This window comes from Acipenser ruthenus, chromosome 12 (genome assembly GCF_902713425.1).
Source record: "Acipenser ruthenus chromosome 12, fAciRut3.2 maternal haplotype, whole genome shotgun sequence".
NCBI classification, from domain to species: Eukaryota; Metazoa; Chordata; class Actinopteri; order Acipenseriformes; family Acipenseridae; genus Acipenser; species Acipenser ruthenus.
Window position 1 is genome coordinate 34001919 of NC_081200.1, and position 144179 is coordinate 34146097.

A 144179-nucleotide genomic window follows, 5' to 3' on the forward strand; every position below is an offset into this window, starting at 1 on the left:
ACAAGAGCTCACAAAGCTGAAGCATTTGATACATTCATTCCAATTCTAGACACACAGCCAATGTTAATACTATCAATACATTAGTACAGTACTAAGATTATTAAATTGTTTCCAAAAATGTCCAACTTCCAGTCAACAGATGACAGCATCATCAGCTGTGTATAACACTAGCTGTGGAGGGGAATCTTTTGTTTCTCATTTACACACCACTGGAATGTCTCCTAAAACCACACTCATTTCAGTTAGATTCCTTTTCTCTCTGTATTAATCCCAGAAAGATCTTGGCAGTCTCCCCGATGAATAAAACAGCCCATTTAGACTTCCAAACGCCTCAGGACGTATAACTTCAACAATACTTTATGGTACATCCATATTGGGTATGTATAACATGTTAACTGCGTTTATAAAAATGTAAGAAAGCAGGCCAGCGCTAATCGAGGTGGAAAAGAAATTGACACATTCAGTGGCTGAAGTGACATCGGATTTCAGAGTCTTGATTTCATTACAGACACAAAAAAGGAGAAGAGAGTGCACCGCACATAAACACAGAGCACATGCGCAAGGTACAGAGTGACTTCCAAGATGTACAGCTTCTTGTGGCAAACAAAAAAAAAGGACTGTGTCTAGATTCACAGGGAAGCCAACCTTTGAAAACTAAGACTGCCTGTTTATGCACTTTACAAACAGAAGTTGCTTCTGGAGTGCTATTAGGTAGAATAACTTTGCAGTTGTAAAACAAAATGCATTTGGACCAAGTCACTTTGCATGTGTTTCATGAGTCGAACAGAGCTCTTCATATGTACTTTTAACACAAGTGGACAATAGAAATAATATAGCAGATATTGTATCCGGATGCATTTATGAAGCAAATGCTACCAGTAATCACGATAAATCACAGACACAGATAGTCCAAGGATGGATTCAGATACTGAAAGGATTCAAATTCAATACTGGAGCAACAGAACTCAACCACTGAGAATGATTGTAATCAACATAAAATATTAAGGGATAGGTAACAAAGATAAACAAAATGATACTCAAAGCTACTTAACTTATTAAAAAAGGCAAAAATGACAGATAATTACATTTAAAACTCTGCGATTGATAGTAATACATCTTCACTAATCCACATTCAGTTCCCCGTGGGCATTTATGAACCGTAGGGCCAATTATAATCCTTAAATAGCTCTTTATTTTTGACATGACTAGTTTCTCCAGCACATGTAAAATACAGTGCAGTCTTAGATCAGACAGTAAAATGTAGTGCTTTAAACACATTAGAACCTCCACTTGACGGCTGTGCATGCCAGCAGGGCAGCTGGAGTAACAAGCTGTCCCTGTGAGTGCCACAAACAGAAACCACACTGTGCAATTTGTGCTCCGGCCGCACTGGAGCTCCAAGGGAGGTGGGCGGTTGGGGCCTAGGGCGTGCGCCATGGGTGGTCTGGCTGGTGAATGTTTATGATCTAAGCCAACCTAATCTAACTGGCTTGTTTAAGGGAATTGAAAATGATTTACAAGAACTGCAGCAGCCAGGAATAGGAAATCATAGGAAAGAGAGGCAGAACTTTTAGTCTGTAGCGGTTTTCTGGAGCGCGTCTCTTTCTCCTGTTTTTTATTCTTCAGACAGACGGATGTTACTTAACATGGAGGCTCAGTCAAATACCAAAGAATTACAATTGCCACGAGGGTGGCATTCAAGCTGGGGTTCAGTGGATTTGTAAAGGGATATGATGTATTTCAAGAGATCTTTGACACACTTTTAAATCTGTAGTTTGTTATTGAAGGCACAGTTCCTACACTATATAATAATGTGCCACGGGATATTAATGTCAATACACAAGAGCTTGGTTTAACCTTTTGAAGACAGTATTTCCAGCTGCCTAGTTCCCATACACTTAGTCACTCCTGCCCATATGTTGGAAGTCTCCATCTAAATACTTAAGGTCCATACTTGCACAGATTATATGAACTTTGCTGTTTAAATTGCAGTTTAACACTGCTATTGTTTAAACATGACTGAGATATGCATGTATTGTTAGATGTTTGATTTTCATGACCTTGGTACACAAAGAGCCCTATTTTAATTAAGGCAAATATGTCCTTCCCAAATATATCAGAAGTTGTGCTGTCAGTTTGTGAAGTGTTACTGTATTCTGATAACGTGAGTTGAGTATTGTGAAAGGCGTATGCTTTGCCAGCAGTTTATATTTATTTTATTTAAGACGACACAACTTAAGGGACAGTAAATAGACTGCATCTATCAGCAGTGTGTCATACACAAAAATTCAATGAGAAACATTTGACTAATTTGCCCTAATGAGGAAAAATGTGAGTCAGAGCCTCTGTCCTTGGTGTGTGATGCATATTCTTGTAGATTGGATTTTTAGCATTTACACCAACTCTGCATCATGTGTGGCTCTCAAGTGCTCCCTTTTCTCTATAATTTGAATGCTGCTGCTTGGAAGAACCAGGAAGCCAAGGTGCGGACAAGCACCACATCAAGACAACCCATTAACCAGTTTTCAAGCATAAAACAAAAACCTGCTTCTGACAAACAAATTATCTGAAAGGATTCTTCCATCTTTAATCCATGTTAGAAACAAGTTTTCAGCCATAGCACTTTGTGTGCTTGTCAGGTCCTTGATCTGAAACTGAGAAGGCCAGAGTGCTTGTAAGGCACAGCATTTTTTTGTCAAATGCTAGAGCAACATTATGTGTGTGTTCTTTTTGATTATAGGCATGTCATGAGGTCCTCACTGTAAAACAGTCTTTGGCCAAGTGGTCTCAATGCACTGTTGAAACAAACAGGATAAATAAACAAAATTAAGGTCAGCCTAAACTGATGCGATTTGGATCTTCGCAAAAGATGTCAGTCAGGGTGGTCTCTGTGTTTGTCCTTCTCCTACATCATAAAAAAGTTACTTTGTTTGAAGAAAGGAAGTCTGCCTGGAATGACATTGGGGGGGGGGGGGGGGGGGGGTTATGTTTTCCCAAAGGCTGCCGAGGTTTACACATCATAAACATAAATACATAGACCGCTGAACAGCTTGTACCAAATCTCTGAAAACAATACATACATGTGTGTGTGTGTTTAAAAAAAAAAAAACACAGTTCCAGAATCTGGTTTTCTACAGTTTCCTCTCCTGGCAGTTACCAACAAGGCTCATCTCCTTTCCAGAGAAAACAAATCTGAGTTGCATTCCCAGAGTTCAATTTACTGTTACATTGGAGGCCTGTGGATTGAGGTTTAGGCTGTGCCTTTCAACCAGGGAGGTGGGTGGGTGCTTACGTAGATCGGTTGGGGGCTTAATTTACTGAAGCGAATTCGCAGGAACCGCTCTAAAGTTCAAGGCACACTAGTAACCACTGGCTAAAACAACATAACCTTCCCTTCCAAAATTTCAAACATATTAGTCCCTCAACCTTGCTCACCACATAAGGCCTGCTGCCAGAAGCTAAAAAACAGTACAGTGAAATCTCCAACTGCTTCCCTGTCCTCAAATCCCAGCCATGCTCCAAATAGTTCCCCCCCCCCCCCCCCCCCCCCATATACTATGTATGCAGGTTTGTGTGGACACCATAACTTGCTGTCTTTGATACATCTACTTAAATGGGCACAACTACTGCAATGTTTGGGAAGAAAATGGAGTGTCTATTTGTTCTCCATTCTATAGCATTGTACAATATTTACTACCATATGTGTTAAATGACTGTGAATATACTATAGGACAAGTTAAGATTTTTTCAGCACATATTGACAGTCAACTTTACTCTGAAGAGAACAAATCGAGATTTTAACTTCCTTAATAGAGTAAGTACAATCAGCACCAAAACCACAGACGACAATTGAAATGGCCTTTGTATACTTCTGCTTCCTTAGGTAAAGGTATTGTATTGATAATAAAGCAGGTAAATCATAGTATTTAAGCTACCATTTTTCCCAGCTGCTAAACATTAAGTTAGTCATGAAGCACGCCAGGCCCAAAACCAGCCTCTGTGCACTCCACTATCCCTGAACTATGTAGTACAAATGCATATGGTATGCCTGTCCTCCAGCTGAAATCTCATCAATACAACCAAAATAGTTTACTTGATTGCACTGTGTACAGTTCATGCCAGACGTTTTTATAACTGAAATACCATGTCTTGGCACTGTGCTTACTTTTTTACTGTATCCCCCCCCCCCCCCCCCCCCCAAAAAAAAAGTTAGACTGCTAAGTGCATTAAAAAAAAAACAAAAAAAACATGTGTTTTGTATCAGATACACTTTGCTGCAGACTGAATCCCTACTGTACTATTATTATTATGCATTAATACACTTTAAAGTGTTGTCTGAGTTATTTCCAAAACACTGTGTGGTGTATAACAACAAATAAATGTTGGTGGGTGGATATTAACTTGTGATATGGTTGGTAGAGAAATTAACAAAGTTTTCTTTAAAAAGAAGCCAGGTTCTCCATTTTATTTAACAGAAAACAATTTGGTGCATTTAAAAATCAATTTTTCAGATATGGGATAAGTTTACAATATATACTGCTGATCTTTCTTGATTACAACGAGTGTCTCTAGATTAAAAATCTAGCAAGCTAATATTTGTTAACAAGTGCTTACTACCTAGGCAACTGCCCAAACTTGTGCAAAACTAATACAATATGCAAAACTACAATTGGGGTAAAGGAAAAAAAGGCAATAGTGGCCGATCTGGGGAAAACAAGCAAACACAAAATCAACAACCATATTCCTTAATCTAATTCATAGCACACAGTTTTAAAAAGATTTAAAACATTTTCAAACAGTTAAAACACATGGCTTAACTGAGGTATCCTTCCAAACAAATCTTCCTCAATACAACAGGTGTTCTCAATTTATACAAATAATCTTAAGTATTGCATCAGTTTTCACGCATTGACCAGGGAACCATTGGTTAGATTTTCTGTTTCATTGGGGGTGCCATTCATCGGCGGTACCGAGCAACTTGCTGAAAGGCAGATCGTTTTTCATGAACTACATCGTGATAAACCAAGATCGTTTTTAGTATTGTGTTGGTTTGACTCAGTAATTCTAAATATAACAGTAATATTGCTAGACGCTTGTAATCATATCTAAAACCTGACATCGGAGTGCTGCTTCCTGCGTTTGGTTTGTTTGGGGAGAGTGTTACTAGTTTTGCGGCAGTCAGTGAGAAAAGAAGTTCATGACAGCTCGGCTTCTGCATTACCAGCAGTGTGTAGAAACAGGTAAAAATCCGTCCTGCCTATCTGTTTTTAATGTAGTAGATTAGTTATATAATTAGTCATTAATCATGAAAGATTATATTATCTTCACGCCGAAACTAATGCTTCTTACGACTACAATGCAGCCACTTGTTCTTGCCAGCACTGTCTCCTGATGTACAGGCTGCTTGTTTCATTTACAGTGACATTGTGTATATAAATTAAAGTGGCTTCAAAATTTGTTTTTACTGTGTACAATTTGCTTTTTATCAGGTAGAATACATAACACGAACTAAACATATGGAGTTGTGACAAATGACGTTGATGTATGATGAAACGTATTATTTATTAAATTATTAATATTATTTAAATCGACTCATTCCAATGTACCTCTCTTCCTGTAACGGTCTTCAAGACTCACTTACACCGAGACCCTAAATAACAAGGGAGTGCTAATATAGTCGCCTCAATTTCACTGTCTGTCTTGAATCACCAGGTTCAGTTTACAGTGAGACTGGTAATACCTACAGGCAGCAGCAATGGAAGATATTGCTAACTCATTGTTATAGGAGTTGCATACACAGCAGAAGAGGGATTATTTAGCCTTTTATTTTTTGGTTTTGTTTTAGCTCAGTGTAATGGAGTTGCAGGCAGTTGTAATGGCTGCTGGAGGGGGCTCCCGAATGATGGACCTCACTTACAGCATGCCTAAACCCCTGCTACCTGTGGGAAACAAACCCCTAATTTGGTACCCTCTGAACCTGCTGGAGAAAATCGGCTTTGAGGGTAAGAGCTTTATTTCAAGTTGCCAACTTTTTCAATTACAGGGTGAAACTTCGTGGGCAAGAGTTTAATGTGCCACAGTCTAAATAAATAAGTTTGGCCTCTATATCTTCAAAACCAGTTGCTCAAATCTGGTAATGCCTTGCATGGATATTTCATTTAAAAAAAAAAAGTTATTCCACACCATTGTATTAACACCCGAGTGGCAAGCAAGGCTATTGCCTGCAGAACGTGATGAAACAATGGATAAACATTTGTCATGAGACGAGATCAGGTTTGCCAACCTGTTGGACCCAGTTACAAAATGCCATTTCCTCTTTTTGGCCTCCATGTTACCTGTATTTGTAAACTTTAACAAGCTTTGAGAACAAAATGCTCCAAATATAGTTAGGCTGCATGGTGAATGTGTAACAGTGTTAAAAATAATAATGGCAAATTTCATCAAACCATCCGCTATAGCCAGCCACTAGAAAGCAAAAGAGAGCATTTTCAGTTAATTGCAAACCAGAAGACAAACTACACGAAGCAGAGGACCAGCACACTGTAAACCAGATTATGGATAATGTGCTACAGTTATTTAAATGCAGTGAACAGTATCAAAAAAACAAATGCCAATTAATAATAAGGTGCCGAAATTAGTACCGTTCTTCAACAAAGCAGTCAAAGCACAGCGAGCTTGGGAGACATCGTCCAGCTTGCAATGCTTTTCCTACAGATTGTCAGTGGAAATATGCTGGACAGCCTGGAAATGGAATTGATGGAGTACCAAGTGACTAACTTGAGGGATCTTCGATGGAATCTGGCGGCTGATGAATAGTGGCACAATATTGCGCTTTTGTCGACACCCAGTGGACAGCCACGCTTTCCTACACTTGCCAAGTTCGCCGCGGATATGTTGGCTTTGCCACAGAGTACAGCAGACATGGAACAACATTTTTCCAAATGAACCTGGTAAAAACAGACATAAGAAATCAACTGTCTACAGACGTGTTGGATGGAATTCTGACAGTTAAGACTACCTTTAAAAAAAACACCAGCTTCCAACCAAAGTAAATGATCCAGTCTGCAAACGTGTTCATGTATGACCGTAGGAAGTAAAAATAAAGACCTAAAGAAATGTGAATACATACAAATACACTTTCTAACAGTATTTTATTACTTCGGATTTTTTTTTTTTTTTATACTGACAAAAAAAAAAAGTGTCAGTAAAAAAAAAAAAGTCAACTTCTGGTCTTCATGTCAGTAAAAACAAAAATGCAAACTTGGCAACCCTGATGAGATGTTATTCTTCTTGCTGTGGAATGAATATAGTAGGTTGTGGAGTCTTGAACAGGCTCCATCAGGTTGGTGTGGTGAAACTGCTATATCTCCTGTACAGCTTCTCTATGTGAATACATACTTTGATCTGGTGGTGGGCTCATCCATGATTACTGATGGCAGATCACTTTAATGGGTAACCACACGGTTGACAAATTTCCTTTCCTGGCCATTGCACATCGGATTTGTTCCATCGTATTAAATCAGATTTGTTTATTTTGAAGCACACTTTTTATACACAGAAGTGAACAACAATATGACGTATGGAGTTTTTATATGAATATAGTTTTAGCGGTGAGTGAAATCACCTACTTTTGCTGTGGACCGTTTAAACTTCTGAATTGGTAGCTAGTAGAGAAGCTCATGACTTGAATGCTATACAAAATGAACTATTACAAAAAATATGGATACATAGGTATCAGCTTGATGTCAGTGTCTGTATAAATTTGTACACTGGAATATATTCAATATTTATTTCCTTTTCCATATACAAAATATTTTTTTTATAAAACTGAAATATTACTCTTATACCACTTTCACGCACAAATGCCGTGACTGAGCCGTCTCAGAGACATTTAAAATTACCTATTCACACAGCACAAAATTGCGCAATCTACACTGGTATAATACTGTCATAATCCTTTCACACAGCCAAAAGGGATCATGCAAGTACAACTTTCAAACCAGTCAGTCAACAGATCATTTTCATGGCAAGGGAAACAAAACAAAAAACAAATAAAGCAGAACATGAGTAAGTTTCTTTAAAATATTATATATATATATATATATATATATATATATATATATTATATATATATATATATATACACACTGTATATCACTCTTTCAGGTTCTTTTTCAGCACGATTGACTGACTCGCACCCAGGGATTTTCATTTTCACAGTGCGTTTGCGCCCTTTATTTGAAATACCAAACAGAAATAAAAACTACCTAACTAAACGTTTTCATTTAGTACTAAGTAACATCAGACAGCTAAGCCATTTACTGATAACAAAACTTTACAAGCACAGACAAAAAAACAGGTTTACACACTACCTTTTAAACCACACAGGTCTCTTCACACTAACAGCCTCTTTCCTTCTCACAGACTGGAGACTGCCTAGAACAAACTTTTTTTTTTGTCCTGCTTTAATACTTGCCTATTAATTCCAGGCAGGTGATACTAATTAAATTAAATATATCAATTAGAATAAATAATTTCACTTGTGGCTTTGCAATCACAGCCACACACACACATTTCTCTGGCATGGACAGACATTAACCCTAACCCTGCCAACCACGCATACATTTTTTTCCAGGCAGGGATCTGCCCTTCCACAATATATATAGGCAGCACAGTTCTATCTATCTATCTATCTATCTATCTATCTATCTGTCTGCCTATCTATCTATCTATCTATCTATCTATCTATCTGTCTGCCTATCTATCTATCTATCTATAATGTGTGTGTGTTTGAGTGAGAGAGTGTGTATACTGTATCTACTCTGCACAGGAGCGTTGTGCAACTAACTAGTAACTATAACCTATACAATTCCTAACAATTCCTTAACTTCTTCCAGTCTCCAATTACTACCTTGTTATTGATCAGCCTCGCAAGGTGGTTCAGAGATGGCATAAAATACGACGGCTCTGTGACAGTATAGGCAATTCACACAGACCAAAATGTAGCATCAGTGCCGGTTCTGAGCCGTCATAACTCGTCTGTGTGAAAGGGGTATTATAGAGGGCTTTTCTGATTGGTTACAAAGATTAGCAATTTAAACGTTTAAGTTCCCAACATTTATTCTTTAATATCTTACCAATGAGGTGTCAATAGAACACAATTTAATATCATTAGTAACTAACAGAATGTGTTTGTTCAGGATATAGCAAGAGAAATGTTCTATACAGGTATGCAAAAACTCCAGCTGATATATGACCATGGTCTCTGTCACACCCACTATAACTCCGGCGTCTGCTTAAGACGTGTGTTACTGTGAAATAGGACGCCTCGTTTATTAAGTTGCATGGCTTGAACCTGTCCGTATTGAACCTGCTGCCTGTATTTTACAAGATGATTATGCTTTTTAGTTATTTAAAAAGAATGTCTCGTAAAAGAACATATGATTTCGCTGACCTTCCACAAATAGAGAATATGGCGAACCATATTGACCGGATGCTTTTCATCTACAGCCAAGCAAAAAGTCACAAGAACCACTTATCTAAATGTGATGAAACTTGGTCAGCACATTCTTTAGCTCAAGTATTAGAGAGCATCAGAATATAAAGAAACTTTTGATCAGGGGGTGGGGTATTCAACTGACATACTTGTTTTGACTTGCACTTAAAAGGTTAATTGCAATTGTTTTTATTTTTATTTTTCTGCTGGCAGACATCCTCTGTAGGAAGGGGGGAAGGTAGCGAGACTAAGGGACTGTAAATCAAACTGAATTGAGATACCATAACACAACTCTTAAGTGTGCTCCATCTGTCCTGAGACAGAGTTTTGATCAAATCAGGTTTGCGTTGCTAATAAATCAGGGGGTATATTGGGAGATAAATCGTGAAGATGTTTATATATTTATACAGTGCTGTTACTGTCTCCATGAGCAAACCCCCCTCCCACAGAGCAGTTTGACTGAACTGGGCTGTCCCTTTGCCTCCCCAGTGTTAAGTTTCACGTACAGCTCAGAGTGTCTGTAAACTATAGTTAACTGCTTCACCATGTGAGCAGAGTGTACATCAATATACATTGTAATCTTATACGTTTGTGTATCTGTCATTCACGCACACACTCTGCTAGGCAACCTTTTCAGCCACTTTTTGGGGAAACTAATGAAACAGTTTGCTGTAGGTTAGCTGGTGTACATGGGCTTTAGTCAGCAAGTGGTATAATTTTCAGTTCACAAAAGGTCAAGCACTTACACTGCTCACCACAAACTGGGACAAACATGATATTGTCATCTTGGAATATCCATTCAGAATTCAGGCAGGTATTCAAATATTCGTTCATTTGTAGAAACATAATCAAAGTCATTATATGTACAGTAATGCTGTATTCAAGCAGAAAATAGGATCCCAGCATAAAATAAAACCAAAACCTTAATCACTGTATATAACATTTCCCTTTCACATTGGGCCAGTGTTGGAAAGCGTAAGGCATTTCTGAGTGATGTGCCTGCTTCTATTTCCCCAGATTCTGACTCCCTTCCCAAATCTGAAGCAGCACCTGTGACTTGGTAGAAATTACTATTTGGCAGTTTGGGTAGCATGCTTATCCTAATGTGGACTGTTTACTTCTTGCTGTCAAAAACTTTTTAATAGAGGGTCCAGAGCAGCTGTGTTGATCCTCTGTTTGTTTTTTTGTTATATAGATATTAATCTCACACATTAGACAGAGCTATTTTTTCACTTGCCATTTTAGAAACATGTTTGGATAGGAATAGGGACATGGGATACTTGCTATATGGATGAAAATGCCAGGATCAAAGCCAAGCTCCAGAGGGGTTGTTTGAGTGTAAAAATAAACAGAAACATAACAGTGTATTGTTGTCGAAAGCTACCGTTCCACTTATTTAGCTAATTCCCTTGGAATCACTTGGTTTACTGTTTGCTCTCTATTTTTATTCTGCACTCAGAGGTGATTGTCATTACGACAAAGGAGGTTCATAAGCAGATGAACATAGACACCAAGATGAAGTTGGAAATGGTCTGTATACAAGAGGACGCAGACATGGGCACAGCCAACGCCCTGCGGCACATCCAGCAGAAAATCAAGGTGGGCGTCTTCATTTTTACATTTACCGATTATGGTTTGCTTGTAGACGAACACGGTATTTTCATAATTTAAATATTCGTTTGGATATTCGTTCGTTTTTCAAAAATTAATAGAAGCCATTATATTGCTCTGAACGCAGACAGAGACAGCAAGACCTTACAATATGTAACACGTAAAAATAGAAAAATATCCCAGGAGTAAAGAATAAGTTGTGTAGGACTTACTTTACCCCAGTGAATTAACTACAAAACAAAAGATGCCAAATAGCAGTTCAAGTTAAATTCAATTTTTTTCTTTTGTTCATTCCTTGCCATTGCCATTTCTTCACAGTAAACAGTGGCCATCGACACGTTTTCATAAAGTAATAATTTACTTGTGCCTTTTTGTAGATGAACAAGCAAACGAAATCTGAAATTTAACCCTAAACACTTCAAATAAAATAAACGTGGAAATGGCATTATAAAGTGAAGGGGAAAAAACTCACCATTTTGGTTCTCATTTATTACATTCCACATAACAAAGTTGCAACAAACTATATATACAGTAATATATACAGTCTATATAAAAATCACTACACAACATTTTCAGGAATTTGGGTACTGTTCAAGCGAAGAATTTCAGAATGACATGCTTGCCTTTTTTCTGTCCCATGAGATTCTGGCTCACTTTAAAGCAGCACAACGCATTTTTGTCCCAGATGGCTTTCCATAGAGATCACTATGCGTGCGTGTGCATAATCTGGTTTGTTTACTTTTTGCTGTCTAAAACTTTTAAATAGAGGCTCAAGAGCTGCTGAGTTGATTCTGTGTTTTTATGTATATTACTCTCACATGTCACACGAAACTGTCGTGCAAATTCTGGTGAGACGGTAAAGTGCAAGGTATTTTTGTCATTTGTAGCGAATACAAACATCTGATTTTTGTATGCGAATGCATGTCAAAAATATTCGTTCTGATATTTGTCCCAGCACTATTTATTTATTTACTGACGAAAAAACATAGGCTTCTTTTATTTTGCACTGAGAAATGCCTATTGTTTTGTGATAAATTGAAACTTTATGTAAACACTGAATAGTATTTAGTTTCAATTATTTTGTGATGCAATAACTGCAGAATTGCATGTAAATTAAAAAATATACCTAGTCACAAAAATAATACAATAACCAGATTCCCCATCCACTGGACCCCCTCTGATTTAAAAAATAAATAAATACTGCTTTTTAGTTGCAACCATTGACAAAAACAGCTCAGTGGAGCAAAAGAGGATTGGATCAATGATGGGCATCAGAAGGGTTTATGATATACACCGAGTCTTGCCACTTCAGGTTTGAATGATGCAGGGATTTTGCCAGATGGAAACTGGAGTGATTTATAGATTAACAATGCAACTCTATGAAGTCTGTGAGTTAAGCAGTTAAAAAAAAAAAAAAGCAGAGTTAAGATCTCTAAAGTCCACAAACACGCAGTAGTCATGGTCAGCACTTTTCTGTAATGGCTTCACAGACTGTCTCTGTTCAGAGTATTTTACATGAGGGCACTGAATGGGCCATAGAAAAGGGGCGCCCCGGGTTTAACCCGGTCGCTGTGTGGAAAGAGTGAGGTCAGCAGGGCTATTGAAGAAGCAGATCCTGTGTGCTGCTGAGAGATCACTGATCTGTGCATTCCTGGCTGGCTGAATGAATCGCCTCATTTCACCTGTTGAAAACCCAGCTCCCTCTCTGCTCTCTAAACATATGATGTCAGAACGCTCAGTGCTGTCCAACAGGCAGGTCACTGAATCCTCACTGGAGTTAGCCAGGCCTGGAGCACATGTGTTTGAGAGAATATTATACTGTATCTGGCTACCAGTGTAGCATCTTACCATGTCTTAAGCTGAGGGGACACTAGTCTACATGTTGCTAGAAAAATGTAGGAAGGGATACTTTTTTTTGTAGAAAGTGACGTGCAAGCTACAAGTTTCAGGCAACTTTTTTGCAAGCAACTGTATCAATGGATTGTTGATTTTGTAGAAGCAACATTACATCATAGAATAAATCAGCCAATGAAAGTGATGCAAAAAGTCATGTGACTAGCTGCTTCGCTGGCGAAAAAAACTGGCAGAGAAAATGAATGTAGAGCCGGTGTGAGGGAGATATTTTTTTCATTTTTTGTGCTCTTTTATAGGCAAGTAAATAAGTGTTAATCGTTCCATTCCTGGTAGTTAATGACCAATTTAGTTCGTCGACCAAGGGGACTTTTTTGACCCGAAAAAAGAAACAAGGACCAGGGGTCACAAATGGAGATTAGATAAAGGGGCATTCACAACAGAAAATAGGAGGCACTTTTTCTCACAGAGAATTGTGACGGTCTGGAACCAACTCCCCAGTAATGTTGTTGAAGCTGACACCCTGGGATCCTTCAAGAAGCTGCGTGATGAGATTCTGGGATCAATAAGCTACTAACAACCAAACGAGCAAGATGGGCTGAATGGCCTCCTCTCATTTGTAAACTTTCTTATGTTCTTAATTTGTCAGTCAATGCCACGAGATGTAGTGGAGTGGCATTAAAGTCGACAAAATTATGAATATTATATTCCTTGAAAAAAAAAAATGATGTACTATTATGAACCATTTTAAACATAATGTTGTGTTGGCATTATAGTCTAAAATTAGAAATTGGACAAAAAAAGCCGGTTTGGTGCCGACACTGAAGCATTAGAACGTTCATGTTGAACTGCAGCAGTGTGTTATATTTAAATTCCCAAGTTGAGTTTTCAGTTTCATTTTGTCTCAAATAAAGGCTTTCATTTGATACAACTTAATACTAATGGATAAAGTGAGTCCTACTGCAGACACAAGTTGCAAATATTGTTACACAGTTACCGATATCTGATTTGTAGAAGAAAAACAAAATCCTCACCTGGCATAATTAGGAATTCTGTTCAAAATAATATAATTAAAAATAAATAAATAAATAAATAAACTGTAACAATAATCACATTTCAACTTCTCTCTTTGCAATTAGTTTTATTTATATAAATAAAATAGAAAAACATTCAAGTAAATCATTCAAGCCAAAAATAACACATTCAGAACACAAATTATGAGGGTAATGGTAAATATTAGTCTACTAATACAATCCTATATATACATATTTAAGAATACAGTTTATTTCATTATATTGAAAAAAAAAATGCTGGTAAATTACGTGGACACTAATAAACACCAATAAACTTTGATAGGAAATACCATCTATATATTGTCTTCTCTGTGTTGTCCATCAACATTCTATCTACAATTTCTACATACTGTAGAATAGTGTCCCCTAAAATCTGAAGCAACAATGTAGAAGCAACAGATTTCGTTCTGCATGTAGACTAGTGTCCTCTGGCTTTAGGAGTGTCAGAGTGTTTTATGTTGCATGAAAACATTCGATTAGAGTTCTAATATAGAGTATATTTGTATACCCCTACTTTACCCCTTACAATCCATTCTTTGCCAAATTTCCCAATAGCTGGTCCCAGCTTGTATTCCAGGTACATATTTGTCTGTTTAAAAATACAGGGTTTAGCCCTGAGATTAAATATGTAAATTTTTCTGAGCAGTACCTACCCATGACAAACTGCAATGTGAAGACAGATGAGCCCTGGAAACAAATAATATAATTTCACATGGTTGTTACATTCATTGTTCAGTGCATTGTGGGATGACGAAACAGCGACCCCTGTAATCTGTCCGGGCGCCTATGGGTGTGCCTGTAAGCTGCCCAGATCTGCATTGTCCTCCGACGCTGTAGCTTTGAGGTGGCTGCATGATGAGTTTGCAGTGTGAAAAGAAGCGGTCGGCTGATGGCACATGCTTCGGAGGACAGCTTGTGTTCGTCTTCGCCGCTCCCGAGTCAGCGCGGGGGTGGTAGCGATGAGCTGAGCCTAAAAGTAATTGGATGTTCTAAATTGGGAGAAAATACAAAAAATAATTGGCGACTACTAAATAAAAAAATTTAAAAAGCCCTAAGATTTTGAATGGGCTGCACCCCTGTCAGATTAAACTAAGAGGTATACAGTAAGGTTAATATTAAAGTTCCTCATTTGATTGTGTTCTGTACAGTATATCATAGCTTCATGTGTTCTTCAATAGCCATCTTCAACAACAGTAGATGAAATTTGAGTTTCCTGGTTAGCTTGCTCACAGACTACAGTACTGCAGAGAGGTACACCCTGCCAAAGACCATAAGATACAGTCTTACAGCTCTAGAGACTCTGGATTGTACAGTAATTGCAATTGCCCCCCCCCCCCCCCCCCCCCCCAACAAACAAGCTTTTTTATTTTGCTGACTACTTTGGCTTGCCTCTACTCACAGATTCTTTATAGTTAAATATCTAGCAAGCTGGGGTATCTTGCACTGTGTCCAACTGTGTTTATTTATGTTTGATAGATCACTTATAGTCAAACAAATGCTTTAACATGTCTCAGACTGTCTCGAGCCTATTGAAGGATCCCGTAATGTAATCTCTTGATCTCCCATAGTCCTGGTGGGTCGTTGGTTCACTTTCAGCCCAAGGCAGCAGTAGGCTAATGGCACTAATTGTAACCTTTGCTGTCTCACTCGGAAAGGCCAACATCCTCTCTCCCTCTCACAGGGTGGTCTCACCAGGCAGGTTTGGGGGGCAGCTAGTATATGTGTGTGGGCTTTTTTTTTATATACATCTTCAGAAGTTGAAAAACTACAAAGTGAGAGTCTGGCTGTTTCAGGATCTTTGTTTTGTTTTTTCAAAGATTGCAGTTGTGAAGTTGTGTCCAAAATAGTAAATAGAGACTTCAGTTTTCAGTGTTTTATATTTATCAATTAACTAAATGCAAAGTGAGTGAACAGAAGAAAAATCTAAATCAAATCCATATTTGGTGTGACCACCCTTTGCCTTCAAAACAGCATCAATTCTTCTAGGTACACTTGCACAAAGTCAGGGATTTTGTAGGCATATAGTCAGGTGTATGATTAAACAATTATACCAAACAGGTGCTAATGATCATCAATTCAATATGTAGGTTGAAACACAATCATTAACTGAAACAGAAACAGCTGTGTAGGAGGAATAAAACTGGGTGAGGAACACCCAAACTCAGCTAACAAGGTGAGGTTGCTGAAGACAGTTTACTGTCAAAAGTCATACACCTTGGCAAGACTGAACACAGCAACAAGACACAAGGTAGTTATACTGCATCAGCAAGGTCTCTCCCAGGCAGAAATTTCAAGGCAGACAGGGGTTTCCAGATGTGCTGTCCAAGCTCTTTTGAAGAAGCACAAAGAAACGGGCAACGTTGAGGACCGTAGACGCAGTGGTCGGCCAAGGAAACTTACTGCAGCAGATGAAAGACACATCATGCTTACTTCCCTTCGCAATCGGAAGATGTCCAGCAGTGCCATCAGCTCAGAATTGGCAGAAAACAGTGGGACCCTGGTACACCCATGTACTGTCCGGAGAAGTCTGGTCAGAAGTGGCCTTCATGGAAGACTTGCGGTCAAAAAGCCATACCTCCGACGTGCAAACAAGGCCAAGCGACTCAACTATGCACGAAAACACAGGAACTCGGGTGCAGAAAAATGGCAGCAGGTGCTCTGGACTGATGAGTCAAAATTTGAAATATTTGGCTGTAGCAGAAGGCAGTTTGTTCGCCGAAGGGCTGGAGAGCGGTACACGAATGAGTGTCTGCAGGCAACAGTGAAGCATGGTGGAGGTTCCTTGCAAGTTTGGGGTTGCATTTCTGCAAATTTGGTCAGAATTAATGGTCTCCTCAATGCTGAGAAGTACAGGCAGATACTTATCCATCATGCAATACCATCAGGGAGGCATCTGATTGGCCCCAAATTTATTCTGCAGCATGACAACGACCCCAAACATACAGCGAAAGTCATTCAGAAGTATCTTCAGCGTAAAGAACAAGAAGGAGTCCTGGAAGTGATGGTATGGCCCCCACAGAGCCCTGATCTCAACATCATCGAGTCTGTCTGGGATTACATGAAGAGAGAGAAACAACTGAGGCTGCCTAAATCCACAGAAGAACTGTGGTTAGTTCTCCAAGATGTTTGGGCCAACCTACCTGCCGAGTTCCTTCAAAAACTGTGTGCAAGTGTACCTAGAAGAATTTATGCTGTTTTGAAGGCAAAGGGTGGTCACACCAAATATTGATTTGATGTGCATTTTGTTAATTGATAAATATAAACTATTAACATGTCTATTTTTGAAAGCATTCTTACTTTACAGCATTTTTTCACACCTGCGTAAAACTTTTGCACAGTACTGTATATATATATATATATATATATTGATGAGGTAGAATTAGGAGGCCTTGGAGATTTGTTGATTTTGGTGTAGTTTGTTTTTCTGTATAGACAACTGTGATAAAATCAGGTTAAGACATTATTCAATTTCGCAAACATATTATAAAAGTAGAAGTGGAAGGTTAAACTCTTAACAATAATGTTTGAAGCCCCTTATTTGTATCTCGATCTCTCGAGTCCATTGGCATGATGTGTTGGTCACCCCAGCCTTTCCCAAGCCGCGCTGGCTGTGTGTCACATCACTGCATGCCTTGTTGGAGAGGCCCGGAGTGAAGCAGTCTTTATAGAGCGAGACTGTTTAACGGGCCCCTCTACTGCGCTGGTATGTTTATTTATTCATCAGGGCTAGATGGGCAGAGCAGATGGTAACCAGACATTTAAAACAGAAACAATAGTAAATGCAATGTAATGTATTGCCATATTCCCTCCTACTTCCTGGGACTCTCATAGCTCTACTATTTTCTTATCCATGTGAGCACTTGAGGCTTTAAATAATATTATAAAACTATATATTTTTTCTATTAAAATGTGTGTTTTTAGCCATTTCTAAACCATTATAAAAATGTAAGAACAATTAAGCAAAGGTACTACTTAGAGGTTCATTCTGATGTTGCAAGAATAATATATGTTTTTAGTTTTTTGTTATAAAAATGAAAGTTGTGTGTACTGTGCAGCATTTGTTTAATTGGTGTCAGTTTGCACAGCAGATTAGGCGGTCTGCCCCTGATCAAACGCTTATTTATGTTTGTTTGATTGATCACTTGTAGTTAAATTAATGTTGATCATGTCTTTAGAGCATCCTGACGTGTTCTTTTAATCACATGTGTTAATCGCGTGTGTTAACTTGCTCTGGTACAGAGCTGGTTGAAGCAACAGAATTGTGCATCTCTGTTGTATGGGTTATCAAACAGGAGTTTGGCGAAGCTGAACTGGTCAATTCAAAACTTGGGCATAACTTCATGAAGCCATACTATCTGTATAGGAGCATTTAGTTTCTTCCAAATACTCCAAAACTAATAGACATTATAACAAGGATTTATGATGGTAGTCTTAAAAATGACTGTAGACATTAGCTACAGCTCAATCCTCCTCTACACTAAAAAGTAAAAAAAAAAAAAATTCCAAATAGAGGAGGGTGGTTAGTGGCAATCGGTTTTATTTTTTCATGTGATAGATATTTTATGTAAACCTCAGTTTAATTCTTCAAAACAAAATTATATTATTATTTATTAAGTCTTCCCATATGTATTCAATCTGTGTGGCCAGAAACAGCTGCTTTTTGTAACTGATGAGTACACAGAGTGCTGTCAAAAAGCAACTGCTTATTTGTTTGTTTATTTGTTTAATGATTTTATACAGGGTTACATTTCAAGCATTCATTAGCACTCACTGACTAAAGAGGCCCTTATCTAACAACTGGGGAAGGAGGAAGACTTGAGGACATTGACATTGCTGAAAAACTAATATTTACAGCTGTAGTAAAAACAAGAAATTAAATCCTCTCTTGTTGCACTAAAAAGGGGGTAATGTTTTGTTTTTTTTAACAGGATGATTAATCCTGATGATATAATACTGTACCACCGGGCAGACAGAAAAATTCTATGGTGTAATTAAAAATTCAGACAACAGAAATTCTCAAAATCATTTTTATGCTTCGGTGGAAAAAACAAATTAATCTCCCAATACCCTTCATAGGGCATCATAGTAATTACCTCCTTAAACTGGCCATAATTGGTCCTTCCTCTTGGTTGGAAGTTTTTTCCCCCCCACCACAGCAACAGATCTCTTTGATTTATGTTTTTTTTCTGTTTTTCTCTGCAGACAGATATTTTAGTTGTTAGCTGCGACCTGATCACAGATGTCGCCTTACACGAAGTAGTTGACTTGTTCCGTGCCCACGATGCCACACTGTCAATGCTGATGAGTAAAACACATGAATTCACAGAGACCGTTCCTGGGCAAAAAGGAAAGAAAAAGACAGGTGAGTGATAACTGCTGTACTTGCTTGAGGTTTGCATGCTTGGTATTAGAAGCTGGCATGATCACTACTCTTATCTACACAACAGAGTGACCAACTCCATCTCCTTTGCAGTTAGCGCTCAGGTGGTCTGACTGATATCATGGTTTTAAGATGTTTGGGTAATGAGATTGTAAAGGAATACGTGGAAGATCTTTTCAGAAGAGTAACAAACTGTTTTATTTATTTATTTTTTGGCCACTAGGGTATGATAGACACCAGTTGCCCTGATAGGGGTTGAACATTACTGTTGAATCTCCCCCTCTTTGCCACAGGGGAACAAAGGGATTTTGTTGGGGTTGACAGCTCAGGAAAGAGACTGCTGTTTATGGCCAACGAGGCAGATTTGGACGAGGAACTTGTCATCAAGAAATCCATCATGCGCAAGTAAGCGTTTCTCTTTGTGGATCCTACTTTATTATTTGATTTATTTAAAAATAAATACACAGCTTCACTAACAGACTTATAAAAACAGTGACCCTTTTATTCACACAGTTTAACAACTTACGCAGAGTAGGTAAAAAATGATTTCTTATTATTGTTTTTTATTACGGTAAAGGTTTATTAACAAAACCGATCAAATATTTCTCTATTAGTATTTTTTTGAGTAAAAAAATAAATAAAATACATGTAATCCTGTTTGAATTGCAATATACACCTGACATTGCTTTGTGTGGGATTGCTAATAAAAACATATTGGATCCATCCCAGTCTGCCATGGGACCCCAAAATGATTCCAGCAAGTGTAGAATTTGCTTCTGCTTTGGCAGGAGCAGGCTATTTTTCTCTGGCTGTCTGCTGTTCGTAATATTCTGCTGCATGTTTTTTAAATTGAAATAGCTTTATTATTGAAGCGTTTTATTGTGAGGCTTCCGTTTTCTTTGGATAGACCCATGTCCTGCTGTGCCCAAACTGGAGCAGCTCTATCTGATACATAGTCACAAGAGATTGTAGGCATGAAAAGATTGTAGGCATTAAAAATACACTTTGCACCTTAATTCAGTTTCTGCAAGCAGTTTGGTGTCTTCCATTGTACATGTGGTGTCTGGATTACTGTTTATAGTCAGACAGCATAGTTTGATTGCAAGGAGAATAAGTTTAAATGGATTCCTATTGGTTTATAGTTCCTATTGAGTTACCATGTTTGGATAACTTGATGACACAAGATTGAGATACACAATGGTTCCTCCAAAACATTACACAAATGCACCATTCAAAACATATATGATTATATCCCAGTAATACCCACTGCACAGGAATTTATTTAAGCACCCTGCCTTACGCTGAGGCCTCAACTTCTCTTTTGGGGTTTGATCTATGGTCAAGGGGTACCTCAATATGGTCGTCCCTGCACAGGCATTACATAATGGATAATTGGCATTGAATTTATTTAAGCACCCTGCCTTACGCTGAGGCCTCAACTTCTCTTTTGGGGTTTGATCTATGATCAAGGGGTACCTCAATATGGTCGCCCCTGCACAGGCATTACGTAATGGATAATTGGCATTGAATTTATTTAAGCACCCTGCCTTACGCTGAGGCCTCAAGGGGTACCTCAATATGGTCGCCCCTTCTTCCCAAGCAGGTGAATAGTGAAATAAAAATATAGTAATCCCACCCTTACAAAAGCCTTGCGTTGTGTTGTCTGCTGCCTCCTGCTGTACAAGCTGTCTGCTGCCGGTCCGGAAGTGGCTGTTTGAGCTGTCATCGCTTGTGCAGAGCAAGGGCCCTGTGTGTCGTCTCTTGGCACTCGTAAATACTTCAGGGAACCAGACAGTAAATCGTGGCTTTAAGTAAGCAGACCATGGCAGTTGTGATTGCATGGACCTCTGCATGGTTCAAACACACACAGTTCAGCCACATACACACAATTCCTACCCCGTCATCCGTGCCATGGGTATCTGGCCTTTCTGTATGTCCAAATTTGGTGAAAACCAGTTTAATTTCATGTTTACGATGGTGGAAGCTGCAATAATAAGTAAATAAAACACATGGGGGGCTCCTGAGTGGCACATCCAGTAAAGGTGCTCCGCTTGGAGTGGAGGATGCACCCTATAGCCTGGAGATTGCGGGGTTTTTTTTCTTATTAAAAAAATTAAATAAAACACATGCATATTGTTTTTATATAAGATTCTCTTGCTACTTCAAAAAGTCTTTTGGCTATGTACAGTAGGTGGGTTACTTCCTGCCAATTGTTTAATGAGATTAAACCAGGTTTTGGTACACTGACTTAGGAAAGCAGAAGGAACTCAGTGATTTTACAATGGGGCATCATACAGCAGTTGGTGCAATCTGCTCTTTCCTCAACATAGTGGCTGTACTGGCCAACATGTCCTTCAAAACAGTCTTCTTGATCTCCCAGTATAGTATAAAATAATAATTATAAAATGAAGAACACAGTGAAAATCTGGATACTATAAAATAATTTACTCCCTGAAGAGGTAAATTCATGGGCCAAAGATGTGTAATTATGTAATAAGGGAATCGATTAGTTTGCTCAGATTCCCTTTTGCTGCACTTGTTATTGTTTCATTTATAGTTTGCGTCTGTAGTCTTGCTCTGAACATTCGTACACATTTACCAGAACATAGGGCTCATTTCGAAAATGATTAATGCCATAGCAAGATATAAATTAAAACAATATATATATATATATAGATATATATATATATATATAGATATATATATATATATATATATATATATAGATATATATATATATAGATATACATATATACTAAATAACAAGTTGGCCTCTTACTCCAATCCCTTATGTTTTGTTTTTTTTTCAATTCTGGTTGCAGTAAAAAATAGTTACACAGATAGAGCAGGTGACAGGTGTGTGAAACCATATTGCTAACAGGATCTGTACCCCTGCGTCAAGTGCTGTCTTGTTACTGTGCAGACAGAGATCTGTCCGTAGCATGTTGGACACGGATTTGAATCAAAACTGGTACTGGCAGAGGACAGGCCTAGATCTGTTCAAGATTTATTTCCTAGGAGCTTAGTCACTGGTAGGCGGTTTGTGATCCTCCTGGTGATTCTGTTTGCCGTTTCCACATGTTTGCAATCGCGCGTCTTGGCTGCGGCCATGCTACACATGTCATTTTAGTTGACCATTTAATTGATTTTACAGCTTGAAAGCTCCTGCAGATTTCTCTCTTGTGGTATCTTGCAATACTCTAGAGTTGAATTTTTGGCAGCGTTTAAAAAGTTTTATTGTTTAATTCTTTCTAGTTGTTTTTTGTTTTTCATTTACATCTCCCTTCATGTAGAAATAAGAAATAATGCAGTAGTGGTCATGCTGCACTCAGTGTATCTCTTAGACTGTTTAGAGTGTTTAGAGTGTTTCAGCGTATCTCTTAGACTGAACATGTTTTCTAATAGATCACTTTAAAAGCACTTCTTCATAGATTCTTGGGTTAAACTTGTAAGGCTGTAAGTCAAGTAGGCAAACATTTTGGCTAGTGCCTTCATTACACTGATTTCACTTTTGTCCGTGATCTCAAATAGTTATATATGACATAATTAGGGCTTCTGATTTTCAGTTTTAACCGATAAAACAAACACACAAAAAATGAGATTGGTGCATGTTCAATAAACACAGAAAAAGCACTGGAAATGGTTACTCAATTCATGTTGACTTGACCCCCTTCCCTGTGAAAAAAATAAATAAAATACCTACAAAAAAAAACACTTTCCCACCTCCCTTTTGGGCAATGTCCCTCCTTCCAGACTTGTATCTCGCATTGATTCATTCTGAATATTTTAAACCCACCCCAACTACTGAGTGGCAGCAAATTCCTACATTTGTATTGGAGGATTGTAACACGCTTGCAAGATTTAAAATGAGATTACAAGAAACTTGTGAGATTTAAAGCTGTATTACAGTTCGATATGGAGTATTTACATGCTTGTGGAATTTAAAACGGAATTGCAAATTGTAGAGAAATGCAAAAAAATGCCTAAACACACCAAAAACCCCAGAAGAATATGACCATGACCATAAGGATTTAGTTGTGGAAGACAAAGAAGGAAGGAAGATACAACTGATGTGTGCAAGCACTATTGAGTTATTATACATATTGTGATGCAAAAAAATTAAAGTAACAGAAAACAATAATATCATATAGTATATAAAAAAATGAAAACCCTGAAAAAAAAGATTTACATATAACTCGACAATAGCTAAAAATAAGCACCGAAAAATAAAATTAATAAAATCCAAAAAACAGGAGCCCCAGACCCAGGAGTCTGTAACCCTGGTCCTGGAGAGCTACCGGGTCTTCTGGTTTTTGTTTAAAACCAAGCTCTGTTACTTAATTGCACCAATTAGTGGCTTAATTAATCAAGATTAACAGGTGTTCTAGATCTTTACCCATTGATGATGTAAAGACACCTAGAAAACCTGCAGGATTGGGGCTCTCCAGGACCAGGGTTGGAGACCCCTGCCCTAGACATAACACACTTGCACTATATTATCATATATAATTTAATTGTTATTCTGACAAACATTTAGCAATGTGTTGGAGGGGATATAAACTCAATGAGTGTGCAAGGTCTAATTGCGTTTGGTTATGGAATATTAGCACTCAAAAACTAGTGGTATTCAACATCTGAAAGAGCCAATAAGCCATACAACCGTATTGAATACGCTCCCCCCTCTCCAAAGTCTATAGTAACCATCCTTCCCGTCTCAAATATCTCCACTTTATTTAAACAACTTTGGATACAAAGGCCTTCGTTTTTCTGCAGTCCTGTAGATGTCTATTCTAAGTGTTTCACTGTGCTAATGTTGACACAGGCTCTTTCCATGACAGACCTGGAGTTGTCTTTGTCCCCATTGTGAGAGTAATAGAAAAGTGCATTATGTCTGTTAAACCCCTTTAAGATTGACCAAAAACAGTGTCCTGTCTGTGATTTAGGAAGTTGAGGGGGTGAGGGTGTGGAGGGGTTAGTAGGGTGGTTAGTCACCAAACAATTCAAGGACGGCCTCGAAAAAAAGAAATATGCAAAATGATGTCTTTTGATTCACTTTAGAGACACTGTAATGCTCTGTAAAGCAATCTTCTCATAACTACTGTATTCCTTTGAATTTAAGTTCCCCTTGAATTTAAGACGCAGCCCAAATTTACCACCCTCAATTTGAGGAAAAAATAAAACATCAAATAAATATGCATTTACAAAGATACAACTTCAATTACGCTGTTGTATCGTACGATAGTGATGTTGTAGATTAAGCACAGAGCTTGTTTATTGTGCTGTGCACTGTGTAATACTTAAGATGGCATCTCTGTCATGCTCATACACATACCACCACTCACGGCATCCCACATCTTGGCAAAAGAGAGCATGACACAACACTCCATGGCATCAGGCAACATGTAACTCAGCAACCACAACAGCATTGAACTGTGGTATTGCTTGGCCTGTCGAAAAATACAGGGGTCTGATCAGCATTTCTAATCTGTCCAAGCTGGTACTGTTTGTTAGAAATGCTGAAATTGTAAACATTTCTCTTGGAATCCTTAGGAAGCTTGGTTTGTCTTTTCTCAGCAGTCTGTCACGTTGCTGCTTGTGTATTCGGGCAGACGCCTTTGTTGTCTTTCCTTGGCAGTCAGTCATGTTGCTGTTTGTGTACTCGGATAGTCACATCTTTTGTTGGCGATTTTAATACACGCATCACTATACTGTACCCGAATTTAAGATGCAGGCTATTTTTGAGAAGCAAGAAATGGTTAAAAAATTCGAAGGCATACGGTAAATAACTTTGTGAAAATATTATAAAAGAGTAGCAATGATAAAGATAAACATGTAAATGTGTTTATTCTTTATTGTCCAATTTATTATATTCAGCACAGTACACATTAAAAAAAAACACCTGAGAATTTATAGTTTATGTTTGAAATTGAATGTACTTTATTGTGTAGCATCTGTGCTGTCTACTAAATCCTTTGTGCCAAACCCCAGTGTTTGAACATTATTTCAAGAGGGTTTGTTCTGCTGCTTGACTCTGCATTTTTTATTTATCACAAGCAAAAAAAAAATGCCAGCTGAAGAAACCAGCACATTTTGCCAACATGAAGTACATGGAACATAGTAACATAGAGTTAAATAAAGAGTTAAAAGGTGTTTCTTCTTTGTGTTTTCCATGTGAAGGACAGTCAATAAAAAGCACCTGTTGGTGCAGGTCTGGAGGAGGCAGCCCTTAAAAAAAATTACAGCCTTCCGTTGCAGGCCCCCCCCAATATAGCCTGTTTTATCAGTGGGAGTTCTGTTCAGCAGGGCACAGGTGGTGGGGAAATTCACATAAATCACTGTGTCATACATTGTTTGTCACAATATGCTCTTCTACCAGGCAGAAATGCACTCTTTAAAGATTCAGTGAACCTTTTTTCTCAACTGACCGTGGTTCACTTACTGTATATTACTAGGTAGAGCCATTTATCTCTTGTTTGTGCTAGTACATTTTTTTAGATTGGGAGTTCCCCAATACCATATTTTGGTTTATTGATTTAATAATAATAATAATAATAATAATAATAATAATAATAATAATACAGACGCTCCCCGGGTTACGCAAGACCCGACTTATGCAAATTCGACCTTACGCAAAGTTCCATAAGGCATAATTAAAATTTTCGAGTTGCGGAAAATATTGCCTAGCGTACGGAAATGCAAATTAGTGTGGTGTGCGGAGGAATACAGCAGTAGCGTCTCCTACAAGGGAAGGCTTTGCGCTCTCCCAGCCTCTCAGTCTCGTGTTCTTATTGTTTCCGATCGGATACTCGTGGCACCGTGTTATTTCAGTGTTACTGTATTTCTGTTATTTCACCCTGTTATTTCATTCAAATCATGACTGGAAAGCGACCAAGTGATAGCAAGAGTGCAGGACCAGTTCGTAAGCGAAAGAAGATTGATATACGTATCCGATATATATTGATATATACGTTTCCGACTTACGTAAAATTCGGGTTACACAAGGCTTTCCAGAACGGAACGATTGCGTAAGTCAGGGAGCGGCTGTATATCAATTATACAAAGTTAATATTTACTGCTTATTTATTTTCTTATAATAAATGATGTGGGATATGTAACTAACATTTATAGTTAAAACCCAATACCTACAGTATAAAGTAAACCGATACCAGCTTCAGATGGTGGTGGCTGGACCTAAAGCAGCCTGCCAAGATTTGTCTTTCTAGCTGGGAGCTGCTGAGAAAGCAGGTTAAATCTGTATTTGTATCCTCAAAGAAAATAATACAGTAAGTGTGGAAGAATTTAGAGCATATGGAAACATGCAAATGGTTCTACATAGAACATATCTAATGTGTGTTGCATATAAACATCATCCGCTATGTACAAAACAAAGTTAGTCATGTCCACTAAAACTGGAAAACATTTTGATTACGTACTGAAAGAGAAAAGTATAATGTTACAAACACTTTAAAAACTTACCACAAATATGGACCATCTCATTCAATGACCTGTGTACTGAACATAATACAACTGCCATTTCTTATTTATTTGCCATTTGAATCAACCCGTTCGTTCATTGCACAGAAGGTTTTGATAAAAAAAAAAGCAGAGCATGTTTTAGTTATAAAGTGATTCCAGTTATTTCATAGTACTTAGAGCACTCCTGAAATGCGCCTGTTGTAACTGTTTAAGACCTTGTTGTTCTGACGGGAGCATATGTTTCTAACCCTAATAAAACCAGGCCTGTCAAACAGGCCACCGGCATTTCTGCCCATCCGTGGGTCTGGATGTCTCCAGTAGATTTGTTTTCTAGATTAGATAAATCCTACAGGGCTCATATTTAAAGCTGAAGAGTACACATTTGTCAAGGTAATGAAGCTGACTGTCTTTGTTAGGTTTGTAACATTGCCTCCCTACCATATTCAGGGTAAAATAAAGGTTGTACAGTACAGTACCGTGCTGTAGAGCTCTGAACATCGGTGTGCTGGTGTTTGTGTTGTGGACCGTGCCCATCCCATGCTGATCGGAGACTTCATTTATTGATTCCCCTTGTGAAGCAAAGAACTTTCCACTGTACAGCCACACATAGTCGCAGTGATTGAACTAAAACTTAAGTTAAAACCCCTCGTCTAACTGCATTGCAGCCTAGCTCTGTTTGACCATGATTTTATTTGCTTGCTTATTTATTTATTTATTTAGTCAAATATAACCTCTGTTATGCTCTTCAGTTTCAATTTTATAAAGTAAGGATTGTGAAGCTACTGGAGGATTTATAACAGCTTTACTTTTCAGATTTTCAGAACATGATATACCTGTACTTAAACTTATTTTTCCCCCACCCAGCCCAAAAATGATGAAGAAAGACACTGAATTGAATATCGGGGGCTGGGGCTAGTGCAGAGTGTGCAGCAGCAGCATGGCATTGTGAAGGGGGTCAGAGGTTCCGGGCATTCTTCATGCCTGTTTGTGAGTGTGTGCGAGATGTACAGATACCACATGTTAGACATGTGGTACTCATCAATGGAGGATGTGACTGGGTGACGCAAAGCAGACAGGAATGCACAGTGAACACCCTCAACTGGGAATTTCTTTCACCATGGGTGGCTTAATGATGCACAGTCCTCTCTTCCATCCAAATACACCCAATAAAAACTGACAGGGACCCTGATGCTAAAAATTAGATGAGAACCACTGCTGTGTTTATCATTACATAATTTGGCTTGGCGGGGGTTACGTGCTGGGGCTGTGTATTAGTCTCTTTGTTGAGGTCGTTTATTACTTGGTTTTACTTTATTAGTATAAATATTATTTTCTTTATATATATATAAACTTGGTGCCAAGTTTGCTGTACAGGTATAAAATAACTGAAAAAGCGCAGCAGGCGTGCTTTGGCTGAAATTATTTGTCAACCATACTATTGCCTAAACATACTATTGCCTATTAAATCTGTTTGCCTTTATTTAGATGAAAACTTTTCAATTCCAATTTGCTGTATCCTTGAAAAAAGGATACACAACTTGAGTGATTTGTAGAGGACACTAATGAGAGAAATTGGATTTGGGTCCTGTTCTCTCGGGGGACATGTTGGGTTGGAAGCACCCCTGTTGGGCTAAAACTCCTTAAACTGATGGATTAAGAATAGATCCCAGCATCTCCTCCCAGCATGGTGTTTTAATAACCATCTGGTGAGTCACTGCTGGGAGCTGAAGTCCAGGTTTAAGAAAACGAGCTGCTCACCAACAGCAGCTGAAGCTCCAGGCCTCAGTTTGTGCTGCCTTCTCTGGTGGTCTCAGGAGGCAACGCCTGATCTCTTAATGGTGGAACAGAGTAAACACATTGAGAAGCTCTCAATGTGTGCACAATCTTCTGTCTGTCTCGCAAATATATTCAATTGTTCTGTATTTCATCAGCAAAGAGAACTTTTGTCTTTATTCCAAGACTGCTCTGGCAGAATACAGCAATATTCAGCAACAAAATGGTGGGTTATTTGAAAAGCAATATTTAGCTATTAAGTCACTGTAGCTAAATTGACCTTGAACTTATGGATACAGTTCTAATGCCTTTATCACATTTTTCTACTTGATTTTCTTATGTTTTAACTCAGAGTTTGTGCTTTATTTAAACATCCCATCTTCGCTCTTTTGAATTACAGGATTGCATTATATTTTATAATATTTACACTCTGATCTACTAGTATACCTGCTATATAATTTACTTGTATTTGGTTTTATTATATCCTGATGTAACTATCACTGACACTGTTATCTGCTCCGTTATTGAATCATATTTTGTCATACTTGTACTTGCTAGAACCAAAGTCATTGTATTTTTATCTTGCTCCTAATTGTATTATTACTTGTACTGTGATTCTTGAAATGTATTTTTGTTTACGACTGTAAGTCGCCCTGGATAATGGCGTCTGCTAAGAAATAAATAATAATAATAATAATAATAATTAATCGCTACATTTTTTAAAAAGCAGACATTGTGGTGGTGGTGTTGTTCACTGACCAAATGAAAGCCAGTTGATATGAGTGAACTTACTGCTGTTTGACAGTTTCCTTTTTCTTCATTGCTGTTGAACACAACTTTTGCAATATCTCTGAGTGGTCTTAATGACCAGCGATTTAGGATTTTTCTATCCACGTTCTAAAGGAAGTTACCCCAGCAGAACCTCTTGAGATCTGGCGCCTTGTTCTGAAGAGAGGCCTGAGAGATCAGACACCATGGCACACTGCAGATGCACATTGGACATGAAAAATCACAAATAAAGCAACTGCTCCTCCAGGCAATACAAAGTGGTTAACATGAACACTTAGGATCAGTGGAGGAGTCCAACATAAAAAATACTTATGTTGAAAGTCCTTGAGGTTAGTGGAGCCCACATCAAAAAAACTGAATTAGATCTTTTAAACCTTTGCTGAAATGTCATTTTAAACTGTGTTTAATGATTGCAGTTGATTTTTAATTACACTGAAGTCCCAGCTCTTGTGTCTTTTTAGTTATTTAAATCCTGAGGAGTTAAAAAAGGCTGACACATTCAAACATCCATTTAAAATGAACAACCTATAAAAAATATATATATACTTCAAATATATTTTAAAACCTTTACGTAAAAAAAGAATGTGTCAATATATTGTCCTAAACATGTATAGTCAAACAGAAGTCTTAAAAAAGAAATGCTGGAAATACTTTTGGCCCCCTGACATTGTCATAACTCATTATGAGACCACAGTGCATTAGTAGATTGAATTTGTCCTCAAAGAGAAACTAGATATTGAGGGGGATTACCATTGATGTCTTTGTACACAAAGTTCTGAAGATGATAAAGCTTTCAATCACTTCAATTAAAAGTCACCCCTCAATGACAACACTAGGAATTCACAGGTGCCACTCAGTGTTTGCTTATTTGGAGTGCAGCACCTGCTTTGGAGAACAGAAAGTAAATTACACAAACATAAAGTTCATTAAAAAACAAAATCTTCAGTGTTGAACAGATCACATACACCACAGTTTATAAAAGGAAACGCAACACCCCAACTGGGCCGTGACTCTCAGACAGGCTGTGGTCAGATGTCAGTTAGTTCAAAGATCAGAGTGCAGATTAATCATTGCAGGTGTAGGTGTCGACCCCTTTTGGGTCCATCTGGGCTAAGTTGGGTTAATTATGCTGAACCCCACCCCAGCAGCTGTGAGGGGTCTTCAGAGGGAGCGTCTCCGAACATTATTAAGGCGCCTTGCAGTGATGTTTGGCTAGTTGTGTGAGCAGGAGCTTTGTGAGCGTTGCTATGGCAGCTGTTGGGGGGGAAAGTGGGCCTTGCACGGTTAGTAGTGAACAATGGACTGATACAACAACATCACAATTACTTTATTTGGTGCTTTTCTAACAAAGTCACCATAAAGTACAGGATAAATAATGAAATGCTAGAAATACATTTAAATTAAAACATAGGATAAATAGAAAAAATAAGGATAAAACACCAAACCTGTTTAATATTACTAACTTCTGTTGGCCAAAAACCTGACAATATTGTGTCCTAGCTTTGGTCATTAACTATTTTGTTGTTCTTATTTTCAGACATCCTAGAATGCATATCAAAACTGGCCTTGTTGACGCCCATCTCTACTGCCTGAAGAAATCTGTGGTTGACTTTTTAGCAGACAACAAGTGAGTCCAAGTAGAAATATTCTACTGTACCATTGACTAGTTTCCTGGCGTTCCTGAAGACTAACCCATCATAACGCCCTTGATCTAATATCAGAACAATATTTTCCTGGCCAGAACCTGTGCACACTGAGTGTAAACAGGTAGCCACTCTTGAACGGGTTACATGGAGGCCTCTGCCAGGTTAACATTGAAGGCTGTCACAGCCTAACCTTTCTGTTTCTGTTTTCTAAGTAAAGCTGAAGTTTTTGTTTATATTTATATTTGATATTATGCCATTCCTACTAAAATAGGGAGGAGCCAAAGCACTCTGTTTACTCTCAAATGGCATCTTTAAAAAAATTCACTATAGAAAAATCTAAATTGACTAGGAATGACTTAACAACACCTTAGAAACAGCAAGAGGAAGCCCCAGACTGCTGAGAGTGCCTTTGCTTATCTTTACATTTAGATTTGCTGTATGCAGGATACCGGAGCAGTGTTGGTAAAAGACCCCAGTTACTCATTGGCAATGACAAAAGCAATTTTTGTTGTTGTTGTACCTCAGGCCTATTAACATATGCCTGTCCCTGCATTCTTTAAATGACATTGGAGTTCTGTGGACTTGCTCTGAATGTGAAACGGGCTAGTAATTGCTTCCACCATTCCCTCTACCTCCCACCCCTTTCTCCTGTCCCTTTGTGCTTGTTAAACTCGCGTTGTGGGAAATCCCAAACAGCCTCTTTAAGTGCCGTTGAAAATAAGCGCAGGTGGCATTAACTTGGGAGCGCATTAGCGCCATTCATAGCCCCTTTTTTTCCTTTTTCCAAGTAGGAATTTTCACTTGGTGTACATAAATACTTTCTGGAGCCGTTTGTTCCCTTCGCTTCCCAGTGCTTTGACATGTTCATTCAGAGGCCTCCTGATATAAATATCATTTTCTTTAATCCTCTCCCCCACTCGTGGGTCTAAAGCTTTTTTTTTTTTAATATATAAAGTGCGTTGACTTTTTTTGGTCAAGATTTTCTCTCTCTCTCTCTCTCTCTCTCTCTCTCTCTCGCTCTCTCTCTCTCTCTCAGCTGCTCCACTGTGGAGCATTTAAGAACAAAATGGACAGAGTAGCTGTTGTTTCTTTCTTGGTATTCACATGGAAATTCTAATCTCCCTGAAAAGAAGCTAAGAAGAAGAAGAGAGAGGGGAGAGAAAATAAAATCAGAGGGCTTTAACAAGACCCTGCAGGCTTACATGGAATTTTAAAAACATTATTTGCCCTGATCCTTTTTAACTTGATAGGGAACCATGAACTTGTATATACAGCGGATCAAAATTAACTTTTTTTTTTTTTTTTTAATCCTTACTCTTGTGATCGTTGTACAGGCTTGTAAAATTCTACATGGATATTAGCCATATCTGCAACAAGTGATTATCCTTCACATACACACACTCCCCCCTTTTGGACCCCAACTACTCCCAGTCACTTTTGTTTCAGTCCAAACTCCTGAGTGTAACAATATGTTTAATGAAAACAAAAACAAAACTGTGATTTGACCCAATTTGACAGTTACACATATTGCACTAATCAGGCTAAATTGGAAGAAATGATGATACATGACCTGCACAGAAAAGGGGTTTCCCCCCCAGGGTTCCAAGACATTGTTTCTCTGAGATAATATCAGTTCGGAATTGAGCCTTTTGTATGCCACCCTCCACCCCCTTTTTTTTCTTTTAGACATCTTAATTAAGTGTCAACTAACAGGGACAGGACACGCACAGAGATTTCTTTATTAGATTTTTAATATTGATTCATCTTTAGCTTTTCACTAAGTTGTAATATTTTATTTATTTTGTATGGGGGATGGGGGGGGGGGCAACAAAATGCTACATCTTTTGGAAGTTATTTCTCAGCTGCTCGAGTTTAAGTCAAAGGAGAATGTACATTACTAAGATTTAGTTTTTTGCAACACTGTTTGCTTGTGGCAAGTAACCAGATTTAGGTTATTGCTTGTCTAAAATGGTTTTAGGTTAAGAAATAGATTGAGAAAGCAGTTTAAAAAACTAGAATAGAAATGTTCTTTCCTCACAGATCCATCACCTCCATCCGAGGGGAACTGATTCCATATTTGGTTCGGAAGCAGTTCTCTGCGTCCACAAATTCCCAGAAGACAAAAGATGACTCAGAAAAGAACCAGAAAAAAACAGATCTGAAAACTCCAGGTTAGAGCTTCTGAAACACGAAAAAGTGCTTTGGACTTGCCTTTTTTTAAGGTCCTAGTTTGAAAATATATATATATATATATATATATAATTTTAAGTGACATATCCATATAATTTTAAGTTCGACTTCAGATAAATCAGTCACTTAGAAACTTTATAATCACCCTGTATTTCACATTGTGTTTTTCTGCTTTGAGTAGATATCCACATTTCCTCCAAAGACGAGGACCTGCTCGATCTTGCCCGGGAGAAGTCCTGCTGGAACGACCACCGGGGAGACATGAGTGACGCGTACCACGGTGGCAAGCTACGCTGCTACGTGCACATCATGGAAGACAGCATGTGTTACCGTGTCAATACCCTTGCTGCCTACATTGAGGCCAACCGCCTGGTGAGTGAGCAGACAGCACAGGTAATATAGGGGCATGTTGCACAAAAGGAAGTTCATGTATGTATGGATTTGTTTATTTTTTAAAATAGTGTTGAAACTTCTTTTTACTAATTATTCAAAAAAAAAAAACTTTTTTTTTTTTTTGCCGTTTACTAATACTCCAAACGGTAAAGGCAGGAGTTCTGGTTAACCTGGTGAGGACTATATTTAGTGAGTTTTTTATTTGTATTTTTTTTATCACATTTTGTAAGAACGTATATGGTATTGAATCCGCTCTCCATATAGATCATCACAGAAGGAAGAGCCCAGTGTGGTGGCAGCAAAACCCTCATTTCTAATTACTACATTAATTTTCTTTTCTCATTCCACTAGGCTCCCAAGGTCTTCTCTGAGGAGTTTCCAATCCACCCCACGGCGGAAATCTCTGAACAAAGTATGGTGAGTCAAGGTCTCTGTTTGCAGGAGCAAAAACCTCTGAAGATGCAAGTGTGGTGTCTTTTTTCTTGACAGTTTTCTTCTACTTGATTTCAGAAAGTGATATTTCACAGAGCTGTTCCTTGGTAAAAACATCACTTGCAAGTTTGTAAATACGTCACACATTATTACCAGCATCTTGAGATCTACTTTTGTGATGAAAGTTGTTATGGGCATGTCCTTAAGGGTTTCCATTCCCATCCGTTTTATATCTGGGATATAACAGTTCTCAACTACACTCAACTACAGCTGAAGGTATCTCCAGGACTAAGATGGATGATTGATAATGATTTAAAAATGTAACAGTTTGGCAAAACCAGACAGAACCTTAACAAATCCGTTGGGTGTTTTTTTGTTTGCTTCTCTGCAGGTTGGTGCTGATAGTATCATCGGTGCTGCCTGTCATGTGTCTGAGAAATCTTCCATCAAGCGTTCGACCATCGGAGCCTCCTCCTGTATCAAGGAGAAGGTTAAGATCACTAATTCCATCATAATGAATGGGGTTACCATCGAGGAAGGGTGAGTCAGCTGCAGGATGCGACTTCTCCTCTTTATTTAAAATTCTACCACACCACATTTCCTACAAATTAATGACAGAGCATGTTAAGTGGGTTTAATGAACCAGTGTTCACAATAAGAAGATTCCTGATGAGGAAGGATGCACTCGCCAAGAGTCAGAGGTGAAGTGATTAAACTATGCACCTTTCCATAACAGAGTATTATGCTGTGAACAAAACAATCTCACCCATTTTGGGCATGATTTAGTGAAAGATCCATACCAAGGAAATAAATGGGATAACTGTGGCTCCAGACTATTAGTAGCAAGTCTGCGATACCTGAATTCAGATGCCAGGCTTAAAGATAGAGGATGTGACCTCCTGGTGTGGGACCCAGCCTTCTGTTACACCCAGGTACTGAAAAGCAACCTTGACAAAAGTGGCTACCACTGCTTTTAGAATGGTAGTTTTCACTCATTTTGGAGTAAGCCATTTTCATTTGCCTGCATTAAAAAACCACCGCGCCGATGGACAGACATGGCTGAGTAGATGGGGAGGCAGCAGACAGCTGAAAGCTGTTATCAGGGAGGCAATTTAGAGAGCTGTGGACATGCTGAAAGATCTTGATTGCCCAGGTGACAGACAAACAGAGACAGGGAGCCGATTCCAAAAACAAAAAAGCACGGCCAAGCTTCCTCACATCTCAAACTGGGACGAGGCTACACATTTAAAAACATATCTATATATATATATATATATATATATATATATATATATATATATATATATATATATATATATATATTTGGGATGCACTGAATCCAGGATTCAGTTTCGGATTCTGGCCAAATACCTACTTTTTGAGCAGGGTTCGGATTCGGCTGAATATTTAGGATTCGGTGAACTGAATCCGACTCCTATATCCACCCAGATGCACAGCCATTTAAATACATCCCTCCAATGCGTGCAGTTCTTCTTTAAATAAAAGACACGAATCCGGTATTGAACGTAACTGTTGTTTAATAACAAGAACACGTTTGATGAACTCTGTCGCAGCTGCTGAATGCAGACATACCCCTGTGGCTCCAGAATCTCGGGACACTTTAAGACAAGTCAGGTTTTTCAACTCCCCTCTCTAAACTGCAATGTATTCGACATGTAAAGTGAGTGTGAACTGCTTGAGCAGTTTAGTAAATGTATTTAATTGTTTCATTGTGGTGGCGATTCTATCCGGAGAGCCTCGTAACAACGATTAATCATATCACTTGATTTTTTTTTTTTTATACAGTAAACAATATCTATTAAAATAGTGCAACACCATTATTATAGATAACATTGCACTCACCTGCACTCTTTCATTTAACCTTGTAGCAGCAGGTAAAGTTTATATTTGTTTAATATTTCTTGCTTCACACAGTCCCATCCAGTCAGAGACTCAGAAAGCCAATCAGCTGCTGTATAGGTGTGATTGATGGAAACAATCCTTGCAGGCAGCTGTGTGCTTTTGGTAACAATTAAGTAAAACAATTCAATTAATTTAGCGACAGTTCTCACAATTCACACTCACTTTACTGAATACATTGCAGTCTAGAGAGGTGAGTTACAAAACCTGACCTGCCTTAAAGTGTCTTCTAGAAAATAGTGGGTTATGGCAAAGATGCAACTCTCCTTTCTTGTAAAGGTAAAGTAAATGGTTCTGTATTTTGACGTTTCTGTTATGGGGGAGGGGTCTAGCTGTAAATTGTGTACGTTTCAAGATTGTGCATGTCCCTTGTTAGTAGCTGCCAGTCTGTTTTTCATTCGACAGTTTCCTTCAGTTTTCTTTACAGTTTTTGTAGATTCGGTATTCGGTTTGGTATTCAGCCAAATCTTTTGAGATGGATTCGATATTCGGCCAAATCCCCAAAACTTGGATTCGGTGCATCCCTAATATATGTGTGTGTGTGTGTGTGTGTAATATATATATATATATATATATATATATATATATATATATATATACACATATATAAGGCTGTGGCCCAGGGTTTATAAAGACTAAGAAAAAGGGCGACCTGTTGACTAAAGAAATATTAGTGTTAAGGATCAGCAGGCAGTGTTGTCTAAAGGATAGGCTTAGAATGGTGAGCCAAGAGAATCTGGTTTCACAAAACCAGCGTCTGCCTCTAACGTAATGTGCGACCCCTGAACCTTCCCTCGATGGGTGAGGAACACAATACCTAAATTAGGTCGTTGCAGCATCTAATATCATATCCTCATTTAATTCATAACCACAACTCTAATTATGACTTGTGACCACGCCAGAATCAACCTACACTGACGGCCCTACAATACTACCCATAACGTTGCCTTTTAGTGCCGCACTTGGCAGATGTGAAACTGCATGCAGCTGGGAGCTCTAGGGGTGGGGACTGCTTTTGTTGTTAAGAATGTGTTTGATCTGTGCAGTCAACCCGAACAGAAGCCTGCACCAATAGATGGGTCGATTGACAAATAGAGACAGATACATTTGAAAAATAGATTGCTTGCTCCCACTAAGCATGTTTTAAACAATTATGAAAAAAACAATCACTATGCTATCTAAGGTGCCTGAAGGAAATAGATGCAAAAATACAACAGCAAATTGTAAAAAGAAAAAAAAATTGAATTTGTCTGTTTTTCAATGCTTAGCAATGCTGTAAAGTGCTGCATCTGCATCAGATCTTCAAAAGGAACTAGGTTAGGTCTATTCCATGCTTAAAATATTAACAGGGAAATGGGTTAGCAGTCAGCATTTTGTCTACAAACTTTTAAAAAACAGCATCGAAAAAAGAGTGAGCCTGGTTACACATGGTGGTGTATGTGTGTGTGCGTGTGCGTGCGTGCGTGTGTGCGTGCGTGCGTGTGTGCCTGACTGTGAGTGTAAGTGCATTAACAAAAAAAAAGAAAAAGCTCTTCTTTTACAAAATAAAAAATGCATGTGGGATTAACAAATCCTTAACATGCAGGAGGGAGGGGGCCATGGTGTGGAGGAGCACAGTGTCAGTAATTAGTGGTATTTCACTGCAGCTTCTTAGGTGGTCTTTCTGTTTGAGGCTTGAATCCTTGTAATCTCCCATAGCTACCCCCCCCCCCCCCCCGTAGTACCTGAATAGATTGCCCTTGTGCCTTTGCCAACATAAACCTGCTTCTGTTAACTACAGGACTTAGCATGCAGAAACTTCTAGGAGCTCCCACACAAGCTCCTACAGTGTTTCTACTAGCTAGGGTGTGGTGATGATAGAAACAGAGTGCTACAGCATTGCAGTTAACCACTAGGATTGCCTCTACCAGTTTTCTTGGCTAACCCTGTAATTTGAAATGGTTTCCTATGAATTGCAGCATGTATGTAAAACTGTCTGTTAGAAAGGTCCAGTTATGTTTGTATTGATTGTTCTGTTAGCAACCTTCATACCATTTGTATGTTTTATAGCCCCTTCATTTTATTTTATTTTTTTACTGATACAGAAAATAAATAGTGTTTTACATTCGTTTTTAATTTTGTGTTGTTTTTTGTGTCATTTAAAAATCATTAAACCATTAAAATGACTGCTTTTGATAGAAATGCAGGCAAGTTGTAAATTGAAAATGGGACTTGAAATTGCCTTTTCAAATTTTGGCTGGTATTTAATTGTGGTGTTGACCAATTTATTTATTGTATGATTTCAAGTGGAATTTATATATATATATATATAGATATAGATATAGATATAGATATATATATATATGCTAATTATTTCTTTACAAAAACAAGGTCATGCAAAAAAAAAGATCAGGCTTTAACTGTGCAATTAATGGAACTTGAAAGAAACTCTTAAGTTCATAGTAAACATGTTCATGCATCAAAAAGTTGGCTCAAGTATTGGTGTAAACATTAAGCTCTGCAAATAGTTTTATGGAGCCAAGGAGATCTCAGGAAAATATTATTCTTTAAGTACTGTAAACAGACATTGGAATAGCGAAATGTGGTAAGAGCTTGTATAGTGACTGAGCAGAAATGTACATATAGAGATTCTACCAGGGGGTCACAGCATACAGAAACTTGAACCTCATTAGAGAATCTAGGTTTTGACTGGGTATGTAAATATGAGTTTATATACAGTTGATCCTGTGTTTTGTAGAACTAATGTGCAAGCAAGAAGAGAGGCTTGCCCAATAATATGTATGTACATTTGTATAAACTGTTTGCATCATATTAAAAGATATATATATATATATATATATATATATATATATATATATATATATATATATATATATATATATATATATATATAAATATAATTTATTTAATTTTTCACAGTATTGCTTTCCAACCTTTATAGTTATGTTAACGATCTTCCAAACCACTTTATGAAATACAGAAGTTACCATTATCATGCAAACACATATCAAATTGATAACATATAACAAATTTAGATTAGGAAAACAATGCAATGCAGGTAGTGAATCTCATAAGTAGTTAAATATACAATAAAAAAATCTAAGTTTTCTAAGTTAAAATCTGGTTTTACTTGTTTCTTAAACTCGGTGGCATTGAATTGAGATATGGACAATGTGAGCAAAGCGCAAGTTCACCTTGTCTCTTGTGGCTTCCACAGGTGCAATATTCAGGGCAGTGTGATCTGTAACCAGGCTGTCATTAACAGAGGGGCTGACATCAAGTACTGCCTGGTGGGTAGTGGACAGTGCATTGAAGCTGAAGGTGAGTACTTACTGACTTAGGTTGTGATCCAAAACTTTCCTGGGATACGGTGGAAAATATAGTCATACTAAAAATAGATCATTCAGGACTTTATAGTTTGTAGTAAAGATCCTCAAAGGTAGGAAAGAATTTAAAAAACAAAAAGCCTGACCCTGGTGGTAGTTCTTGTTTTCAATCACTTACCCTTATTTATTAATGATTAGCTAAAACATTGTACTGATTTTACAGCACACACTAAGAGCTGTTTCAGTGAACTCATATTGATAGTCATGGTTCTAATACGAAGGTTCTGGTGAAGTGTAAATTCATTTTACATACAAGAAGACAGGAGAATATGTTCCATACACAATCACGCTGCATTAGCCAATGGTATAGAAACAGCAAATGTTCTACACAAGTTTAGACATGTATTTTTTTTTTTTGTATAAGATTTCTGATAATATATCGTTCTTTGCAAGATCTTAAAACAGCTTATTAAGAATAAAGCCCTTGTCTATAATTGAGTCAATGTAAACCTTTTTTTTTCGTTCTGCCTGGGGAGTTGTACAGGGTGGTGTTGTTTGTGTGTGTGTGTGTACAGGGTGGTTGTTGAATTCATGGTGGTCCTGGCCTGGGCTCTAACCTTTCGATCACTAACACTGTCAGAGGCTCCACTAATCTGTCCAGGGGCAGCTCTGCTTAATTGACTAAACAACAGGGAGTTGCTTTACAATGGGCCCACTTATAAACTGCAACATCCCCTTTCTGCTGAGTGTCGCAGGATGCCCTGGTGAAGCTGGATCTTATCAGCTGCACAAAGCCTTGGAGGCAGCGGTAAACTGAAAAGATGTCAGGAACCTCAATTTACAAACCTGTCTTGCTTAGGTCCAAAACTGACTGCGCTGGACCTGATATTTTTCAGGTTGCTCAAAAAATTCTGATAATCAGGTAGAATAATCAAGGTTGAATTGATGATCCTTGAAATATGTATGATACACTTTATAAGATTATGTTTTTTTAAAAAAAGTTCTAATGATGTAGGGTTTTGAATGATCATGTGGCAGCCGGATGTATTTCCCTCCACAAATGGTATTAGTTTTCATGTTGGTTACTTTGATAGACGTTACACAAAGCGCATTGTGAAAGCTGGATGCAGTTAACCATTCTCTTATGACTTAAATAAAAAACAAGAAAAAAATTGGAAATCCTTTATCTTTGAAGTTTGAAGTTCTGCTAATTTAGAAAATGTCATTCGTTCTGACAAAAAAATAATAATTTACTGTGCAGCATTAACAAAAGCCTGTTTTTATAAGTCTGCATGCATAATCTGTTCGGCTTTATTATATGTATTTATTTATTTATTTTTATCTAAATACATGTAGACAGATAAGCGTGTCAACTTACATAGACCTGCATACACTGTAACCATCCTGTAAAGGATAGCTGGGTAGATAAACAGTGAGCTAACATTGGTAAACACATTAAATATCTATGTTAAAAAATGAGAGCAAGATCAGAGCGTTTATAAAAAAATAAAATAAAAGACCACCCTGTGAGGGAAGAAAACCAGACTTTAAAGACAGGTGGCCTTAATCTGCAGGTGCCGCTACATTAAGTCAAGTGTACTCCATTGAAAAGCACTCTGTAGGAGCTGGGTCTGTGAAGAGATGGTCTGTTCTTCTGTGTTTTATGCTGAGATGAAAAACAAGCATTGTTTAGATTCTGTTGCACTAAAATGTGTCTATAAGGACCATTGGTAATATATATATATATATATATATATATATATATATATATATATATATATATATATATATATATATTTTTTTTTTTTTTTTTTCTTAGTATTGATGGCCAGTGTTCATGTATTTACCTACATCCACTTACAGTAAAGCTTCTCTAACCCCGGTGCTTCTTAACACCAGCAGAACCCCATCGCCACTGCTTTTCAGAGGTCATGGATGTACTGGTTTAATAGTCCAGTATGGGACACCACCTTCTGAAAAGACACCACCATCCCTATCAGTATCCCTAAACCAGTTTAACTTCTCCTTACCTCCAACCATTTTCACATAGTGTCCAAAACCATGGAATGGTATTGGAAGCATTCCGTTTCCAAAAGGATTGTGCATGTCACTCAACCTCCTTATGCGTCGGTCCCATCCAAGCTGTTAAACTGGTGGTCTCAAAGATTATAACTATTTGTAACATTTGTTACTCATTTGAAAATGTTGAACAATGCCTTGTATGTTTCATGCATTTTTGCACAATTTAATTTATCATGGCTCATTTTCGTAATATGATATTCTTACAAGTCTCTTGAGCCTCACTTAATTGGTCTTAATGAACAACACTGAGTACATGGATTTGAAGTGCTTAACCTGCTTACCCTTCATACCTGAAAACCTTATTCCCTCTGAGTTACCTTTGGGGCCCAATACAGAAATCTATCAAATCTGTAACACATTTATTTAGTCACTAATTACAGTTTTTGTAAGTGCAGTAATGCTGTCTAATGTTTTGGGGCTGGTGAATGCTGTTCGAATAGACAACAGTATTTTGTTAATTTTATTTGTTTACATGAATCTGGAGACTATAATTGTAACTCTGTAATATGATCATTTCATCATACTGTACAATACTGAAGAAGAAATATGGTCTTTGGATGTATTCGCGATTTTAAAAAGTGTTGTGTTTTTGTTTTTTCTTCTAATTTCCTGTTAGTTTTACTCGGTTTCAGTCCAGAGAATGTTTGCGTCCTGGTTGGCAATAGTGAGCAGACTCACTCTCATGTTTCCTACTGCAACTTCCAAATATCAGTCCAAATGTCAGAGAACCTAGAAATTAAAATAGAATTTTGAGCATAATAAACCTAGTAAGACTTTAAGACTTTTACAGTATTTCACTCATTATTATTTTTATATTCCAGCTGAAAGGAACAATGAAGTGATAGTGGGCATTGACCAACTGATGGAGATCTAGAGATGCTGAAACTACCGTTGTTCAGATCCAGCACTGGACACTTAACTCAACATGGACATACAGACCAAGCAAAAACACAGCATCCCAACCTCTGTTCTGTTGTGAACCACACAAACAGCTATGTCTTTTTTATATTGTGGAACTTCCCAATAAAAGAGGAATGTTTATTTATCTGAGGAATGGGTTTTTTTGGTTCTTTTTTGTACTTTGGCCAGTATCATGGATTTGCAGACTTTATTTGCCTTATATTTGTAAATTCTGGTCTCATACACAGATGTTATAATTGAGGTACAGTAGAAATAGAGACATTTGTCAGGCTGCCTGTTGTTAGCCTACACCGATGCAGCCTGTCAACCTTACAGAGTCTGTTGCCGTGTGAAACGCAGGGCTACAATGGGGTTAATTTTATTTATTCTTCAAGTACACAAAACACAGGGACCACCCAGCATGTGCCTGACAAGAAACAACATTCCCTCCCACTTTCACATAATGCAAGAGAAGTTGCTTAAAAAATATTTTGTTTATGGCATTGCTGCTCTGTTGCAACCCCAAAATTACAGGTCTGAAGATCTTAAGTCACGAAAGGGCTTATGGTTTTGTGATTTGAAGAACCAGCATGAAGACAACTTGGCCACATATTTATTTAATTTAGAATGCCTAAGTAGGTTATTAAGTGAATGGCTTTCCTGGGGAGGCATTTGTTTGAGGATTTTAGTTATTCTTGTCATTGTCTAAATCTTGAACTAATTACATGGTTGTTTTTTACATGCCACTGTTTATTAACAGTACAGTGACTACCAATATAGTATTACTTTAAATTTCTACTTATCTACTCACATGTGGATTGTTATGCAAAGTAAAATTATTGTGCAACATTTGTTCAGGATTCCATCATTCTTTAAGGTTATAAATGAGCAATTCCTCGAAAGGATTTTAAATTTAATGTGGTTGATAAGGGTGTCTGTAGACTGTTGCAATTATGAAATCTGCATTTGTAGTCTGTGAACACACAATTTTAGGGCACTGGTTACCAGAAATGCTATGTAGATTTTGTATAGCAGAGTTTCCTCTTGACCAATCTGGAAAAAAATCAATTGCAGCTACCCCCAGTGGGTAACTGGGAATGGTGACTTCCAATCAGATTACTAATGGTGATCGCATGATGACTTTCCCAGCTTGTCTGCAGTGATACAGCAAATGGTTGTGTCAAGTTCAATAGCAATCTGAACCCTTGCTGGTGAATTCCTTCTCATAGGTTGCTTCTTATTTTGGATGCTAAATAGTTAAGCTAGAAGTTAGAATGAATGCCATATTTTTTAAAAAAATGAATTAATTTAAACCATGATGAAATCAAAGATTTTTTTTGCTGGTTTATAATACTATTGGATAGTTATTGTTGACAGCTTGATTTAATATTTTGTTTTAGTTTTGCCAAAACATAGGGATTTATACAAAATACCCAGATTGTCACGTGCTGAATTGACCATGTGTGTGGAAGTGCTATTTAGTTGCCTCCTATTTGTGGTTGTCAACACAGCTCACTTGGCATATGTCATCGTTTGGGACATTTTACACGCCTTAAATAACTGGGACATAAAACTGCATGAATTTCCAAAGATCTGAGGTCCCTCTGTAATGTTGGCACCTGGAAGTGTGTCCATAATAACACCCTTTTCACATCTAGAAAGCTTGGCTTTCTTACTTATTATTTTCAGCAGATGTCTATACTATAGCAGATGTCTGTGTTTTCTTCTTCTGTGGATCTAATGGCATCTGCTAGATTATGTGAGCATCACATATCAGAAAATCTTTCTAGATAAGTTTTTAATGAAAGTGAAAACTACATAAAATACTGCGCTGTTTAAATGTTGGATTGGATTATGAAATTAGGTTTAGTATAAAGAAAAGACAAACATGAAATTATTTTCCAGTTATGTTCAAGGGGAAGGGGTGGGTGGTGGTGGGGTATCAATCGTGTTTCTTGGATTTATAGAAAGGACACTTTCTTTGTCCAGGCTAAACACAGGCAGATAAAAAGTTACTGCTGGAGAAGTTCTAGAAGAAGGGATTGCCCCCATGCATGGCCAATGAGGCTGCCTGGGGGGGGGGGGGCTGGGCTGGGCAGCTGGTAGGCCACCCATGTAGAGAAAAGAACCTGCATGTTTGCTGGTGACCCCTGGACATTAACAGAACACTTCCTCAATTTCTCTCCCGTGTTCTTGCAGCACAAACTAATTTCCTCTCTTTCACACAAGCCTTAAAGGCCCCCCAGCCTCCCCACCCCTCCCGGCTTGCATCTCAATGAAACATGAGCTTGCTTACTGCACCTTCACAAGGGCTGCTAATGACCAAAAGGATGTACACTCTGTAATAATGTACAGGAGATGAATATTTCTGACAGTTCTGTCCTGTACTGTATGTGTTTTCTTGAAACACCTTGAAATCCCAAATTGAAGGCAGGATGTCCATGCTTGAATGGAGTAATCCACATCCAGATCGTTAAAAAAAAAAAAGATCATTCCTTATACAAAACTGTTTGCTCCAATAGTATGTGGTTGATTCAATTTAGTATAAAGCTTCTTAACTGATTAGTAACAGTTGCAATGAGTTACTAATATGCTAATTAATTTAACACATAAGACATTGGTACAATATATCCCCTTACACCATTAATAGTGAAAAGACACAGTGGTTTTATAAACAGTTGAAGAGGTTCTTTTTAGGAGGAGCTTCCAACATTGTTGATTTGTGACATATTTTCCTAAGACCTAGAAACACGAAGTATACTTTTATGGGTGGCGTGCATGTGTAACAACTCACAGTGTATGTTTAATCCTGCTATGGGGGGTAATATAGCAATCAATCAATCAATCTTTATTTTATATAGCGCCTTTCATAGTGGACCACCATCACAAAGCGCTTAAGCAGGACATGCAGGCACAATTCCATATCAGATAATGTCAGAATTGTTTAGAAATGTTTCTTCAATGATGAAAAAAGCTGGAAAAAATAAGGGAAGAGAAAGTTACTGTATGAAAATTCCCTTTTCATTTTCAAATGTAATTCATGGTGTTTGCGAAAAGTCTGGATTGATACAATTAGAAATTGGGGTTCTCATTTCATCCAGAAGTACTAAAAAGAAAAATGAGAAAATCCTTACAACTAAAGGCTTTGTAAAGGCTGGGATTACTTTGTACATTGGATGGTACATATCCACAGTTAACAAACTCAATAAATGCACATGTAAACACATAACTAAATCTTTATTGTTAAGTATTTGCTTTATAGTTTGTGATTACTATTAGGGAACAGTCCAGAGATACATGCACTGCTTGAAGTATGGGCAGCAGTAAAACAAGCTACCTCACTTTCAAATGTACCACTATACCTCAAACCTGCCTGGGCAGGGCCACCCTTTTAGGGGGTGAGAGGGGAGTCTCTTTGTCTGGTCCCTTGACCTCTTTGAGAGGTGTCCTGCGAAGGTGCTCATTAATGACACTGATAGAGGTCTTGTGCCCCGTCTTTTGAAATGTATTTAGATCAGAACCAACCTTGGCTGTGTTTGCACCTTGAGACCTAGAGGAAAAACCTAACTGGTCCACATATGTGAGTAAGAGGTAGGTTGCAGAGAATTACAAGAACATTCCATCTCAGGGTTCTGTGCCATTATAAAGTCAATGAAAAAGTATTGTACTTATGAACTGTAAAATAGTTTTAATTGCATTTTTTTTTTTTTGAAGAGTATGTACATTTTTTTGCATGGGTCAGGCTGTACTTATTATAATCACAATCAATTTACTGTATTATAATTGGACACATCTCTATATGATAATATAATGGCATGTAGTGCTGTTTATGGGAAATTATAGTGTGGGTAGGCTTGGGGTTTATGATGCTCCTCTAAATAATTGGCCCTAATATACAGTAGAGGGCTTCTCTTAAGCATGGCCTTTGGAGCTCTTCTAATGACATTGTTTCATATCCTAAATAAGGCTGTAATGGCCAATGGGTGATAAAACATTGTTGCTCTTAGCAGACCAACACTGTCTGGAGTCAGCTTTAGTGTTATTAAGAGTCCTTAACATTCTGGGACAGATTTACTGATCCTTTGCTCCAGTGCAAATTTTGCACCATTTTTTTTTTATTTTAAAAAATGTTACATGGGTTAATTTCAGCAAAATCTAGACAAAGTAAAAATTACAGAGATAAAAAAAAAAAAAAAAAATGAAATAAGAAGTAATTTTATAAGAACTATGCCCTGTATTTTATATGGTAAAAAAAAAACAAGCAAACAACTTGATTTGTTGAATAAAAAATAAAAAAACTCCATATATTGGAAATTAGTTTTAATTTCCAATATATGGAGTTTTGCATGTTTAACTGATTGTATACTTGAATGTATACTATTTATTTGGTGTCTCTATTCCATACCACTTGTACAGTATGTCCAGTTTTAAGTGTTTACATATAAATGTACCCAAAATGTGTTGCTCAATAACATACCTGTGTTTATTAGGTGGCGTCTATGCAAAATATTTGTAATTATTATGAGCTTTCAAGAAGCGTGAAACAAGTTTAGTTAAAAAAAAAAAAAAAAAAACCAACAACAAAACTGTTCTTACTCATAAAGCCTCCCTGAAGACAAAAGTACTGATTTTGAATTGCCACCTGCTACCCCACGTCCAACAATACATACCTAAAAAGGGAACAAAGAGAGAGGCCTGAAAAATCTTTAGAGGCACCATTCATTACAGTGACAAAGGCGAAAAGAAATACATTATCATAATTAATCCTATCGCTGGCGGTGGGTGGCGGGTTGCCGCTCTAGGGCTGTCGGACGCTGACAATGCCTACATGTACACACGCTATTGTGTAACAAGGCAGTTTGGGGGTTAAGAATATTTTAAGCTTTGTAAACATCATTCACATAACAAAAACTCACTGTTAGTTGGAAGGGCAACTTTCTCTGTCTCCTTTTTTAATGTGAAAACAGAATGCTGAAGTCCATTGAAATTAAACTTCCTTCGTGTAGTTTTTTTTTTTTCTTTCCCCCATGTCTTTTCAGAGAACCGTAGCAATATTTTTCAGATGGCCGTATCGAGGTGATTTTCTGACAGGAACTGTATTTTACAGAAAATAATCCAGGGCGCGTGTTAAATAAAAAATAATAATAATAAAATAAATAAAAAATCTGGTAAGGATTTTGCAATAAAAAAATATAAAAAAAATACATATTTTAAACCTCTCACACTATCCAGTTTACATTTCCTGATATTAACAGATTTTATTACACGTTGCAGAGGATGTTGTAAGATTATTATTTTTTGCATGTTGACTTATATTACTAAATAAAGCTCTTTGGGGGGTTTAACTTTCACATATAGTAGGGCTTTCTGGGAGTTGTAGTTTTTTTTTCCACCTGCGTGAAGCACGTGAACTTTTTTTTAACCCGTTCAGCTGTAAGCAGTATTATTTCAGTGACGTTTTTAGACAATATTTAATAGTCGTAAAATGCAATGGGTGCACTACCCTACTTTTTAAAATTCAAATTATCAATATTATACTAAAGTGTGAGATCCTTTCCTGCTTCTTTTAAATGCAGGATGAAAATTAATTTAGCCTAGTCGTTTTAAATCAAATGTCTCAAATTTATATTTGTGCTACATTGGCCTTAATTTTTACTGCGTTTTTAAAAAATAAACCCCACCTGAGCTCTTGCCGGAGATGAGCAATGGTTGAGCTCCTTTTGCCCACACGTATTCATTGGGGCTGCAGCAGTTCATGTTAAGAGCTGTGTGATGGCAGATATCTGGACAGCGCATGGTCATCTCCTCAGTTTATTTATTCAAGGCCTACAGACCTCAGCTGAGACCTCCCTCAGTTTGTTAGGCTTAAAAGGGGCCTTGTCTACCACACAGGGCAATTCTTCACATTCCACATTAGCTCAAATTTCCATCTGCCTTTTTCTTCGTTAAATTAAACAAATTGAGTTTTTAGCGGATTAGCGGGTGCGCTGCTCCACACACCTTGCGTGCATTTGTACCATGGGAAAAGTATTATTACATGACCCGGCTGTATGAGAGCGTGTAATGGTTTATAGATAACACATTAAAAATACGGTAATAATATTTGTAATACAAAATTATGTGAAATAGAACATTTACCATTACTATCTATATTATCTTAGTGTAAAATGTATTCAGAATACATCAGTGTGATACTAATATGAGAAAGGTAATCGTGATGTAATACTTTGGAGACTATTTTTGTACTTATTATGCGTTCTGGCGACTGCACTGGGGCTTCTGAATTGAGAAGTTGACCACATCCTAAAGACTTACTGGTGGCACCCTGCATTTACATTTGGTATTGATTTGCATCTATATTTCCAACTGCTGGACAAATAGTCTGGACCAGTTATAAGGTGTGTTCCTGTTAGAAAATAAGTTCAAGGCAGAACAATAGCAATTTCTCCTCTTGAAAAAAATGTATTCTGGTAAATTTGCATTCACGTAGATATAGCTATGTTTGCATCCCATCCATCTCTTTCTTTGTTGATTAAAGAACTCTGTATGCTTAGCACTCACAGAATTTGTTCCTTGCAGCATTTAAAAAAAGTATTTGCAATATATGATGTTGTACTGTACTAATGTTCAATGCTTTAAATGTTTTCAAATATATTGGTATTTTGTTTTAAAAACTTTTACTATGATTTCAGATACATTCAATGCATGATATGTTAAGTATTCATCAAAATATATTCAGGAGACTACATCGGACATCGGAAATATACATTGGCATCATTATACTATATGCTGCGTTAAATATATCACAAAATATATTTCCTTATGTATTGTTTCCAATATATTCAATGCAGGATATTTTAAGTACATATTAAAATATATTAGGTCAAATACATTTAAAATATGTATGACCATCAATAGAAAATATACTGTATGAAAAACATCTGACAATATATTTTTCAAATATTTTCCCCTGGTATATTCAATGCAGGATATCTTAAGTACATATTAAAATATATGTGTTGCAATACTTTGCAACAATATATTACCATCAATATAAAATATACTCAAATAATATTTTCTTATATATTATTTTAAAATATTTTGCATTAAATATATATTGGAAATATATTTCAATACATATGCAATATATATATATATATATATATATATATATATATATATATATATATATATATATATATATATATATATATATATATATATATCAGTGGTTTTTATCACATTAGGAAGCAAAATTAACATTGTAAAGACAAACTTGATTAAAATAAATAAATAGAGTAGCCACTGGCGTCCCGTCCAGGGTGTAGTCTCGCCTTGCTCCCTGTGTATGCCGGGTTAGGCTCCGGCTCACCGCAACCTTGTAAAGGAGTAAGCTGTAAATGATAATGGATGGATGGATGGAATAGAGTAGCCTAACATTCTGGTTTCTAGTTTTGAAACAATCTGTAATACATTATTGCAACAAGAGTATTAAGAACTACAAAGGAGATTAATATCTGACTCAAAACACGTTTAAATGAAAAAAAATCTACCAGAGTTGGCTAGAGTACTGCTGTTAAAAACCAGGAAAAGAGGAACACAATCCATGCAGAGTGTAGAGGGTGCAGAAAACAGATCTATCAGTGGATGGTAGGTTAGAATAAAGACTGCACCACCCACTGGAAGAGTTTACAATTGAGGATTTAGACACGTCAATCAGCAACATTATTCCACCTCATGCCATTAAAACGAAATGCTAATAACATGCACATAGTTTAACTTCTCAAACCTAATAGGGGTCACTTCTCAAGGGACAGGTTTACCTGTGGGAGATGTTCAACACAGTGACTGGAAAAAAGCCACCAACGCAATCAGAGGTACTGAACTGTATGTCTAGATGTAACTCATCACTGTTACAATTAAATATACACTTCTAATTGAAAAGAACGTAATACTCAGAATAGGCGTAATACTGTACATTTTCAATTTAATTATTAATGAGTAATACCTGAATGCCTATTAAATCATGTAATATGCAGTATCAACAAATCAACAAAAAAATGTTGGTAATTTATAGTAATATACTAAAATATTACTACTCAGATAGGAACCTGGTATACAATATTTCAAAAAGATATTTTTGATGTTCCAAAAAAGTTCTATGAAAACTTTTGAAATCTTCCAAGCCGATCAATTCCATTTGGTGCTATTAAGTTACTAGAGGAAAATAACAAGGTTGTAAAACAGATTCTTTGGCATTTGTAAAATCTTCCCATTTACCTAACTAATTATATTACTGTACACCCCAAAATAGTAACCACAATTAATATGACATGCTTTAAAAGAAATTGAGTTAAAGCTGTTTAGAATAGGCATCTGTAATACAATAGTTTTTACAAAACAATTCATATTATGGGTGATACAAGCGCCAGTTCAACATGAACCTCTTTTGATACCTTAACATAGCATACAGTGGTACCAGATGTTGTAACTGAAGTATATTTTAATGAAGCACACAATGCTGCCACATGGCCAAATGCTGCAATTGCAGCTCCAATTTACAAGTCAGATAAACAGTTTATTCACACTCCTACAAATTACTATTATTATTATTATTATTATTATTATTATTATTATTATTATTATTATTATTATCATAGTGGTAGTAGTTTTGTAACATAAACAAGTTTAGTGAATCTGGCCCATAATTTCTCTTACAGGGTTTGCATATGATATCCACACTAATTTCCTCTACACTCACCCAGAAGCTTCTGACCCTGCTCCCACAAATTGGGTTAGAAAAGAGCCTGCCTTGCCTTAAACCTGTTTCTTCTGGGACCGCAGATATTTTGGGTCTCTATTTACTTTAATTGGGTGCCCTCTGGTGACATTTGGCTTTCAGGTGCAGAATGGGTACAGCCAAGAAATAAATCAGCCTGACTGTGAATGAGTTATAGATCATGTCCAGGATGATACAATGTGGTCCTAAAAACAGCCCCTAGCTTCAACCTCATTTTTGCAGGTGAGGGAGATCAAGAACAGAGATACTGTAGAAGTGGGCTCATATTTCTTTAGATTAGCTTCACACCTGGACAGGTATTAACCCCTGAAAACATTCAGGAAGCTTCATTCAATGTCTTTTAGATTCTGTATGTATGTGTGTATGTATATGGATGGATAGATGGATGGGTGGATGTAGAGCCACCATGGGTAGCTATGGTGAGAAGTAGAGTTTAGTCTATGCTAGGTCTGATAAAGAAGCACCTGCCAACCAAACACCATAACCTGCTGAGAGTAAACCACACTTGCAAAAGAGACATACAGCATTATTTGCATAACAAATTAATCAGTCATAGAAGTAATTAAAACCAGTTATTAAAAATGCTATCTAGATTGAAAAACAACTCGATAAAAAAAAACAACTGTTAATAAAGTTTGTTTTAAGTACTGTATTACACACAATAAAATCAGAAATGTTATACACATTCTAAACTGAAAAACTATAGGCTCGCTTAAAAGGGACTTTTTTTAGTTTCCTGAATCTGTGGCCTTGGGCGATCTGTCGAATCTCATACCCTGACACATGGGAACCAGTAGGAACTGAATTAGTACTGTACAGCAAAACGTAAAACAAGGCAAGCGTTACGTTGCATAGGCGTATGTTCTCTGTGACAATTAGACTTCAATAATTGCAAAATGTAAACAATCCCATCAAAAGGGTATTGGGGTCTATTTAATGCCTTGTTAATTTACTGGTAAAAGTCGATCCGCAAAATCATCACCTTTGGATACGTAAAGCGAGGCAACAAAAAAAACTGCCTGTTCGACGTTTTAATATAAAGGTTTTTTTTTTTACCGTACAAGACATGAACAACACTATAAACATATATAAACTATATTAACAACTACCTCAATAATAATGGTACCTGTATTTAAACCAAATGTAAACAAAAACATAGCTATGTTATTTTCCACAAAGACTAATTCATATAATACAACTGGCAAATTGTCCAAAATTCATGGTGTTCCTTTTATATATATTTATCGTGTTTGCTTCAAATGCTTTCAGATAAGCTTCTAGAAGAAAACGTTCGCTTCTCGCTAAAAACCAACCCATTTCAAATGCATGCCAAAACCTTTTTTTTTTCTCTTTTGTGTGTCTGATTTTTAGTTTAACGGGGGTTGTATCTGTTATATCACTATAGATGGTATGTCAGATTGCTTTTTATAAAGCGAGCTGAACCATTAGGAAATGTGCAGAGCAGGATTGCAATGTGCGGGATTTTATTGAAAGAGTTTTCCTCTCCCTCGCTCGCTCGCTCACTCACTCGATCGTCTCCCCCCCTACCCCCCCCCCCCCCCCCCCAGAAAAACTGATTTGAAGGATCTGCCTGGGTGGTCTCCCTCGCTCTCCACTTTGGCGAGCTGTTGCTTAGCAGCTAATAATAGGAGATGTTTGCAAAGTAATTTGCCTCTTCCTTGGCCAATGAGAACCAGAGCACTTTTCCATCAAACCTCCCTTTTCAGGATTTGCAAAGGGGCTCCCTTCTCCAAATGTTACTGCAACAGGATCAGAAGCAGACCTAGAGATCTGCATTAGTTTTTCCCAGGTTCTTAACTATATTTTACAAGCTATCTGGGCAAATGAAAACCAAAGGATCTATAAGGATTTGGGCACATAATGTTGGGATGGAGTTGCAAGACTTTGGCTCAAGGAAAGAGTAGAAGATTTTCTCCAAACGTTGAACCAGTGGATGCGCTTTTTCTTTTTCTTGGATTATTGTTGATTTTGTTGAATTTCGCTGCGATTCTTCTTCCTCGTTTTATTGTGAGCTTCGTTTTCTTGTTTGGACTATGGCCTCGGATCCCAGTATCCCAGGGGCCAGTATCTGTGGAGAATTACCCCCGAGTTATACGCGTTCTGCCCTGCCTGCAAACTCAGATCTGCTCCGGAGACCCAGTTATTGCCACGCTGCTTTCGCACTAAAACAGATTTCAAAGGTGACAAATCGAGTTTATTTACACATGCTTAAAAATGTAAACGAAAGTTTTGTACATAATAGCCCCAGAAAATTAACATTTTGTATAGGTAAGCTGTAAAATATGTTTTAAGGTATACATGTTTAAAAATGTTTGTGAGAAATCAAAGTTAATTTAAAGAAGTGTATTTGCCATTGTAAACCCATGCGTTTGTCTTTATCTAATGTCCCCAAACGCTTTAAACTAGCGTGTAGCGATGTAAATTTTAAAAATGTTAAGAAGTGTATTAAAGGATGTTGTGAAAAGTAACTGTTAAAGTGCTTTACCTTCAAAAGTGGTGCTAAAGACACATGCTGAATGAAAAGAGCGATATTTATTTTAAATAATCCTGATTTAACTTGAACTGTTTGTTCTGATTTCAGACAAAACAATTTGCTGTGTGGGTCGAACGTGGGTAATCTGAACTCGAAAGCTTTCTTTAAAATATAATATATTTTGTGGGTGGTTCTTTTGTAAATGACATGTTTGGTTTGCAAAATGAATCTATAGGCTGTTGTGTTTGTTTGAAGATGCGGTGGGTCCCCGAGAGGAATTCACTGATTAAGTCTTATCTGACAGACCTATCCATGAACTGTACGTGCGTTTGGAAAAGTGTCAGAATTAGCGGAATAATTAATTACTGGAATGCAGATGAAACGTGCACGGATACAATAACAAATAAGAGAAAAATACTTAAAATGTATTAAATGGACTGTGTTATGCGTTTACCAAAGTCCTGAATAGAAATGAGGCGTTGTGAATCCAATGCGAGACACACAGCTGAAGACAAGCATTCATGACAAAATACAAATTATGTATTTTTTCATAGGGAAGTGGGTATAATTGGCAGTTGTGGGTTTGTTTTTATGCCTGCTTAGTAGTCTACAGCGTGGAGCATTTACAGAAGATTTAGCACACCGCGGATAAATGCATTCCGGATGATCAAAGCCTTAAAGACTATGGATGGATGTAAGACATTAGAAGCGCACGAGGTCTCAGTTTTCTGATTCCAATAAACTGACGGGATATAATGACATTTGAATGTTAATAACATGTATTTCTCGAGCTATTGTTTGCCACCCAAGTCTTTCTGAGATCATACTGTGGGCATTTTGTAGAGTGGGCAGTGAGTGGAGGCTAGAATTGAATAGGAAAGAAACCTTTGACACTGAAAGAAACCTTTGACATTACCTTCAGACCGCTTTCCTATTCGCTACTTCTTCAAAGACTGTTTGCTCCTCCACCGTAAAATAAAACATATATATATAATACATTTGGCCAATTAGGAATGCACAGACAATCCCAAAAACAAGCACACACTTCTTGAAAATGATATGCTGGCAAATAATACTGTAATGTGCGGGCAGTAAATATATTAAAGTAAATATATTGATACCTGAGAGATGGGCTGAGTTTATTCTGAACCCCGAGTAATTTGTATCTATGTGTGTGTGTTCCTTTGTATTGCAGGGTAAGGCTGTGGGGCAGAAAGCCCCCCTGTGGATTCGGGCGCGGTTCCAGGCCCTGCTCTTCTCCCTGGGCTGTCAGATCCAGCGGCACTGTGGAAAGGTCCTCTTCATTGGACTTCTTGTATTCGGCGCTCTGGCGGTCGGATTGCGGGTTGCAGCAATTGAGACGGATATCGAGCAACTTTGGGTGGAAGGTCAGTAATAACAGTGCATAGTCTACTATTGGGTTTGCAGAGAAGAGACATGATCAGCTGCCAAACTGCAGCATGTACCTTTTGAAGAGTTGATTGTATGCTGTCTGTTTAAGGGGAATGTCAGCAATTTATCACGCTTGAGTAAATGAATAGGATCCACGTTGCGATATCACTGCATAACTTTGTGCCTATCTGTCTATTTGCAATCTTGCGATGTTTATATGCAGTGACATATTGTTGCTTTGTAGTTGATACTTTGTGTTTGCTGTTACAATATACCGACTGCTTTGGAAACAATATCAAGTTTATGCTTTGAACATCGCGGTGTGTTTTTTTAAAACTGCAAAATAAACAACAACACTGGAATAATACCATGTATGGACTTAAAACACGCGTACCAGCGGTAGGCTATGCTGTGTCTCGTTGAGGCGGTGTCTGAATTTGACTGATTTTTTTCCCGTTGTAAGTTCTCTCTTCGGCACTTAGGTTTCAGGTTCCGTATTTGTTTTTAGTTTTCTACGTTGCCTTTTCTTCCTCCAATAGTGGTTTGTGTTTCTGTCTTATCTTAGCACATTTGGGCCGTACGAAGATTTTTTAGATTTTTTTATTTGGTTTTCACACTCTCGAATTCTTTCTAAGCCCCCAGGCTTTAGCTCTGCTGCAGCAGATGGGCTGTGTGATCGTATAGACATCTTTCAGGCCCTGACCCTCCCCCAAGCTCCCTGTGTGGTCTTAAACTATTCTTGGATTCCATTCAAGAATAAAGCCCCGCCACCCCCAACCCCAAATAGCGATTGCCACGAAAGTTTACCCACCTGTTTCACACACACTTAGGGAGTCACGGCAGCTGTAAAATAAGAGGTTTTATCTGTATTTAAGTGGGTTTGTTGAAAACTGCAAAGTTATATACAACAGCTGCAATCTATCCTAAAATTTAATTAACCTGTTTTTTCACTTTCTATGCCTTAATTTGCTACGATTTGCCTTAATGCAAAACCAGATTTTTTTACTGTAAACGTACAGTATAGTAGATTGGAATACAAAGGTGAATAGGCGGGTAGCTTTTTGGATAAAACGTGTGTTTCTTAAAACTTAATGTAGTATAAAACATCTATAGAATAATCTTTTAGTAATACAGGTTTTTATCTTTGACAATGTTTGCGCTGTTTCAAGCTTCTGGAAGTAAACGTAAACTCGCCTGGTAAGATAAACTAATGTATTATGGCAAATGATTGCCGTAGAATGAAAAAATTCCAATAGCTTAAAAAGGAGAATGCTGTGCCTTTAAGAGGCTGTGCCTGGGTTGTTTCCCCCAATAGCCCATTGACAAAGCTACTCTAAGTTGAATGGAGAGTAAGTGGTTTAGTAACAACGAGAGGCTCTCTCTCTCTCTCTCTCTCTCTCTCTCTCTCTCTCTCTCTCTCTCTCTCTCTCTCTCAATTCAATTCAATTCAAATTGGCTTTATTGGCATGACAATAAAAATAATTGTGTTGCCAAAGCACATACATGGCATAACCAACTCAAATATACAGACAAAGAATTTTTCTTAATACTAACAGTATCCCTCCTCCCTCTATATTAATACAGTAAACAGAATCCCTCCCTTCCCCTCTATATCAAACAGTACCCCCTTCCCCCCTCTATATTAAACAGAATCCCCCCTCCCTCAATTATACAATACCCCCTCCCTCCCTCCCTCCCTCTTTCTATATTAAACAGAATCCCTCCCTCCCTCCCTCTCTCTTTTCCCTCTCTAGTGTGACGTGTTCACGGTCTGTCCCTCAGGCTATGACAGGTCTCCACGTATTGACCAGCCAGTCTGGCTGTGTGTTTGTCTTCCCCCAGCAGGATTGACAGCTTCTGGGTATCACACATTTTTGGGAATTCTGGGACTAAATCACAGAATTTGGGGAAGAAAATGTCCCTTATGTTTTTATATTTTTCACAGTGTGTCAGGAAGTGAATCTCTGTCTCGACCTCTCCTGTCTCACAGTGACCACAGTGCCTGTTCTCCCTGGCCAGCCAGGTTTGCCTCTGTCGGCCTTTTTCAATGGCCAGGTTGTGGTCACTGAGCCGGTATTTGGTCAGGATCTGCCTCTGCTTTGTGTTTCTGACAGTTACTCTCTCTCTCTCACACACACACACACACACGCACGCACACACACACAAACAGGGACATATCCCAAAGGAAAAACAACTGCAGTGAAAGTGGTAAATTGGTCTGTTCAACTAAAGTTTTTAACAGCACTGTAACACCTATTTTAAAGTCAGTGCAAAGAATTTCCTGAGTGTTTAACATACTTTAAAATCTTACTGTGCTACATTTGTTGAAAACGACCAATATACACGCTAAGCTATATTTGGATTTCTGTAGTAGTTGTGCATGTGTGTGAGGATGTGGGACAGCAGTTCTTGATCACAACTTGAACAGATGCAAATGCAGCTGTGACTTTTGCATTTTTAAAGAGGACATATGGAACCAAAACGTTTGTAGTTATATGTTTGCTTGCTTCAACCGACTTTCCTAAAGCCTACTGTGCAGTTCTGAAGAACATTGGGCAGAGGTATTGAAGGGAGTACGTTTTAAACAGAACTGAGATGCTTATGAGCAAGTAAAAGGTTGTTTTTCCCAGTATAGTTTGATAGTACAGCAAAAGGGGTTCCCCTGGTCTGCTGTCCACTTTTTCCCCCTTTGGGGTGATGCCTGGGCTTGCACCCCACATGCCCTTGAAGAAAATGAATGCAAATGTACTGCCAAAAAATAGATGGGAGAGAGAAGAAAAAGAGAAATCACAGCTTATGTGAGTGAAAAGGCAGAGTACACAGATAATAGGGCCCTGAGTGCATTGTTAACAGGAAGACAAGGGAATAATAGAGGGGGTGTTCGGGGGGCGGGGGGTGCGGGGGGGACAGGACAGGACAATCCTGAGGGGTGCACATTTTAAATTTAGCCAGTTCTGAGATTTGTACGACTCACTCGTGTTCAATTTAAAAACTATTGAAATTGAAAATAACTTGAAATCATTTTTAAGGTGTATTGAAGGTGCATATGGGAATAATAACAATGCACTTTATTGTATAACTGCAGTTACAAAGCAGTTATTGTGATGTTAAATAACATGAAGAGACATTCTGTTTTCTGAAATTTAGGTATCTGAATTTTATTAGCTGGACTCAATGCTTTATCCTAGTGCAGCTTGAAGATTTAAATGCATGTTTGGTTTGTTGTTGTACGGTATGTATCTGAACTGTATGTCAGTGTGAAAATACTGTACTTCCTTCAGTCTAAGTGATCCATGAAAATATATGCATTTTTGTCATGTTTACAAAATGCCAATCAAAAGAATGTACTAATGCCCAGCTTTTCACATTCCAAGCTGTTGAATATAGAAATATATAATATCAAATAAAAAACAATGCTCATGCTTATCTTTTCTGACTGACTAGACATGACTGTTTGCACCCTTGGCCCTGGGTTTGATCAGAATGCTCAGCACTGCTATAGCCACACTGTTGACTTTTGAATTCTTTATTGGGACTATACTGCAGCTGTAGTTTTATGGATACGGTCCCACTAAGGCTAATAGTGCAAATTACAGTACATTTAAATGTAACTAATGGCTGGATCAATGTCAGCCATTAAATTAATGCATCTACCAAAAAAAGAAAAATGCATTTCAAGGTCTAAAGTCTGACAACAATCTTGTCAGTTTCAGTTTAAATCACATTCACTGCTGTTCAATGCAGAGGACTACATTAATAGTCTAAAGCTGTTGTTAAGGATGTGCGTGTATGTGGGTGTGTGAAATCCTATTACAAATTACAGTCAGTGGAATGCCCTGTTTATGATACCTCCCAAAATGGTTTATAATGAGAGTTGTGTGTAGTAAAAAAAGAAAGAAAGAAAACACCAGTGCCAGCGTGATTTGAAGGGTCCAGCTGGAGCACTGGAGACACCTTTTTAGAGTACTCAAATAAGCAAGGCTTTCGCAGGAAATTTCGAGTTGTTTGCGTTCAGAGCAGTTATCTAAATAAAAATGCAAGGTAAATGTAATAATTCATTAAAAAATACACAGTCTCCCAGTCCCGTGCTGGAACCAGAAAAAGAAAGCTCTATCAAACATTATCGGAGGTGAATTGCAAGCCACAGGGCCCCAGCTACATAAATAAACTGTAACTACTGAGCTGCAGACCTCACGAGTAGAAAGAATAAACAAGGCCAGAGTCAGCCTGGGTCAGCAGAAAATGTTTATTCCAACCCCCAACCCCCCCCACCACGACCACACTCCTGAAAGCACCTATAATTCTGTTTTTAAAAACACTTTGTTCATGAATGTAATGTTCAGGGTTGAATTGACAGCATTGTGGGACTAGAGTCTTCTGTTAATTCACAGTCTTAGCCAATGAGGATCAGTCCTGAACTCCATAACCTGTACTGGGCAGACTGAGCTATGGTGATACAAGCAGCATATTCTTGCTTGAACTGTGCTGATGCTGTGTGATGTTGGTATCTCCACTTACTTTGTTTACGTTGATCTATGTGAGGAAAACCGTGCAACTTAAGGGAATGATGGCGTTTGCTGGCTGGGTCTTTAGGGTCCATCACTAGCCACATGATCCCAAAAGCGAACCTGGATTTTAAACCTTTCCTGGAAATTCTTTCGCTTGATAATTACACTGCTTCAAATAAAGCGATACCAGTCTTTTTTTTTTCAAGGATCCTATTTCCACCATCAAAATAAAACGAAAAGAAAAAAAACATTTTTCTTGATGCTTGGAAAAAAAATGGTCCCTGGGCTCAATAAATTCATTTCTGGTCTGAATGAAGCCAGCAATGTGGAAAAATTTTGCTTTTCACAACGGGATGAATGTATGTTTCAACCACACATTAAGCCGTATTAGCAGGCAGTGGAGTGCTTAATGCGACCATTTTTCACAGCAGCCAACAGTGGGGATGATTAGCATAATTAGTACAGGCAAGCCTATACATATGGAAATGGCAAGTGCCTAAATGCCAACACCAGTGGAAATTTATGTCAACCCTGACAGGAGTCTCAGCACTGAATAGGTCCTACTCCTAACTGAATCTTTTCTCTTTTTTTATGGCACTTCCCTTAACCTTAACTAGTTTTAGAAATCTAGATTTAAGTTTATCTTAATTTAAGTTTCATTTTAGGTGAGTCTTCACAGTCTCTGAATGGTAGGCCTTACACACGCACAAAAATGAAAGACTTACTTAGGCTTCAAACCATGAAGTAGGCCTCAACAAACCCCCTTGGTAATTGAGTCTTCTCTCTCTCTCTCTCTCTCTCTCTCTCTCTCTCTCTCTCTCTCTCTCTCTCTCTCTCTCTCTCTCTCTCTCACTCTCAAAAACTCACACTCTCACACACACACTCAGACTTTCTATAGCTAAGGTATGAAGCCAAACCCCCCTTTTTGCATAGTTCTATTTGGGAGGGAAGGCTTGGTTCTTTGCTTTTGTTGTGAAAGTTTTCTTTATTTTTTCCTGTTTGTTGGGAAACATCTGAAAGACATTCAGGATGAATGACAAAAGCCCATATTCATTCTTTGGAGCCTAGGCTCTTTCTTTGCTGAGCTGAGGTGGAGCACCCATCTGCTACTAAATTCTAGGAAAAAGGGGGGTTTGGTTGTTTAGGAAGGGGGAGATTTATTTTTAAGAGGCTTTTTTGTGAAAAGAGACCACATTTTCACTGCTAGGTTTTTCAACATGTTCCAGAAAATGTTGCAAGTGAGATCTCAACACTTTAAGGCAAAACAAAGCAACAGAGGACAAGACATGTTTTGACAAGAGCTTGCTCCAAAGAACTGCATAGAACTGTTTTCCCAATACACCATCTCTTTCGATTTCACTGTGTATTTTGTGGGTAGGTGGGGTGGCTGCAACAGGTAGAAATGCCTCTTTCAGCACACCACTCACCAAGACTTCCTCCAAAACAGCATGGGTCCTTTCAATGGCTCCCTAATCCAGCTAATCTGGCCCACAACACTTTAAAGGTGGCCTACCCCATGTTGTGACAAACACTGCGCCAAGAAACTCAAATCACTTAGTTTAATTATATTATATTATATTGTGGCTTTACATTAATTCGGCATTTTACATTTTATGAAATATAATATGAATTTATGTTTTACTCTTAGTGACTTTGATAACCCTTGGCAGTATCTTGCTTACTGCAGTCCAGTATGGTTGAGTGATGTCACCCCACACTGCATTCTGTCTGCAGCAAGGATGTTGTGGTATTGTGCCATACCATTGGTGCACTAAGGTTGGGTTGCAGCGATAATGTAGAAAAGCCACTTTGATGCAGAGAAGATTTCCATTGCTGGGACTGATTAGCCAATATAGCCAGCCCTTAAATAATACTAACCCAAATGAACTGGACCATGGGTCCAAACTAATTAACAGTGGAGAAAAATAACAAGAAGGAAAAAGTAAACTTGCCACTAATTAACAGCCAATGATCTTGCAGTTTGAGAAATTTCTGTCAGAAAGTTGCGCTATTGTTTTAAATGGTACTGCTTTTGAAATTTGGGCAAACCTTGGAGACCTGGACAAGGACCATAATATCAGAACACTTTTATATGAGGTACACATTTCAGAACCTCTTAACAAAAAGAACCTTTTCATGACACTTTAAGAATAAAAGTTTGGAAAGCTGAACTGTAGCTCTCTGGACCAGAGACAGTGTTTAGGAGGGAGTGTGAGTGAGATTGGAGCTGACAGAGTCCAGCAGCGGAGCTGACACCACAGCGCAGGGGGCCCTAACTCTGTGGTTAATTACACATCACATTTTATACAGCTTGCAGCCCCTTCTTACTGGCCTGATACACTAGCCATCCCCCTTCTTTAAATCTCCAGTGTCACTATCATTGTGTCTTGCTTGTCTGTTGTTTTTACAAGTAATTACATTTTTATAGAGTATTTTATTCCTGGGTGATCTAGAGTATTTAATTCTGTGGAATACGTTGTTGTTTACGAGCCTGTATTTTCTGTTATCATATATATATATATATATATATATATATATATATACATATATATATATATATATATATATATATATATATATATATATATATATATATATATATATATATATATATATATACATATCTTGTAACAATTGTAAGTCGACCTGGATAAGGGCGTCTGCCAAGAAATAAATAATAATAATAATAATACACACAAAGCACAAAGATGTAAAACATAGTATGACATGGTGTGATGCATGCACACACCAGGGCGCAAAGATACAGCTGTACTCGACACACTAAAGAAAATGTCTCCCAACTTTAAAGTTCAACAGCGGTCACGTTCAACTTCTAGTTACAGCTTCCTACATGCAGCCCTCATTCACCCATGTCTGGTATTTTGCTGCCTTTGTAGCATTAACAAAATTATTCCTTGTGCCTGGTTTTCAGTGAGTTATATAGGGAACCTGACATATTTTCCTTCAAGTTATTTTTACTGTTTCGGTGCCTGTCCCTTTAAGTGGAAGGGCCTGTAACCACAGCTTGAGCAAGCGGCAGAGTTCCCATCTGGTGAGTGGCTGAGCAATTGCTGAGTGGCGGGGCCCTGGTCCCTGTCTGGGTGGTCCAGATGGGTGGAACGAGACACAAATAGCTATAATTTACTTCAGGAGCCCTATAATTACAGCGAGAGAGGTTGAAGCTGTGTTCCTACAGATGCCCTTTTGCATTAAATGTGAACACAATGCTCAAAAGGAGAGGAAATACATACAACCACTTGTATCATCAAACTAAATTATGCTTCTGTGAAACAGAACATTCTGTGAATTGTCTCTCTCCTCTTCCCAGCAGAGTCTCCTTTACTGTTTACTTACTTGTCTTTAAATCTGGTGTTTTTCAAAAAATAATCTGATACTGCTGTAGTTTTGTTACTAATTTTAAGCCCTGTTGTATGAGGAAAGTCAAGTTGGAAAGGGAAGCTTAGTTTCATAGGTATAGCTGCAGGGATGCTCCACTACTTGGCACTTGAGTATGTGACACAGTTCAATAACTGAGAAAGATTGCTCTTGACCATTCTATCACGACATAAAAACATGAAAAAAAAACAGTGTGGTACAGTAAATGTTGTAGCCCCTCTGAAGCGGATTGTGGTGTGTTTAATGTGCCCTTGGTGGCCCTGTGGATTCCCTGCCTTGTCTTTTCATGATGGTCCCTCTTAATTAGAGAGTTGGACTCTGAGGCTTCCTCTAGTGCTTTGTATCTGCACACCAGCATAGTGTGAGAAGGGTGCTGTGCTGGTAGAGTGACCATTTTCACATGATACACATCTGGTCAGGGCTGGTTTGCAGGATTTTTACTGTTGCTTGTTGCATTGGCCAAACTTTTGCCAGAAAGGCTCCTGCAAACCAAGTTGGCAAAGCGGGCAAAACAAGCAGGCATGCTAAAATGGTTGCCCTGTTTAAGTTTCTAAGCATCTTCAAATAAACTGGGCACAGTCATGCCGGCGTGCGTGCGGTTTGCATTGTTTCAGAGAAGCAGCAGAATATACCCTTCAGAACTCTTCCCAAGGCACGACAACCCAAACACAAGAATATATAACTTGTAATAATAAGGCTGTGAGACTGCCTGCTTGTGGTGCATCTCTCCCCCTCAGGCTCTGCTGTGGGTCCCTGGAGCCCAGCCAGAGTCTGTGGTTAGGATTGCAGAGCTGTGTAGGAAGTAGAAAAGAAAGGGGTGTTGGAAATTAGAAATTACCACATAGAACTTTGTCTATGTCAACCTTGCACATAATTATTACCCCCCATCCTATAATCCTGAAAATCCTTAAAACCCATTTAGAAATTCAACATCTGTGCACAAGCCGTCAAAAGATGTTTTCTTGTGGCTTACTTTCTAGATCTGTGATTTGTATTTCTTGCGAATTAAATTAAAAAAAAAAAACATAATAAAACTTCTTGACAGACCTATGTATGATTGAACTAGGATATCACTAATTTAACCCTTTAGATGCTGCAGACTGATCTCTCTGCTGCAGATTGACTGCATTGCATTTCAGTGCAGTTATAGTGCAGCTCAGTTTCAACTGAGTACAGTTAGCCCTGCTGTGTATTAACTAGCTTTGGTTTTCTCTGCAGCTGGCAGCCGTGTGAGTCGAGAGTTGAGGTACACCAAGGAGAAACAAGGAGAGGAGACTGTCTTCACGTCACAAATGCTGATTCAGACCTCTAAACGGGGAGGTACCAACATCCTTACCCAGGAAGCTTTGCTGCAGCACCTTGAGGCCGCACAAGCAGCCAGCAAAGTCCAGGTGTCTTTGTATGGAAAGTAAGTATTTAAGTTGTAAGGATGCAAATGTTTTATTTTATTTTTTCGTAGCCAAAATAAAGGGTTTTTATGTTTAACGTTTAACTTTGATTTTATAGGTCGTGGGATCTGAACAAAATCTGCTACAAATCGGGTGTCCCTGTCATCGAGAATGGAATGATTGAGAGGGTAAGTGTCCAAGGCCCGGCCTACTATCTGGGGATGCTGTCCAAAACAGACCAATACAACAGAAAGTGTTGCATCTGTTAGCATCAGAAATAATCGTGCTGTTGTTGTAAACGTTAACTTGTAAACACTAACCCTGCACTGTGTTGATTTTCTCCAGATGATCGACAAGCTCTTTCCCTGCATGATTGTGACTCCTCTGGACTGTTTCTGGGAGGGAGCCAAACTCCAGGGTGGCTCTGCCTACCTTCCGTAAGTAACTATTTCACTCAATGAGGTTCACTATGTGGACAGCAGCTTTAACCTGTACATGTTTTAGTTGCATAGCCCATTGCCTTAAATTCTTTTATTATCAGACATAATTTAAAATGTAGTTTTTTCCTGAAAAAGGGTGTATCATTTGAATTTAAATTGATAAAATTTGAGATTTGCAATCAAGTGAAATGTGTGGTGCTGCAGTCTCCCATCGTGGCCACACACACACACACACACACACACACACACACTGACATCACCCACTGACATCACCCTGCTGGGGTCTTGTCAGACAGAGTATAACCAGCTAATCTGGTGACCCTTTTTCTAGCCCTAAAGCTAGAAAGCTATCTATGGCTATCTGCTGAGGTCACCCAGCTGATAACCCATTTATTTCTAGCTGGTGGTCCTGCTTTCTGCTTTTCTTCACCTTGTTTTACAGACCTCTAACAAGTGAGCCACACTGTCTCAGTGCCTGCTTTACCTAGGTGCCTCAAGCCCAGCCTAAACTGGCTAAAAGCAGCTTGCCCCCCAATGCATACCTCCATCCTTTAACTACATACACCAGAAACAGGTTGTTGCTAATACTGGCAGAGGGATTCGAACCCCTGTCCCCTTGTTGTTGCTGTGGAAGGCAAGAGTAATTTGGTGGTCGACCGGAGGGGGGGGGGTCAAACAATGGTTAGCATTCTTTTAGTTTACGAGTCTGTGTCCATCAGTGAGGGGCCCTATAGGGGGGGCCTTGCTTTGTCAGCAACCGGTAACACCACTCTTTCTCATGTTAATCACCGTTGCTCAAAGCTGTAAGTTGCCCAACAAATAAAACAGGCATTATTCAAGCCACGGGCCTATAAAGAAAAAAAAAACTAGGAATAGAGTGGGGCTGGATGACCCCCTTCATATATAAGTGATATATATATTTTTTTTATGTATTAAGTAATTTCCGATTTCAGGTTACAGTTCCCATTGCTAGGTTGGAGACAAAAAAAAGTGATTCAGCCGCGGCTTGTCATTGATCATTGATTGAATGAATGAAGATTTAACCAAAACTTGGAAAAAGAGGGTGATCTTATCCGATATTGAATCTTAACAAGATGCACCTTATCAGGGTTCAAAGGAATGGCAAAAAGATGTGAAAAAAAAGTCAGGAAGAAAACATAAATCATTTTTTAGTTTGCTCAATTACGATTGAAAGAATAGCCCTATATGCTTTTGTTTATTTTGTTGCCATTTGTTTTCTCCTTCTCTGGTCACTTCTTTTTTCAGGGGTTGAGTGGGGAGGGGGGTTGCTGGAGTGAATGTCCTCTCCAGCTTCCGCTTCAGTTCAGCTGAGTTTTTTTTTCAGAGCAGAAAAGAGAGAGAGAGCAGAGAGAGAAAAAAAAACTTTAGAGAACAAAGAGCAGCAATCTATGGAAAAACAAAAGGGCCTGGGCCGGCTCACTCAAGCAAAAAATAGTAGATAAAGGAGCCTCTCTTTGCAGACAGGAGCGGGGCCGCTTGGTATGTGGGAATCAGAAAGAACCAGCTTTATTTGAAGCCACTCTTCATGAATTATTGGAGTGAGATTCTGCCCAGAGTTTGGACGCTTTTTTGTGTGTGTCCCTTTTTTTTCTCTACTCCCTTTTTTTTGGTGGGGGGCGGGGCTGCGGTCCTGTTAAAATACCCTTGTCATTCTTTCTTTTTATATATAAAAATGGCACCCTCTGTTTTATATCTCTTTAGCCATTATGGGACAAAAGGCTTTATGCTTCTTGAGCTGTTAAAAAAAAAAAAAAAAGTAGTTTCAAACATTAATAAAAGTGTTACAGGTTGTTTCAAAAAGTCTTGAGCATGCACTCTATTTTCCTCAATATTTATATAATCTAAAACTCCCTTTAAAAAAAAATCAGTAAATATTGGTAATTAGTACGAAATGCTGAATTGTATTTCCCTTGTTTAATAACATATATGTTCAGTTTTTGTTGCTGGTAAAATCAAAATAATGAAAGTAACAACTTGTATCATTGGATTGCTCAGTAGAGATGCAACACCTCATTCCCAGTGGGTTCCTGCCTCTTAGCAGTACTGCATGGGGGGCATTGAAAGGTCAAGTCAACTTACCCCACCAAAGGGGTCACACTGCAAGGTTGCAAGTTATTAAACTTTGCTTCAGAAACAGCTGAAAATCCAATAATACAATACAAATAAAATAAAAGCAACTACAGAGCCAAACCTTTGTGGCATGTTGTCTGTACGGTAAGCATCCTGGCTCCCTGGTCTCCATGGCATTATTAACACTTCTTTTTTTAACTCTTTTTTTTATTGAAAGTCAGTGAAATGAGCTGAAGGGGGCAGGAGATGGAAGGGGAGGGGGGTGGTTTGGAAGGGGGTGGGGTGGAGACAAATAAAAACACTCATTGTAAGTGTGAGAGAAAAACCTACAATAGGATATTTTACAGATGAAGAGATTAATGGTTTAACGTCCCCCCAGAAGAGAGCTGTAACTCACAGGGATGGAGGGAGGGAGATAGAAGGGGGAGGGAGAGAGAAGGGGAGACACCAAAGCTGCAGCCAGTTTTAGGAAAGACCGTGATAATGAGAGAGAGAGCAGCCCAGGTTGGCAATGCCATAATCGAACTATTTGCTGAGGATGGAGGGAGGGGTTCATTACCAACATAATTGAACCCCACCAACACGCATCTTAGAAACAACGCTTAAAATAAGAAACCTGAAACACTTTCTTTTTTTGGCATCTTTTCTTTCAGTTCAGACTATGTATGTACAGGTGTGTATTTTAAAGTCACGGCGGCCTATCCTTTGGTAGAATAGTAAACACATAACAAAACTAGCCTGATACATAAAATAGCAGTTTGCTAAATTCTATTTAATATTTATCTCTAGGGATTCCCATATTGGTTTACTGTAAGATAAAAGATATAAAAGTACATCAGCCACCTAACCCAATGCTTGTTTTTAATTTTTACTATTTGAATGCAATTTGATATTAAGGGAAGGAAATCTAATTTAAGACAAAATTCCTAGGCTAGTGACTGGAGTTGGTTTATCAGCGCCCTTCTGCAGAACACCAAGCACGGCTGGGTTTTTTCTGCCCAGCACCCCCCTCTTCACCCCCCAGTGTGGTATCAAGATGTTTGAGAGGCAAAGGTAATCGTCACGACTCGATGCACAATGCTGAGAAATAGGAGCGAGCAGCCTGCCGATAGGGCTTACCCTGCATTGTTGCCCCGTGTAACAGGATAATATACGCTACTTTACTCTGCATCTGGCACTGGCAATGAAGATTTAGAAAGGGTGACCAAAACAACCCTTCTTGGGGTGCTGGGGCTAACATTCATATATTTTGAGTCGCCGCTGTGCAGGTTAGTTTAGTCTAATAAGATCGAAAAGCAATTAAGATGGAAATACGTTGTTCCATTGTGGCACAGTAGGTTGAATGTATATGCATGAGGTTGGCAGTCTATAGGCCCTGGATTACATTGTGGGATGTTCGTTGTGCCATCTACAAGCCTAAATGAGAGCCTCAGTTCTGTCAGAAAAAAGTCCCTGACTGTTTTGTTTTGTTCTGCAGAGGGAAGCCAGATATCCAGTGGATGAACCTGGACCCAGTGCAGCTGATGGAGGAGCTGGGTCAGTTCACATCGCTCGAGGGCTTCCGTGAGATGCTAGAGAAGGCGCAGGTGGGCCACGCCTACATGAACCGGCCATGTCTGGACCCAACTGATCCCGACTGCCCCGACAGTGCACCAAACAAAGTGCTGCGTGAGGTGAGTGAGCATCTACCACCTTCGGGTGCATTGTAATGAAGGGACCTATTGAAGGGACCTATTGAAATTAAAATGATTATTTTTTTAATTCATTTTTAATACCCCCCCCCCCCCCCCTCCAGTGTCCTGACATTGTGCAGCAGCTGCGTGGCGGCTGTCACGGCTTCTCCAAGAACTTCATGCACTGGCAGGAGGAGCTGATACTGGGCGGCAGGGCCAAAGACTCCCAGAACACTCTGCTCAGGTGAGTTACAGGAAAATCCTCTAGCAGGCCTGGGAGAGCGGGCCTTTTGACTCTAAATAACCTCACACAGCTGAGGAATTCCTTGCATGAGGGAGGTTCAGTTTCAACCTCTGACCTCTGCATAGGATTGGCCAATTAAACATGATGGACAGCCACATAAAGCTTGGTCTTATTTGTCAGTAAAAGTAAGAGTTATGGGGAAGGCACACTATTTTAGCTATTATTTTTTTTTTATTTTTTTTTTTTTTTTTACAAAAACAAAATACTATTCATCATTTGAAAAAGGGAGGGATTTGAAAACACCATTTACAGAATATTTTAGTAGAGTCATGTAACCCGAGTGCTGGGCTTCTCTAAGTATTTTGAATTCTTGTTTTAATTTAAAACCACTGTGAAAAGGAATAGAGTGACAAAATTGGTTCTTTGCCCAGATCTTGACCCTGGCAAATCTCAGTGGAAGTGAAACAATCTCTTCCTACAGGCCATGAAAACTCACAAACATTCACTTTAAGATATGATTTATTATAATCTCATTCATCTTTTTTTTTTTTTTTGTAAACATATACCACCACAATTTTGTTCCATCTGTTTAGGCACATTAGTGTGTGAATTGAAGTACATATTAAAACAGGCATACATTAACATTGAACCTGTACTACAGCTTGCACATATTTATTTATGCTGTTGTGTCCCTGCAGTGCTGAAGCTCTCCAGACTATGTACCTCCTGATGAGCCCCAAGCAGCTTTATGAACACTTCAAGGATGACTACGACATCCATGACATTAACTGGAATGAGGAGAAGGCCACTGCCATTCTAGAGTCCTGGCAGAGGAAGTTTGTTGAGGTATAACTTTGTCCTTTCTTTCCCATAGCACCTATCTATCAGTCTTCAGTTTTAGAAGCATGTTTGTAAAGGTGCTTACTATTGTAGTATATCTCACTTATGAAAAAAGGCCATCGCTTTGGAAGTTCAAAATGAAAAGGGTCTGCATTCTGCAGCCTCTTTCAAGAAACGTGACCACGTCTTGTTTTTAATGAACAATGGACTATGATCAGATCCTGGAACTTTGAGAATGCAATGGATATTATATATAATATTAGTTTTGTGGAACTGTGGACTGATGAGAGAATCATGCTAACCCTGGAAGGACTAGTAAACAGTGAAGCAACAGTGGAAATGTGGGGGGATGCTGGAAGGTATGAGTTTGTCCTGAAATCATGGATTTATTTTGTGGCTTCCCAAATTTTGTTCAGGTCGGAGCGTAATCTTCTTTCTTTTGGAAACTAGATGGCAAGCTCTTTGTTTTTACAATGAACTGTACACTGACTTTACTAGGTTTCAATGGGATTGCACCATACATCCTGGTTCATCATTAAAAGGCCTCTAACAACACTAATTGCTGGTATTTGAACCAATTCACTGCATTTTAGCTGCAGTTTACCTGCTATGAAAAGGGGAGTCCCAGGGATAATGGAAGGCCTTGGAACTGTTTGTCTGCCTGAATTCCATCAATCCTCAACTGCCTTGTAAATAGAGTCAGCCGAGGAGGCCACTGACAGACTCAGAGTTATAGGAACAAGCTGTTTTTGTGATAACTGACACCCTGCGCTGACTGAAGGCTAGGAGGGGGAGACCTGCAGGGCTTGAGCCATGCCTGATCAGGAGGGAGAGAAGGAGGGTAGTGAAAGGGTAGGGGAAGGAAAGGGGAAGAGGGGGGTGTTGCAGAGAAAACAAAGTATATGCTTTTGCTTTCCCCCAAGGTTGCAGGCCATTCTGTGTGGTGATGAAGTGGCTCGGGAGACCACATGATCTCATTTGATCTCCTACCCTTGCAACCTTTGACATCTGTGGTCATTATTTTAAATTGTCAACCTTGGTTCACTGTGTATATTGTTTATCTAAAACACATACATTATTGTTTAAAAAACAATCTTTAATGACAGAATATTTTATTATATATCAAAACTTATTTTTGGATGAAACAGCATAAAGCACCTACACTGTGCTTTTGGTTACACAATGAAGTATCATGCTAAAGTGTAATATGTACTCTCTGTCTCTTCCAGGTGGCTCATCAAAGCATCCTCCAGAACTCCTCTCAGAGTATCCACGCCTTCTCTACCACCACCCTCAACGACATCATGAAATCCTTCTCCGATGTTAGTGTAATCCGTGTGGCGGGGGGTTACCTACTTATGGTAAGTGATTTTGCTGTTGAAGCCTAGCCAGCCATTATCAGATGTCTTATTTTGTAGTGCAGAGTACTTAAGCCTTTATAATAACTCCCCCCTCCTCTCTTGCAGTTGGCATATGCCTGTGTGACCATGCTGCGCTGGGACTGTGCCAAGTCCCAGGGGGCAGTGGGGCTTGCTGGTGTGCTGTTGGTAGCACTGTCTGTAGCGTCTGGTTTAGGGCTATGCTCTCTCCTAGGGATCTCCTTCAATGCGGCCACAACACAGGTAAGAGAAACCTTGACTATGGTAGGACTGTAAATGTGGGCCTTGCAGCCGTCAGGTGTACTGTGTTACATAGTATCCAGTATCTGATGCTCTTTCTTAACAACTTCTAGGTGCTTCCCTTCCTGGCTCTGGGGATCGGTGTGGACGACATGTTTCTGTTAGCCCATGCTTTCACTGAGACTGGCTACAACATCCCCTTTAAGGTGAGGGTCTTTATACTTCCTGATAAACATTTTATTCAAACCACCTTATACTGTTATATAGCGATGCTGGCCCATGACATACAGTAGCACAACTTTTTGTGTGTTTCATTATTTTCTACAGGAGAGAACTGGGGAGTGCCTCAGGCGCACTGGAACAAGCGTGGCTTTAACTTCCATCAATAACATGATTGCCTTCTTCATGGCTGCTCTTGTTCCCATTCCAGCCCTGAGAGCTTTCTCCTTGCAGGTAATTGTTTATTAATTTTAGTTATTAAAAAAATGGTTACATCACTAGGTATTAATCCAAAACAGCAGGATTCTTATTACAGCTAGTAGCGTCTGTATTTACCTTATTCAGTTCAGAGCAGGTGGGAGGGTATATATATATATATATATATATATATATATATATATCACCGAGCCTGTTCTCAGGTGTTTAGTAATGTAATATTGCTGTCATAACACGCTATTATTGTCCCCCACAGGCTGCCATAGTTGTGGTCTTTAACTTTGCTATGGTTCTGCTCATCTTCCCGGCCATCTTGAGTCTGGACCTCCACCGACGAGAGGACAAGAGGCTTGATATTCTCTGCTGCTTCTACAGGTAACCACTGACATGGTTAAGAAGAAATGTTTTGCAATAAACAACAACTGATTTGAATGTTATGAATTAAAACAAAAATCAATCCTAGCAAGTCATCTAACAGCTCTCGCTCTCTTCTCCTCTCTCCGTGCCAGCCCATGCTCTAACCGGGTGATCCAGATCCAGCCGCAGGAGTTTGCCGATGCCAACGATAACCACACCTACCCGGTCTCCACTTATAGTGGCCCCACCATCACCACCAGCACCCAGATCACCACCACGGTGCAGGCCTTCACGCAGTGCGACGCCTCGGGCCAGCACATCGTCACCATCCTGCCTCCCACGTCCCAGATCTCCACAAGCCCCCCCTCTGTGCTGGTGCCTCCCAACCCAGACCCCTACGGCTCGCAGCTCTTCACACCCTCCAGCTCCACCCGCAACCTCCTGGCCCACGTGGATGAGTCCAAAGGGGGGCGGGAGTGCGTGCCTCTGCCCTTCTTCCGGTGGAACCTGTCTGACTTTGCCCGTGACAAGTATGCTCCACTGCTGCTCAAACCAGAAAGCAAGGTGATTGTTGTTGTCCTGTTCATGAGCCTCCTGGGGCTGAGCCTCTACGGCACTACAATGGTTCATGATGGCCTCTACCTGACTGACATTGTCCCTCGTGACACCAAGGAGTATGACTTTATCTTGGCTCAGTTCCAGTACTTCTCCTTCTACAACATGTACTTGGTGACTATGGGCGGCTTTGACTACCCCCGCTACCAACGGCAGCTCCTACAGCTACACAACAGCTTCAAGTCTGTCAAATACGTGGTTCGTGACAACAACCAGCAACTTCCCCGGATGTGGCTGCATTACTTCCAGGACTGGCTCCAAGGTAATGCTCTTCGAATATGTTGTCCCAGTTTACAAAACTTGCAGATTCTTTTGAATAGGTATGAGTGAAGTTTGTGATTTGTAGTGTTATACAATAATCCATCTGCTTCTGAGGAGATAATATCTTATTTTAATGCCTGCACATACTAATCTATTCTAAAATGTTAATTTTTGTTGAGTTTTGAGAACAATTTGTATGTAAATATACTGTAAATGTACTATAGATTATTTCTTAACTTGATGTCATTCAGAATTCAACCCATTTTGTCCCGGCACAGCGTACCGCTCATGCACAAACCCTGTAGTCTGTTTGTGTGTGTTTGCCCTAGGGAAGGGGGTTGGAAGCATGGTCAAAGTCTAGAGCTGTGTGGTGGCCCCAGGGGGAGATGGGGGTTGGATGGAGGCTGCCACAGCCGTCTTTTAGCCCCTCACTCAGGTTACAAGAGGAGAGAAGTGAGAGGCAATGGAGGGCTGTTCCTTTGTGGAAAAGGGAATTGATAGCAAGGTGAATTAAGGCTAGGAGAGAGAGAGAGAGAGAGAGAGAGAGAGAGAGAGAGAGAGAGAGAGAGAGAGAGAGAGAGAGAGAGAGAGAGAGAGAGAGAGAGAGAGAAAGAGAGAGAGAGAGAGAGTGAGAAATAGAGAGAGTGAAGGAGACTAATTCCGTAAGCACTGGCTTACTCTGGCATGACTTATTCCGAGGAGATCCCTATAATTACGGAGTTGCTATGGAAATTGTTTACTATTTCAAACTATATAATTTAGTGGAGAAAAAAAAAAGTGGTTGGCTTTTTTCATCAGGCCCCACGCACACACAGGCATTCCCTGTCTTTAGAGGAGTTCTGGCTCACATACAATTGCATTCTAAAAATCAGTCTATAAGATTTTCAGACGTTTCTGTTCAAAAACCTTTTGGGTCAATGTATTAAAATATATATATATATATATATATATATATATATATATATATATATATATTACAAAGCCATCATTGAAATTGTTTATGTGGGGAAAACAAAACAAAACAAAACAAGGTACCATCCTGTCCTGTGGTTTCCCATTAACATATTATTGATCATGGCATTGGGACAGCTGCACGATCTGACCTTCCCCTTCTCTCGTAGGTCTGCAGGCAGCATTCGATGCTGACTGGGCAGCAGGCAGGATCACCCGTGATAACTACCGCAATGGCACAGAGGATGGTGTACTGGCATATAAACTGCTTGTCCAGACTGGCACTAAGAAGGAGCCATTCAACTACAGCCAGGTGTGTAAACCTTAACAGGGGAATGGCAGTGTCATTTCAGACATGCTGAAATCAACGTTGCCCCAGTTTTGTTTGATTTCCTGCGATTTTAACTGTGTGTTATTCTGTAATCACATAGCTGACCACTAGGCGACTGGTAGATGAGGAAGGCTTGATCAACCCTGATACATTTTACATCTACCTGACGGTGTGGGTCAGTAATGATCCTCTTGGTTACGCAGCCTCCCAGGCTAACTTTGACCCCCACCCTCCTGAGTGGATCCACGACAAATATGATACAACGGGGGAGAACCTGCGCAGTAAGTACCTATACTAATGTACTTTCTGCTTTTTTTTCTAAAAAAATAGGCAAAGCTTATGTAGACTGCCCTTTAACACTGTTTTTATTGCAGTGTGGAGCAGTAAAATTATTTTATTTTTATTTGTATTCTCTCTCTCTTTAGTTCCCATGGCTGAGCCACTGGAGTTTGCTCAGTTCCCATTCTATCTGAACGGTCTACGGGAGACCTCAGACTTCATTGAGGCCATCGAGAGTGTACGCTCCATCTGTGATGATTTCTCCAAGAAGGGCATCCTCAACTACCCTAACGGCTACCCCTTCCTGTTCTGGGAGCAGTACATTGGCCTGCGCCACTGGTTCCTGCTCGCCATCAGCGTGGTACTGGCCTGCACCTTCCTTGTGTGCGCCATCCTCCTGCTGAACCCCTGGACAGCCGGCATCATCGTAAGTCTGGAGCATTCATGTACAAAAGAATATGTACAGTTGACCCTGTCACTTTTAGTATGTTTTCTCATAAGCTGCACTTTGGGTGGGCTGATCTGTTTAGATGCTTATTAGGAAATGAAAGCATCTAGCATGCAGAAAGGCAGTGGAGTCTTTACTCCAAATTGTCTTTGTCAAAATTCGAGAGAGAACGATCGTCCCTCCCTCAACCTCAGCCTGCAAAATCCATCCATCAGGTCTTGAAAGATGCAGTGTCAAGGGAGCGGCTGGGAAAGATTTCACAGTGGCTGGTGTGGCCTCAGCTAGCCAGGGGAGGGTGAGCAATCCCTGAGAACACAGGCTCACATTTTCAGGAGTTTTTACAATATGAGAACTTAATGTATCAAGAGGTTTTGATTAATAACAATATCCTCCTTTCATTAAGCCCCTACCCACATTTTACTCAGTAATAATAATAATAATAATAATAATAATAATATTTTAAAAGCAAAATACTAATTAAATCAAACTAAAGTTAGCACTTTTGCTGCAACACTAGCTGCTTGCAGCATTTTTTTTTGGCCCTATGAAGCTTTCATAAAATGCTTTTTAAATGGTCTCATTTAAGCATGACCAATTAGGACCACTGGTGACATCAAATCTGTTGTAATACTGTAGTTGTTGTTAGGAAGATAGCGACAATTAAAAAAACTAGAAAATAAAATTAAACAAAAGTTTAAAAAATAAGGTAACTATAATTCAGTCAGAGGGAGCAGAACCTCACAGTTTGTGAGGTCTATTTGCCCTTATTCTGAAAGTGTCAGCCATTGCATGAAAGAGAAAGAAAGGGGGGTGTGGGGGGGGGGGGGGTTGTTTAGAAACCTGGGAGGCCCAGCTGTAATTCGATGCTGTGCAGATGATAGTGGAGTCCTGAATGTTTGGCCACTGTTAACTCACCTCTTCTGTGTGCAGGCCTGAGACAGCTTCACTCAGGCCTGTAGTGATTTCCATGTAAATAGGCCCTGAGAGGCAGAGATAAAGAACTGAAGGGAGGACTATAAACACAGTTCAGGGCCTGGCTTTCATTTCTGCTTTCTAGTTTTACAATTACTGATTCAGAGGCACCTCCCCTTCTCACACACACTACACATTAATGCCAACAGAGCTGTAACTCAGCCCCCCCCCCCCCCCCCCCCGGTCCCCCTTTTGATTTTAAGGTCATTGTAGTGAAGTAGTGACCACATTTGCCCCCCTGGACACTTTATAAAGTGTGAGGCAAGGCTACAGCAAAGATTCAGTTTGGGTTTTTCTGTTTAGTGTTATTTGATATAAGCTCCCTGTGGGTTTGGGTATATGCGTTTTGAAAAAGTTGATATGGGCTGTTTTGCAGATTGCTGATGTTTCACTACCAACTGTTATTACATGCGGCTGTTAAAAAAATATATATATGTAATTTTTGGCTTTCTTTGGATTAGTTAAGTCTAAGAAAATATGCTTTTGTTTTGTGAGTTTGTTAAACTTCTCTCTGCCTCCCCCAGGTGTTCATTCTGGCCATGATGACGGTTGAGCTCTTTGGAATCATGGGATTGATCGGTATTAAGCTGAGCGCCATCCCCGTTGTAATCCTGATCGCTTCTGTGGGGATCGGCGTGGAGTTCACCGTCCACGTAGCACTGGTACATTCACACTTCACTTACGTTTGTGTTATATAATTATATCCTCTCGTAAAGTGATACCAACATTTTTTATTTTCTTACATAGACAGTTTTGACAAGAAAACAGCAAAATGTACGCAATAAAACTAGTATAGACAACCACAAAACCACTATATATTATTGTAATTTATTGTGTGATGTCTCTCCAACCTTGCAGGGCTTTTTGACGGCTATCGGCAACAGGAATCTCCGCTCCACGGTGGCACTGGAACACATGTTTGCCCCTGTGGTAGATGGCGCCATCTCCACTCTTCTGGGCGTGCTGATGCTGGCTGGGTCCGAGTTTGACTTCATCATGAGGTAGGGCTCAGTCTTTTTGCTTTTAGCAAAGGAACAATCAAACACTGTTCATTCCTGTTTGTTTGTCTGATGTTCTGTTGCAAAGCAATTTGCAGTTGCTGGGTAAGCAGGCTGGCAGAAAGTGGAGGTGGGAACTGGATTTACCCACCTGTCCCTGCCACTCCATCTTCCCTCCCCTCCCCTCCACAATACTCGACAAATGGAGAGAACTTCAGCAGTTAACAGCAGCTGCTTGTAAACAAATAAACCCCTATAGGGAAGTGAGCCATACACATACTCCTTTTCACACACATTTGTTTATGCAGCTAGCAAAGTGAGTGCCTGAAACACCTTTTTCAGATATTCCTATCAGGATAATTTCAAACTTTCTGTATGAGTTGATTGTGCTCAGCCAAAAACCAAATGAAGATACGTTCCTAGTTAGAATGGAAAACATAAAAAAGCAAAATGAACACTTTAAAATGAAATGAGCTCAGCTGAGACAGACCACAACCTTGAGATCAACCTCAAGGTCGTGTCAAGCGTTCTCAGAGTGATTGAGTCAGGTTAGATGGTGAAGTGATAAGATTTTTTTTTTGAGAGAGAGAGAGAGAGAGAGAGAGAGAGAGAGAGAGAACATTACAAGTCAGGGCATTCAATCTGGGTGGTCCTGTTTAGACATGGAGAAAATAGTCCCTCTAGCAGGGGAATAGCATAAATACGTTGTTGTAAACATTTCCTCTCGGTGGCACATAGAATAAACAGCTGAACTCAGCGGCTCGACTCTGAGCAAACCCCCTCCCCTCCAACCTCCAGCTCCGAATGGAAAAGATTACAGTTTATATAAACAAAAGAATTCCTAACACTCAGCCTCCTTTGGAGGTCTGGCCCGGCCGGGGCCCACGGATGGTTTTGCTTTTTTCCCCCTTAAATAAATCACGCTCCATTTTCAGAATGTTGACTTAGTAAAATAAACAAGTCAATTTTTTTTTTTTTTTTTTTTTTACGCACTGGATAGTTACAGAAGACGGGCCTCTCTCTGTGTAAATAGAGGGAAGTGGATGTTGGCAATTTCAGAGCGACTGTTTCATCTTTTTTTTTTCTTCAACTGTGACAAAAAAAAGTTTATCAAAAAAGTATTTCATCATGTGGCAGTTAATTTTTTCAATTTCTTCTTTCAAACAAAAAAATCATAAGGATTTGGATTTTAATTAAGTAAGCTGAACCGTTAAGATGAACAAAGTGTTTTGACTTGTGTATGTATGCTTATAAATACAAAGAATAATCAGTGAAGCCAAAAGAAAAGCTGAAAGCTGTATGGTGGAATTTAGGACTGTATGGTTTTGTTAATGAGGCAGAGAGAGCGAGAGGAAGGAGTTGAAATGAATGAAGGAAAGAGAAGGGGGTGGTGGTCCATGTGGCTCCATCCCCGGCTACATTGCGTGACTTTCCCCTTCTCAGTGAATTCCAGCCTGGACCTCTCCTTCTTATCTTAGTGCTACCTTGTTAAATAAACAGTAGGGCCTGCTGAGGCTAACTGGGGTCTGGGGCTGAACATCAGAGCCTCTCACAAAGAGGCGGGACCACAGGCGAGAGACGGGGAGGTCCACTAAAACAAACTGCTGGTGTGCAGCTGGAATTGAGCTCAAGAGAAAAAAAAACCACTGGGATAATTATGAAGAAACTAAAATTTTACAAAAAAACATTTTTTAGAAAGCAACTGCCTTTACTGTAGGTCTGTGTTGCATTGCGTTCAGCACACTGGATTTGTATTGGATGGACCAGATAGCATTCAAGGCCATACAACATAGAGTTAAGCAAGAGCGAGGATGGTGAAGCTGCTGTTCGGGGGATAGAAAAATAATCACTTTATAGAAAAGAAAGCAAGGGCTTGAAAGATTTGTTGTGTATTTTAAAACGGTGTGAAAATAGAATAAAAAAAGTTGTCTCTAAGACTGGGTCTTTGCACAGAGGGGACTCTGTTCACAAGATTTTCAGAAAGCTGCTAATGGTGCGAGCGCCCCAAGATAAACCGGGTAAAGATGGTTAAACTCTCAATTGCACCTGGGTAAACAGATAGCCTCACCGTCTGAGGAGACAAAGTCAAACAAGCGAACAGGCGGCAGTTTCCATTACGTTGGCAGGGGGAAATCTTAGTACCAGATGTGTTCAACATGTAGCTTCCTTTCTTTAGTTTTTTTCGAACACCAAAAGGGTGTTGCTTGTGAGCTTGGGCGTGCTATGGACAGGGTTTAGATCAGTTACTCACAGGCTGGTGGCCCTGTGGAAACTTAGGTTAGGATCGCTTTTGTTGGTTTTGTGTCATACTCACAGAACACTCATATTATAAAACGAATGGCTGCAAATTAATATCAATTCCTCAGGAATATCGTGCACTGTATTTGTGTGTGGCTGTCAGTCAGCTCTTTCCTCTTACTGTCTGGACCACATGGAGTAGTAGGCAGCTGTCTCCTCTTCCACCTAAACATTTGAAAAGAACTCTCTAATTTTGGTTTGCCCCTTACACTGCTTAGCCCACACAGACACCACCAACCCAACTACCACCTTCAATATTATTGGCTTCACCCACTGGTGGAAAGTTAAGATTGATGTTTTGTAATTTTTACGTTTTTATCTTGAAGTTACCCAAGTTAGGGATAAAATACTGACCACAAATTGATTCCTGGTGCTTTGCTAAATGTTAAAGACCATCCACTTGGTTTTGAAGGTGTGCCTTCAGCATTGGAAATAAAACACTTAAACCAGTTCCATTGCCAGTGAGCTCCATTTCCTGTCAAGGCAGAGGTGTAATATTGCAGCCTATTAGCTGTCAGATTATTGATATGGGATTATTGTCAACGCCCCGGTGCTGGAAGATAAACAATCACTGCCTAATGGGTGACTGAGTCGGGCCAGGCCCTTTGGGATGGAGATTTCTATAAACAATGAGAAACACAGACCCTCTCTGGGAGACATGGGACACCACGTTTGTGCTACTGATCTGAGGAAGAACATTACTCATAATGTGAGGAGTATCAGTTGTAGTATAAAGAGCATTAAATCCAGGCTGTGAAATACAGTTAGTGTGCAGTGCAACTGCTGTTTAAAGGCATTCCCTTTAACTACATTGTACCTGCAGTTTCATCCTTGAACTTACATTGATGGAGATGAAGACGTTCACCCAGAATCAGCAAGTCTGCAGAAACTTTGCCTGCTGCTCTGTCAAATGGGATCAACATAGCTTTAGACAGATTTTCATTTTATTAAAAGTTGTCTTAAGTTAGCAGGGGCCAAAAAAGAGAAAGGTGTTGTTTCTTAATAGGCTGTGGTTAACACAGACAGAGGAGCGATGAATGTTTTTGGTGTGTAGTATCTGTACGCTAATGTAAACACACATTTTCGGGAAGTGGCGGTCCTGTGGTGATAGATGAGGGCTCCCTAAGGGAAATGAAATGCTGTGGATTTCTAGATGAGGAATATTTTCAGCTTGACACTGAGGCAAAGAAAGAAAGAAAGAAAGAAAGAAAGAAAGAAAGAAAGAAAGAAAAAAGAAAGAAAGAAGTTAAACATTTAACTGCAGGAAAAGATGTTAGATTAAGAATGTACAGGGCATCCAAACTACAGTAGCATTGTAGTAAGTGAAATGAAACTAAGGCTGCTGGACCATTCTGAAAAAAAAATAGAAAAAAATCTGCCCTCGGAAGTATGATAATGTAACTAATAATATAGTTTATTAAAAAAAAAAATATGAGCAATTACTAATCCTAATCGTTTTCTTTTTTCTACCCCCCAGGTATTTCTTTGCAGTTCTGACCATCTTAACTGTGTTGGGCCTTCTGAACGGACTAGTTCTGCTCCCTGTACTGCTATCGGTCATTGGTCCACCTGCTGAGATCACACCAGCAGACAATGGTAGCCGTTTACCCACGCCTTCCCCAGAGCCAATGCCCCCTCCGATGAACCACCATGGTCTCTACACAGGACGCTACCCTCCAGGCCGGCGCCACCACGCCTTCTCTGAGTCGTCGGACTCCGAATACTACTCTGAGACAACCACCACGTCGGGCCTTGGGGACGAGGAGTACCAGTACTGTGACCGAAGTGCATATATCATCCCTTCTGCCAACGCACCTCCCTCCCACATCCTTCTGGAGGCCAGCAAGAACCCCAGCTTCCCCAAACTCACGGTATGCAGCAGAGAGCTCTCTGTCTTTCTCTATCACTCTCTCTGTCTCCCACTGTCAGGTTTAAAAATAATTTTGTATACTACAGTACATCTTTCTAAACAACAGTTTCTCAAGGTACTTTACAAATAATCAACACTCCATTTGCAATAAAACAGGGCTATAGAATAATCCTACACCTACATGTTCTGCAGATACTTCATTGTTTCAGGTCATTAAAGCTTCTCTCTACACCTTTTCTGCAGATTGTAAAGCCGTACAAAGAGGGTCAGGACGTCCCTGCCAAAAAGGAAACCTTAAACACACCGGGACAGCCCACTGTGAACTCTGTCAGCTCTCAGATAGCAAGGCAGGACAACAAGCAGGACTTTCAGCAGGACCAAGGGCCAAGGAGGCAACATTTGCCTAGTGATAGACCCCAAGGGCCAGGGAGGACTAATTACTCTGGTCCCAGGCCTCAATACAGCAGCAGACCCCACTACCCTAGGACTACGTTGCCTGCGTATGGCGCAGCAACCAGGGTACCGGGGTCTAATAACGCTGTTACCACGGTGACTGCCACCGCCTCGGTGACAGTCGCTGTGCACCCCAGTGTGCCGGGGTCATTCAGGGGTTACACACATGAGGGCTTTGAGGACTGTGAATCAGACTGCTTCGAGGAAACACTTCCACCTTCTTACACGGCCTCTGAGAAAAGAACTGACTCCTCCAAGACAGAGACCTCGGAGCTCCAGGACCTTGATTGTGAAAGAACGAGCAGAGGCGCCTCAACTAGGCACTAGGTCAGTACAAAAACTGAAAGAACCCTTTAGTTTAAGAGATATAGTAGCAGAAGCAATGGAAACATACAGATACAAATGTGTTACTGCTGTTTTACAAATTAAATAGAACATGAAATAGTGCTACAGTGTGAATCAGAATACACAAGTCTATACATTTGCTTGAATAAGACTTAAGGTCTTCAGAATGTTGTTCAGCAGGATCAACCAATAGCAGAGAAGGGCAGTCTGACAACAGTTTGTATATACTTGCTTTTTATTTGATTTTGTCTAACTATTTTTTTTTCATATGTTTTACAGGTGTCCCACTTAAACTGGCAGTCAAAGACAGCTAGACCACCTTGTCTGAAATGCATCTCTTGACTGCTCAAGGGACTATGTGGTCCTCAACCCTGCTGTATGAACTGTAAATAGATCTCAGACAAACAAGAGAATTTATTTTAAAATATTAAAAGTTCTTGTTTTTAAAAATATATATATATTTTAATACTAAAAAAGAGGGAAAAAGCTATTTAAAAGAGTACTGTATAACGTGTGTATTCTATTATGTAAAAAATGTCAGATATTGTATAAGGAGGTAGGAGCTGTCCTCCTGTTTATAATAAAGAGATGTATTTTATGTAAAAAAAAAATAATAAGAAAAGTTAATTGGTATAATGACAATAGTTTATTGACAAATAAATGGTCAGTGTTTGTTGTTTGCTGCTACTCTGGAAAAAAAATGCAATTTCATTTGCCTTGAAAATATGCAGTATCCCCCTTTTTTTAAAGAAAAAGAAATAGATGATTTAACTTTAATGGTCATGAAATGTTGTGACAGAGCGATGATGCTGTTTCATTCCATGTTCTCTTTTTTGTTTCTTCTCTGTACAATGCAAGGTCCGCACCCTGCAAACCTTGTTTGCATTGTATGTTTCCAAACCAGCATGAACACTAAACTTAGCATTATTCATGGACCAGGGTACATCAGGTGGCGTATGTTGGGTGACTTGGTTAGTTTATCATTTACATACAGTACATTCATACTGGTAAGTCTTTAAAATAATGCCTGTATACATATGAATTCAAATGGAATATCTGTTATTCCTAACATACAGTACATTAACAAATTATAAAGTAAACAAATTATATTCCATTTTATGTCAACTGAATTTGTGCCCCCCCTCCCCCATTTATTTAATCGTGAATAGTGAGAAAAAGAAACACATTTTGAACTAACAGTGAGGTCAGGATAACAGAACTCGTCCATGCTGCCACAATCATTGTAGAGTGCAGGTTACTTTTTATTAAAGGACTCTATTGTTTTTAATCCTAGCTTTGTTTTATTTTACTTAGAAATGTTGAGTAGCACAAAAAAAAAGACATTTTGAGGCAGCGCGGTCAGTCCCCTTGGCTTCTGTAAAGTTTTGAGTGTTTGAGGGGGCTGGTAAAGGTGTCTAAATTCAACCTGTTTTGATTTTTTTAAATATATTGAATATCGGCGCTCAAAATGATTCAAAACATTGCTATAAGATTAGGAGACTGAAAGCAGCTAGAAATTGTCTTTTTTACTTTTTTTTTTTTTTTTGCTCCTTGCCTCTCTTAATGACTGTTGTAGATCTGCTATAGACTGTGTCTTTGTATTACTTGAATAAGCTGTCAGTTAAAGAATTTTAAAGTGTGTCTTGTGTAAGCTGTACATTGGGTAAGGTCTGTATTTTGTCAGCTACAGGTGTAATATTTTGTATACCCTTATCTTTTGACAGATGCAATGTTCATCTGGAAATGTTTGCTTTTTAAAAAGGGAATTTGAACTCTTAAAGAGAGGGGTCTTGTTAACACTCGAGGTCTTATTTACAAAGCATTTGTGCAGCTTGTAAATGTACTGTAGCTTCTATGCATTGACAACTGTGCAGATGTTTGAATGGGGAGCTTTTATAGATATTGCTAAGAAGATTCCCTTTCATTTCAGCTACAATGGGGCAAGGGTGCTCTCCATATTAAAAGACAGTTTAGACCTCATTGCAAGACAGTTTTTAAATTGTATTTCTACCTTTATTTTAATTTTACTTTGTCGATAATAAGGAATAATTCAGTATTGGTCACATCACTGCCAATTTTAAATGCAGGGAAAATGTGTATAATTTAAATGGCAGCTTCTGTTCTTTTTGTATACAGTGTGAAACAGTGAGTAAAAAAATGTAGCTACTGTAGATTCTGGAAGAGAAAGAACAACAGAAAATGATATCCACTCCTTAATCATCAGAAATGTAATTATTTGTGGGAGAGGGAATTGGAGGCTGCAGTGGGTTGTAGTTTTTTTTCATGTTTGTTATGCCATATAAATTATTTATATAAAATTTTTATTTTTGTAGTTTGTACAGAAGTTAGCCATCTGACTGAAGTTTTATTTTTAAAGAGTAAATATATATATTATATATAATTATATCTATTTGTTGCTGGTTTTTTTTTTTTTTGAAGAGAGGGGGGTGGAGTGGGAGGTGCAAAGGGGGTTGGTGGAGTGGGTTGAGATGTTTTATGATCTGATCGCCCTTTCTGAAATAGTTGTACACTTGGAAAATGAAGGAGAGGTAGAGCGATCTAGCTATCTCCCCATTTCTTCCTTGCCTTTCCTTCTTCATGTCATAGTTTGAAGTGTTTTTTTGTCAATGTCTAAAACACTGTGACTGAAACTGTGTTACGGAAAGTTCATATGTGACCATCCTTGTCCTGCACCCTTATAGGAGCTGAACTAACAAAATAAATTGAATGAAAAAAAAGAAAAATGCTTTGGGCTGTTGTTTATAAGTCTAGTTTTCTGCAAATCTATACACACATTCACAGTCAAATTATTTGGACAGATGACCTTGAGACATCTTGTTACTATATAGTTAAAAAGGTAGCCATCCTGTTTTAGTCTATATTAAATAACTTTACAACATATGTATGATGTTCATGTGAGTTGTCTTTAAAATCCCTTTAATTAGAAACACTGTTTTTGATAGTTATCAACCCCTTTTATCTTAAACAAACACATTCTTCAGTTGGTAAAAGGTACAACAGACATGCAGAGTTAATGGCTTGTTGTAGGACTGTCTGGCAGCAGGTTGGTCATGGTCACCACATTCACCTCCCTTTGGGCCGCCTCCTTAGCTTGTGATATAGCCAACACTTGGGCCTTATAACAAGGAACACACTGCCATTTCCCAACCCATTGTTCCGGCTGTAAAACCATCATCTCCGAATAGCAGGGCCACCAATAAAGATGAAAGAGATGTGCTGTAAATTCCACAGCTTCCCACAACAGCATCTCAGGTGTCAACCACCTCAGACTCGTCTGAAACTGATACTGGGTACCCTTTAACTGTCCTCACCTGCTTGAGGGGGTGGTGAGGGAGGATTCAAAATAACTCAGTGGTTAAAGCACTGAGCTAAAATGCTGGTTTTTCCAGATCAATCCAAACCTTATGGGTTATTCCATCCTGAATTACACGATTTGGATGAGAAAAAAAACACCAGTTATTTGTGAGCAGTTGTCCAACTATTGGAGTAGTGCAGGTCAAGCAACTTCTCCAGGTTCTGTTCCTGTTTAGATGTTTCCCTGGTTGTCTGGTATTTCAGCTGCACTCCATCTGCAATCGGGTCATGGGTGTGAGGACAGTGTGGTGGAAGGGAAAGTGGAACTGAGCCAACAACCCCCAAGTACATGACAGTTTTGTGTGGAGTGCTGAGGGAGGAGGCTTTAAAACAATGAAGCTTGCAGGTAAGATTGAACAGATCATATCAGGGAAAAAGAGGTGAAAGAGATGTATGAGGTGTGGTTTTCAGAACCACAGCAAGTCTTCAGTTCAAATCAGAACAGCTCTCATAAATGCATGTCAGAAGCACAGCCTCCACAGACAGACACACACACACCGAAACACCCCCTGCCCATTCAATTTAAGAACGACCCTTTTATATAGAAACATAAACGATTGAACTCAATTGTTAAAGTGCTACAAATTAACAGTTAAACAGCCCAGCAGTGAATGCACAGCAGGACCATAGTGTCTCATATTTATACTATATCTGCATGGTTCCTTTTTGGTATATCCTATACATATCATAAATATCATATATACATACAGAAAATTATTTAATTAAAACATACCAGACAGAATAAGATCACTGCAGCATATCTATTGTCTATGCCTACTTGATCCACTGGTAACAGGGGTAAAATAATACATTTATATATCTATAATTATCATGTAGTATTCTATAGAACCTCTGAAATGATCAATAAATATATTGTTATTATTTTACGGAATTATATGATTTCTGTGCATTTATTTAACAGGGTAACAATTTGTCCACCGAAAATATGTTTTTTTGTTGGTTTCTTTGTTCTTAGCTCAGTCAGGTTCCAACGCCTACAGGGAGTCCCTCTTAAAACTATTAGTCTGAAACAGTTCTGTACATAAGAAATGCAGAACTGCTGTAACGGCAAATTCAAATTTACAGAAATGAAGGCTAGTGCCACACACGTTTCTAATAGAAGTTTAATAGTCTCTGTTTTGCATTTTTTTATATTGCTCCTTGCTATCAGAGCACTTGGGAGCAAATGGTTGGGGGCACTGCTTATGCATGCCCCTCCATCCCTGTTGCTGAGTTCAGTTCCTCTCTGCCAAGAATCTGAGGGGTACTTGGTGAGAATAAATTGAAGGTCCATTTTGTTCGGTATATATATATATATATATATATATATATTGTCCCAGCAATTTCTGTAAACGTTATCAACAGAGATTAAAGTGGAAGCATGAACAGAGAATGAAGAAGAGAGAGAGAGGGGAGGGGGGGAGCGAACCAAAGACAGCAGCAGTTCAGGAACAAAAAGCAGCTGGCACTAGCTGAGAGAACTGATCCCCTTAAATAGAAAGTGATGTGTGGATGAGATAACAGCTGACATCTCAAACAATGGACAGCTCAATCTAGGTGGTAAAAATCAGGACAAACCGGCTCTTTTAAAGAAAGAAGAAAGGCAAAAAAAGAGTAGTAGCAAGAGGACAAAAGAGCTAACTAACACATGATCCTCTATCAAATCTTCTTGGGTGGCCAGGGGATAGGCGACTATTGTGTGAATATAATACGGTTGATTAGTAAGGTGCGTGTGTGTGTGTGTGTGTGTGTGTGCGGGTTGGGGGGCTGCCATTTTGTCTTGGAGGTGCCTCATTTCCTCTATTTCTTTGTTTATACTGTCATTGCGATGCTAAGCTGAAACGAAGGGTGTCAGTTTGAGCTTCAATGTAGAAAATAAAAAAATTAGTAACATGCAGAGGTTAATGTAATTTCAGGCTCGAGAAAGGTATGGGTGGGTGTCTGTGTCTGTGCGTGCTGATACAACTGTCTGTGAACTATTGGCGCAGCACTATAACCATTTGTAATGATATTGTGATAATCCCCCCCCCCCGAATAAATAAGTAAAACAAAATCAAATCTCATTGATTTTGGACCATCTCAAATAGTTGTGAGACACAAGTGAGACCTTCAAAATAAGTGTTAGAACTTCAATTTAGGGACACATTTTGCAGACCATCTTTTATCATGGTTAGAAAATGGTTGGAAATATTTAATTAAGTATTCAGGCATGTTAGAGCCTGGTGAGGACTAACAAAGTCCTGAGGCGGATTTCTAAAACTAATATTGGATTTGTCTTAAACAGTGGACCAAGTTAAGTTTTGAGATTTTAGGAAAACAAAATAACTAATTTTATAAGAGCTCTGCTGCTCAGCTGTAGGTGTGTTCTGGATATTGAACACGATGTGTCACTGTATTGTACATGTCACAGTGTTTTGACATGTGATTTTATACACGGTACACATATGTTCCAAATGCAGTGTTATTAAGCTGCAGTCACAGTGCACTGCAGCCAAACCCCCAATTTACTGCACTTTTACAGATACCGTTTACTGTAGAGTACTGGGCCATGTTAGAAGCTGTGGAGCTTACTATGAGACGAAGGTAGGAAATATATTTAAGGAAAATTAACTATTCAGGAATCCCAAGATATTTAGGCTGTACCCCCCTCTGGTTTTCCTGTTGGAGAGATGGCCCCCACTCCGGGCTGGGACCAAAGCAGAGTGCAGCCAAGGGCAAGGAAGAGCCTTAGACCGAAGCGGAGAAGGACGCCATTGCTCGGGCGACAGAGCGAACAGCCCACGACGAAGAACGAATGCAAATTAATCAAACTCTTGAGTGGTGAGTTACAGGAATATTTATATAGGTTACAATTAGATGACGTAACCAGTAGGGACCGTCCTTCCTCCCAAACTTTAGTTTATAAAAAATTAAGACAAACTGTCTTACGATTTTACACAAGGGGCAGGGCATGTGTTGGCTGCAAGATCAAGTGAATTTCAGCGTTGCATTGCAGGATTGACAGACGTAATTTTGTGTGACACATTGTATATACATAACCTATTTTATACATCTATGGAGAGAGTTACATACTGCAACTAACTATTTTATTATGCAACTTTCCCTGACTTTAGTCCATTATGGGGAGTGAAAATCATTGTTTATAAAATTCACTTCAAACTAACAAATGTGTTCACAATTTATAAGCTTACTTTGAATGGAGCAACATTTTGAATTTTTAGGCAGTCACAAGCAATGTAAACATGTTTTAAATAAACAGGAACCATCTTAATGCCCTTTTAATTGATTCATTCTGGCTGGAAATGTTTACAGAAGGGCATAAATATGAGCTTGTAATGTAAACCCAGTGCTTAAAAAGAGTTTGGTTAAAACAATAAAATTTTGAACATGAGCCATAGAAGTGAGACCCCTACACTGTTTTCACAAAGGGACGCCATTCGACCCATCTTGCTCATTTGGTTGTTAGTAGCTTATTGATCCCAGAATCTCATTAAGCAGCTTCTTGAAGGATCCCAGGGTGTCAGCTTCAACAAATTACTGGGGAGTTGGTTCCAGACTCTCACAATTCTCTGTGTAAAAAAGCGCTTCCTATTTTCTGTTCTGAATGCCCCTTTATCTAACCTGCATTTGTGACCCCTGGTCGTTGTTTCTTTTTTCTCTTGGGTCGACATTGTCAATACCTTTTAGACGTATCCGGATCCTATTACCTATTAGCGCATCTATTACCACAAACCCACTGCTGCGTGTCCATTACCGCGTCACCCAATACAGCGCAAGCCCACCACCACATGACCCAGTACAGCACGACCCCATCACTGCGGGACCCCTTAATGCAGGACACCTTTACAGTGACAGACCACCACTGCGAGCCCCGTTACAGCACATCACCGTGCACAACTTTGTAGCTATACTTGCTGCCTGCCTGAGATGCATTCAAGATCTTAATTTATTGTGAAGTAGCTGCATGGTTTGTTTCAAGTTATTGTTATTATTTATTATTTTTAATTTGTTTTACACATTACCTTAACAAGTTGCTCTTCTTCAGTAAAGGTGTATTTTCCATGCAGTTTCGATAAAGGACACTTCAGAAGCATTTCGTGTTCAAAGCACTTTTTTTTTTTTTTTTTTTTTTGCATACAGTACCAAAATAAATAAATAAAGTCAAAACATAGTGAAATGACATTCTGCTTCCCTCTGTAACAAAAATAGTATACTAATAATTATATAGTTTTAAGGATAGCCTTTATTCACTCACTGCATTAGCTCAGAGTGTACAATGGTAAATCTTTTAAAAGAGGTAAAAACTTGCAACATGCAACAGGTGGCTTAGGGAATTACAATAAAGGTAAATCACCCGACTACAACATCCTTTTAGTTTCAAAGAGCACATGAGACAATTGCATTTTAGCAGCAAACAACAGTATGGGTTGACCAGGCTTAAAAGTACTGGTGGAGAAGCCAGGACAACAAAATAATGTTTAACAATTTATTTAAAATACAATTTCAGTAAAACAAACATTAAGAAATACAGAGAGGGATGCTGTATGGGGGGCAGGGGAGATCATTTAAAAAAAAAAAAATTTAAACAGGAAGAACTGGAAGGACCTTTTACATTTTAAAATGATCTTTTATTATTTGTATTCTTTTCTATATCTAGTTATATCATAAACATGCTGTACCTTAACATCCTGTAGTCTGCAACTATGGAACTACTGCACCGTTACATCCTTTCCCCCATCTGCCCCTTATCCCGGATATGTTGGGGTACAGTAAACAAATTATACACGTGCTGAATGTTATTTTCTGCAACACATCTAAAATACCCTTGCTATGGAGCCCAGCTTCATAATGAGTGCTCCTGCTAATCTCCAGTTGGTACATGAAGGCTTCACGTATCACAGAGAAAAGGAAACTTTGACGACTTCATGTTGGAAGTGTACAGATTATGATGCGTTTAATTGTCGTGGTCGCGTTAAGGTTGAGGGGGGTCGTATTTGACGAAGTCCATGAAGTGCACAATCACGTCCCTAATTCTGCAAGGATACAAGCAAGGAAGGTGCTGAATAACATGAAGCAAAGAGCCTGTGAAACCCAGGAAGGAGCGCAACAAGTCCTGGCATCAACTGCTCTTCAGGTGGGAGCCCCTGTGTGGGGATAACTGCCCTCTGTGGGGAGCATGAAAAAAATGATCCGAAGGCAAAGCAATCAGCACCATCAAGCTCCGCCATTCCCACGCCAATATACCACTACAGCAAATGGGCAGCCTTTCCTCCAGTTTGACACTGGCCTGGGAGATGACCACATCCTGATGTACAGTATTTCACTGCAAGTTCCCTGAAAGAGACAATGACCACCAAATTGAATACTTTTGAATACCATGTTGTGGTCTGAGTTTGCCAATGGTTCTCTGACCTCTGTCTTCATTATTTGAAAAGACTAAATCAAGGCATGCCTCCCCTCTAGTCAGTGCCTTGACAAATTGCATTAGGAAGCAGTCATTTGTCATTTCCACCATTTCAATTTCGTCTATCATGCTCCCCACCGGGTTTTCCCATTTTATATGGGGGAAGTTGAAATCCCCCATTAATATGGCTTCTCCTTTGCTGTACGCTGTTGCATGTTTTTTTATGTATTTGGTCCTATTTACAAAGCTTTAACTCACAAGTCATTTATGTTTCCATGACTTGTGAGTTAAATGTTTCCATGTCTGTTTATATTAATAAGACTACTAACAGTTTCATAGTGTTGTGACTGAAATTTTTGTTTTTTATTTTGATAAAGGGATAATATTTGTGGCTAAAATAATGTCTTCATATCCTTGCTTTGTTCCCCATTATTTTATATTTGGCTGCATATAAGGTTTATATTGCTGTAGCAGGGCAAGAGCCCTGCATGAAGAGGGTTTTTTGTGTATAGATGTAAATAGTATTGTGTAAATGTGTGTAATTGTTATAATTAATTTAATGCAGTACCTGACGCTCCTGGGAGAGCCTGCCTGCTGTGTGTGATTGCCAGCTGTGGATAATCAGCAGTTATGTGTGTTCCAGCACGGTGTCAGGCATAAAGAGGTCCTGTTTGTTCACCTCGGGGCTGCTGCAAAGCCAAGGACAACGGGCTGAAGATCATCCACGCTACCCGAGCATAGAGACCGAAATATGTTGCTGAAATCCTCCGATCCTCGTGATGGTGAACCGGGATCAGAGCCAAAAGAAGCTGCCAAAACTGTCGGGGTTTGTGTTGATACATAAAGATTAGTTCGGGGATGGTAGATCCCCATAAAGTATAGCAAGGTGAGCAAGTGGGACCTCCATGCATTAGGGCCTAGGTAGTAGCACACGCCGTTTTTATGGCACCTTTTATTTAATAGTTTTTTGTATTGTGTTTTATTTTGTTTTTTCATACGCTGGCCGTATGTACTCAGTGAGCTACCATGGTTGGTAGTGTCACATGAGCTGTTCTCACTGTGTGTGTGTAAATAAATCCTGTGTGCCTGCGGGGGCGTGTCAACTTCAACCTCTGTCTTGATCTCCTGCCTGTCACTCAGCAGCGAATGCACGCACCCACAAGAAAGAACCCTGTCACAATTGCATATATTTAACACATACAGATTGTTTCCCTTAAGTATCCTTTTGGTGGCACTATTGTGTACTATGTTTTACATGTAATATGCTAGAAGTCCATCAGTCTTAAGTAAAAAAAAAATGATGGGATTGCATCTACATGCATAAGACAACTGGTAATATGTGTTCAATTTTGTGAGTACAGTAACAGCTGCTGACGTTTGGACTGGATCTAGTGTGACATAAAATGCAGACAGGCATCCAGTAAAGGTGCCAGGTGTTGTTTCTCACTTGGACACTTGCCCTCTTGGTTAACTCAGGGCTGACTTTGGCTTGATCTAGGGTGGGACAGAGGAGGAGATAGACTTTCGCAGAGCTCTACATGAAAGGATTTCATAATGGAAAATGTTTTGAGATGCAGTGAGGCTGGGGTGTTTACAGATTGTTTGTTGTATGATGGCATGATCCACTGAGGCTGGGCATTGTGCCCTGACAAGGCAGGGAGCCCCGAAACACTGTCATCCAGTCGGATGACTGCTGATTTCTGTTTGCAGATCAGCTGTCTTTTTAGTTGATAGCTGTAGTTCTACAAGCCTAGTGCACACTCTCCCACCCACCAATTAGAGGTTAAATTGAACAAGTTATATCCCACTGGAAAAAGCCACAGCTGGATTTTGTAGAGCATTTTACAGCACCAGGGAGTCCACCTGGATTGCATCAACCACCAAATTAAAAATGGCATATTATTTTATTAGATTAGTTTACTGGTCTGGCGTTATCTTTCCTATACAAATAGAGCGGTCTGCAGTTTTGAATAGTTATCTTTCTGTATATAAGTTTGTGTTGAAAGTGATAATGTCAGGGCCCAGCGCCAGTGGAGTATGTTAGACTTTAGTTTATTTTACCTGACTGCCATTTGAAATCACTTTAAATAAAATCTGAAGTGCAGTTCTAAGCTGGTAAACTGCAGTCACATGGTTGCACATGGGAGCCTAAATGCCCTGCTATGTTATTGTATGGACCAACCTACCACCTTTTAAAATGCAGCTATTCTTAATAGAGGTTGCCTTGTATTTTGAGTGAATGTGACAACAAGCCACTCTATTTTCTGTGTGAGTGGGTACCTCTTTGATATATATGAACTTGGTCCAACACATTGTCTCCTTCAATCTTGAAGCTATTTTCATTGACTGGAAATACATGAAAGCTGGCCTGAGAACAAAACAGAGCTGCTGAGTCCTTTTTGAACAGAAAAAAACAGAAACTATTACACAAGTCACTTTTCTACTCTATTTGCTGAGGCCTGCTGCCCATGGGACCCCTCACAAACAAAAAGTGACTTCTCAAGGGCCTAATGCTAAGAGAGTCCTCTAGTCTCCATTCCTGGGATTCCAGCTTTCCACCAACCTGAAACTACAGTAAGCACCGACATTGAGCTGAAAAAGAAAAGCAAATACATGTATTAAAGTGATTCATGATATATTCAGACTCTACTTAGGATGGGTTTGCTGCTACCTTGAGCGTGCTACATTCTTGGAGTCTGTTCAAACTGCTTTGCTGTCTGTCACTCAAATACAAGTTATTTCTGATATCTGCTCTTTGACAACAGCTTTGCCAGACTCATTCTACAAATGTTCAAAACCTTTCATCATGGACTATCATCATGGCCAGGCTGAGCAAGCAGGGACTAGCGTAAACTGCCTTTCAACCGGAGAAATCTTGAAGAAAGCCATGCAAAATGATTTTCTTTCATTGTCCTTTGATTTCATGTGCTAGAAAAAGGCAAAGATGTTGGCACACCTTTCATTAAGATAACACTACTTTTTATTATTTCGAATGAAAAAAACAGTAATGGTCATTTAATATGTGCACAGAACTGGTTTCTTTCTAGTTTTGTAGCGCTTTGTAAACGTAAAAACTTTTTATTAAAGTGAATCTCAGTGAATACTGGCAAAAGTAAAGGGCATACATCTTCCCTTTTCATTTTTATAAACAGCAACAACAGCCAAATATAAAATAATAAAATGAATAACGATAGGTTGCGGATGCAACCCCGGTTCCCTGGAAGAGAAAATAACCATCAAGGTATGGGATATTGCCGTCAGGCAGTAGGGATTGACTGAGCTTTTATAGCAAAGCTGCCGATAGGCCTCTGCGCGAGCTGCCGTGTAAGCCCGCCCTCCTGGGAGCTTACTATACGCAGCGCGCAGAGACTCATTTCCTCTTTTGCTCTTCAGGCCGTGAAGGCTTCCAGAGCGACCTCGCGGCTTGATGGTTATTTTCTCTTTCAGGGAACCGGGTTTGCCCCTGCAACCTATTGTTCCCTTTCAAGTCGAAAATAACCATCAAGGTATGGGAACAGTGTACCCAAGCCGTCGCGAGGGAGGATTCTCGGCAGTAGGACAGACTTACGTCATAACGCAATTGCGTAGGCAATACATCTACGCATATGCAGAGCCGCGCCTCAGCGTCTATGCTCACAATGACACCTGTCCTAAGGTGGAATAGTCAACACCATATTGTCAACCACTCTATATGTCCGCATCCTGAGGCATCATAGAGTGTAGCACAGATGCTCCAAATATTGGAGCAGAGGAATCCAGTACATTCAACCGGTAAAACCTCATAAAAGTATGTGGTGTAGCCCAACTGGCTGCAGCGCAAATGTCAGACACCGACATCCCTCTAAAGAGGGCAGAGGATGTCGCCATACCCCTAGTGGAATGCGCCTTCAACTGCCCTGGTGGCGGAAGGCCTGCAGATTCATACGCTAATTTAATAGCATCCACTATCCAATGGGAAAGGCATTGTTTAGACAACGGCTGACCCAAAGTCCTAGAACCATGGCATATGAACAACTGTTCTGTTTGCCTCAGTCATTGTACGGTCAATATAACACCTCAATGCCCACACAGGGCAGAGCATGTGTAACCGTTCTTCCTCTGGGGAAGAAAAAGGAGGAGGATGGAAAGCCATCAACTCGACTGGTTGGTTCATATGAAACAGGGATATGACCTTGGGTAAAAAGGCCAGATTTGGACGCATGGAGACTTTAGAATCGTCTCCTGCGAAATGAGTACATGATGAATGCACTGATAGTGCATGTAACTCGCCCACGCGTTTGGCTGATAACACTGATATCAAAAACACGGTTTTCATATACACGAGCTTCATATCCACACTGTGGACAGGCTCGAACGGTGCCTTGGTAAGGGCTTCTCGCACCACGTCAAGGCTCCATGACGGTAAACTGGTCGTCCTAGGAGGTCGCAAGTGTCTTGCGCCTTTTAGGAATTGAGATGCCCTTATATGGCAGCTCGCGCAGAGGCCTATCGGCAGCTTTGCTATAAAAGCTCAGCCAATCCCTACTGCCTGATGGCAATATTCCATACCTTGATGGTTATTTTCGACTTGAAAGGGAACTGTATACAACAATGGAGTTTGACACTCCAGGGGTACTTATCAGAACCCAGAGATGGATGTTTGGTGCATAAAATACAAAATAACAGTTGTCACAAAGACGGCCAGAGTGGGTGGCGTCAGACCAGACAGGAATACACAGACAGAGACGGTGGTGATGATGAGCTGAGTGCAATGGCTGCACTCAGCGTTTATTAACAAATAAAAGGTTTGAACAATGGAATACAAAACAGGACACGGCACTTGACGCCAAAATAAACAGACAGACAAAACGACTAGACACTAACACACAGGTGAAACGGAGACGAACAAACACGGTGAGAATACACTTATTATATTTATAATTACGCTGACGATTTTACTCCTTCTCTCTCACCCGTTCTCCACTCTCTGAACACCTAACCCCGACTGAGTGAAAATGTGCATCTATATATACTGTTGTGCTGGGATTCAATTACTAATTAATTATTCACTTGAATCCCAGCACGTGAATTAATTACGTGCAACCCCGTGCCACACATTACATTTAACCAGCACGTGAAGTGATTTGTGCTCTCCTCGTGCCTAAATACAAATCTACACTTTCTAAATACACGTGAAACACAGACCCGTTTATATCCCGTGTACCAATGACTATACACCAACATTAACACACGCAACATACAACACAACACACAAATGCACACAGGGGCGGGGCGCATTGCCACACAGTAAATAGAAGCTGGAAATGTATAGAATTCCAGTACTAAACTGGTCTAATTTGGAAAATAAAGTTTTACCATTACTACAACTATGACCAATAGTACAAAAGGAAGCAAAAAGAAAGGAGAAAAGGAGTGACCTTAATTTTCACCAAAAGATGAAGGGTGTTACATACTGTAATTAAAAATACAGTATTTTTCTGTAATCGCAGTGAAGTCTGGCCAAATTTCCCTTTTTCCACATTTCTAATCCTATTTAATTATTGTTTATGTAATTCATAAAGGAACCGTAAAAGCTGTACAATAATACATTCATGCTCTTTTTTTGTGTCACGGTCTGCTTTTGCATATTTTTGTCAAGATTTCAAGGGTAAGCAATACCACTTTTGAACGTCAAAAACCTCTCAGATTGCCTACTTGGCCAGCAATGTTTATGAGTGCAGCAGTGTAATCAGAGTTAAAAATACATGCTGTTAACAATGAAAATAAAAGTTAAAGCTTTAGTCATACTGTGTATATATATATACACCAGATTCTACCTTCTTAATGTGGTAGATCCCTCTATGCCTTGATTAGGCACAAGGGTCCTTGAGGTTGCACACTCACACCACCAACACTAGATAGTAGTAGCGAGATGTCCCTCATGTGCTGTACGCTCATTCTCCCTCATGATGGCTTTGGTATACTTTCCCAAAAGTATTGTTTTGGTGGTCCTCTTCGAATTGAAAGGGACCGATAGGTTACAGATGTAACCACGGTTCCCTGAAAGAGAAGATGACCACCAACTTTGCGAGGTCACATCACTCACATTCGCGGGTTCAATGCAAAAGAGACTGAAGTCTACGTGCAGTGACTATTTATTACCTCGGTGAGGCAGGACCGAGGACGTCACTCCACGGAAGGGCCTATCGGCAGCTTTGATATAAAATGCTCAGTAAATACCTGACAAGCAGGAATATCCCAAAAGTATTGTTTTGGTGGTTATCTTCTCTTTCAGGGAACCGTGGATACATCTGTAACTTATCGTTTTTTCGGCTGAGGAACATTACCTTCATGAAGGCTTCCTGTTTGTTTTTTTAAAGTACCCTGGGGTCATACAGTACGGCAGACAGACGCCACCTGTGTGACAGGTATGCCTGACAACATCCTCGTTATTGTTCCAGAGGAGATTGAAATTTCAACTTCAGCCTGTCATACTCTAAGGGTGTTCAAGAGGGATTTTGAATAAACTGAAAGCTTCAGTTTACTAAAACAGCATCAAACAAACCACAAGAAAGGGAGCTCCTTCTAATTTCAAACTACTTGAAAATTGTTTTATATTTGTATACAGTGCCTATTCATTAAAATCAAATCCCAAGATCACACATGCTGGGACATGCCTGTCGCCCACTCTTTCTGTCTGTGTACGGGATTTGGTGAATGCTGTACCACTGTATTAAAACTATGCAGGGACAATGTCTTGAAAATAAGTGTCGAACCCTTTAATTAACATTTTATGTTTTTCTTCTTTAACGACATAACTGTATACAACAACAAAATGCAATATGTATTTTGAATGACGATGACATCTTTCCTTAGAATTGTCTTTAACAGTGCAAAACCATCACAGCCAACTAATGGTTTAAAAGCTAAGACAGTAATTTATTATAGTTATAAGGAAGAATTTACCTTCAAGCTGCCTGAAAGTTTTTTTTTTCTCTCTCTTCATATTTAACACTACGATGTGTTTGTGGCGCAGCTAGCCTGCCCTCTAGTGTTCATTTAGCAATCTGCACAGCTGATCCATTGCCCTATATCAAAGCAGCTAGGGTGCAATTTGCACTTTTTTTTACGTCAAATGAAAAACACAGTAACATTACAAGACTAGCAGATTATATTAACCTCAGAGGTTTTTTTTTTAATTAGTTAAAATAAAAATAAAAACATATTTTACCACTTTTCTATTCAGCATTGATCACTGTGATTCTGTATAACCGTCTGTCATCTACAGCTCTGTCCAAACGTTTTGTAGCACCCTATAGAATTTACTAATTTTCATAAAGTCGAATAAAATCTGCTGAATAATGCCACGTTAAAATATTGAATTATACAGTGCTTCACAGCTTTTTCATATACTTAGAAAAGCTGACAAAAATTGAAAAATGTGACATTTTGAAATCTAACATTAAATACTGTACTACTATTACTATTACGACTTTTGCGATATCATTATGCAGCTTCTTTGATTACATGATGTTAAATAAAATATCTACATTATTTTCAAATAGTTTTTTTTTAAAATTATGTCTCAATCCTAAAGTTCTAGGTGATGCAAAGCCTTTGGCCATAGCTTTCCATTCATCCCATTCATGTTCAATTATATCTAAATGAGAGCTAAGTGTTGCCGGATTGGAATAACTTTGTTCTCTTTACAGTCGGAATGCAGATGAAACACTGCTGGCAGAAAAGAGGAATAATATATAATGAATAATATAACATAAGAAATGTACCCCTATAATCTATCTATCTGTCTATCTATAGACCAATCCAGTCTATGTCCCACAATAGATATATAGTTTAATAAGGGGGCCCTTCCTTGTCTTGAAATATATCACTCTTTTTAAATTGATCTGATGTGTCAGTAGAGGCCAGGCAGGTTGTGCGGAGCTGCTGGGTGCTGACAGATACGGGCGGCAGATCTGTTAGTTCACTCAGGGTAGGAGCAGACCTACTCCTAATTCTACAAATGAATAAAAAGGGGTCCTGCTTTCTCCCCAAACGCTCGCAAGCTCGCTGGGTGGGACGTATGTTTATTTAGTCTGTCGAGGTGATGGGAATAGTCCTGGCCTGGCCACTGCCAATTTTCTTTTGTGCTGAGAAAATATTCATCTCGACAGCTGGGAGCAGAGTCAAACATCCCTGCAGCCAAGAGATACAATAGTACTCACATAAACACATTTCCAGATAGAGAATAGAGGACCTGCCTGCTGCCAGTAGAACTGCTCATGGGTGATTGAAATACCTGTGCTCTACCTGATCTTGAAGATATCTGAATTTGAACAGGATCGATTCCCTGAGGCGAAACATCTCTTTTTTTCAGGGACGTTGTTACCCCAGCTGCAGTGGTAGGGGAATGTCATACATTGCAGATTTAATCAGTTGAGGGAACTAGTTTATTCAAGCCATGCATCTGTGGTTGACTTTTAACACCCTGCGATTCTTAGAAAAAGGGAAGATTCGTTTCAAGTTATTCCATGTCCTGTGCCACCTAGTGTCCCCTAACACCACGCTGGGTGTTCGTTGAGTTCAAGTCCAAAGAGTATGTACATAGGCATGTTTATTTTGAGGTGTAAACTACAATTTATGCAGGGATCTGAATTTAGCTCACAAGTGCACATACGTTGGTCATATACACTGCTGTGCAAGTCTTAGTCATGTTGCATTTTTGTACTCTGATGCATTATGAGCATCAACAATTTATTCAAAGCCTCCACTAGTGTTTTCTACTATTATAACAACCTTGACTTGCATAAAGAAGGAAAAACATTGAGTGAAATAGCTCGCATCACTCGATTTTCAAGGTGTGGTATCCGAAGCATAATCAACAACTACAGAGAAACATCATCTGTAATTGACAAACCCAGGACCAGAAGACCCAAAAAGCTGTCTGACAAGGATGAGCAATACTTGAAGATAATATCCTTAAGGAATAGAAAGAAGACAAGCGTTGAATTGACAACAGAACTGGCAGAAGGCACAGGTGTCGTTGTCCATCCATCAACAGTCCAAAGCACTTTTGACCATTGTTCCATAGTCCAATTTCTGTGTTCTTGTGCATATTTTAGCCTTTTAGTCGTGTTCCCCTTTCTTAACAGAGGTATTCTTACTGCAACACATCCTTTAAGTCCTGATTTCAAGAGTGACCTTTGTACTGTTGATTTGATGGACAACGACATCTGTGCCTTCTGCCAGTTCTGTTGTCAATTCAACGCTTGTCTTCTTTCAGCTGGCTATGTGGATTGGACTCTCTAAATTGCCCCTTAGTTGTCCTGCGATGGACTGGCGTCCTGTCCAGGGTGTAGTCTCACCTTCTGCCCTATGTCTGGTGGGTTAGGCTCCATCCCACCACAACCCTCTATAGGAAAAGTGGTTACAGATGGATGAAATTCAAACAAATTCAACTCAACAATGTAAAGAAATATGATGGACGTGATATAAACTGGAATGTGCAGCAGTTAGCAAATGAGACGGAGAAAAACTTATATATGGTCTAAACTTCAAAAACATGTCCTGTTATTTATGTATTTACTTATGCGGTATCAGCTATATTTAAACAAAATATATGAAGTCGTATTTACTATCCAACCATGCCTCACTTATTTTCTTGACTGATTCATATATTAAATATGTACTGCAGACTCAGCCATAGTGGAAAATAAAATGCCTCTCGGGAAGACTATTGTTACCTCCAAGGTTATCATCCCGTCACAATAGTCAATAATTTTCTACCATAGCCCTCTCCTCTCCAGTCCATATTTACTATATATATACTGTATATATGAATGAAATGCTACTACTCTAGTCTGGAAACATTTTAATATGACTTGCATCTGACTTAAAATATGGGACTGCCAATCACTTACATACAGAACTAGCACTTCTCAAGGGACTTAATAGCTAATAGAAGAATGTTGATGTGACAGTAACATTTTAAACATCATTGTTTCATGCAGGGATTATCAGATTAGTGCTGCATTAGCACAAAACAGAGCTGCAGGGGAATTGTCTGAGCTGTTTGGATTTGGGCACTCTAAACATTAAGACACTTTGAGTGCTAAATCCTATTGTCATCCATCTTATCAATGTACAGTAAATCCTAATGCTTTACATGCATCCGAAGACCAAGTCTTACCAGTTGAACTGTTTTGGTATGTAAAGGCAATACCAATTGTATGTTATGGCATAAAATGAAAACATACAAAACACAGTTTTTTACACATCTATATTTCCCATCTTGTTTCCACACCACAGTTTCAAAGCTGCTATTTGTATTAAGATTCAAAACAGACTATTTGGTTTTGGGGTGCTAGCATATGGAAGTAAGATTACCAAATTACTGTACTTCAAAGTGACTGCCATGTTCGCAGTCTTGAAATCCAGTAACGAAAGCAGCTTAAAAGAGAAGCCCAAAACTGCAGTGAAAGCCAGCTGGGAGATAACATTTACAGTGCCCAGAAAAAGTTTGTGAACCCCTTAGGATTTTCACATATTTCAAACATAAAATGTTATTAGATCTTAATCTAAGTCCAAATAATAGATAAAGATAACCTGATTAAACAAATGACACAAAACATGATACTGGGGTTCTTTGTGCTTCCTTGATGATTTTCAGGTTTGTTCTTGGAGAGAATTTGGTAGGACGACCGCTCCTGAGTAGAGTGACTGTGGTCTTGAACTTTCTCCATTTGTAGACTATCTGTCTGACAGTGCATTGGTGAAGCCCCAAATCCTTAGAAATTGTTTTGTAACCCTTTCTAGACTGATGAGCATCAATAACTGTTTTTCTGAGATCCTCAGAGATTTATTTTGATCGTGGCATGACGTGTTTCCACACACCTGTATGGTGAAGACCAAACTCACAAAGTTTCTGATCTTTATATAGGGTGGGCCCTCCAAAACTCACCCCTGAAGATCTACCTAATTATTTAAACACCTGATTCTAATTATCCCCTTAATTGAGCTGATTACTTTTTCACATATCCTGAATCTTAATTACTCATTGTTTGTCTAATTCATACATCATTTTGTTTCAAAAGACATGGAATTGGTTAATATAAACCCTATTGGATATTTAAGAAAAGACTGGTTTTGATTCAAGAAGGCTATTATGGTAAAACTATGGGATTTCCATAATTATCATTGGGGTTCACAAACTTTTTCTCGGCACTGTATTTGGGAGATGACCTTTATACCTCCCTCGTTACTGGTTGAAAGTTTTACTTTCAGTGGGATCTGTACAGCTGAAACATCAAAGAACAAAAATAGATGATATAATGAAATCCATTGGCAGCTACATGCGTTTGTGCCAGACTCAGTTTAAATTACATTTTCATCAGATTAACCTCCTTTTCCCCTCGACTGATCATCTGACTAAGCAGGGAATCCTCTGACATATTTTAATATCTGATGACAGTTTATATTATTTTCTGTACTTTGGTCGTGCAATACAAATGCTCATGCTGCTAGGGCAATTTGTGAGGCTCAAGAGCAGACTGAAACCACATACAGGAGGAAAGGAACATATATGTGTAAAATAGATATGCAACAAGTGTGTTGAATACATCAAACAGGAGCTCTTTTGAGAGAAGAACCAACTGTAATTTTCATGTAAAACTACTTTTCAAAAGTAGCTTTTCTTTTTTCCCCCTTCTTTTTAGAATTGGAACATTAAGCCCATTGTGTTACCTTGCTCATAGAACACAAATTGAAATGTTTGTCTGCCGCTTTGAGTATTCTACACAGACTGTTTGACTATAGATGGCAAGCTTAGGAAGATTTTTTTGCATGTTTTCTCTCGAGTTGTTACTTAAAACAGTTTAAAATACGGTTGAAATCAAAGTAAACATATTCATGGGACATGATTATTTAGATATTGTTCCTTGCGAATGTGAAAGGCTGCAGACTGGCAGGAGGGGGTAGGAGGCTGAAGGGTATACCACCCACAGTGACAAGGGCCCAGGCTGCTCTCATAGGAAACAGTTGTGCTGTAGGCCTCACACAGAGATCAGGGGCCACCCAGCCGCCTGTGGAATCTATTTATTTTTATCCTTTGGGGAAAATTGTTCTCTGTTACGGTTATTAGAGCTTTGATTTGTCATGTGTCAGCTCTTCAGTTCAGACTAGTGTGTATACATGGTTATTGCTTGTGTATAGTAATGCAAGTTTATTTAAATAAAAAAAACAAAAAAAACACAGGAGACCCCACATGTGAGACCACTGAAGAAGGCATCGGGTCACATTTCCAATTCAATTACACATCTGTTTTCATTGGTACACTCCTCTCAGTGTATAAAATACACTCAAACACACACATTACATCTAATTTGACACATTTCCAAAAAACAAAAAGTAAAATGTGTAGAACAAATTAGTGATTTCACTAGATTGTAAATTATTATTTTTATTTTTTTTTAACACAGGTTAAGCTACGGTTAATATTTTGCACAGCTGCCCAACGTTTTGAGTACATGCCTTTCTCAAGGGAGCATATGTTTGAATCAAAACATTGGAGGTATTTATAGGTGTTTGACGGCATGACAACTACTTGTTATTGTTTATATTCAAATCCATGATTTATTTTTACATGATGTAATGGTGATCTATATATTGTGACATAATTTTTACTTATATCTTTAAATCTGTATTCATTCGAATTAACACTGTAAGTCGCCCTGGGTAAGGCTGTCTGCTAAGAAATAAATAATAAATTATTTTATATAAACTTACATTTATATTATCATGCGATGCTGGCTCTGAGGATCAGCCTTGATGTGGCCTCCTCAGCGTGTATTTAAATGTTATATATTTTTTGGAGTTAATTAGTTCATTCTTTTCTGTTGAGTCCCGCTGGCATAATCGTGTTCAGTCTATTTATCCATTCACTTTCTTTTATTCTTCTATATGTCGCATTGTCTAATTTTAGTTGTTTTAATACTACAAACTTTACATCATTTATGTCATGTCCTTGACTGGTGAAGTGCAGCACTATTGGTTCATTCATTTTTTTTATTTCTAATTAATGAAAGGTGGTTCTGAATTATTTTATATTAGTTGCTCCAGTCTTTCCAACATATTTTACTTCATCACATTTTTCATCGGCTATTCCATGCACAACATTGCTATTTTTACAGTAGGTATTAGTTTTTAGTGGATATGTGTTGTTCTTATGTTTAATTATATTTTTTCTTTTGTCCATGTATTTACACACTTTACATGTACTAGTGCAAATATTTGTAGAACCTATTCTGTCAATTATTCTTTTATATTTACTGTGAACTAAAATATCACCTAAATTAGCTTCTCTTTTGAATGCTACAAATGGGGCCTTAAATACTTTTTTCGATTTCTTGAATTATGTAGAATCCGCAAGCGTTTCCAAACTATCTTAGAAATACTGGGCAAAAGTTTAGAGTAAGTCATTACTAATGGGACTCTTTTGACCTTTTTTTTTTTTTTTTATCTTTTTATAATCTAGATCATCTCTTTTTAGTTTATCCACTTATATTAACTCAGTCTCTATAATTTTCTCTATATCTTTTTAAAGATGTTTTTAATAAATCTTTTTTTTTTTTTATAGAGTCACTTTCTTTTGAGTATATTCTTTGTATTCTTATTCCTAGATCCTTTGGGATTGCCCTTTTAGTGTGTATTGCATCTGGAGGACATGTGTAAATACTGGTGCATGTCAGTAGGTTTACAGAAGAGGTCAGTCTCAATTGAACCTTCAAGTTTTACTATGGTATCTAAAATTTCTATTTCTTTTCTTGTCCATCGCAGGTCCACCTTTATAGTTTATTTCATTTGCCATTTTTTGAAACTGGAAAATAAATTCTTCTCCATGTGTCCAAACCCCTAAAATATCATATTTTATCTCAGCATAAAGCAAACTGAACCCTACCACTACCCATAGGTCTGGTGGTGAAGTGATAGATACAGTATATTTTACAAACCCGTTTTCTTCAGAAAATAAATACAACAAAGTGGTGGAGTAAGAACAGACAGATCTATAATTCCAGCAGCTAGAATGTCTCTGCTCTGATTCCCACCTCTACATCATATAAATGTCTCTGGCTGTTGGCCACTCACATCTGTTAAACACTATTTCCTTCTCTTCTTTAAGTAATAATTGGTCCTGTCCTGGAGCATCCTGGCTGATGAAGAAATTTCTCAAACTAGAGAGAATTACATACATCAAAGTCTAAGAGGGGTTAGAAGATCAAGGGTAATTTGTAATGTACATGTCAGGAGCAAAACATTGATTAGTTTTTACTGGCGTCTAATAAGTTAAAGACACTGAAGTAACCAAAAATACAGGCTTCCTGCCAACACAAAAAAAGTAAGACACTTAATAGAAAGGAGAAGATGAGACCAGGTGGCTGAGCCTTCCTTACTAGAGGGTATGGAACTTCCATATTTCAAATCAACCCCCCCCCCCCCCCCAAAAAATAAAAAACCAAACCCACACACAACACTCAAATTAAACTTTACACCTTGCAAATGTACTTTATTACAATATTACAAAATATACAACTGGCCTCCCCATGTTCGTGTTTAAAAAGGAGGACTACAGAACAAATCGATTAGTTCTCATCTTTGTCAAAATGTAACCATTTTTTAAAACACCCTTTCAGTTTGACAATACAAAACAATTATACAATTTCTGCATTGTCATAAACATGACAAGGACTTTTAATGTTGGTGCCCATCCAAGGGAGAAATGAAAACAGAGATTAGACTAGTGGGGTAGAAATATTTAAAATTAACAATTGTACAAACACTAACATAGAAAATGAAGTCTCCAAATTGTTTAAATACAAATCTTATTTTTAACATTTTATATATCTCGACCATAGATCTAAACTGTTTGGATTCAACCCTTCAAATTTTACCCCACTGTTTAATAAAAAACATTACTCATTTGGGTGAAGACAAACAAATAAATGTACAAGAACACAGGTGTCAGAATACTGTCAAATATTATAATATAGTATAAAACAAAGTCATGTATGACAAGGGTGGGATTTACACAGATTGAAATAGCACCTGATTTCAGGTTTGTGCAACTGCCAGCCCCATTCCATTAAGAGAACACCAAATGATTCTAAAACACCAACACTAATATTTATGTTCTGGAAACATTTTAAAAAAAACTGTATTTGACACCTCACATTTCTAAATTAACACATAGTGGAATATTAAAATATTATTTAAACTGGAAGTATAGTAGAAAATACAGCACTGCCCTCTTCAGGTAATTAGCGGCGTCTGTTTTTCAAATGTGAACTTGCCTTCTCTTCAGTTACTATTGCCGATTCTAAAGACTTCACGTTCTCTGAAGAGAAAATAATCACAAAAATGTTAGTATAAAAAAAAAGGAACAGTATCTGTGCCATTTTCCAATAAATACACCTTCCTTTGAACTCACTCAACCAGACGACCCCCCCACCCCCAAACATCAGGCCTGAATCTTAAACCAAATCTAAACTCACCTTGTAGTGCCACTGCCTCCATCAGAACCTCTTTAACTCGTGTTACGACAGACTGCAAGTCATAGCTTGGCTGCTCAACCATCTTTAAGACTTGCATTCCTCGCTTTAAAAAAAAAAAAAGAAGTCTGCATTAGGAAAAAAAACACAAACATGCACGCACACAATAGATAGATATATTTAAATATTTCTAAAGTAATAGTAAATAAATCCTTCACCCTCACCACAGTCACTATACATACCTGTATCATTTCATGGAATTCTTCCACAACTTTCTCTTCCAATTCAGAGACACAGGACATGGCATCATAGAAACTGGTCATCTGGTTCGACAAAACAGTATCCTTCAAAAACAGACATTTAAACTTCATGGATAAAACAGAAATTGCCATACTACAACTAACACAGTTCCCCCTCTTCCTTATTTGGCAGATAAGTACGAGGGGAAATGGCATCTGTGATTAAATAGTTTGTGTCAGAGCAACAGTTAATATTTACTTGACAAAGGAAAAAATAAAAAATAAAAAAAAGCGTGGACATTCTTTAAGATATGCCATACTGGGCAGTTTGGGAGAGTTCTGTCTGCTTAAGTGTGCAAAAAAACAAAAAAACTAATAAGAAACATCCTGCACACCATGTATTCACTTATTATAAAGCACTAATATGAACACAGTCAGAGACCCTGTTTAAAGGGGTTATAAGACAGCTCAATGCCCATTTTATATAACAATTTTCACTGTGGTGAAAAAGCAAAATGAAGGCAAATGCTCACCTCATCCACAGCAGTGGATTCTTCACCGACTTCCATGTCTTCCTTATCAGAGCTATCAGAATTGCTCCCGTTGGAGGTTTCATTCAGTTCCTTTACTCTATATATATATATGACAAACATAAGGAATATTTGTATTGGTCTTTAGAATTGATTGTCCCTATTCCAGAAGTAACCTCCAAAAAGAACTTCAATCCTTTCAAATCAAATAAAACGTGTGAATACAGCATTGTTTAAAATTTTAAAATAATTTTGCTACACATTGTACATGTATCTAGAGAAGTCTGACAAAGTTCAAATGAAAGTCTTTATCATTTAGTACAGTCCCTGGAGGACCTTGCTTAGGAACTACAGCTTTACTGGACTTTCATGTCAAGTTTCCAAGCATTGTTTAGAAAAATCAATTGGCACTCTACCTGTCTGCGTATCGGAGGGTGTTCAGTGTGTATTCACAAGAATTAATGCCAGGAGAAATCATGGCGATCTACGGGAAATAAAAATATATATATATATTTAGGTAACCTGCTGTTTAAGTGACAGATGTTGGTTTTCAGATCTATTTTAAAATACAACAAAATATTTTGGCACCCTCGCTTTTGCCATGGAAAACAAAACAAAAACATGATACAGCAACAAGATTCTAAAGGATAACCAACATATGAAATCCTTACCATGCATGTCCTAGAGTTCTCCCCTATAAAGGAATCCCTCAAGACCTGGGTCAGTTTACTCATCCTGAAGGGGGTGTGAGTTTGGTTCTGCCCCAGAGCTCGAATACACTCCTTGGGGGAAAAAAACAAAACAAAGCCTGTCATCTTACTTAGCAACAGCTAGAAAGATCTGCATTTATTTCAATTTCTAGTAGCTGATTGACCTAAAAACTTTGTCAAGTTGGGTCTTAAAAGATCCCTATGATTCAGCATCGGCAACATGCCTAGGTAACCCATTCCATACCCTCACCACTATGTCCCAAGTCTATATCAACTTGATTTCCAACGGTGTACTCTGGTCCAGTTTAAGCTACTCAAACGTATTAGGTGAAGGTTAACTTAACGGGTTCTCTTTCTGGTTAAACAAATAAATGAACGGAATAACCCAGGTGATTCTAACAATGGGGGAGCATATCAGAGTTCATACCTTTAATGCTAGGAGACTCCTGTTGATTTCTGCCCCTTCCACTAAAGTCTGTCGGTCAGAGCTGCAGACATCAGCTCCCCGCTCATTCCCTGCCAGATCCACCAATGAGAACTTGCCGTGCAGCTTTCCCCTCCTCCTCAGAACAATCTGCAAGATGGCGTGAGAACGAGACGAGCTGGAGTTCGCAAAGGTCTGTCCCGAAGTCCTGTAAGAGCAGATAAATTAAAAAAATAATTAAATAAAAAAAATAAGTGTTGAGCCTCACGGCGAAAGGGCAGCCCAGGCAATTCTAAAGTATTGGGCATAATTATGTAAAATTTCCCCTGTGCACCAGTCCTCAAAAATAGTCAATAGTTGAGGTGAGGTTGAACAATCCAAAATGAAGGTGACATACCTGCATGCACTGCCAATATCAATGACTTTGATGACATCGTCAGCTGATGCAACCTGCCTCTCTTGCAGCCCCACAACCTGGACTTGCTGCTTGCTATCCTCTAGAACACGGAGTTTTGCCTTCTTGTTTAACAAATCAAACACCTATTCAAATGCATATCAATTCAAAACAGAGTACATTTGTTAACAAAACATGTGCACTTCTTTTGTAAAATATTCACTCATTAAAAATCAGGTCTTGCCTTTCCATTGTAGATCTCAAAAAATGAAACATATGGTTCCAGGCCAAGGATGGAATATCTGGGCTGACTCAGGAGCATAAAGACATCACGTGCTAAAGTTTAAATGGGAAGAAAAGAGCATATTGCACATTGTTTGGTTTAAAGTTAGCAAAAAAAAAAAAAAAAAAAAAAAAGACATTCAATCCATTTACCTGCAAATGCATAGATCCCTTTTGAAGAGTTTTGGCTTTTGCCGCAGAAGTCACCACCCATTGTCTGTCAAAAGCAGCAAAGTTTTAAAAATCTAAAAAAAGTACTATTTAGTTAGATTTTAGTAATAATTAAATAGAGGGTGTGATTAAAAGTAACCAAAAGAAATGTTGCAGAACAATTTGGTTTAGATTTCAGGAAAAAACAAGTCATTAACTTACATGAGTTTTCCCACTTCCAGTTTGACCATAGGCAAAACAGGTTGCCATGCTGCCTTCAAATATTTTTTGTACCAGTGGTCTGGCTGTAAACCTAAAAAAATATGAATGAGTCAAGTGACATGCATCTCAAAACACACATGTTATTTCCCCATGGGTTTTACCTAACAACGAGATTCTCCCCCCACATGTACTTAAATTTATAGGCCTATGGCAAAAACGAATAAAAAAAAATATCTTAACCGACAGCAGGGTTTAAGATTGCATTAAACAGTATCTTTTTCAACATATTGCTTTAGTGTACCTGTAAACCATTTCATTTGTTGCTGAATCATCAAAAGAGTAGTCGAATCTGAACGTCTGATTATCCAAGTACTTTGTGAGATCAACTTTCTGCTTAGGCTCATGCACCAGAAGCAGGCCTTTTTCAGGGATGGTGATTACATCAATTTCTTTCTTTGCAATCTCTGTTTCAAAAGACAGATTGCAATTGAGATGCACAACATTATACAAAAACACACAATTTAGGCTTGGGCTTAAATCAGTGATAAAAGCACAAGCAAAAAATGCTGAATGTATTAGCAAAAGAAATGGTGTCCCCTTATACAGTATAAGCATAAAGAAGGACAAAGATCCAAAAAGTTTCTGTTTTTTGTATTCATACCTTTTTTATTAAGAGGTCTTTTTCGGACACAAACACATATTCGGTGATCTTCGCTCTAAAGAAAAAAAATGTTACAAAAACTGTTACCCAAGAAAGCAGCAAGGCTATCTTTCACCCTCTTTCATTACCTTACAGCAGCATCTAAAGTTTCAGGATACTGACCTTGGCTGTAAACATCTTTGACAGATTTACTGGAAGTAGTTATTTTCAATTTTTCCAGTTTATAGTAGTATTGCTGTACAATACTCCAAACGTGAATATAAAACTTGTACAAAATGAAAACCTTGGGCCCAAATTATATGTTGTCAACTTACTGGGTCAGAGAACGAGAGAGGAGTGTACTCCAATGAGTCTCGGAAATCTTCAATCATCTTCTGGAATTCCCACTTTACATCACACTCCTGAAGTACACCGGTACAGAAAACAAACTTCTGTCATGTATTCATTCACATCCCAACACAGCATTACTGAGAACGCCAAACAATTTAGAAGTTCAATGAAAAGACACCCTTTCAGTCACCCTTAATGTAATGAAGAAGTACCCGTATTCATTGTACCAGAACACACATGATCACAATGAATCCAGAAGTAGAAGTCTTCATGCATACCTTTGCACGCTTGGCCCGCATTTCAGTGTTTTTGGCTTTATCTGTTTCTCGCTTGCTTTTCATTTTTTCCATCTGTTGAACAACAGTGGACTTCCGCCTGGCTGGAAAACAAAGTCATACAAACTGAAGACTTCATTCACTGGATCTCAAAGTAACAGCAATTATGCAACAAATTCATACATACAATCTACTGCATGCCATCTCCTTACCTGAACCGTTAGGAAAAGAAACCTTGGCTAGAGCAGGGGGTAAAGACTCCTCTTCTGTTTCACAGACTTGCTGAAGAGCTGTTGGCTTTGTCTGAACACTTCTCCTCAGTGAATAGGACCTTTGAGAGACTAGGAGAAAAAAGTTTCAAAACACAATCATTGTAGTATACAGGGTATAGATTATCTGGAATTAAATTTGAAAGATTACTGTGCAAATGCAAACCAAAGGGTCCTAATGCAACATGACAAATCTAGTCAGATACACAAATTGGATATAAACTGAAGTCTTAACAAATGCATCCTTATATTTAGCTCTCTCTACTTTAAATTGACACTAATATCTCTGACATATGTAACTGAACTTGCTCTCTCTAGCAAAAAAACATAATACAAAAAGGTAAATTGTATACAAACATGGCAGGACGTGTTTAATGCTATAATTATCTCAGAATATAAAAAAAAAAATCTCCATCTCATTGCCTAGAACTAGACAGTTTTATTATACTCTGTCAATATTTGAAGCACATTATACACTGGAGCATGTCCTAGTAAGGAAGGCAATAAAAAGACCGATTTTGGTAGTCAGGAGGAAAGCTTACAATGACAATACACAGAGCAGGAAGACCAGCTCATGGTGAAGAAAAGGTGCATGCTGGTATTTGCTGGTGAGACCTGCAACATTGTGCCTTTTTCATTGACAAAACTGCTTAAAATAAATAAGCAAGCACATTAAACAATAGTGGCTAGCACACACCACCACAACACACCAGAATCCAGTTTTGTGCTAGGTCATGGAATGAGGAAGCGCGATAGATCCTGGGATCTAAGCAACATTTACAGCAAGAGCCTTTTAATATTAAAGTTAAACTCCAGGTTTGGTCCTAGTTTAATGGAATTGTAGCAGAACTGGAGCCACAACCGTTTAGATCAAATTAATAAACCCCCGTTTATGAATTAATGAAAGTGCCCCCACCATTTCTAGAAGTCAGGATTAGCACAACAGATTCTCAAATTCTATTTCATTTGCTGCAGAACTTCAAAATTCAGTTTGATTATTCAAACTGTATGATAGCCAACAATCATAAATCCAGTTTAAATCTGCATGCATATTTTTTTGTTTTACATGCTCTTTCAAACAGGTGGCTTGAACATCTAAAAAGTATGTTTTACTGAACAACTTTAGAAGTGATTCTGAAAATGCCGATTTGAAGTTCACTTATTTGTATCATACATCAGTCTACCTGAGAAGTGCTAATTCTGACAGCTACTGTACTTTATGTGAAGTCCATCCATGCTTTGTGCCAGTGTTACCTGATTCTGGTTCAGCATTTCGATGTGAATCATTTCGCGCTTTTGAAGGGGGAAAGAATTGTTTAGTATCAGGGAATAGTATTACGAATGTAGTTTGTACAAATGCATTGAATAACCAGTGAATAGCACCACTAGAAAAATTTCAGAAGACAGCAAAATATTTACTTACATGCTGGTGGAGCTGGGATTCTTGAAATCGTTTGTCTGCTATTCTTTTTCTGAAGGAGACAAAACAAAAGAGTACAGTATTAGTGCTACAAGATCATCCACTTTGGTTACAACTTGAATCAAATGTATATACAATACCGAGTCTCATTCATGGAAATGCATGTATGTAAATAATGAACAAGAATGTAGGCAAGTCAAATATCACACCACAGACACTTGGCCTCAGTTAAACAGTGTCAAAGCGTAGAACAAAGACTGTCTGAGCTCGATTGCCACTTCCACTTGTGGCAGTCTGGCATGGAGGTGCAATCTCATTCTTTCTTTGAGAGCACCATTTGATAAATGGATTGTTATGAAATGACACCCTAGCCTGTGGTGCCTTCCATCATAAGACCTACCTGAATGTCAACATTTTCCTTCAATGGTAGGACTTCCGTTTGGTCGAGAGAATTCATATATTCAAACAGATCTGCGTTCAAACGAATTAGCTCTCCAAAGTCAACCTATCAACAAAATGAAAACATTCAGTTCCCCAATTTTTCCCCAGATCCAATTTTTATTAGATTCCAGTTAGGGGAGATGGAGGATAACATTAGTTTGTTCTCACATCATCCACATGCAGCAAGACAAACGCATGCATTTCTTCATCACTTTGGTCTCATTCCGCTGACTGCCTCAACTATATTTAGCAATCAATCTTATTGTCAGTGAATTATTAAAACACACACATCTCACACAAAGTTAATTCTTTTAATTCCAATGAACAGATTTTAAAATCTCACCTCTTTTCCTTTAGTAGCTGCATTTTCTACCCATTCAACCATCACTACACCTTTCTGATGGTTGATTCCTGTTATATTAGCACTGTGCACCCTCCCTAAAAGTAAAAACACAAAAAATATATATATATTAAAGTGTAACACTGCAAAACTCAGGTTATTTTATAAATGCACGTGTATACCTGACAGCTAATATTAACATTTTCTAGAGAGAAATCATAGGAGGCACACTGGATGAAATACAATGCAATGGACAGTTCAATATTTGTATTGATACCGCATCCTTATCTTATGACCAGGTAATACGTTATAAATTAGATTACTAAATTAGAAATCTGAGATCATAAGTGCCAGTTTGCTTTACACCATTTAGGCGAGGAGCAGAACTAAATCGCTGGGTTACATTGTCGATCAACTTAAATTATAAAAGAAACGTATTCAATATTTCCCATCACGTGAAGTGGATTTGTGTGAAATAAAATGGCACCCTATTTTGTAAATAAATCAAAACGACCTGAGGGTTCATCCAAATGTATTAGCAATGACTAATAATAAAAAATAGCAGGGCCACGTTTGCAAAAGTAATGTTATTAAGTGCAATATAGGATATGGGATTAATCCACGTAGTCGTTACAATTGTGTGTGTTTTATTATTAAAAAAAAAAAAAAAGTAAAAAAATCACCACAGCAGTTTTCAACGCAGATATTAAACATGACCGAATGAAACTCATGCCTTCAATCAGGAGACAAGATCGCCCCTCTGCAGCCAATCACTACCGTCGGGGGGTGGCATTTCAGTTTTGAAATCTTAACTACTAGTTTAACAGCGTAAACCAAAGCATACATGTCACAACTTTTCGGTAGCATTTTCCTTTTGGATAAATGGACGTTACTGTATTGAACCCAGTCAGTCGTATCTACTTACATAAGTATATGAACGATACAATTATAATGTTTTTCTTTAGGTTACTCTCTAGTAAAATACACCGACAACACTGTTTTTGATTTTACTCACAGTTACGGGAACTTACTGCCCGTATACATTTCTTTAAGACTCACACCTTAAATACACAATTTAGTTAATACCGTAAGATATAAAATAAATAAGTTTAACTGAGCAATATTTGCTAAGCGAAACCAAATGTAGCTATTGTCCTACCTACCGTTACTGCGGCTGATTTTTATAGACAATCCGGTGGTCAGGCTGTTGATTGCTGTACTAGAATTCATTTTTGAACAGTTCTTTGTGATATTCGGTCTATAAAATCCGTTTTGCACTCAATAAGATATATATTTTTAATGTGTTAATCCAATTATTCTTTTCACTGAACACTAACACCACATTCACATACAACCGCCAAACTTTTGAATAAAAGGCACGACAGGAAGCGCTGCTGGCATGTCGGGATTTAACTTGAAGGATGTCGGAAGTTGTAGTCCAAATGGTTGTTGTCGTTTTGTAGCTCTGATAACTATAGATTTATATACATTAACATTTTTAATTAAAAACCGAACAAAATAAACAAACAAACAAAAAAACTAGACTGCTTATTACGCAATGTAATTGTGTACGCTAGATAAATAGAGGTGATTACTTATTATTGTTTACTTCATATTTTATGTTACTTCCTTATATAAAGGATTGCAATAGTAACAATAGCAAAGTGTTGGAACGCATTAAACTCAGTAAAGCAAGGGATGGTACAATAAGCGACTGTACATATGGGAACGTATGGGAATACTGCAGTACTGTATTTCTTAACTTGTTTAATTCTCTATAAGACCACATGGTGGCAGTATATTATTTTTTTTTTTAAAGTCTCCACATCATGTTGAAAGGCTTTAAACGGCACAATGCTTGAAACAAACGTGGTCGGGAACTCGACTGTGAAATTACTGTCAGAATTGCAGGGGTCAGCCTCTGCATTTAGCTTAATACTGGGCAGGTAAGTGGCAACGTCTTCAAGTAATGGACTTATAAAAAGTGAACGGTGTCGATTGATGGTGGGGTGATATGCTGTACTATTCTGTTTGATAATGCCCCCTCAGATGTGGAACTGAGAGAAAAAAACAAAACAAAAAAACAACTTTGTGGACCCAATAGACAACTAAACTGCCTGTAACTAATGCCAGATGATGTGATGCTCAAAATACACGTGGACGTTCTATTTGGGTTATTCCTCAATTATAAACCTCGCAAGATGAGTAGAACCCGAGTGCTGTCTTCTGATTGGTTGCTGCAGCGGGCATTAACTGACAGGAAATGCCCACAGAATGTCCACACAACCATCACCAATAACATACAGTATGGTATCAATCCGCCAAAAAGAACATCTAATAATATAACGGTCACTTGTCAGAACCACAACATAAAAATGGCAGAATTTACTGACTGCATTGTAAACTGGACTTCAAACCCGTGAAAAATGGCAATAACAGGTCACAGAAACGTCCTCTCTCTCTCTCTCTCTCTCTCTCTCTCTCTCTCTCTCTCTCTCTCTCTCTCTCTCTCTCTCTCTCTCTCTCTCTCTATATATATATATATATATATATATATATATATATAAATTACTGGTCTCCATCACTATCCAACAAACGAGAATGGTCTTCACAGCTTTCCAATGTCTTAACTCCTGCAATTATTAATGTCCACCAGCCGTCAATAGTTGAAAATCAGCAGCAGCACATTCAAAACCCGAAGCCTCAATGATTCGATCCACCACCAGAAATCGCAGCCCCGAACATAGCAGCTATGTTTCAAAGCTGCACTTTCACAGGAAACTATAAACTTGAAATGAATACACTTAAAAAATGGATCCAAAAAAAACAAACAAAGAACTTTACAAATAAGATAACAAAAATATTTAAATTAGTAATTTAATTCCTTTCTTTTAGTAATACATGCATTTGTTTAATAATACTGTTAGTTGGAGAATCAGTTTGTTATATTCACCTATTTAGAACTGTTACTGTTCTTTACAAATTGCAGACGAAACACAATTGGCTTTTGTATAAATGTATAAAAAAAACTTTATTTAGATTGTTTAATGTTTGCTGTGTTTGTTGAGAAAAAAAATAGTTTGCTTCACTGTTCATTAAATGCCCTTCCGTTCATTATTGCTTAATTAAACAAATATGTGACATCAATAAAGCCACACCACACCTGTGTAAACATTTTATTAACTATATGCCAGGGTTATTATTATTTATTTACGTTACCGGAGCTGCCCTGGGAAGTCCAGCTGCTGACAACTAAAACACCCAACAATACCTGGTCCTGTCAGCACCTGCATTTATTGCCACAGTGCAAAGTGGTGCCAGGAACATGTATCCCACCTAATACTCTCAAAATCCTCAATAAGTAATCTGCAAAGCCTCCCGCTGTCGTTGCTTTTCATCTGTGCAGAAATAAGACAGTGATTTTAAATGAAATGCTGTAATTAAGATTGTACAATATATTGCTACAGAATGGTAGGCTATAACGTGGCGACAGACGGGCTAAACTTAAAGATACATTAATCCACAGAAGAATGTTTCAAAGTAATATGAATAATGTTAATAAGCTAGGCACATATATTTTAAAGCATTTGTTACAGTGCTCCTTTAAACCAGCTAGGTATAAAGGCTTAGATCACCCTGTTGGATGTAGGTTTGACTGTATTGTTCATTGTCCATAGGAAGCCTGACAGCACAAGGCTGTCTATACCAGCAATGAGTTCACCTTGAAACAAGCTGTCTAAATGGCTCCAGTGGGAAGCAACAGCTGTACTCTTCCCTGAGACAAAACATCCTCGTCCTTCTGTCAGTTCCAGTTTCATGCATACATTTGCTGAATATTAATTTAATATGAAGGCAGGCTTTGCCTGCATAGCCCCAGGAGTCAACGTATTTGCACTGTTGATAGATAATGATGAGGTAGGCTTTCTTATACATAATCCATCGTCACATGGGTGTTTCTAGAATGCACTTCATGTCTGGCTTAAAATTGGCAGCTAATATAATATTGATGCTCCCAGCTTGAAAGCATCAACCTGAGCCATATATCTGGTCCATAGTGTATTGTTACACCAGTGGAAACCGGACATTTAAAAAAAAAAAAAATTATAATTCAGGATTCTCCACAAAAGCTTACCTGCTATTACTACTTAAGGTCTGGGCACAACCTGCCAGGGGGGGGGAAGGCAGCAGAATTAAAACCTCAAATAGCAACTGCAGCAACATTTTGGTTGACTAGAGAGAGTATTAGATAACATGGTGTAATCATTTACCTAAGAAGTTCCTAAAAAAAGGGTTGTGACTGTTATGATTTGTGCTGTGTGTTTTACTGTCTTCTTTTGAAAGCAGCAAGGCTAGGCAAGAGAAAACACCTAACTCTGCTTTCTAAAAAACTACAACATGTTTTCTTTTGCCTCCACCTAAAGGACAAAAATATTGTGGTTGCAAGCTGTCTCACTGGTTGACTGACTGGGAAATTAAAACTATGTGCAAAAAAAAAACATTAGCAAAGGTGGATAGGTAGACATTGGATTTATTGATCAAAGCTGTTCCCCTGATACAACATGCATTGAATCGCAGTAGTTATGAAGCAACTTTCTACTTGATTCTAAGTGACTTGGAGTGGTAGTGACTTTAGCAAGCCCACAATGTACGGTAAGGCATTTCCAGTTCGCTTGCTCATTGGTCTACCAGCTTTCATATATGTGTGGCTTCAATAAGTAAAGTCGATTAGGGAATATGAGACTGTCTGGTCTTTATCTGGTTTCGGATATTGTATGTACGGGCAGTTTTTTTTTTTTTTTACTGACGTTACTTATAATTAATTAACATGTGGAATTAACACCAGAGGAATAAATACAAGCTTGATGTCATGAAGCAGGCTTAAGGTCTGCCTCCCTAACACCATGCTCACTCTGTACTGGAGAAAGAGTGTAGTTCAATTGTCCTGTTCCTGCTGCTTCAATGTATTGTACACCACATTCATAGTGTAAACTAGTTTAAAGGAACACGTCAGAATGTCTGTGCTTGCTGTCTATCAATGAAAACTGCGTCTGTGTATTGTCATCAGAAATATAGATTGACTGCCTACATACCTCATTTTGCAATCTGAATTCCAGGGCTGATGGCAGGCATTAACTTCTGCTTTTTATACCATTTCTCATGATCCTCATATGGTCTGTTTTTCATAGTGGCCAGACATAATAAGTCAGGAATACCAAATAAACTTAAAATGATAGACCATGTAATAATAATAAAACAATACTGACAAACATTATTTTTTGTCTATGCTTGTAATAAGTTATGAAAAGGTATTTGCCTGTGTCCACATACCAGTTTGAACTTCAAATTAGCTCACAGACTGCTAAATGTTTTTAAACTGTATGTACACTAATTGATTCATTACTTTTAAATGTATACCGTAAGACTGTTGACATGCATTTCCTAATACTGCATGTAAGATGTGTATTTCTGCAATGATGTTGTGATGGGTTTCCTAATAGAGAAAGATCTGGAATTCCAGACTAGCAGTAATAAAGGAAAACTCCCTTCTTCAAACAACAAGCCCACGTTGTGGGTGGCTCAAAACATTGACACCTGGTCAAATAATAATGTGACTATCTTAAATCACTACAAAAACCGTGGTCCCAGTAGAAAAGAAAAGAGCACTGAATTATTTTCTTGTTCTTATTTTTCTTTTGGTTGAAAGGACACATTTTATATATTCTAATTCTGATGGAAAGGGACTTACTCTTGCCACTGTAAATGTGGAAACAATTTTCTAAACATTGATGTCATAGGGGAGTAGTGGGGTTTTGGAAGATGAGGGGAAGCATCAGTTTTTAAACAGAGACTCGGTCAATCTAAAATCCATCTATGACAACTAAGTCTTGTCTGTACATGTATTGTAATTATTTCAGAAAAATATTCTTGGTAACATTCTTAATGGCAGTAGCTAGTACAGACAGGAAGGGGACCAGTACGTTCCTTAAAATGTTAAACTCTTTATTCAGTCCACCTCATGTCTCAGATAAAACATATTTTCCCTAATAATCTGAATACTGTCTGAGACCTCGCCTAGATGGAAGTACAAGGCCTTATCCTGCATTAACCAGGGTTTGGGGGTGGAGGTGGTGAGGACTGTTTCCTGAGAAAAATCTAAACAATGCAAGTGACATTGGGAAAGACATATGGGCTAGAGGATTGTTAACAGATGGACCACGTTTTTAAGAGAATGGTAGCTTCATATTAGAACCTAAAATCTGACACACGCAAATGCCATTTGTCACTGTGTTAGCTGAAGATGAGGAATTCTGTAAAATGTTGCAAGCAAATGTATACTGTAATGTAAAATGCCTTTATTTCTAAAAAAAACCCTAGCTAAATCCCCTTCTTGAGGCCCCAGTATAAGACCATACGCTGCTCAATTTAGTATACTGAAATTATGCATAGTAAAACCACAGCAGAATACTAATACGGTGATGTTCATAATATTGGCAACTATTTAAAAAAAACCTCCAGTAAAAACAAAAAAAATATTTGTTTTTAATTCTGCATAGCATTTTTGTACAATATTAGTGTATTAGTGTATTTTGTACAACCTGTTGAAATCATAATAAAGTGTATTATAGTGTGGTAAACCATAGTCAAACATACTAGCAGGACAAATTATTTTAGTTAGATTTTCTCTCGTCATACTGAATGCCTGGGCAACTACAAATTTTTATTTACCTCATTTTACTTTATCTTAAGTATTCATCCCATTGATGAATTACCTAAATATCTTTATAGACAGTACTGTAGTAAAATGATCTTGTATATGCATTACATCCTTAAAAACCATTCAAACGAGTTAGCCGTGATATTAATACATTAATCGCGATGCTTTACATAATATAACATGTATCACGATGCATAACATTTCATAACCTGCATATCGTGATACACATTGCAGTGTGTCATTAATGAAGTGTTACACTCATATAACGAATGCACTTCAATGGTGTCATCATAATTTAACATGTAATATGAAATCTGGCTTTGCAAATTGGTGACTTGTTATTGTTGTTCTTGGTTCTGTGCAGAAAGGAATATGAAATGAAGTGGAGTTTAAACATTACATCTTCATTTGAATCCATGAATCCCATTCAGATAATCTGTGTGTGTATCTAAATTCATCTTCCCAATTAGAGGGCATCACTGCTGCACGAAATTAGAGACTAGAAACACCTTGTCATTGGAGTTGGTATGGATCTCATGTGGGATACCCTTGCCTGGGATTACCAAAAGCTGGTGGAGGTCCTGTCTTTCCCCACCAGGGAGACACACATGCGAAAGCTCCACTGTTTTTTATTACGACTGTGATGAGTGGGGCTTTTTTTTATAGTAGTAGCGTGACAAGATGCAAGAATCCTCTCCAGTTACGAAAAGGGACAGTGACTGCCACAGAGTGTGGTCAGGACAGCTTCCCTAGCATGCTTTGTGGTCTCTTCAAAGGCCTGAGTCCTGAGTAACAGACAGCAGTAGGCGGCATGACTCATTCTTAGTCAAACGGAAAAAAAAGTACTAGAGATGACATCCTAAATGTCAGCCACACCCAAGCTAATAAGAGAACAGTCAGAGTGTATTCATGCTTTAACATGCAAGTGTTTATTAATTATACAATTCATTAAACACAAATGTTGGTAGTACAGATTTAAATCAATGATAAATGCAACCAACTATACTGTGGCAGGATGAAAGCCATGCCGGGGCACATGTGTGGGGAATATTGGGTTGGCAGGGAGGGGGTTAAATTCCTCCCTGTCAAATCAAAGAGAGTTAATGTCAGTGTTGCTGGATGTTCGGCTTGCTGTGTTGTAGTGTATATGGGGTATAGTTAAAAGTGATTGTTTTGTTTAACTGTTTGTTTTGGCCACTGTATGTTGTTTTGTTCCTGTGTTTTGTTTGTTGTATTATTATTATTATTATTATTATTATTATTATTATTATTATTATTATTATTATTATTATTAATAAACATGTGCAAAAGTGCTTTACCCTGCAGTTGTGACGCTATCCTTTCCACATATATAGATCGTATTTATTAAGTTTCTTTTAGTATTTCCAAATGTAACATTATTGGGTGTTTAGTGCTGCAAATTGACAGATTGTAGTGATTTGTTTTTTAAAATAAAATATAAAGGGCTTTATTGTCAAAGCTTTTTATTCTGACATTTACATCTTTCAGAATCTAACCAGAAGTGTATATTCAGGATAGTAACATAATGTATTAACAAGATACTGAATATTTAACCACTGAAAATTCTGAATACAAATGTATTAACAAAAAACAAAACAAAATAAAAAAATGGACATGTTTCTTTGGTGATTCTTTGCCCATCAATTTTAAATTTGGATTCACACTGAAGGACTATTTCTTTAAGAAAATCCCATCATAGTGTTCTCATGCAAGTGCAGTCATATTGTGTGCAAATGAGCGACAAGATGTCTGCCATGAGAAACCCTGTGGCTACACATCTTGCAACTGAATCCATGAGAACATTAGAAAAATAAACTAGATGAACATAATTTAGATTTTTTTTATTTTTATTTAACATCATGTAATCAAAGAAACTACACAATTATATTGCAAAAGTCTACCAGAAGCCATAATAGTCGTTGAACTAGTTCAATTGCCTTACTTTGCAATGTAGCCGTGTTCACACTTTAACTCAGTTGACTGTGCTGAAAAAGTTGAAACATGCATGTAGTGCAACTGATTGTGTCGACCTGCAGCTGCATTTTTCAATGTTTGTCGGGTCTTTGACCAAAATCAAGTGAAGTATCTCGGCGTTCCATAAGGGCATCAAACCTCTCAGTGTACAACATGTGGTATCGGAATAATATGTACACAAACCAAAATGTAAAATAACTGCAAACTGTACCACAGCAGAAGCAGCAGATGCACACAAAGAGTCTTTTGAACGGTAAATATTATTTTTTAAAGATATGTAAAACAGCTTTTGTTTGCTGTCCTGTAGAAACCCCACCAAATATTACGTAAATCTACATTTTTGTTTATAGTTGTATACGCTGTCAAGTTTACCGATTTACAGGATTAAAACCTGAACCTGATGTTGTGAAAACCATAATAAATAAAATTTAGATTAATTTATTTTTTCCTAATTTATATATACAGACTTATTTTATTTTTATGTAGTTATATTGTATTAAAAAAAAAAAAACATTGAATTTTCATCCTCGTGACTTCACACACCATTTCCTCCTTCCTCTGTGATTTTGGAAAAAAAAATTACCGTGACTGCTCCGTGATTTTTAGTACACGTTTCCGTGACAAAATCCCAGCCTTAATAATAGTAGTACAGTATTTCATGTTCCATTTCGAAATGTCACATTTTTAAATTTTTGTCAGTTTTTCGTTAAGTATATGGGGAAACTGCAAAGCGGTATGTAAGTTAATATGTTAAAGTAACATTATTCAGCAGGTTTCATTCGACTTTATGAAGCAAAATGAGTTAATTCTATAGTTGGTGCAAAACTTTTGGCCATAGCTGTACAACACTGCAATACTGCCTGGATTTGCTGACCCTCGTTTGTTTCTGTTCGCACTTGGGACGGTCATTCACAGCATGGAACGGAAGTTCAGCAGGTACTTTTCTTGCTGTTTTTTAAAGAAATATGGATAAGAAGGTGGTCCCCAACAGTGTAACAATGTGAACGATTTGTAAGGGAATTAAAACATGAAAGGGTCTTTTTAGTTTTGCATAATTAGAGAGCCAAAGGTTATCTTAAAAAAAAAGAAGTCCTGGTAAAAGTGATGATGTAACACATCTTAATCTCAGTTTTGTTCACTTTGTAACCATGAAAGCCCACATTTGTTCTGTCATAAGGCCCCCTTTTATTAAAAAAAGGAGCCGCGTTGACAGATTAAAAGGCGCACTGTCTGCTAAGTGGGCATGAGGCCTACTCGGCTGCCAGGAAAACCTCTTCAAAGTGGTGGGGGCCTTGTTGTGATTAGCAGGGCCGCCTCCCTGGAAACACAGGCCTTTCTAAAGCGGGAACCGTTTGGAGACATGTGGCTTACTGACTGCTAAGGCTCTGGAACTAATCCCTGGCCAAACACTTCCACAGGATACTGTCCCTCTTCCAAACTTCCACTGAGAGAGACACAGAGAGAAGAAAAACCCAACAGTGTGTGTGCAGTCCTAGGTAGCCTAATCCCCCTGTGTAAACTGGCATGGTTTCCAAGGCTATGAATTTACAATACTGTCAAAGCCTGGAGTTGCAATACACATCTCAGCTATTCATTTGACTGTTGCTAATATTCTGAGAAGTGCAAATATATTGCCCCAAATTCTAGGATTTTCAAGACTATTCACTTGTACTGTATAATATATGTTTTTATATTATTTATTTTTTCTAAAATAACTCCTGTAACTCTGGTAGATTTACCTGGTTTATTGAATCTTTCTCCAGATTGGAACCTTACACTTAAAGGCTGGACAAATCTAATTAAAGCTTTTGGGCCCACATAAATGGTACGCTGTGCACAGCAAAAAAAAAAAAAAAAAAAAAAAGTAACCCTAAGTTCCAGTCACTTTCTAAATTTACTGTGCAAGTTTTGTAATAACGCTTAATGTGAAATTAAAATGGTTTTAAAGTGTGTATATAGTATTCAAAAACAGGAAATCCTGATAGAGTGTGGGTGCTAGGGGCGGATTAGTATAAATTGATAATGAAAGATTTACAGGGGGGTAAAATAATTAGTGAGGAAATAAAAAAAATAAGGAAAATATCAAGAACCCCTCAACACATTAATGCTAAATTAATTTAGTTTAATTTTTTAACAAGGAAGATTAGGGACAACATTTAATTTAATTTGAAAACAACATATTGTCTGCAGATGCAAGGCATGCTTTGTATTTAATATATATCTGTTTTTGCTAAGTTGCTGGCACTTGGTGGGAAAAACACATATTTAGTCCTTATGCTGTTCTCTCCTCATAAACCCATATTTCTCCTGAAGACTTGTGGTTGCAAGCCGTTCCGGCTTACTGCTGTACTGTATGCCCAGATGGGTCCCCAGTGCTAATGAAGATGAGTTTTGAACTAGTTCTTTCAATGTCCGAGATTCTGCCATTACTGTTAGTGTATAAATGAAAATAAAGTTTTGAACAGTGGACCTTAATTTTGACATGCTTTCAATTGTACTTGGCATGTTATTGTACAGGTTTCCTAAAATGTAAAATTGTGTAAGAGATATTTTCCATATTGGAAGATGACATCTCCCATTCTTGCATTTCTTCTTTCTATGGTATGATGAGAAGATTTTCTTGAAATACCCATATATTCAATCGGATTTAGATCGGGACTTTGACTAGGCCATGCCAGAACCTTGATTTTATTCTTCTTTAACCATTCTGATTTTGTTGTGTGCTTTGGATCGTTGTCCTGTTGGAACATCCACTTGTGCTTTAAACCAAGTTTTTGTAGTGGAGCGTTTCAGATGATTGGCCAATATCTTTTGGTATGCTATGGAATCCATTTTACCATGTACTGGAACTAAATGTCCTGTGCCATTAGAGGAAAAACAGCCCCATAGAAGGATATTACCACCTCCATGCTTGACAATAGGTATGGTGTTTTTTTCTTTGTATGCCTCACCAGACTTTCTCCAAACATAACGACTATCAGTGTGACCAAATAGCTTGATTTTTGTTTCATCGCTCCACAAAACCTTTGACCAGAACTCATATCCATCGTTCAAATGGCGTTTTGCACACTTTAAGCGATTTGTCCTTGTGACTTTTTCCTAGGAGTGGCTTTTTCCTTGGCCTGTGACCATTGAAACCTTCACCATGCAATACTCTACCTATGGTTGACATGAAAACCCCAGTCCCACCTCCAGCCAATTCACTTTGAATATCTTTGGCAGTCAGTCTCAGATTGTTATTAACCTTCCTTACAATTATTCTACTGGTTCTTGGTGAAAGAACCTTCTTTCTTCCAGACAGAGGGAGCGTTGTGACAGTACCATGAGTCTTGTACTTCTTGATAATAGAAACAATAGTTGAAATTGGGATATTCAAATGCTTGGAAATCTACTTGTATCCTTCTCCAGCTTTTTGACGATAAAGCTCTTTACTTGTTCCATATTGACTTATTGGTAATGACAGCAATTGTCCTTTGCCAAACCCTTTTATACTCTCTACAATAGAGCATTTTCTAGACTTTTCTAGAATTAGGTTCAGCATTATCATATTGAATCAATGTGTATTTCAAGAAGATGGAGATGCAGTAGAATAAGTTAACCAAGTTACCATACTTTTACTGATAAACAACTGTAACCTTTTAATGTTGTCTGCGTTTTTAATTTTGTAAGAAGGAACCCTGTTTCTAGGAATCCCTTTTCATTAAAGAGCTTTACAGTCTCCTCAGTCTGAAAGCAGAATGCCAAGATGTAGGTAAACCAAGAAATGGTCGAATTGCAAAGAGGAATTTAAAAGCTATTAATATGATACAGTAATATTTGTGCGTATGAGAAAATCCAAGATCCTTTGCTTACCTTAAGAAGTGTACAGCTATGGCCAAAAGTTTGGCATCGCCCTATAGAATTAACTACCAGTAATATTGCTTCATAAAGTCGAATGAAACTTGCAGAATAATGTAACATTAACATATTGAATGACATACCGCTTGTAGTTTTCCATATACTTAATGAAAAACAGACAAAAATTGAAATCAAAATCTTTTTTGAAATCTAACATGAAATAATGTACTGCTATTATGGCTTCTGGTAGACTTTTGCGATAACATTTCCTAGTTTCTTAATTACATGATTTTAAATAAAAGATCTAAATGATGTTCATATATATATATATATATATATATATATATATATATATATATATATATGTATATATATATATATATATATATATATATATATATATATATATATATATATATATATATATATATATATATCTCAATCCTAATATTATTGGTAATGCAAACATGTTGGCCATAGCTGTACATTTGGGGGGAATAATGTAGAGTTATTGTCTGATGTTAGAATTGGTAATAAGTAGAGGATTATTTTAGGGGATAGTTCATTAGCGTTACAAAGATCACTCATGGCTAAGGGTACAGTATAGTATTTCTTGATTGAGCATTTAAAGGACAGAGCCTCCACTGTGTATAAATCCCTTTGGGCAAATTGTATTGTAAGAATGTGAAAGGGTGGATTATTTGTCAGCTGGGGGAGGGGGGTAACATTAAAAGATCATTGTCTTTCCTCCAGTTTACAGCTTTGTCCTGATAGCTTCAGATCAAACAGACTGTGCAATTTCCTTTTCTGCATGATTCACATAGTTTGACATTGCTTTGTCATGCTTAAGTTAAAAGTAAGTATTATTTTATCTTCAGCCTTGGGATCACTAGAATATTTATAACATAGAAAAATGTAAGTCACTGTTGCATACCAGGCTAATTTTGTTTCGAGTTTTCCACATCTGAAAGATTGATTAACTTGATTGCCCAAATATATGAAGCAGTACAGTAACACTTTATACTGCATATACGATTAATTGTATTATGTAGACTTTTCTATTTGATAGGCTGTGTGATTGATTGAGGCATATGTCTCAGTCAATATGAAAGCAGCGTTTTGAATCTGCACACCTTAGTTGTAGTTGTGTAACGCTCTTGCCCCCTCTCTCTCTATCTCTAGCACTGCGTGTCTAGCAAAGCCACCGCTGACGTACGTGATGATGCATATTACGACCAAAACAAAAAAAACTTGCATCCAACACACGTGGAAGGGAAAACCTGAACACTGCTTTAATTTCCTGTGTGTGGCCCACTGCTGTTTAACTGTGAAGTTGCAGTTTAACTGGCACTATTACTGCATTGTCACTGCTATGTGAAGTCCACACCATTTACTATTACAATAAGTCTTATCACAGCTTCTAGACATCTTTTCAAAGCTCATATATGCTTTTTGCACAAGACAAAGACAAAATATATAAGGTGTATATTTTGCTACTCTTAGGTTTCAACTACTCAATACTTGAATACTTCTCTTCACCAACCTTTTGAACTCGATCCAGCAATCCTCAATTGCAATCAGAACTGGAATTTTACCTCCAGAGAACAGTTCAAGCATCCCCAAAATATTAGAAAGGATCACTATGCAACATAGCTTCTCTGTTGCACATGAATGAGTAAGCCCTTGGGACACAGTAGAACACCCACACAGAAAATATAATTAATTTTTCAATTCCAGGGTATATCCAAAGAGGTGGTCAAGACACTTGATTTTCATGAGTGCTCTTGGACTACTACTTTAGTACTGTGGTTTGGTAATGAGGGATCAATCACATTTTAGAAAATGATACAGCATGGTTAAGTATGTGATAATACCTTGATATGAACATGAGATAATAAAGTCGCAGCTTTGCCACTGGTGTGTAATTATACCATCCTCACTTGTGTGATTCAAATATTTATAACACGCTGAAACATAGTCTCAGTTTTTCCCATACTGTATACATTGCTGAAGAATAACTTAGCCTTTTTCACTTGTGCGCTGTTCTTGTAGAGCCACTGAGAGTTGAGAAGATCAAGCAGTCTTATGGTCCAGTGGGGAAATTAGGTTAAAATGTATTAATAAGTCAGCAAATTTGCTATGAAAAAAACCCCACTCTATATTAACAGCACTGCAGAAATATTACTTTGTATTTTAATAGCTGGTGTATCTCAGTATTAAAATAAACTGAGAGCTACAGTACACCAAACCCCCTTCACACAATTTATTGGGCAAGATCAGTTTTTGTAATGGTGTGGTTTTGTTACTTAATTCATGGGGACTCCCCTTATTTCTGATCAAACATTTTAGCAATGCTGAAATCTTTGGTCAGGAGTAGTGATAACTGAAACTAACTGCATAAGTTGATAAATAACTCATAAAGATAATGACAGTATACATGACCAATGATGGTTTTTGAAAAGCTTGGTCTTTTAAAGCACTTTAACCTTGTGTCAGACTTGTATAGAAAATCTGAAAAGATATGGCTATGTTTACTCAGGATAAGGTTCGATTTCTTCACATAGCAAAACAAAAAACACAATGTGTAAGTATTAAAATACATGGCAACACAAAGTAGAGTTACACCTTAAACTATTTTTATTAAATGCACATTTATTTCAACAACATTACAGATGCATATATTCCATGTGCTTGTATGGTAAAAACATGAAGTACTGTGTCCAGAAGTGTTTTTAATAATGAGTAGATGCTTCCTGTAGACACACTTTTGGAAAAACCCTGCAACCGTAATCTGTAAGAATGACAAATGACAGCAGCAATGTTCCACCAATATTCCTCTTTAGTAACTGAAGCAGGTAATTGGCACTTTTGTTGCAGCAGTAGAAAGCAGTCTTTGGTCTTTCTGGAATTATTTTCACTGCCGATGCATGGGATCCACGTGTAAAGGGGCAGAACTCCGGTTCCTGCTGAACTGAGCCAGCGCTCAATAAAATAACTGTTATCAGCTCAGTAGGCACAGGAGGTTGAGCCCAGTCCCTTCATTGCTCTGTTCTGGCACTGGACATGATTACCGTTGATCGGCCCGCTTCCTCTTTTATATTTAATAATTGGATTGCAGTGACTGGAATGGAAACTGGCTGGAATGCAAAGCTATGGCTCACAAGCAATAACTCGACAAACCCTTGGGGAAGCAGAGAGAACTTTATACCTTTTTATAATGCAGGCACACAGGACATATAGTATGTGCTTTGAAGACCATTGCAGCACTATAAGACAGCCCACACAATGTTGTTGTCTATATATATATATATATATATATATATATATATATATATATATATATATATACAGACGTGCTCAAATTTGTTGGTACCCTTACAGCTCATTGAAATAATGCTTCATTCCTCCTGAAAAGTGATTAAATTAAAAGCTATTTTATCATGTATACTTGCATGCCTTTGGTATGTCATAGAATAAAGCAAAGAAGCTGTGAAAAGAGATGAACTATTGCTTATTCTACAAAGATATTCTAAAATGGCCTGGACACATTTGTTGGTACCCCTTAGAAAAGATAATAAATAATTGGATTATAGCGATATTTCAAACTAATTAGTTTATTTAATTAGTATCACACATGTCTCCAATCTTGTAATGAGTCATTCAGCCTATTTAAATGGAGAAAAGTAGTCACTGTGCTGTTTGGTACCATTGTGTGCACCACACTGAACATGGACCACAGAAAGCAAAGGAGAGAGTTGTCAGGAGATCAGAAAGAAAATAATAGACGAGCATGGCAAAGGTAAAGGCTACAAGACCATCTCCAAGCAGCTTGTTCCTGTGACAACAGTTGCAAATATTATTAAGTTTAAGGTCCATGGAACTGTAGCCAACCTCCCTGGGCGCGGCCGCAAGAGGAAAATCGACCCCAGAGTGAACAGAAGGATAGTGCGAATGGTAGAAAAAGAACCAAGGATAACTGCCAAAGAGATACAAGCTGAACTCCAAGGTGAAGGTACGTTAGTTTCTGATCGCACCATCCATCGCTTTTTGAGCGAAAGTGGGCTCCATGGAAGAAGACCCAGGAGGACTCCACTTTTGAAAGAAAAACATAAAAAAGCCAGACTGGAATTTTCTAAAATGCATATTGACAAGCCACAATCCTTCTGGGAGAATGTCCTTTGGACAGATGAGTCAAAACTGGAGCTTTTTGGCAAGTCACATCAGCTCTATGTTCACAGATGAAAAAATGAAGCTTTCAAAGAAAAGAACACCATACCTACAGTGAAACATGGAGGAGGCTCGGTTATGTTTTGGGGCTGCTTTGCTGCGCCTGGCACAGGGTGCCTTGAATCTGTGCAGGGCACAATGAAATCTCAAGACTATCAAGGCATTCTGGAGCGAAACGTACTGCCCAGTGTCAGAAAGCTCTGTCTCAGTCGCAGGTCATGGGTCCTCCAACAGGATAATGACCCAAAACACACAGCTAAAAGCACCCAAGAATGGATAAGAACAAAACATTGGACTATTCTGAAGTGGCCTTCTATGAGTCCTGATCTGAATCCTATCGAACATCTATGGAAAGAGCTGAAACTTGCAGTCTGGAGAAGGCACCCATCAAACCTGAGACAGCTGGAGCAGTTTGCTCAGGAAGAGTGAGCCAAACTACCTGTTAACAGGTGCAGAAGTCTCACTGAGAGCTACAGAAAACGTTTGATTGCAGTGATTGCCTCTAAAGGTTGTGCAACAAAATATTAGGTTAGCGGTCCCATCATTTTTGTCCATGCCATTTTCATTTGTTTTCTTATTTACAATATTATGTTGAATAAAAAATCAAAAGCAAAGTCTGATTTCTATTAAATATGGAATAAACAATGGTGGATGCCAATTACTTTTGTCAGTTTCAAGTTATTTCAGAGAAAATTGTGCATTCTTCATTTTTTGTGGAGGGGTACCAACAAATTTGAGCACGTCTGTATATATATATGCCGATTCAATGCCCTGGTTCTGCTAATTCAATGCCCTGGTTTGAATGATCGCCCCTGCCTGAGTCAACCCCACCCCCAACCAACCCCACACACACACTATTGCCTTGACAACAACTTTACGTCCCATGGCCGTTGACTCGGTAGAATACAGTATTTTCTTATAGCACAATGATTTCCAACAGCATTAGGGTATCTTATATCAACAAAACAACAACAACAACAACAAAACAGTTTGTCAGGAGTTTTAAATAAATGGCACCAAAAAATGATGTTCCTTTGAAACAGTTATTTATGGTTTCAGCAGTGGCCTGCTGCTGGTAATTGTACAATTAGGCACTGTTCTACATCTAGCTGAGCTTATATAACCCATCAGCAATCAGCAGCATAGGGTTTTGATTTCTGAGTAGCAGCCGGAGGTCATTTGATGCTGTTTGCTTTGACTTTGAGTGCGGAAATGGATTTGAAAACGGGGCAATTGGTCTCACAAGTGTTTATTTTAAGACACAGTTCTGGCAAGTGGCTGGATATTAAATGTAATTGACATGTGAAATTCAGCTTCATAACTAAGCTCAGCGTATGCCTCTATCCAACTATCTGCTGTGGTCTATATCAGGGAAATAACATGTGTGAGACAAAACAGAGAAGTACTGTAGTACTGTATTGCTAACTGAATGTGAAACGAAGAGTAGTAATAGAATTTGACAGCAAGACGCTTTTATGCTTGTCAGTTTATGCTTGTTAAATAAATACTGTTGGTAGTCACAAGTCACAAAACATACAGGACTATTAACCTTGTAATTACTTCACATCTGCTCCCTATTACCACAATTAACTTATTCTTTACTACCTACATTAAATAAACAAGTTGTAATACATGTTAAAGATTTTACATAAAACATTTAGATATGGAAGTATGAAAATATTATATACCAAAAGCCTTTTAATACACTGTGGTCTCAGCCTAGTATATCTTTTGACCTTGTATTCCTTGATAAAAGTCGAATGAAATCTGCTGAATAGTGTCACATTAACATAACAATTACATACTGCTTTGTAGTTTTCCATATAATTAAAGAAAAAAAAATGAAAAATGTGACATTTTGAAATCTAACATGAAATACTGTACTACTATTATGGCTATTATGGCTTCTGGTAGACTTTTGTGATATCATTTTGTAGTTTCACTGATTTCATGATGTTAAATAAAATATCAAAATTACGTTATATATATATATATATATATATATATATATATATATATATATATATATATATATATATATATATATATATATATAATTTTTTTTTATTAGTGTCTCAATCCTAAAATGCAAAACATTTGGTCATAGCTGTACATGTTTTCCTTTAGTGTGATGCATTTTGGTGCTCATAAAATGTGCAAGATTGGCAGCACTGGCGACAGAAGTCCATTCAACAGTGCAAGGATTAGGAGTGCAAGCAGGGGCAATGTGAGCTTAAAACTGCCCAGTGTTGCCAACTTTGTTAGGTGGACACTGTTCACCAAACTGTCCACCAGACTGCAAAACTTGAAAGGTTTGCATGAAACAAACACAATTAAACATGAAGTGAAAACCAAATAAATCCCTGTCTGGAATTACTTGGAAGAGACCTATATTTCTGTCTGCCACCAAGGAAGATTAAGAAAAGAAAATATTTATCATGACAAGTGGCAGTTTTATCTTTCTAGAAACAAAAGCAGGATACAGCATATTGTAAACAGCTTCTATTTTCACTGCCTGGGGCAGAAATGTTCATTGTCCTTGGTAACGTGTGAGTTAAAATTACACAAAAGCTATTCCAGTCTGAATTTATTGTGTGTTTTAAATAACATGACAATGAGTGGCAAATAATATCCCTGCTGTTTGATACTGGTTATTAAAAAAATACTACTTTATGGGTCTAAATATGTTAAGGTAAACATGTATTGTTATTGTAAACATTAACAGAATATTTAATTTACTGAGACAGCTGTATAGAATAATAAAGTGGCTTTATCTTTAAACATTATTATTGGCTGGCGACCCAAACTGCACTAGTCCCTAATACAGTAGATTATACTGGCCAAATTTAATTTTGACTGGCAAAATATGAAGTAATGTATAGTTGCAGCTGTGGTTACCAAACTCTCCGTTAGTGGCTAATTTAATTGCTCTTGTATAGTGACATCACATTTACATACACATACCTTCTATTGACAGAAAAGTCATAGTGCTGGGCTCCAGCAGTCCACATATGCATCTACAAAATGAAGAAAGGGGAACCCTGTGAGTATTATATAAATTTACCTCCTTCTAGATTGGCACTTAAGTCAAGGAGGTCATACAGTGAAAGTGTATAAGCAAGTGTACAGCAGATAAGAGGTTAGGCAATAATCTCAAAATGTTCAAACAAATTAGTAGATTTAGAAATGCTAACTTTACTTTTATCTCAAGGTGAATTAAAGGTAAAACATTCAAGTGGGAGAGAAAACTTTTTAGCATACTTTTTGGCTAATGACTCTCGCATTTCTTTACATATGTAGAATATATACACTGTGCAAAAAACATCTGAATCAAAGCATTCAAATACTTTTCCCCTCTGTCTAATACTGAATGCAGTACTACACCATGTCTGCATTTACACACACACGCCCACCCCCAAAGACAAAGAATAAGCAGAAATTTGAACATTTCAGCTTGGAAGAGACACTTTGGGAAGTTTTATACAATATTATTTGTATTGAATTACCAAATGAATTACATTAAAAAAAAACAAAAAAAAAAAAAACATTGCTCCACATTTTTGTTGTTTTCTTAATGATTTTTTTCCCTATATACATTTTTTTTTTTGTAAATACCTGTAATGAGCACCAGTGCTATCTAGTGATGTCAGAATCCACAAAAATCAGAATCACAGAATCCACTTAAGTCTTCCGGTGTTACTTCTCGTGTTTTGCCTGTACGACTCTTCCATGCGGTCTGTTGGAATAGCCATACATCGCCTCTCAGGTTCTCAGCTCTCTGTCGATGCAAGTCAGCTCCAGAGGAGCGGAACTTAGCCACTGTGAACATGGGATTGCCAAAATCTGTTCACACAACTAGCTAAGTCCTGCACCTCACGGAACTCGGGCGCCAGAACACTCGAACCAGATGTCCTTTCATCCTTCAGCATTTCAACATCTTTCTGTTTCATTTCTGTCTCTGAGGTTTCCTTAATTGCATATAAAACCTCAGTTATGCAGATTTGTTTGTGTTACAGCCTGCAACAAACTAAGTAAGTCTAGAATACAAGTTTTTATAATTAGAAGTAATAAGAATGTTGGTGTGGCAGCACGCAATATTTCAGAACTCAGGGCAGTCTTATTAAAATGTTTGGTAACACTTGATTTAAGAATCCACCATAATTGCCCAGATTTGTTTTCATGAAAAGTTTTAAACTATTACACATCCTATAAATACATAATGACAACAGATTGCTTTCATATGTTGTACATTACATTATTACATTATGTGATTTAGGTATTGAACATGTATTTCTTATTAAAAAAAAAATTAATATTTTGCAAAAGCCTGCAGTCACATTTCACAAGAGCGTATGTTTATTACCTGAAATATAACTACAGCAAAAAGTAAAAATAAAGATTAACAAAGTAGGGATCTTACACAAAATGTCATTCATCCCAAAGCTGTTTACAACCAATTTGGCAAGGTGGACATTTGGTTATTAATTTTAATTAAAAACAGCAAGACTGTATTTGGTGCTTAAATAATTTAAAAGCTTGACTAACTAGGTTTGGTTACAGTCTAAGCAGTAGAAATAACGAGTACCATGCATGAGGAACAGATTGGGTTCCACTCTTCCTGGTACAGTGTGCAGTTGGTGTTTTAGTTCTATTAATGGTGTTGTGTAGGATAGGGCGCATTATACAACAGTACCTATGTACTTAGATACAACTTGGAATAACCCCAAGACCATTTAAGCAATATAATAATAAAATAAAGATATGTAATTGTACAATTCCGTGTGCTTTTAAATTCATCTCTACTGCAGTCCTTATTACCATTGAAAAAAAGAAGCGTACTTTAAGGGAAAACAGCTGCATTAGGGGTCAACAGGGACTATAAAGGGAGAATGTAGCAGTTTAAAAAGCAAAGTGATTTATTAATGAGTCTTTTTGTATAAATCCTGGCCTATTCATGGGCAATGTATTGTCATATATAAAAGCCTGTGATTTCCCTGAAATAAGACAGAGCATGTTAAAACACGGTAGTTTAAAACTAAACGAAGCCACATATGGTATTTAGAGCAATATAAGATTGTTTTTCTCATTGAGATTTTATCTTATACACATATTCAAAATGGGAAATGAACACTTTACAACTTCCGAAGCCCTTCATGTGACATAAGATGAAACCGGTAATGACTACATAAAAAATACTCGAACTATGTCCATACCGGTTTAGTACACCTCCACTGTGGCATAACTGCAGTTTTTATTGAGAAGGTGACTGTTGTGAAAGTCATTGACTGCCAAGAATCTTATTTGCTGTTTTGAGTCCCAACTGTGGTTTGTTTCATCGGCTGACAGCATTTCCTGCAAGAACCTTGAACCCAGCAAGCTGTCGACAAGGTTGAAGATGTTTATAAAGTGACCTGGTTTGTCACATTCAGGAAACCCATAATGTTTGATCTCACAAGTTCTTGATTTGCTGTAAATACTAGCCATGGGGTAATGGATAATGATCTAAAGAAATAAAACAGCAAATGCAGTGTAAAACATCTTTTAAAAAAATAAAATATTGGCACCAAAGAAAATCAGGTAAAAATGAAAGTTCACAAATGTGCATAGTATAATATTTATACATTTATTTTAAATGTACAATGCTACAGTGTTAATTTATTACCTGGCATTACCACTATATATGTATTCCTTTCTGGTTTTATTCAGCCATTATTGAAGGAAAACAATGAGTGCAGTGAAAAATCCATTGGTAGAAACACTGAATTCACAGGTGGCTCAGTACAAACACCCGCCACTCTTCATGTTAAATCTTCAATAAACATGAATCTATCAAGGACCGGCAACTTGTATGACTCCCATGAAAGTTTTCAGTATGATCAGTATTGATCTCCTTGAAGAGTAAATGCCACTGAAGGGGATGGCTGGCAGCTGGTTGGAAATCCCTGGCAATGTGATTTTATATACATTAAACCAAATCACTCTGCCAGGAATCCCTCCAGCAACCGCACCTGTATGCCTTGACAGACCTGAGTTAACAGAGTGTAACTGACAATCCCATAGGAGAAACTTCACATGAACAAAACTATTTGTGGTAGGGAAACCACCCATCTTAGAAAACCTTTCAAATGTTCAACAGCCATGTTTAAAAAGTGTTTGGCGGTGTCATGTTGACTTCTTTCCTTACCTAAAAAAAAGTAATCAGTTATTTTTTTTTTCCCAACATTTACATTCACTGAATTTGATCATGGGTAGAGACACTAGGGGGTGAGGCTACTGACTGTCAATATGCCGGCTGCTCGAACACAGTTGAAAACAAAAGAAAAAAACTATGAGAACATTTGAACATTGTCGGGCTGTAAACAATTTCAAGCCTCTTGATCCTTAAAGTTTACTGGTGTAATGAATTGCTGCTAAGTGAATACAAATCTTAACAAGGATGAAAAAGTTAATTAAAGCTTTTTAAAATATGTGGGACTGTCCCTGCAACGCTTAATGTTTCAATAAAGTGAGGATACTGGTGTTCATTAGTCACACACCATCTATCAATTTTACAAGTTAAGGGGACTTACCAGTACGTGCTAAAGGACACATATTTGCTGTTGTGAAAAGTTCAATATTTTTTTCCAAAGGAATAATGTACAGTGGAAAAAAAGAAACCATGTAGGTGAATCCAGCTCCCAAAATACTACCCTGAGGTCTTTATTTCCAGAAAACACCCCCTAAAAAAGAGGTTGAGGTAAGCATGTTGAGCTTTGCCTCTTGGAGCAATTAAATGCTAATAATAATAATAATAATAATAATAATAATAATAATAATAATAATAATAAAGCCTTTTTCTTTATCTGAGCTTTACAAATTACACTCTTGGGAACATGTGTGCAAAAAATTCATAAATTCATATAAAGTAACCAAATTGCCAACTCCTTTTCATAGTACATTTAAATTAAGGTATTTTACAAACTTAGTCAAGAGTAGCATTCTAAATTCTAAAACAGTAAATTTGCCCTTCCTGGAACAGAAAATGTGCAGTTCGAAAGGCTGCTGTGCTGTAGAATAAACAGTTATTATACCCATCTTTGTTTAGCTGCACTAGTTCCTCCCGGACCCATTAAAGCACATGTTGAAAGAAGCTGTCAGACTGTGAGTTTAAGCTTCTATTGAAAAAGTCTGAATCCAGCTGTAGTGTAGTAAGACTGCGGGTTCTGCACTGTGTTATTGTGTTTGTACCAGTTTTAGTTAAGTTTAGTTAAATTAAATGTGTTGCAAATTATACATTTAGTCTCAGAGGACCAAGGGCACTTAAAACATACACAATCCAGTAACTGCATTGAAATCATATGCATTTATTTGCTTACTAATGCATTATGAATGCAGGTCAGTAAGTGTCCATTTTATAGTCAGATGAAACATGCACCTGCTTTGCTCACCTCTAACCTGACCCTTTTTCATGGTGTATTTTTTCCCCATCACTACCACCCCAGACACTTCTTGTCAATTTGAATTTATGACAGCCTTTCCCTGTAGTTGCTAGGTAGATCCGCAAATGAATCAGCAGCACTAAACTCTGTCCACAGTAATACAGTGTACAAGCTGTGGGCAGAATCGTAAAATAACCACTTGAGTACCTAAACCAACTGCAAACTATAATTATATCACATTCATTTTTTTAAACTGTTCCCTCTGGTTTAAAATCAATACATTTACACTGAGATCATTTTTAACGTTGTTTGACTGTTTGCAACATTTCTAACTTTGGCAGAAAATTCTGTTCCCATATAACAGGGCCCTTGTTCTTTATGTAAACAGTAAGGTAGCTTGTGGTAATAAATGTTCATTACCCCATACAACACACTTTCAATTATGTCCTCATTAGCCAATAGGAGCCATTCAGAGTGAAGCGTTTCATTAAAAAGAAAACTCATCATTTGTACAGGTGACACAATACTCATTGTACCCTAAGCCGTCTTCAGATAATCTATGTAACAGTAATGATTCCATCGTTTGTGAATTAAGTAAATGGGGGTCGCTCAATTTTAGGTAGCATGAAAGGGGTTAAAATTACACAGATCCCCTGATTTTTAAATCCCAAATTTAAACTCTTACTTCCATTTGATTTATAAAAAACTACATTGTCATATGTTTGGTTGCTGTAATCCTAGGTTTTGTAGTGCAGAGCCTGCTTTACTGTTTCAGATGTTAATGCTCCTGTGACCAGTGTGAAACTATTGCAACAAAAGTGACATGTTGTTTATTTTCTCTGTCTCGTATGTAATCCCCAGTGTGAAACCAGAAAGAATGTAATGCAAAAGCACAGTTACTATAATGCACTGACAGGGATCGTAGTCATAAGATACACAGCATACATAGTAACTTTTGCACATATTCTAAAGCATATTTTTGTATGGACAATAACATGCTTTAAACTTATTCTGATGAATTAGTAAAACTAAAAAAACGACTACACAGGTGTAGCATAACAGCCCCTCAGAGCCAAACAGCTGTAATGACCTAGAGCACTCATTAGACCATTCCTGAGCAGCACTGCACCTCGGACAATGGCTGTTAACTATTGTCCTCAAGACAAGCAAAAAATGCTGAATTAGATCAATAAAGATAAAGGTCCATAAAAATAGTTTTTAGTATCAGTAATGTTTCTATTTCTGCAATAATTACTGCTGTACTAACATTGCACTTAATGTGTAATCATACTATTTTTAAATCAGTAATATGATACATTTTTGTAAATTATCCCTTGCTCATGAGGAAAAAAAATCTGTCACAGGGGCATTTCTAGCAGTCAAGACGAGCACTACAACAGAAAGTTGCAGGACTGAATGAATTTCCTTGTAAACACAGGTGTGAATACTTAAAAAATGCCAAGCAAGCCCTTCTGCGATTAGAAACGGCATGATTTGATAAACTTATCTAGTTTAATAAAGACTGATATGAAACTCTAATGATTCCCCATAATCTTAATCTAACCACTTACAATACAGGTTTTACAGGGAAATAAGGATATAAATCAGATAACAGTCATTGTTCCTTAATTGTTCACTATTCCCTGTTAATTTTACAGCTTTGTAAAATGTATTTGTTCCCTTGGACTCCCATATGATAGTTTCTTCAATGTCTTCAGTGGCTACTACCTCAACCTTTTCTCATCTAGGAGGTTGGAATTAATGACTGCTAGATGACATAACAATATATATGGAGTAGAACAGGTGTAGAATATAGATTTTAGTGCCACGTTTGTTTTGTAAGGGGGAAAAAAATCACTTCCATTGGAATGAACAAGGGCTACTTCTGTTTATACCTTAAAAGTTTATTTCAGTCCAAGCTGAAATCAATCTCTAAAATAAAATACAGTTAACATCTTTCTTTGCTAAATTTGGCAGAAGCTGAGATTTACGTGGCTTACATGGGGGTGCCTGCCAAGCTGTTCAAAGATGAGTTTATGAATGTGTGTGTGTGTGTGTGCGCACGCGCTGAGAGGGTCATTACTGATCCTGCTTTCTACATTTCTTTACTTGAAGTTTGTATCCAAAATAGTCTTGAATCACTGGAGCCCTAAAATGCATGGCATTTGAATGTTTACATACTGGTATGATAAGTTAATAGAGAAGATCCAAACAAAAATCAATGTAGTCGTGCTGGTAAAAAAAATATTTAATCCAAGCCCAGTTAAACCCTCTAAATAATTCTAAGATTGGATAAGAATATAAAATACTTACATGCTAACAATGGATCAAGGTTGGGACTACTATGCAGAAAGCTGAGAAGGACAGAAGTTATTTCCAGGATGACAAGAAAGGACAAGGGAGATCCTTTGGAAATCACAAATGTCTAAGAGACAGCATTCCTAATCCAGGATTTCTCCTGTTTGACACCCTCCAGCCAGCCATCTTGAAGACGCTTTCATTGCTCAGTATGATTCTCCAGTATGACATACACTGGCCTGCAGAGAGAACACATAAAAAATAATTATGTTGAGGTCAACTGCCTGTGCAAAATTAGCTCTACAGAAACTCAGCAGCCACCAAATGTTTCATAGGCTGTTAGCCTAAGGAAGATAAGATCAGGAAGAAAAACAAGTCTGCAATGTATTTACTACAACATTCCTTTAGATATGTATCCCTTTTTTGAAGCACTGGAGCAGAATTTCAATTGCACCACGTTGCACAAGTTAATCTGAATTGGAAACCCACCCAAGCTGGATTCAACTAATGTGAACATTTACTTTAATGTCCTTTTTTTTTAGTATTTTCAGTGAACCTCAAAAAAAAAAAGACCACTGAGAGGGATAAGTAACTCTCATTACAACAAAATGTCTGTTTATACCAAATTGCAGTTTATTCGTAAAGCACGTAGAGCTCTAGAAATGGGATTAAATCCTAATGATCTATTTTATATTAACTTGCTTCCAGCTATTTAAACAAAAAACTCTCAAAAATACATATGACATCCAATCCAATATTTAAAGTTAATATAATTAAATCAATGAAAATGCTAAAACATTTTTTTCAGGATATTCAGTCACGGTACCGACTGTAGCCAATAATGTTTTTGGTTTACAGCTAGGCATTGAGAAGGGGATGAAAAGAAACTCTTCCTGAGAAACTGATAAACAACTAAATATTGAGTAATACAGTACTTACTTCAATAACACCCAATAACATAGTGAGCAGTGGTGACAATTATTTGGAAGAATAACTACAATGGATTGTGGCGGTAGACAGAGGTATGGGTGGGGTTTTGAATCAGATTCCATTCTCTTGTTTTGTGAGACCAAACCCATTCACTGGAGAAATGTTGCTTAAGGTGGTTTGCTACAATTCATAATATCTGTAGAAATGTCTTAATAATATTAGCTATATAAAAGCCAGTAGAAAAAAAAAAAAAAAAACTTTTAAGATTTGTGTAGTTTTATGTATGTACATTGACTGTGAAAAAGATGCACAATAACCGCTGTGGCGAACCACCTTAACATGAATTACTGGAAAAAGTACGTTACCCAGATACAGACCTCACAATGCAGAACAAAAGTTGATATTGCATGATAAAGTGATAGAAATGATAAATAAAATATTTTTCCTTGCTATTACAAACCATTTCAGCCAATTCTGATATATGTTTTTCAATGTAATTTACTGAACAAACTGTTGAATTCCTCCCTTGTTGAGTTTGGGTGTATGCTGCTCATAAGTGGTAATGTGTTGAAGTTGCCTTAATGGTGCGTTAATCAGGTCCATTGAGACAAGTGTCAGCTGCCTCTGTTTCCCACACATAAACGAAGGTAGACAGACTTTAGTGATTTTATTAGGTCTGGAGGAATACAATAAAATGGCTTTCACTAAATGCACCCCATCTGTTGGAATTTAGAGAACTTCCTGTAAACAAGCCCTACAGAATAAATCTCACACACCAGGTTGCAGCATAAAATCTTTTTCTTTCATTCTTTCTTTCTTTCTCTCATATAACAAGGCTTTTATCCAGAAGAAGTAGATTAAAGCATTGGTGCTTGGGCTTGAAATAAGGGTCAGATTATAAATTTACAGTACGCTTCTCCTTGAGGCTGTAAAATGTACTTACAGAAAGAAAAAAACTTAGCCCAAAATGAAGTATACTGTCTTATTGTTTTTGATATACCAGTATTTTTTTCTAAAAATGATTAGGATAATTATATTCAATATATTCATTTATCAATGCCTTGTTTTCTAGTCAATGCTTTGTATATTACAATGTATGCCTAATTTGAGAACCACTACAGTACAACTAATACAATTTTACAAAATTAAAACAAATTTTTCTGTCAATAAACTTTTTCACATGATATTTTCAAGACAACAGCTTCTGCTATTTGCTATAAATAATATGCTCAGGTGTGTCAGAATGTGGCAGGGTAGGGCCCTGTCTGTAAGTAATATTGCTTTGTGGTGATTTGGTGGTGGTTGGCAGGGATGGGGTTGATTTCCTATCCCTGCCAAAATACATGTGAGAATGTGGCTGAAGCTAATTGAATCATTGATGATAATTAGACTCTAGCCACGTGGTATAAAAAAAGGGAAAAATCCTTTGTTTGGTGGAGGAGTTTTTGGTGTTTGTGCTGTGCTGTGCTGTGCTGTGCTGTGCTGTGCTGTGCTGTGCTGTGCTGTGCTGAGCTGAGCTGAGCTGAGCTGAGCTGAGCTGATATTGGAAACTTTGTAGTCATATTTTGTTAGTAGTGAAGACGAATGCCCAGCCTACGGTTTTTGTATTTTGTTTAAACTTTTTGTTTTGGCCGTTGAGCCGGTTATTTTGTTCCTGTTTATTGTGCTTGTTACTTGTTTTATTAAACCTTTTTTATTAGCTTTGTGAGCAGTGTTTTTGTTTGTACCTTTTTATTTTGTGTTTATTAAAGATAGCGCTTAAAACTACAGCTTCCTTATCTCTGAGTCTCTGCCTGCCGATACCATCTAGGCCCGCAATGCTACCCTGTCACACAGAACAAAATAAATAAATAAATAAAGCAGGAAGGGTTTTGGTTAAATTACAGAACAGAACACCAATCTAGCAAGTACACTCCTATAAAACAGACAATTCAATTATATTGGAGATATTGTACTAAAACTTCCAAAAAAGCTAAAATACATATATACACACAAAAGGCCAATGTTAACATACTCAACTTTATTGTGGATTATGTCTTTCAATACTGCACTTTATCTTATATTAAAGGTACACAATGTTTTCAGCCATCTCTTATCAGTAATATTAACAGAAGAAAAAAAAATACAATTCACACAATGAAACTACTGCTTTGTTAATGACCATTCTTATTGAATTTCTAAAGCCCTGCCCAGTATAGATAAAGCCTTATAACCACAGCTTCTGACTTTCTGTTTTAACCAATAAAAAGCGATAAAAGACCCCCCCCGATACAAAAAAAATAAATCAGTGTATGTCCAATAAACACTGGAAAAACACTGAAAATGGTTACTCAATTCACATTGACGACCCCTTTCCCCGTGAAAAAAAACTACTGAATGGCAGCAAATTCCTACATTTCTATTGGAGGATTGTAACATGCCTGCGAGATTTAAAACAAGATGTTCTTGCTCACGAGATTTAAAACTATATTACAGTACTATAGGTAGTATTTACATGCTTGTGGAATTTAAAACAGAATTGCACATTGTGGCGAAATGTAAAAAAATGCCTAAACACACAAAAAAAACCCAGAAGAATATGACCATGACCATAAGGATTTCGTTGTGGAAGACAGCAAATGAACGAAGGTGCAACTGAAATGGCCGCGAGCTAAAACAGCCATTTCATGAGCACAACATAAAATAGCTATCTCATGGGGATAATATCTTGTGCGCATGACATAGTTGGTTTTGCACACGATAGGTATCTCGTGGCTATGAGATAGTAAGATGTGCGCACAAGACATATAGTCTTTCTCTCTCTATATAGCCTTCCCAGGCTTTGTAGAAAATACCTAAAAATAAGCACCAAAAAATGAAATTAATAAAACCGAAAAACCCGAAGCCCTAGTTATAACACAAACAGAGCCTCAGTGCCATTGCATTTCTTCATGGTTTTATATTAAAAAAAACTCTTTCATCGCTTTAAACAATAAACTTCAGAAAACACTAGATGGGTTGAATCCTAATATTAATTTCAGCATATGCATTGTGTAAAAGGAATAATCCATTAGGATATGAGGGACCGAGTTTCTAGGTGTTGTGCATTTGAACATTATATTTTCTGTTTACTAAAATAATGAAATATGCATAATCCCCTTGGCTATTATTGTGCACTTGTTATATAACTCAAATGGTTATATCATCAGGTGTGTGCTCACTGTGTGAAACCCTAACCATTGCTAAAGGGTGTAACAATCTACAGTTTGAGAGTCTTGTTTTCAATGGAGGGCATATTTCACACTGAGGTGCGTAAACCCTGAAGAATAATAAGTCCTTAGTGGTAAAAAAAAACAAAAAAAACTTTAAAATGCAATTGTATTAACCATAGACTACTTTTAGGTGGGGTAAACAGTAACATACTATATATTGATATTCAGTTCTGATAGCCATGACTGGGAAATATTATAATTTCATTCGGTAAAGTTTTTTTTTTTTTTTTTTTTTTTTAAACATGGTGCAATAATTGCATTATTAGTTAAACTGGGCAAATTTTGTTCCCCATACTGCCAAGATCACAAGCTTATGAAATAATGTTTAGATGAAATGTGTATAGATTTTCCAAAACATTATCCTGTAAAAAGTTGGACTGTTACAAACTCAATGCACATTTGAATGAAATAAATAAAGCAGGAAGGGTTTTGGTTAAATTACAGAACAGAACACCAAACAAGCAAGTACACTCCTATAAAACAGACAATTCAATTATATTGGAGATATTGTACTAAAACTTCCAAAAAAGCTAAAATACATATACACACACAAAAGGCTCTCCTTAGACTACAGGGTAATATTTGATCACAGTATACTTTATAAATGGGATTTTTTATTGTGCTTCGTTTTCACTTCAAGATGCTATGCAGCATGCATGCATTTAAAATATGGAAACCTACTGGA

At 38.1% G+C, this 144179-nt stretch overlaps 3 protein-coding genes and 1 long non-coding RNA gene across 7 annotated transcripts in view; 2 read left to right on the plus strand and 2 right to left on the minus strand.

The window, feature by feature from the left end:
* The first annotated feature begins 4921 nt into the window (after positions 1–4921).
* On the plus strand, positions 4922–42488 carry LOC117416727 (translation initiation factor eIF-2B subunit gamma-like). The gene is made up of 12 exons (XM_034028111.3): positions 4922–5240; positions 5846–6002; positions 10956–11095; positions 19234–19393; positions 19705–19816; positions 30987–31076; positions 33136–33266; positions 33467–33657; positions 34030–34095; positions 34502–34650; positions 39248–39351; positions 42260–42488. Exons 2-12 carry the CDS (start codon positions 5855–5857, stop codon positions 42310–42312), a joined length of 1344 nt encoding a protein of 447 aa, XP_033884002.2. The 5' UTR covers positions 4922–5240; positions 5846–5854; the 3' UTR covers positions 42313–42488.
* A 10362-nt stretch (positions 42489–52850) lies between these two features.
* LOC117416430 (protein patched homolog 1-like) lies at positions 52851–84571 on the plus strand. Its single transcript, XM_034027483.3, has 22 exons — positions 52851–53339; positions 54828–55020; positions 64147–64336; positions 64435–64504; positions 64662–64753; positions 68325–68520; positions 68643–68764; positions 69463–69610; positions 70834–70965; positions 71071–71226; positions 71337–71429; positions 71551–71676; positions 71915–72033; positions 72168–72892; positions 74013–74155; positions 74274–74454; positions 74599–74879; positions 76397–76534; positions 76731–76873; positions 80646–81039; positions 81282–81818; positions 82116–84571. The coding sequence occupies exons 1-21, from the start codon at positions 53193–53195 to the stop codon at positions 81816–81818; spliced, it is 4326 nt and encodes a 1441-aa protein (XP_033883374.2). The 5' UTR covers positions 52851–53192; the 3' UTR covers positions 82116–84571.
* A 20562-nt stretch (positions 84572–105133) lies between these two features.
* Positions 105134–132598, minus strand: LOC117416858 (kinesin-like protein KIF2C). 4 transcript variants are annotated; one of them, XM_034028293.3, is made up of 21 exons: positions 132562–132598; positions 112827–112921; positions 112443–112547; positions 112046–112094; positions 111877–111915; positions 110566–110694; positions 110357–110457; positions 110063–110149; positions 109749–109803; positions 109389–109551; positions 109088–109178; positions 108869–108932; positions 108678–108769; positions 108437–108579; positions 108043–108247; positions 107577–107687; positions 107322–107389; positions 106909–107005; positions 106379–106480; positions 106140–106242; positions 105134–105982 (listed from the first exon to the last, which is right to left on the minus strand). In XM_034028293.3, the coding sequence occupies exons 1-21, from the start codon at positions 132581–132583 to the stop codon at positions 105906–105908; spliced, it is 1998 nt and encodes a 665-aa protein (XP_033884184.2). In that variant the 5' UTR covers positions 132584–132598; the 3' UTR covers positions 105134–105905. The 4 variants fall into 4 exon arrangements, with proteins under 4 accessions (XP_033884184.2, XP_058890891.1, XP_033884181.2 ...); XM_059034908.1 differs by lacking the exon at positions 132562–132598 and adding an exon at positions 113987–114250 and having other exon boundaries at positions 106379–106459; XM_034028290.3 differs by lacking the exon at positions 132562–132598 and adding an exon at positions 113987–114250.
* Positions 132599–134198: 1600 nt separating this feature from the next.
* The window catches only part of LOC131740099 (uncharacterized), a 14343-nt gene continuing 4362 nt past the window's right edge, over positions 134199–144179 (minus strand). The window contains exons 2-3 of the long non-coding RNA XR_009330758.1: positions 139329–139552; positions 134199–135099 (exon numbers count right to left, since the gene is read on the minus strand). This is a non-coding gene — a long non-coding RNA (uncharacterized LOC131740099). The remainder of the gene's footprint in view (positions 135100–139328; positions 139553–144179) is intronic.

Coding starts and splice junctions, on each gene's coding strand:
- LOC117416727 (XM_034028111.3), top strand. CDS start 5,855: ATGGAGTTGCAGGCAGTTGTAATGGCTGCTGGAGGGGGCTCCCGAATG. Junction 31,077..33,135: donor GACTTTTTAGCAGACAACAA/GTGAGTCCAAGT, acceptor CTTTCCTCACAG/ATCCATCACCTCCATCCGAG. Junction 33,658..34,029: donor ACATTGAGGCCAACCGCCTG/GTGAGTGAGCAG, acceptor TCATTCCACTAG/GCTCCCAAGGTCTTCTCTGA.
- LOC117416430 (XM_034027483.3), top strand. CDS start 53,193: ATGGCCTCGGATCCCAGTATCCCAGGGGCCAGTATCTGTGGAGAATTA. Junction 64,505..64,661: donor AGAATGGAATGATTGAGAGG/GTAAGTGTCCAA, acceptor GATTTTCTCCAG/ATGATCGACAAGCTCTTTCC. Junction 72,034..72,167: donor ATTCTCTGCTGCTTCTACAG/GTAACCACTGAC, acceptor TCTCCGTGCCAG/CCCATGCTCTAACCGGGTGA.
- LOC117416858 (XM_034028290.3), bottom strand. CDS start 114,053: ATGAATTCTAGTACAGCAATCAACAGCCTGACCACCGGATTGTCTATA. Junction 108,580..108,677: donor TTGAGATCTACAATGGAAAG/GCAAGACCTGAT, acceptor GCATTTGAATAG/GTGTTTGATTTGTTAAACAA. Junction 106,481..106,908: donor AATCCACTGCTGTGGATGAG/GTGAGCATTTGC, acceptor CTGTTTTTGAAG/GATACTGTTTTGTCGAACCA.